The sequence below is a fragment of the Gossypium hirsutum genome, chromosome D12 (genome assembly GCF_007990345.1).
Source record: "Gossypium hirsutum isolate 1008001.06 chromosome D12, Gossypium_hirsutum_v2.1, whole genome shotgun sequence".
Taxonomy (NCBI): Eukaryota; Viridiplantae; Streptophyta; class Magnoliopsida; order Malvales; family Malvaceae; genus Gossypium; species Gossypium hirsutum.
Genome location: NC_053448.1, coordinates 53,637,535 through 53,781,713, shown reverse-complemented (window position 1 = coordinate 53,781,713; position 144,179 = coordinate 53,637,535). Strand labels below are relative to the sequence as shown.

The window sequence follows — 144,179 nt, the reverse complement described above, 5'->3', positions numbered from 1 at the left end:
ATAGTGCACACTGTATGAGATTAATTTGAGATGATATGATGATTCCTATTATTTCCTATTCATTGAATATACTGAAGTCTGACATTTGTTGTGGACTATCGTGTTATACTTCAATGTTTTCCGACATGTTTTCTGGGGTGGTCATTAGCCTACGGGCTAGGCATTTGGTTCCGAGGCATGTTATCGATTGGATTAGCTCATATGAGTGTTTGGCGTGTTCTCAGATGGTTAATAATGTTCTTGTATTCGTATTTCATTCATCAGGCATTGATTATTGACCTTATTAATGTTTGAGCATTTTTGTACCTATTGTGAACTGTGTTTGACAAGAGTTTTGATATTGGGTTGTGACAGGGAGATTGTTCAATAAACTAATTATTTGAATTATTATGTTATCTCGGTAAACTTTATCATTTAATCGATGAACTCACTAAGCCTTATAAAATCTTACTCGTGTTGTGTTGTGCTTTCTTATAGATAATATTTTGTGGACAATCGGGCAATCGAATCAACTCGAAGATTCATACTATCCTGAGAACTCTTTTGGTAGATTTTGTAAACATCTAGGCTTATATGGCATGTAGTAGGGCTAATGAACTTGTTGTAATGCTTATAGCCATGTGTTGGTTGGTATGCTCTTGATGTTATAAACTTTAGAGTTTCATATGGTATGCTGGGGTAACTTCTAAGTTGTGCCTAAGTGTTTGAACATGAATGGTTGTGTTTGGTTTGAAACTAAGCATTGTGCATGAGATTAAGGTAGGCCAACTTAATGTATGTGTATGGTGGTATGTATGTTTGATTCAAGGGATGAAGTTTATAAGTATTATATGATGCGATTTTGAATGATAATTAGGTAAGGTTTCGATGAGCATATTTGGCATGTTTTGGTCGCCTTTTATGTTTTTTAAGGTGTTGAAATGATGCGGTATAAATTGGTTTAGGTTGCTATGAAAATTGAATGAAGAATAAGCATGATTTTAGTCACTTTTAGGCATACACGGCCTAGGAAACAACCTATTACAAGGCCGTGTGATGCACACAAACAACCTACACGGGCATGTGCCCTGAGCATGTTAGGTGTAGTTTTCACACGGGCTGACACACGGCTTACGACACGGGCATGTGTCTCAAAACAGTATCGAACACAGCCTGCGGTATGACCGTGTGGGGGTACTTCAAATGTTATACGGGATAGGAAATGGCCGGCGACACAACCATGTGAAGTTGTTTCGAAAGGTACATAGTCTAGTAGTTACACGGCCGTGCCCATGCACTACACGGCCTGGGCCATGTCACAAGGCCATGTGACCCCTGTTTTAAAAATTTTTAGTTTTCCCCTAAACTTTCTAATTTGTTTTGAATTGGTCCCTGATTGTTCCCAAACTATTTTTAAGGCATCGTAGGCTCGATTTAAGGTCAATAAATGTATGATTTATTCCATTTTGAATTATATATGTATTTATTTAAACCAATTTGATAATTGAATGCTATATGTTATAAAATGTTCTATTTTGTACAGTAATACTCTATAACCTTATTCTGGCAATGGAAACAAGTTATGGGTGTTACAAGCTATGTTGGTTGATGAAAATTTCTTCCTAAACTTGTCGTATTTCCATCCCAAGAAATTATCACATTTCTCCGAGGTCTGACATTTCGAACATGTTCTCCATTTGTTGTTTGAACTTCTTTACTAAGACTTCGCTACTTCCAATCACAAGTAGGTTGATAAAATATAAGGAAATGAAGTAACTTTGTGAACCTTTTCAACATACAAGGTAGGTTCACTAGGGCTGTTTTTAAATCCTAGACTCGCAAGATGCTCATCTATCCTCGCATACAAAGCTCGCAAAGCTTGCTTCAAACTGTATAAGGTTTTTTTAAGCCTATATACCTTTTATTTTTTCCTTCTAACTACGAACCTAGGAGGTTGCTCCACATAGATTTTTTTTTCTTGCAAATAAACATTCAGAAAAGCTTATTTAACATCCAGTTGATGAATTTTCCAACCCAACTATGTTGCTAAGGCCAATAATAATCTGATCGTATCAAGTTTTGCTATTGGTGCAAAAGTTTCCTAGTAATCAATGTCACACTATTGACTAAAACCTCTCACAACCAACCTCGCATTCAGCCTATTGAAAGAACCATCAGTATTTAGTTTAGTTTTGAACACCCACTTGACGTCAATAACTTTTTTGTGCAATAGTTTGTCAACGAGGTCCCAAGTCTGGTTATTATGAATTACATTCAGCTTATCTCGCATGACTTCTTTCCAGCCTTCAATGGTTTTGTTTCTTCAAAGTTTGCAGGTTCAAGTACCCTACGTCAACTCACTGATATATCTCGTCAATCGATTGCGTGCCTCTTATTGGAGTGTTGTCAATATCATCACTTGATTACGACCCCAACTCGCAATCATAATGATTTTGTGAACCCAGTTTGCCTATTCTTTGCTCAGTCTTAATAGCATCTCAATTCCATGTTCTATTTTCATCGAACACGACATCCCTCCACGCTAAAATTTTTTTGGAAGAAGGATCATAAATTCTATAACCCTTCTTATTGTTGCTATACCCAAGGAAGATACTTGGCTGTAACCTCCTTTCTAACTTACTCATTTTCACTTGTGGAACATGAACAAAATAGACGTATCCAAAGACTTTTAAGTGAGAAATAAAAGGTTTTTTTTCGAATCATACTTTGAATGGAGTCAACTCTTTTACGACCTTAGATGTTAGTCTATTCAAAAAATAGACTGATGTGCTCACTGCCTCAGCTCAAAACTCATTTTGCAACTTGCTTTCAAATAATATGCACCTCACCATGTCCATCACTATCCTGTTCATCCTCTCGCACATTCTATTTTGTTACGAAGTGTAGATATTGGTGAGCTGGTGATGGATTCCAACTTCTTCACAATAGTTTTGGAATTTCTCTGAGGTGTACTCAGTTCCATTGTCAGACCTGATCTTCTTCAGTTTCCTATCAATTTAGTTTTCAACTTGTACTTTAAATTTCCAAAATACTTCTACGACATTAGTTTTTTTGTTTCAAAAAGTACACCCAACAATACCTCGTATAGTCATCAATGTACAAAACAAAGTATCTACACCCATTTAATGAGGGTGTTTTCATGGGTTCGCATACGTTAGAGTGCACCAACTGTAGCTTTTCTTGAGCTCGCCAAGCTTTGTTCGTTGGAATTGGTAACCATGCCTGCTTTCCAAGTTGGCAGACTTTGCAGATACCACTTTTCTTCTCAACACTGATTATTTCTTCAACTAATCCTAACTCACACATTCGACTAAGAGACTTATAGTCGTATGTCCCAATCTTTTGTGCCAAAGATTCGCATCATCAACAGAATTGGTATAGACCCTTGAGTTCGTCAAATTCCAATCCAACATAAAACTTCTATTCTTCATCGAAACCATAATTCTTAAAAAACTACGTTGTAATTTTTCTCAAGCAGTTAACCAATGCTAAGGAGTTTCTGATCTATCATAGGAGCTAAAAGAATATTTGAGATTACTTTAGTACCTGATGGCCATTTTGATCACCACTTCGCCTTTTCCCTTAGCTTCAAGTTTGCCATTACCAATCCTCACCTTAAAATCGCAACTTCTGTCAATCTTCTTGAAGATTCTTTCGTCTGATGTTATGTGATTAGTGCATCCACTATTGATCAACCAACCTTTCACAACTCTATTTTTTTGAGGTAGAACATGTGGCAGTGAACACCTACTCCTCCTGAATGTGATCTTCCTCAACTACTTAAGCCTACACATTCTGTTGAGGGTTTCTCTCTTTGTTCTTGCATACCTTCTCCATGTCGCCTAACTACTTGCATGAGTTGCACTTAATATCTGCTCTGAACCAGTAATATTTCTTAGGATGAATGTTTTTCTTACAATACGAGCATGGTGAATATTTGTTCTTTCTACCATTTGCATCGACTTTTCCTTCTTTGACTAACTTTTTTCCCCTTATGTTTTTAGAGGTTCGCACATTCAATACTGAGGGCTCGTAATGCTTCTTTTGCGTGCCCCTCTCAGCTTGATGCTATTCTTTACTCTTGAATATACAAGGCATTTATCAATTCTGAAAGAGAGATCGTCGAGAGGTCCCTTGAATCTTCAAGTGAGGAAATCTTAGATTCATACATTTCAGAAAGTGTTATTATGAACTTCTCAACAACCTTGCTATCTGCGAACTCTTCCCAAGTAGTTTGATGTTATTTACTACTGCTATAATCCTGTTTACATACTGCTTCACTGTTTTAACCTCCTTTATCTTTAAATTCTCAAAATCTCTCTTGAGATTACTGTGCTGTTGCAGTTTGGTCTTATCTAAACCTTGAAACTCCACCTTTAGCTTATCCCAAGTTTGTTTTGGGGTTTCGCAAGATATAATACGTGTGAATATGACATCTAAGATGCCATTTTGTATACAGGACATTACCTTGCATGTTTTAGCTCACTTGTCACTATGGTGTTTGGTTTGAGCAGCTGTCACTTGTCCTTTAATGGTGCGAGCTCAACATCAGTATTCATGGCTTCCCACAAGTCATAAGTCTATAGGTAGGTCTTCATCTTAACAACCCATATATGATAGTTTTCACCATTAAAAACAAACAGTGAAGGTGGTGAAAAGCTTACGAAAGCCATGTATAACTGATTAGATGCTAAAAATACATATTTCATGCAATTTATTGAATACACCATTGATTTTTCCATGTTTATGTTGAATTTTGTGCAGGGGTGCAATTTGAGGCTAAATAGAAAAAAAAAGGAAATAATTGGGATAGATTGAAGAAAGAAGCAAAGAAGGAGGACCAAAGCTGAATTTTTCCAAGATGTAATTAGCTAAAATTTTTGTTGACTTAGTGGGAGATTATGTTGAGATTTTTTATATCATGGAATATTTTATTTCCTAAATTTTCAATGGTTAGTGGCTCTTAATTTAGCAAAGCCACTAGTATAAATAGGGGGCTACATTGTTCACTTATTCATCAAGTCATAAATCAAGTTTCATCTTTGGAATACAATTCATCCTTTCTACTCATGAAATTATTTGTTGTTTTAGTTTCCTTTACTTTCAATTCATTAATTTCCAGCTTGTTACCACTTAAACCATTCACAATTTCTTTTTCAAACTTCCTTTTCATTTTCAGTAGCTAACCATCTCACTTTAATACACTACCAAAATTACAGCCCTTATACTTAATCACGCCACCCATTTTTTTCACCCATTTTTACCTTATTTAATTTATTCAACTCCAATATGCCCCAAACCTTAGTTAACTAAATCTATTTTCAGCTTTAGGTCAGAATTAGCCTCGTTAAAACCCGTGAGTTACGAACCCAAGCAATTTAACTCCTAAATTCTAGTACTTATGATTTCTCCGGATTAAGAGTATGATTTTGTCAACTCACAAACTCAGATCAATATTAAGTCAAAAAAGACATCGTTTGATTTAGTGTGGTTAGACGTACAGTTGGAATTTCGAAAGGATCGATTGTCTAATCGATTTTTTGTGAACACATTGGCGTGCCAAGTGGAGATTGCTGTTTGGTTTCGTCAAGGAAAGTAGTAACAGGATTTAAATGTCCCACGAGGTTGAGGATATTGGTTCGAGCTAGGCTCTTCTAGAACGCAAAGCTACCGGAGTTCTAAATCACGAACGTTTCATTGGTTGTTCGATCAGTAAGGGTTAGTTATAGGATGTTCCATAACTAATTTACACAAGGAAGAGTTGGTGTCCGAGGCATCCTTGGTAGCTATAACTAGCTTATTGGAAAAGAGAAGTTCATTTAATTTTAAGGATCAGTTCAAAGACGAGAAAAAATCCATGCCTAAAGCTGAGCTTAGTTTAATTAATTTTTCTTCAGATTTATTTAACTATTTTTATTATTTTATTTTCAGCTTTTACTTTTCACGTATTTTTTCCCTGTTTATTTCAGGTTCCAGGTTTTCAATTTTATCCTCCCTTCAAATTTCTTGGGCGCGACAACTGCCCAGACAAAAAATTGGTAGAGAAAGAGAAACAATTTTTAGTAAACCCAGTATTTGAGGGATCGAACCTACTCCCTATACTGCTTAAATTACAAATTAAGCGTAGGTTTATATTGGTGGAATCGACAACCATCAGTTTTGGCACTGTTGCCAGGGATTGGCAACACTTATAATTGTTTAATCATCTTTATGACCAGATCTTTATCCGGAGATCTCGAATACGACCCAAAGGTTGAGAAATCAGCACGAGCACAGCGAAAAGAGATAGAAGCTCTTAAACGTGCAAGTAAAGCAGAAGTTGAGCTAGGACAAAGGATCATAGAATCAAAAGTCAAAAGGTTGAGCCAAGCAATTCGTGCAGAGGCAATTCGACGTGGGAAACAAGTCGAAGTGGTTGAACCTGAGACCGAACCACTTCCTGAAATGAAAGAAGCAGAAGAGAACCTCGGTAAACTAGAAAGGATGGCAAACTGAACCATTCGTCAACTAGCCACTACTCCCAATAAGCAAACACCGTTATGTATCACTTATCCAACCGAAGAAACCCCATTCGAGTTGAAATCAGGCCTGATTCACCTATTGCCCACTTTTCGAGGCTTGAAGAACGAAAATCCACATACCCACTTGAGAGAATTCCACATGGTCTGCTCAAGCATAAAACTACAGGGAGTAATTGAAGATGAAATCAAATTTCGAGCCTTTCCTTTTTCTTTAGTTGATACAGCAAGAGAATGGTTATTTTACTTACCCCCAGTTCTATTACAACGTGGGATGGCTTATCTCGTGTATTTCTTGATAGATTTTTCCCAGCATCGAGAGCAGCTGAACTTAGGAGAGACATAGTGGGAATCTGCCAAATGGAGAATGAATGCTCTATGACTATTGGAAGAGGTATAAAAAACTGTGTGCAAGTTGTCCTCAACACGGTTTGACCGAGCAATCACTTCTTTAGTATTTCTACGAAAGTTTGCTCCCTATGGAATGAAAATGATTAATGCTGCTAGTGGAGGGGCGCTTGTCAATATGACTCCTCAAAGGGAAAGAGAACTGGTATCCACCATAGCGACAAATTCTCAATAGTATCGGTCGAATTCAGAACTTACAAGACGGGTTAATGGGGTAAACATTTTATCCTTAGAAGATAAATTGGATAAGCTTACTAATATTGTTCAATATATGCTTACAAAAAAGAAGAATCTGACCCAACTGTGTAGAATTTGTACTACATCTGAACATTCAATGGATTTGTGCCCAATCCTTAACGAGACCTCAACGGCACACGTTGATGCTGTCAGAGGTTTTTCGAGACCTCCGCAAAGACGCTATGACGCTTTCTCAAACACCTACAATCCCGAGTGGAAGGATCATCCCAACTTGAATTATGGAGCTAATCCCCGATGTAATCCATCATACCAACCGAGACTTCTGTAACCACTGTAACTACCACCTAAGCCGAGCACATCTCTAGAAGCTATTATGGAGAGACTTGCAGTCAATGCTACAAAATACCAACATAGGACAGACACATCAATACAAAAGTTAACTAATCAAGTTAGTAAACTCTCGATGACGGTTAATCGATTAGAATATCAAGGTAAATTACCTTCCCAGACAGAGCTGAATCTTCGGCAGAATGCAAGTGCAATAACTCTTCGTAGCGGAAAGGTTCTGGAAACAGTTCTAGACAAAAATCATGGGCAAAACAAGAAACGGTAAAATTAGATATCTGATCCAAAAGCTAGACCGAAATCAGAAATTCAAAAACTAGTTGTGATGCCACCTCCTTTTCCAATGAGGCTTTTAAAGGATAAAAAAAAGAATGAGGAAAAAGAAATCCTCGAAACATTCAGGAAGGTGGAGGTAAATATCCCTTTGCTCGACACTATCAAACAAATCCCTCGATATGCAAAATTTCTCAAGGAATTGTGTACTAGAAAGAGGAGGTTAATAGGTAACGAAAGAGTAAATGTAGGAGAAAATGTCTCTGCAATACTGCAAAAGAAAGTTCCACCCAAATACAAGGACCAATGTATGTTTGCTATTTCTTGTGAGATAGGCAATATAGGCATTAAGAAAGCCATGTGTGATTTAGGTGCTTCCATTAATGTTATGCCTTACTTTATTTATAAGTTGATTAACGCGAGTCCTTTAAAAGAGACAAGAGTAATAATCCAGTTGGCAGACAGGTCATTCGTCTACCCCGAAGGGTTGCTTGAAGACGTCATTGTCAAAGTTGACGAATTAGTTTTCCCTACAGATTTCTGCATTATTAATATGGAGGACGATAACTCAACTAATTCTTCTGACATTTTGCTTGGAAGGTCATTCTTAAGTACCGCAAGCGCAAAAATTGATGTTCGGAGCGGAACACTGACGAGTTTGATAGCAAAATCGTGAAATTCAATGTCTATGAAGCTATGAGTCATCCTAACTCACTATTAAATATTTCTAGTATCGATAGTATAGATTGTTTAACTCAATCTTATTTCGAATATCATGACTTTGATGAGTTAGAAACTGTCCTTTATAGAAGCATTGACATGGATGTTTTAAGTCGTCTCGAGGAATTATTAATTATAAAGATCCGTTGCGAGAAATTGTCAAATACTTGGAGATGCAACCATCGTTGACGAATCGAGGTAACCAATTTGAACTATTACCTTCCCAAACTAAAATGTTACCTTCGGTTTTGTAGCTACCAACCTTGGAGCTTAAAGTATTACCAGACCACCTCAAGTACGTCTTTTTGGGAGAGAAAGACACCTTACCGGTGATAGTGTCAAACAAAATAACCAAAGACGAGAAGAAAAGTCTAGTTCAAGTTCTGAAGGATTATAAGGAAGCTATTGGTTGGACAATAACCGACATAAAACGGCTAAGTCCATCCACTTGTATACACAAAATTTCCATCAAAGATAACATGAAACCAAAGAGAGATGCTCAAAGACATCTTAATCCACCCATGATGGAGGTAGTAAAGAAGGAGATCTAAAAACTGCTAGATGCTGGAATGATATACCCGATCTCTGACAGTGATTGGGTTAGCCCGATTCATGTCGTGCCCAAAAAAACTGGCGTGATAGTGGTGAAAAACTCATCAAAAGATCTAGTCCCTACCCGAGTTTAGAATGGATGGAGGGTTTGCATTGATTACAATAAGTTGAATGCGGGTACTCGAAAAGACCATTTTCCACTCTCTTTCATCGATCAAATGCTCGATCGATTAGTTGGTAAGACCCATTATTGTTGTCTCGATAGGTACTCAGGATTTTTCCACATTTCAGTGGCTCTTGAGGATCAAGATAAAACAACTTTTACGTGCCCCTTTGGAACATTTGCGTATAGACGAATACCGTTTGGACTCTATAATGCTCCGGCCACTTTTCAGAGATGTGTGGTGAGCATATTCTCCAATTATGTCGAGAAAATCATTAAAGTCTTTATGGATAACTTCACGGTGTACGGTAACTCTTTTAATGAATGTCTCGATAATCTTGCTAAGATATTACAAAGATGCCTAGAATTTAATCTTGTTTTAAATTATGAAAAATGTCACTTCGTGGTTGACAAAGGATTAATTTTAGGTCATATAGCTTCCTTAGAAGGAATTGAGGTCGATAAGGCGAAAACAGATATTATTAACTCATTACCTTACCTCACATCTGTGAGGGATTCTTGGCCATACAGGGTTTTACAGACGATTCATGAAAGACTTCTCGAAAATCGCACAACCACTTTGCAGTCTATGACAAAAGGATAAAGAATTTGAATTTGACCAAATTTGTGAATACGTATTTGACTTGCTGAAGTAGAAATTGGTCTCCGCTCCCATAGTGCAACCACCAAATTGGAACTTCCCGTTCGAAATCATGTGTGATACAAGTGACCGAAGTGTGGGAGCTATTCTTAGCCAAAGAATAGGGAAAGAGCCTCATGTCATCTATTATGCTTCGAAGACTTTTTATGCTACCCAAAGCAATTACACAACCACTGAGAAAGAATTATTAGTTATTGTGTTTGCTTTAGACAAATTTAGATCTTACCTGTTAGGAACTAAAGTGATTATCTTTTCTGATCATGTAACTTTGAAATATTTAATAGGGAAGAAGGAGGCAAAACCTCGACTAATTAGGTGGATTCTGCTCCTACAAGAGTTTGATTTTAAAATTCGGGATAAAAAGGGATGTGAAAACTTAGTAGCTAACCATCTAAGTCGATTACCGATTCCAGTAGACGACACACCATTGAAAGATAACTCCCAAATGAAAACCTGTTTTCAGCAAAAGCGATTCATCCTTTGTACGTAGACATAGTAAATTATCTCGTTACAAGTACTGTTCCTTCAGAATTACCAAGGTCGAGAAGAGGTAAGATAAAAAGGATGCTCGGTATTACATTTGGGATGATCCTTATCTTTGGAAGCATTACTCCGATCAAGTAATTCAACAGTGTGTAGCAGAAACAGAGGTACAGTCTATCTTAACTTTTTGTCATTCTTATGCATGTGGATGACACTTTGGACCTAAACGCACCGCACATAAAATTCTCCAGTGTGGACTATTTTGGCCAAATATATTTCGTGATGCCTTTTTATTCTGCAAAACTTATGAAATATGCTAAAAAGTTGGTAATCTTAGTCATCGAAATGAGATGCCCCTTACTCCTATTCATATTTGCGAAATTTTTAATGTGTGGGGTATCGATTTTATGGGCCCTTTCATTTCTTCTTTCAGTAATTTTTATATACTCTTAGCTGTTGATTACGTTTCTAAGTGGATAGAGGCAAAGGCTACTCGCAATGATAATGCTAAGACTGTGGTTAACTTTATTAAAAGTTCAATCTTTTCGATTTTATGGCACTCCACGAGCATTAATCAGTGACAGATGAACTCATTTTTGCAATAAGCTCGTAAGTGCACTTATGGAGAAACATGGAGTGACTCAACGAATGGCCACTGCTTACTATCCACAAACAAACGGGCAAGCTGAAGTTTCAAACCATGAAATCAAGTCCATCTTGGAGAAGACTGTTAAACCTAACTGAAAGGATTAGAGCTTGAGGCTAAATAACGCAATTTGGGCTTATAGGACAGCTTACAAGGGACCAATAGGCATGTCACCTTACCGACTCATTTTTGGTAAACCATGCCATCTCCCAATCGAATTAGAGCACAAAGCATTTTGGGCAGTTAAGCAGTGTAATATAGAGATGGAGTCTGCAGGAAAGTCTCGAAAGTTGGACAACCAGGAACTCGAGGAAATTAGAAACGATGCGTATGAAAATGCTCGAGTTTATAAAGAAAAGACGAAGGCGTTTCATGATAAGTTAATCGCTAGGAAGCAGTTTTCAATAGGACAAAAAGTTCTCCTATACGACTCCACCTTAAAAATTTTCGCTGGTAAGCTTCGATCCAAATGGATAGGTCCATTCATTATAACTAATTTATTCTCGAATAGTGCAGTGGAAATTCAAAACGAAAAAACCCAGAAGTGCTTTAAGGTGAATGGTCAATGACTGAAACCCTTTTACGAGAATTTTCAAATGCACATAGTTGAAGAGATTGTTCTCGAGGAGCCCAGAATTTGAATAACAGGTCATTGAGCTAACGACTTTAAACAAATCGCTATTGGGAGGCAACCCAAATTTTTCCCTTTATGCAGATAAAATTTTTGGTAAAACGGAAAATGAAAATGCATGTCGAGGATCAGTTCTGTTTAATGAAAGACTTGGTACTTAAGAACGTCCGTTGTGACTTACCTCTCTTTCCTAGGAACTTGGTGCATTTATCACGATTGTTTTACCAAATCTCGTAATCTTGGTTTTTAATAATTTATTTCTCGAGTTTATAGCTTACCTAATAAATTCAAGAAATAAAAAAATACACATTTTAATTTTAATTTTTTCTTATTATTTATTTTAATTTTTATTTTTATTTTGCAGGGAAACATTCCAAGACAAAATTAAATCCCCCATGTCAGCCCACAAAATTCTTTTAATTTCAGCCAAGGCCCAATCCACCTACCCACCATTTAACACCGTGGAGACACCTATGAGGTAACCCTCCACGACGTTGAAATACATGAGGAGTTTATTTTTCCTTTCCTTACTTACTTTTACTTTTTATCCCTTAAATAATTCAAATTACATTGGGACAATGTAAAATATGTAGGGGGAGGGAAATATAAATTGGTTCTAATTTGCTTATCTGTTTTTGCATGTTTTTTGTGAAAGGTAAATTTTTTCTTTTGATAAATTGGGATGGTACACTTATGGTTTGACCTATTTAGCTATTTAGTTATTTACACATAAACTTTTCAATAACCTAGACTTAGTGGGTAAGAAATTTTTAGGAATTATGAGTTTGCTTGACTGCCTACCTTATATCACATGTCAATTTTTAAATAAAAAATAAAAATGAATAATAATACTCCTCTGATACGAATGTTAAGAGTGAAAAGTTGGGTTGTACATCGGGATGAGTACCCGGAACGTGGTGCTTGGGTTGTCATCACATCTCGCGTAAAAAGGTTCGTGTGGTTGTCCAATTTCTTTGCACTCACTCCGCTAACAAGTTATCATGAGTAGGGCAAAATAACCCGCTTAGAGACATCCGAATTGAGTAACCGGAACATGGTGCTTGGGTTGTCATTATGTCTCGCATCAAAAAATTCGAAAATGTCCTAAGTACAAAAGTAATAAAATGAAGGGTAAGTCTAGGTTAGGTTATTTGATATGTTAATGTGCTAGGATTAAATTGTTGAATTGTGCAAACCATGGGGGTCAAATCCTATTATGGAGGATTTTTTTTCCTTTTGCAGATACATGCATAATGCTTGAGGACTAGCATTAAATAAGTAGAGGGATTTGATTAGATGCTAAAAAATACATATTTCATGCAATTTAATTGGTCAATTTATTAGGATGCACCACTGATTTTTCCATGTTTATGTTGAATTTTGTGCAGGGGTGCAATTTTGGGCTAAATAGAAGAAAAAGGAAACAATTGGGCTGGATTGAAGAAAGAAGCAAAGAAGGAGGACCAAAGCTGAATTTTTCCAAGATGTAATTAGCTAAAATTTTTGTTGACTTAGTGGGAGATTATGTTGAGATTTTTTATATCATGGAATATTTTATTTCCTTGATTTTCTATGGTTAGTGGCTCTTAATTTAGCAAAGCCACTAGTATAAATAGGGGGCTACATTGTTCACTTATTCATCAAGTCATAAATCAAGTTTTCATCTTTGGAATACAATTCCTCCTTTCTACTCACGAAATTATTTTTTGTTTTAGTTTCCTTTACTTTCAATTCATTAATTTCTAGCTTGTTACCACTTAAACCATTCACAATTTCTTTTTCAAACTTCCTTTTCATTTCCAGTAGCTAACCATCTCACTTTAATACACTACCAAAATTCCAGCCCCTATACTTAATCATGCCACCCATTCTTTTCACCCACTTTTACCTTATTTAATTTATCCAACTCTAATATGCCCCAAACCTTAGTTAACTAAATCAATTTTCAGCTTTAGGTCAGAATTAGCCTCGTCAAAACCCGTAAGTTACGAACCCGAGCAATTTAACTCCTAAATTCCAGTACTTATGATTTCTCCAGATTAAGAGTATGGTTTTGTCAACTCACAAACTCAGATAAACATTAAGTCAAAAAAGGCGTCGTTTGATTTAGTGTGGTTAGACGTACAGTTGGAATTCCGAAAGGATCAATTGTCTAATCGGTTTTCTGTGCACACATTGGCGTGCCAAGTGGAGATTTCTGTTTGGTTCCGTCAAGGGAAGTAGTAACCGGATTTAAATGTCCCACACGGTTGAGGACATTGGTTCGAGCTAGGCTCTTCTAGAACGCAAAGTTACCGAAGTTTTAAATCACGAACGTTTCGTTGGTTGTTCGATCGGTAAGGGTTAGTTATAGGACGTTCCATAACTAATTTACACAAGGAAGAGTTGGTGTCCAAGGCGTCCTTGGTAACTATAACTAGCGTATTGGAAAAGAGGAGTTCATCTAATTTCGATATCGGTTCAAAGACGAGGAAAAACCCGTGCCTAAAGCTGAGCTTAGTTTAATTAATTTTTCTTCAGATTTATTTAACTGTTTTTATTATTTTATTTTTAGCTTTTACTTTTCACGCATTTTTTTCCCTATTTATTTTAGGTTCCAGGTTTTCAATTTTATCCTCCCCACAAATTTCTTGGGCATGACAACTGGCCAAACAAAAATCTGGTCGAGAAAGAGAAACAATTTTCAGTAAACCCAGTCTCTGAGGGATCGACCTTACTCCCTATACTGCTTAAATTGCAAATTAGGCGTAAATTTATATTGGTGGAATCGACAACCATCAATAACTTAGAAAGATCAATTGCGACCCTTAAGAAGACAGCTCTAGTATCAATTGTTGGAGTTTCGATACTAAAGAATAAAGAATTGTATAGAAGAAACGAGAAATTTAGCAACAAAATTATATGCTAGGGTTTTATTATTATTATTTATCACTCACATATTTTGGACAATGTAACAGAGGTATTTATAACAAAAACTGCTAAAAATAGAAAGAAATAACTTAAGATTTTATATTAATAAATATTAAATATATTGTACTAATAAATACTAAATATTTAAAAAAAAAAAAATATTTTGTAAATATAACTTGCAAGCAAACTCTAAAAGTCTAGATCATATTTTTAGTTCACCAAAATTAAAGTGTTCGTCAACTTTGCATGAACAGTTATCTCGCAACAAATCCATTTTCACCCGAAAAGCCTTAAAACTATTGGTTGCTACCTTGCCTTGGGCCACCGGTGCATCTGGTCTCCGCCTCCAATCAATAAAAAGACGATCTTTACCCAACTCACCAACTCCTCTGTGAAAGAAAACTATATCCCCAGCATCGAGTTTCTTATTCTTGACAAAACGGCTCCACCCTTTGGTCAGAACATAGCTTTGGCTACTATTTCAATAAGAGTACCTGAATCTCCACGCCTTCCCATTCCTGTCCTCGACATTCAACAGAACACCTTTCCCGCCCATAGAATCCAATGGGAAATACTTCTTAGCATGTTGCTTTGGGATAACAAGCCGGTTGAGCTTCTCCACGTCGCTTGGCGTCGCCACTTTGTCGAACATGTGTTCTTTGTCCATTTTCCCACTTGCACCGTCTTCAAGAAATTTTCATTTCAAAACATTAAAAAGAAGCGGAAATATAACCAAAAAAGTAAGAGGAAAAAAATGGAGATCCAAATAACCTTAGGTTTTTCATTACAAACATTAAAAAAGTAGTTAAATGCGATTAAAGAGCGTTCAATTAGAAGAAAACATTCAAAAAATCAGGGAAAATAATTAAATGAAAACAAACGAATGATCAATCTGTACATATATAGACCAGAATTTCAAAATCAGTAGTAATAACTCCAAAAACCGGCTAAAACCTTTGATTAATGTCTTGTATATCAATGATTAACGTATTAAATGGACATGTAACAATCATATAAACTCACTTTTCTGGTTAAAAAAATCAATGTTAGAATCTTTAAAATAAATATTTTATTTTAGCAAAAAAAAAAAAAACACCTATTCGAAAAAAAACGACTATGCCAAATAAAAACTCAGGACTCAGCAAATTGGCAAGGCTTTTAATTTCGTGTATAACGAGGTCAGTTACTTCCGGTCGAAATACAGACCTTCGTGATGGTAAAACTCCGAATAAAACAAGAAAAAAAGAACACTTCATATGTTGTTTCTGGTTGCTCTGTAAGTTGAGATGTACTTACATGGGAAGTCCTCAATAATGGACTAGATGCAAGTATGCATGCCGAAGGAGACTCTGTCACATCTGTTCCCATTGCTCTCTCTTCTTTACAGTCTGAAAGTAATGCACCACAATTGCCTAAATGAGTTTAAAAGGAACCAAAAATGAAAGAGTTGTTTCATAAGAGTCCGTAAAGAAAGATTACCCCAGCACTGGCCTTTATGATCTTGTCTTGAACCTTCCAGCAACTTTTCATCACCTACCATTGATCAAACGAGTAATGTTAAAATCAGTACTTCTTATCAGCCATTATCAAACCTTTTTCTTTTTTTAACGAGGTTGAAGTTTCTCATTATTTTGGCCAAAATATGTATACATGAAGAGATCACAGGGCATTTTCATATAGTAACTGGGAAGCTGTTTGGCACAAGCAGGTGGAAGTTTTTGGCATAGGTTATGGTTTAATACTAAATTCCCAAGGAATGCAATATGCAATCACTGTCGTTATAGGTACTGGTTATATCTGTTTTTTTTTAATAGAATGATTAGAATTACTCATAATTTCTCCTCAACCCATAAATAAGATTATAATGTGTTTCACTGTACTTAAACCCACATCTTTTTGCATTGACAACAATACTAAGGCCAATCGAACTAAGACTCAATTATTATTATTTTTTTATATTTTAAGCTTTGGGCAAATTGTAACACAGCCTATGCTTTCTAACTTTGGTGCTATTAAGATGCCATTAGAAATGCTGACCAGTTCAGGAAGGTACAGAGGCAGCAATCTTTTCAAACTTGGAAGAAATATTTTATCTTACATGAATGGCTTGACGGATGCATGACTTAAAAGGCTTGTGACTCGGGGGCAGTCGTCAACAATTATCTCCTCCAAGTTGATAAAATTTTCAAGCGAAGTAAGGCTGAAAATTTTACTCAGCTGGGGGCATGCATGCAGCGCCAGGAATTTCAACTTAGACATACATCCGAAACGATCTGCTCCTCTCCAAATACACTGCAAATCCTCCATGTAATAAATGCTCAAATATTCTAGGGATTCAAGCATGTGTTGTACAGAACCAGGGTGAGATTCAGATTGACCATCTTCATTTCTTTCATAATGCATCTCTCCATCAATTAGGGTTTCCATTTTATTACATTCTGCCAACAAGCAAAATTTTAGCCCCTTCATATTCTCGATCCCGAATTCAGATAAATTCATAGCGGTTGTCTGGTGATCCAAGAAAAATGAAGTAGAATATTTCAGTACCCCTTTTATTTGAACTGGGACGTTTTCACCATTCACAAACCTCAAGCATTTGTCCCATTTTCTGAATTCTACTTCAACTTCATGAGGTACATGAGATATGATTCTCCTTTTATGATAGCCGACAGTAAGTTCTAAAGCGTGACAAGGAAGGATATATCAATGATGTATCATCTAAAAGTTGGAACTTGGGCAGGTACAAGCTAAGAGTCCTCAATGTTTTTGAGTTGCATACTTCCTTCAGAACGGCTTCCACAGAATCATCCTACATCTTGTCTGTAGGATTCAAATCAATACTTAACTCTGCAAGTTGCGAGAGATCACAACCTTGTAACAAGAGTGTTTTTAATGAAACCAACTTAGGAAGAGATTTGGGCAAAGATTTGATGCTAGTACGGGAAAAATCTAATATTTGGAGAAGTTGCATGCGCTGAAAGAATAAGGGAGGAATAGCTGTCAGCTCATAATTTCCCTGCAAATACAATGCAATCAATGAAGAGCTGTTTGGACATCTTGGCAGCTCCGACACTTTATAATATGTTAAATGGATCTCTTTGGATGCCCATTTTCTTTCTTTTGTAACTCACTTAATCCGGATCCAATTACAATAGAATGATTGTAAAGTAATAAGAAAAAATAAAAATACATAGATTTATGTGTAAAATTCTTTAGGGAAAAATCACGGCAAAAGAATGAAAAATTCTTAATGTTAAATTAGAATGATACAAGAGAAATTTCGACTAATTCTAATATCAAATGGAAGAAATGTAGTTCTATACAGATTCTATTTGTGCAGCATGATCCATATAGAAGTCTCAAAAATCCTTTATTTTACCTCTGTATTTTATTTTTTAACTGGGGGATTTTACTCTAACAAACACACTGCTGCGTTGCTGCATGAAGCATGTTACTGCATAAGTTGCCAGAGAGATCCCAAAGGATTCTGCCTGCTAAACTACTTTGTTACTAAAGCATCAATTACAAATCGGAGAATAGAATATAATCTTCTTCGTTATGCATATTGACCAAATAATTTTGAGGAATTGAGAAAGATAACAGTTAATTACTACTATTATAAAAAATTTAAGATGTACGAACTCCATGTACTTTTTTCCTATTTTTTGTGCTGCGACTTTCATACAAGGATATTTTTACAGTCAAATATTTCATACAAACAATTGACTTAAAAGAGGGAACAAAAGTACGGTGTGTAATACCCAATTTTAACCTGGTCCGCAATTAAAATAGACCAAATAAATAAAAAAAGAGTCCAAATTACAAAATGCCCGCATGGCCCAATAATACCAAACCCAAACCTAACTAAACCAAATACTCAATTTATCGAAACCTTAAAATCTAACAGCTTCCAGCACAGCCCACTACACAAGAATAGGCTTTTAGTGGCACTTTTAGCGGCGTTTTGAACAAAAGCGCCACAAAAAATCGAGTATTAGTGGCGATTCAACCAAAGCGCCGCTAAAGGTAGAGCATTTGCGGCGATTTCCAAAAAGCGCCGCTAAAAATAGGAATTAGCGGCATTTTATATAAAGCGCCACAAAGAACCTAAGACCAACGACATCGTTTTGGCGATTTTTAAACATTTAGCGGCGTTTTTATTTGTGCGCCACTAATGCACGGATCTATAGTGGCGTTTTTATCTTAGCGCCGCTAATTCTCCTATCTTTAGTGGCGTTTTTATCTGGGCGTGGCTAATTCTCTGATCTTTAGTGGCATTTTTATCTGAGCGCCGCTAAATCTCTAATCTTTAGTGGCGTTTTTATATGAACGCCGCAAAAGCTCAGGTCTTTAGCGGCGATTTTATTTTAGCGACGCTAATACTTAGATCTTTAGTGGTGTTATTATATGAACGCCGTAAAAGCTCAGGTCTTTAGCGGCGACTTTATTTCAGCGCCGCTAATACTTGGATCTTTAGTGGCGGTTTTATTTAAGCGCTGCTAATACTTGGATCTTTAGTGGCGTTTTTATCTGAGCGCCACTAATTCTCCTGCCTTTAGCGGCGTTTTTTCCCAGGCGCCGCTAATAGTAACAAAAATCTTATAAGTTGAAATAATTAATATTTTGTTCTATTTATTATATAGTGGTACAATTTACATCTAAATTATAATTAACAAATATTATTGATTAATACAAAAAAATTTTATTACAGAGAAGTCGTATATGTATATAACAGCTAACTATTTATTACTAATTTTCAATCACTACAGTTGATTTAAACTACTAATTTACGAGACAAAATATATTAAATTATGAATAAAATAAAATATAATAAAACTTAAATTTTTGTAATGTAAAGAATAAATTAAAAATAGAATTAACTTTTGTAAGAGTAATAAATTTTGGTAGTACTGTTCGACTAAATAAATCAAAGGAATTAATATAAATTAAACACCAATTTATAAAAAATATATTTTATGATTATATATATATTAAAGATTTAGGGAATTTTTTTATGGACGGTATTTTAAGAAGTACGGGGTATAGTTTTAAGGTTTGGGATTTAAGGTTAATTTAGGGGTTAGAGGTTTAGGGGTTAGATGTTTAGGGGTTTGAGATTTAGGGTTTCAACGGTCATGTTAGGATTTAATTTAGATTAATATTAGTTTTTGATTATTTTTTATGGTAAATATATATGTTATTATATATTTGTAAAATAAATTCAGATCAATAAATTTAATATATTGAAGTTTAGTATAGTTTATATTATAATTAATAGATATATATATAATAGCCTTTACCGGCGTTTTAGTCAAAAACGCCACAAATATTGCAATATACGACGTCGTTACATGTTAGGGAATCAGTTTCTATTGTGGCGTTTTATAGGGAAGCGCCGCTAATATTGTTGAAACTCTGTCAGAATGGCGTCGTTTCAGTTGAAGGATGTACTCTATTACTGGCGTTTTTCGGGAAAACGCCGCAAATATGTCAACAATTTTGTGAAAACGTCATCGTTTCTTTCTGTAGTTGAAAATTTAGTGGCGTTTTTACGCAAAAACGCCACAAATGTGACTTATAATTAATTTAAACGGCGCCATTTCTTCACAGGCCATTTAACCCGTGTCCTCATCCTTTACGAATTTATTATCGAAAAAAATGCATTTTCTATACCAAATTTTATTAAAAAAATTGTTTTTTGTATAAAGAGACAAAATTTGTTGTACCAAGTTTATTATAACAATTTTTTTTTCCATTTGTTAAGAGAACATTTGAAGCTTCATACGAAATTTTGTCAAAGATAATATTGCTACCTGCAAGAGTCCAATAGCAACAAAAACACAGTGTAAAAATAGAGAAAAATAGAAAATAAATTGTATTTTTGGGCTATAAAAAGAGCCAGATTTTCTATTTTAAAGGGGGGAGATTGGGTATTCATAAAAAAGAGAAGAAATCAGTGTAAAGGGGGAAAATCAGTGTAAAGGGAGGGAAAAAGAAATCAAAGAGTTTTAAAGAAGGTGATTCTTTCACTTTTTCTTCTGTATTTTTTTCGTTACGTTTTTCATTTTCTATTTTTTATTAATCTTATATGAAAAAGAAAAAAAGAGTTAGGAGGTGAGGAATCTACCTGGCTCTGCCTACTCCGTCGCAATCGGAGTCGAGCAGAGTTTTAGATCGCTGAAGCGGCAGAGGGCAGAGAGGGTTTAGTTTTTTTTCCCTGATAGTTAATGAAGTGTTTTGATTTTAGGGTTTTAAGTGGCTTTTATATTGTGCATAAAACGACACCATTTAGGGCCTGTTTCGATGGCTCTAAAACGGTGCCGTATTGGCCTTTTAGCCTCAGTAACTAGCGCGGTGACCCGACCCGAGGAAGGATCCGCGCGTTTTGTAACGCTTCGGAAAATTGCGCAAATAGTCCCTTTTCTTTCGCAAGGTATTTCAAATCGATTCTTTTATTTCATTTAAATTTGGCCACGCTTTTTAGGTTTCATTCCAATTTGATCCGTGTCAAGATGTTGCGTTTTGAGGGAAGGGAATATTTCCCATTCGATCCCCATGTTATCCGCGCGTCATATTTTGGCCCTCAATTTTGTTTTATTCTCATTTTTTTCCTTTTAATTTTGTTTTAAATTCAATTTAATCCTCATTAATTTGATTTGATTTGCTTGTGTTTTATTTATTTAAGTATCGATTATTATGCTATTTTTAAAAAAAAATTTAAATATGATATTATTTGAATGTTTATACTTATTAAATTAATCATTAATATTATCTAAGTGTATTTTATATCATTATTTTAGATTTATCATGTTTTATTATTTGTAATTTATCAATATTATTATTTTAAATTCATTGTTAACATTATTTTAAATTTATCATGTATATCTATTTCAAATTTATCCTTAATATTTTTAAATTTATTATATACTATTATTTTGGATTTATCACGTATGATTATTCTAGAATTATCAACAAAATTTTTAAATTTTATATGTATTATTATTTCAAATTTATTATATATTATTTATTGTAAATTATCCAATTCATTTCAAATTGTAGATATTATTTGTATTAAATTGTACATTCATATATATTATTTGTTTTAATTCATGTATTGTTTTAAACTTCATCCATATACCTACTATTTATTTTGAATTATACATATCACTTATTTTTTAATTTTTTTATTATTTTTCTATATAATGTATATTCTAATTTTTCTTCATACTTCATTTGCTTAAATATTTTTGTATATTGTGTTTTATTAGTTGTTTTAAACAATTTATTAAATGATTTATTTCAATTCATTTCATGTATTCATTTTATCTTAAATTAATTTGCATAATAGATTTTTTTTAGCCTATTACTTACTTCATGTTGTTTTATTTATGTACCCTTTCTTTGGAATTAAGTTTGTTTTATATATTATTTCGAGTTCAATAATTATTATGTATGTTTGGGGTTTGTACGCGCATATTATTTAGTATTCTGCCCATGTATATTATTCCATGTTCATACATTTGCTTTTCAGTACCGAACATTACATCATAGTTAAAATTTCCGATTTATTTGCCAAAATTTGATTATTTCATTTCTTTTCATTTTGAATAAATCAAATTTATATCATTGTTAATATTCCATTAAACCTTCGCTTTGATCCAATTTCGTAAAAAAGGGAAAATGAAGTTTGCAATATGTCGTCTTTGGAACGATGAGAAATCGTGCTCTGACTTACTGGGTTTCGATTTTCTCATCCAACTAAAACGACTAAACATTTTAGTTTTCAAATGCACAAAGTTTCAATAAAGATTTTTAAAAGGTTAGCTTATGCTCGGAAATTCAAACGTTGCATCCTAACTTACGGGATACGACATCTTGTTGCCTCGGGATGAGAAATCCTTTTACATTCGTTCAAATCTATCCAAGAATTGCTTTAAAATATGGCATTAATAAAAAGGGGAATCGTTTCTAAACTTTTCAAATTTTCTACATTCGACTTTAAGACATTAAACAATTAACTCGGTACCGATTTTGGGCGTTACAAGGGTGCTAATCCTTCCTCGTACGTAACTGACTCCCGAACTCATTTTTCTTAAAACTCGTAGACCAAAATTATTTTTAATGTAATCCGATCTTACCTCAATAAAATATCGGCGGCGACTCTAATTTTTCATTTTTAAAATAAGTCGACGCTTTTTTTTTTTGTTATCAAAAAGTGGTTTCGACATGGTGCATTTTTCATCCTTCCACACCGATCTCCATCATTTATTTTCACTATAAACCATAAATTATAGTCAACTTCAGAACGTACTATGGATTATAACTAGAGAGGTTAAAGAACGGTTCTTGCATTTTTCTTTCTCTAGCCCATATCATTTAAAACATTTCCTTTAACCAGCATAGTGCAAACTAATAAAAACCTGCAGACAGAATCTCAGTTTGAGAAGGCTAATCTAATTATTCTTATTTTCCCATGTGTGTATACTGAAATATTAAAGACTATGGGGTTATTCATCTAACATCTCTTGTGCATTGGGTTTGGGTTTTTATTGAAATGGTTAAATTAAAATATTAAAGATCACGGGTACTAAGTTTGAATTTTATTATGTGTTTATTTTTTAAAATTTTATATAAAATTACATAAAGACAAAAACAAATCTTAAAATATTCTGTTAAATGATTGAGTATTTGTTAATTTTTAACTGAAATTACCTTAATATCTTGGGTTTAAATATTAAAATTTTTATTTAAATGAATATCTTAATATGCATGTACTTTTCTAGAATAGAATGGATGCTGAGGAGACTGACTGGATTAAGGGGGGGGGGTTTATTTTCTGTTGCTGCATTATGCAAGAGGTTTTAGTTTTTGGACTATTGAAAAATTTTAAAAAACAATTGAATCCATGTCACACATACTTGTAGCCAACACGAGCGTAGTTCTTTGAATTCAATTATCAAGAAAACGTAATTCTTTGAATTGCTTGGCATTTATTGACATGTCTAGTCACCAACGATTGCGTGACATTGAGCAACTATGAGTTTATGAGGATGGTATGGGTAAATGACCATCTTTACTCTAATGAATCATTAGTTCCTCACTATTTTTAAGTTGATCGTTTCTCCCCAATGCACATCATTGTTTATATATGAATAACTCGAATCATGAAATGCACATTTTGCACTGTTAAAAGAGTAATCCTATTTTAATTTGAGCTTGGGATACCACAATGACCCTATCACTTGATGTGCTCCTATTTTGGTTAGGGTTCTTGATAATCCGGAAAACATTGAGAAGTAAAAGAAATTTGAGGCTTGACTACACCCGTCGGTTGATGGAAAAATATTTCTCTAATAAGAACTTTTACGGAGGTATACTTTGCTGCTCCTATTTTGTTTGGCTTTGAACTTTTCATAATATATTTACCCATCCTGAATGTCTTCTAAGTCAACCACAAGTTGAAAGCAATTCCTAACGCTTTGTTCTTTCATGCAACGTTTTTTATGAGATGATAAGCTGTAAAAGCAATATATTTTAATCTCATTTTAACGCGTTTTTGAATGATTAATTATGTAAATTAGTGAATTTGATGCTCTTAATCCTTTAAATTCATGTTTCTATACTTAGGAGAGCATTTGGGAGCGAAAAGGATCCACACGGCCTGGACATTTCCACTCGAGCTGGCCACAAGCCCGTGTGAGCCACACGGCTCGCCACACGCCCATGTACCAACTCGTGTCGATATCGCACCATGCTTCCCAAATAAGCAAAAAAAAACTCAATTTTTACGCTTTCTGAGCATTCTAAAGTCTATAAATACTAATTAGAAGAAGATTTAAGGGGACACTCAGAGAAGATCGAAGAAAAGACTCAAAGAACACCATCAGAATCAACTCGGAAGCGGATCTCCTTCAAGATTGAAGATCTTCATTTAATTTTCTTCGAAGTTTTATTGAGTTTCTTTATGCCTTATTGTTATCCTAACTTTGAGATGTTTCTATTCAAGATTATGAACTAAATTCCCTATATACTTAAGGAAGATGAAACCTATGATGAATCTTATTATTTGATTTTTGATTTACGAGATAAATACTTGATTCTTGTTCTCAATTATGTATGCTTATTTCTTGTTTTAATATTTCTGAGATATTAATTCAAGTTTAATGTGCTTATTTCAGTGGAGCAAAAGTCCCTGTTTAAGAGTAGATCTAGCATAATTGAGTGGGGTTGCATGCAACCTTAAAAATAAGACGACATAAATCTACTAGATTAGAGTCAAATCTATTAGGGGAATCTATAGATCGAGTTAATGCGACAATAAGTGTTTTATTTAGAAAGAGATTTCAATTAATCAACCTAGAGTCAGTTGTTCTTACTCTTGAAAGAGATATTAACATAATTTAGGGATTTCTACATATCAAGACACAAGTGAATAAATCGTTTAATTTAGATTCATAATAATAGGTGAAGTCTAAGTGGATTCTTTCCCAGGTATTTTCTATATCATTGGTTATTTTCTATTATTTTCCCATTTCATTCTCTGTTGCGTTCGTAGTTAAATTAGATTAGTAAATTTAGATTAAAAACAATCACTTCAATTTATCGGCTAAATAATAGGAAAATGATAATTACTAGTACTTTTAGTCCTCGTGGATACGATATTCCCTACTCACCATAGCTATACTATTGTTCAATAGGTGTGCTTGCCTTTGTCATAATTATAGTTAGTTTAGTGACCATCAAGTTTTTGGCACCGTTGCCGGGGACAAAAATATTAGGAACACTTAATTTTTATTAATTTAGCCATTTATTTTTATTGTATTTTTATTTTTGTTTTTAGTTTAATTGTTTTTCTAATTTTTATTTTATTTGCAGGTTCCTTTAATTTATGACCAGAAGAAACTCGTCGGGACCATTATTGTTTGACAGCGAAATTAAAATTACAGTTAGCAAAAATCGTAGAGAAGCAAGGCAGAGTCGACAGAGTATAATAGATGAACAAGAGGATGTTTTTATTATTACTGAGGAGATGGGCGATAATCAAAATAATCAACTACCTCCTGCACTTGCTGCAAATCCAGATCCTACTCCTCGTACTATGTATGATTATGCCAAGCCTACTCTAACTAGGGTTGAATCGAGTATTGTGAGACCCACTATTGTTGCAAAGAATTTTGAATTGAAACCGAATACTATTCAGATGGTATAACAATTTGTTCAGTTCAACGGTTTGCAAGATGAAGATCCAAATACTCATTTGGCTAATTTTCTGAAAGTTTGTGATACTTTCAAGATAAATGGCTTTTCTGAAGACGCCATTCACCTACGATTATTCCCTTTCTCATTGAGGAACAAAGCTAAATAGTGGTTGAATTCTTTACTACGAGTTCTATTACTACATGGGATCAAATGACTGGGAAATTTCTACTAAAGTATTTCCTATCAGCTAAGACAACCAAGTTAAGGAATTATATCTCTTCCTTCACTTAGATCGACTTAGAGACCCTATATGATGCATGGGAGAGGTATAAGGACATATTAAGACAGTGTCCTCACCATGGTTTACCTTTATGGCTACAGGTTCAAATATTTTACAATGGTTTGAATCGCTCAATTAGACAGGTAATCGATGCAACAACTGGTGGTATTCTAGACAATAAAACACCTGAAGCGGCGCATGAATTTATAGAGGAGATGACACTGAATAATTATCAGTGGCAAGTCAGGAGGACAAATTTGATGAAAGCAGTCAGTTTTTTAACTTAGATGCGGTCACCATGTTATCGAATCAGGTAGAACTTTTAAATAAGAAAATTGATGGTTTATGTGTTTCTACATAGGTACATCCGGTGATGCAGTGCGATACGAATAAAAGAGGAATGAACAATCCGGAATATTTACCCTACGGTTCTAGCATAGAAAATGAACAAATCAACTATATGGGTAATAATTCTAGGCCTCAAAATAATTCTTACAGTAACACCTATAATGCAGGTTAGAGGAACCATCCCAATTTCTCTTGGGGTGGTTAATGAAATCAAAGAGCACAACCCCCTCTAGGCTTCTAACAACAACTTTACCAGCAAGAGAAGAAGCTGAACCTTGAGGAGATGTTAACGAAGTTTATATAGGTGTCAGAAACTCATTTTCAAAACACTAAAGCAACGCTTAAAAATCAACAAGCATCGATTCAAGGGCTCGAGAACTAAATAGGCTAACTTCCTAAGTTAATCTCAGAACGACTACAAGGTAGTTTGCCTAGCAATACAGAAACTAACCCTAGGGAGCAGCTTCATGCAATTACTGTGCAAAATGAAGAAGGGTTAGTTGAATCTGAACCAGAACCGAAGCAAGAAAGTATGGTAAGTAATGGTAAGGTCGAGGCAAGTCAGAATGAACAAAAATCGGTCGGTAATGAATATAAACCTCGAGTGCCATATCCTAACGTGACGAAAAAATACCACACGAACGAACAATTTAGTAAATTTCTTAAACTTTGAAAAATTACATATTAACTTATCATTTATTGAAGCTCTTTCGCAAATTCCCAATTCCATTAAATTTTTAAAGAAGCTTTTGGCGAACAAGAGGAAGTTAGATGATTCGTCACATATGGAGTTAAATGCAATTTACTCAGCCATTTTGCAAAATAAACTACCCAACAAATTGAAAGATCCAGGGAGTTTTACTATCCTTGTTTAATTGGTAGTTTGAATATTAATAATGCTTTGGTTGATTTAGGGGCGAGTATTAATGTCATGCCCTATAAAATGTTCAAACAATTCGGTCTTGGGAAACCCAAACAAACTAGGATGAGTATTCAATTAGCAGATAGAACTATTAGATTTCCTAGGGGTATTATTAAAGATGTTCTTGTAAAAATTGATAAATTCATATTCCCAGTTGATTTTGTTATTTTAGACATGGATAAGGGAAATGAATTCCCTTTAATTTTAGGAAGACCCTTTTTAGCAACTACTAAAACTATTATTGATGTTGGTACAAGTGAGTTAGTACTTTGTGTAGGTGACGAAACGATTACTCTCCAAGCTCGTAATTCTGTTAAGACATCTAATGATTGAGATGACTTTACAAGTCCTGTTAACATGAGTAACCATGTGGCTCAAACTTCTTTGCAGGAAACCCCTCGAAAAAACTTGATGGAGCCACGTTTTAGTCCATGCACTAGAAATAGAAAGACTCATCGTGAACGAATGTTGCAAATTGATGAACTAGATGAATAGTGAACCCATGTTAAGGAGAAACCAAAAAAGCAAGATAAAGAGTTAAGGAGACATTATGATAAGCATGTGGATGGAACGAAACAATTTAAGGTCAGAGACAAGGTACTTCTAGATAAAACGGTTCCTCAAATTTCCATTTCGGAGCTTGATGCAAACGGATAAAATCCCTTTACGGTACTGAATGTCTTCCCATACGATACAGTCGAGATAACTCATTCTAAATTTGGCACATTTAAGGTAAATAGTGCTCGATTCAAACCTTATATTGATAATCGAATTGATAATGAGAAAGAGGAGTTTCGACTCCGTGAACCACCATGACCGTGCGAATGCGAGATAAGTCGAGCTTAGACTTTAAATAAGTGCTTCTTGGGAGGCAACCTGAGTGTTAAAACTGCTAATTCTTTTAATTTTATTTCATGTTATTCTTAAAACTAATTAATTTTCAAATTTAAAAAAAATTTAAAAAGTGTTTTTGACCCACACGACCTAGATAGACGGGCATGTCTCAGGCCGTGTGCACTATAAGGGGTTCGACAGTGAGTTACACGGCCTGGCGACATGCCTGTGTGACCCACACGAGCTGGACGCATAGGCGTGTCCTTGGCCGTGTGGATACTGGGACTTAAATTTTCAAAAAATTCTATGGTTACACGGCCTAAAATGACACATATAGCCTGGCGACATAGCCATGTGACCCATACGACCTGGACACACGGGCATGTCCTAGGCCGTGTGAAATATGAAGCTAATTTTTTCAAAGTTAGAGAGTTACACGGGCAGGAGTCACGGCTGTGTGAGAGACACGGCCAAGCCACACGGGCGTGTGGGATCTCACATGGGCGTGGGAGAAGCAAATGAAAACACACATGGCCTAGCACATGGTCGTGTGAAAATTGGGTTGACTTTTAATTGCACACGGGCTGAAAATACTCCACACGGCCGTGTTACACAGCCATGTGGCCCAAATCTTAGAATTCCTTTCTCAATTTGTCTTTTTCTTCTTCCCCAACCAAGCTACCGCTTTTATTTTATTTTATTTTATTTATTATTCTTATACTTAGATTTTAAATTTATTTTAATTTATTTTGCTATTTTTATTATTATTAGTATTTTTTATTACTATTACAATTACCTTTAAGTTTGTTGGTATCATTAAGTTTTTTTTTATCTTTCTTTTTAATTTTATTTTAGTTGCTTTATTTTTTATTTAGTTTCTTAAACTTATTTTAATTATTATTTTTTTAAATATATTTTTATGGTTATTTCCAATCGAGTTATAACCCATTGATCTTCATTATTTATGTTTATTTTCTTATTAGTTTGCTCGGGATCATGCACTACATTTAAATTTGTCTACAATTTTGCTTTTCACCATTCTGGCAATTTCATCCAATATTCAAGGCAATTTCAGTTTTCTCCCTCGCTTATGATATTCTGTTTATACTGTGATTATATCTGTTTGTACATTGAGGACAATATATCTTAAGTGTGGGGAGGTTATTTATATAATTATTAGAAAATCCTTGAATTATGTCTTGTGTTTAAGGAATTTTCTCATACTTCTATTAGAATGAATTTCTAACGATTTGTGATTTTTTTTGATGTGTTTTGGATTAAATTCATAGATATTTGTGCATTGGTTGTTTTAAACTTTAAGACATGAGAGAATCAAGCATGATAAGTTTATTTTCAGAATTAAATTTTTTTAGGTTGTTTTCCTGATTTGAGGTATTTTCTTGAAGTTTTAAAATTACAAGTTTGACATAAAAAATCATAATATTTTGTGAGATTTTGAGCCTTTAGAGCATACATTTTTCTTGCTCATTTTATTATTAGTTATGAGTGTGTTAACTTAATTTGTTATTCTAGAACTTGCTTCGATTATACATGTCGAGACCACACCTTTGATTTGATATACGGAGATGATAAAGGCACTAAGGTTCTAACCTACTTATCCCATAAAAAAAAAACCTGCCTACGTTGTTGACACTATTTTTTTGTGAAAATGGGGTCGACTTAGATTTTGAGAATGAAAACAAAAATGGGAGTCGCCACCAATATTTTTTGATGAGGTGTGATCGGGTCACCTTGTAAAACGATTGTTTTTAATAAACAGTTTATATTTGTTAAAATAATGCTTTTGGTCTGTGAAATTCAAAAAAATAGGTTCGGGAGTCGGTTACGTACGATGAAGGATTAGCACCCTCGTAATGCCCAAAAATTGGTACCTAGTTGATTAATTAGTGTCTTAGTGTCAAAGATTGAAAACTTAGAAGAGTTTTAAAAATATTATCCTTAAAAAAAACTCGAATAACATGGGTTGGAATTTAGGATTCTCTTGTTCTGAAAAAAATATCACATCCAGCACGCTAGAATACAATACTTTAAACCCTCAAAACCAAGATCACCTTATGGTTCCAAAACCCATACTTTGAAATTTTAAGAGGATATTTGGCTATTTGGTCAAACGAGAAATCGAAACCCAGCACGTTAGGGCACGTGTTTTCAAATTTCAAAACGCAAAATATTGTCTTATTTAGAAAAATTTTCCTTTTGATGTATGGTGTTAATATGCGTAACGAAATGCTAATGAATGCGATAATGTGAGCATAAATAATACGAACAATAGCAACAAAATAAATAAAAGGACAAATCAATATCATGCAAAATAACAAGTATATAAGCAAATAAAATTAAAACATTCTTTCAAGATAATAATGAAAATGTAAATAAAGAAATAAATAAAGAAAATGAATAAGATTATAAAAAAAAGTAAAAGATATATATATGTATATGTATATAAATTATAAAATATATATAAAAAATATAAGTATGTATATATAAATCAAAGATATGTATGTAGAATAAAAATAGTTTATTACAATTTTTATATATACATAAAATAGTATTGTATAAAAATATTATTGATTTTTTAAAGCATAGAAGTATATATAAATAATTTTTTTTAAATGTATTATAAAATAAAATCATTAAAAATATATAGACAATATTGAATTAGTATAAAACATAAACTAATACATTATGAAACTAGATAAAATATATGATAAAAAGAATTAAAATAATAGTACATAATAAAATAAAATAATATATATAAAAAAGGTAAATGGATATATGAACTAATACAATAATAATACCTATAATAATAATCTAATTAGTTTAATAATAAAATAACAATAGAAAAGGATTAAATTAAAAATAAACAGAATATTAGGGGCGAAATCGAAAATAGAAACAAAGAAAAGGACTAAATTGTGACACGCGCGAAAGGAGGGGGACCAAAACAATAAATATCCCACCCTCCAAAACGATGTAGTTCGAGTAAGGACCGAATTGAAAGTGCAACAAATAACGGGGTAAAATTGCAAAAGTAAAGAGTACTTAATTGGAAACACAAAGAAAAGCAAAAGGACTAGGGTAGCAATTATACCCTAGTCACAAAACACGCGGATCCTCCAGGTAAATGGGTCGGGTAATCGGGCAAAGTTAAAACGACGCTGTTTTGGCGCCTGAGACTAAGGCCCAAAATGACGTCGTATGGGTACACTATAAATAGAATTTTTTAAACCCAAAAAAATATTTTAGCCCTATTTTTTGAAAAAAAATCTACCGAACTCTCTCAACCTCTCCCTCTACCCCATTAGCTCCGGTCCAATAGGGCCACCGTCCGTCCGTCATGGCCACCAGCCGGCGGCGGCGGTGACCGCCATGTGCGGCAGCCGAAGTCCCTAAAAAAAGGGTCATCTAGATCCTAACGGCCTCTCTAAGCCCGTTTTGAAGCCAAAACCTTCAAAGACAAGCGAAAGTACCCGAACGAGCTAGAGACCCCCGGACTTTCGGCCTCGCGGTTAACGACCGATTTCGGCGATTGAGAGAGGACCTCCAATGACGTGGCCGTGGCACGGTTCAGTGCGCTTCTCTCTTTTCCTTTTTTTATTTTTGTTATTTAATATAAAAAATGAATACAAAAATAAGATAAAAGAAAGAGAACCGAAAACAAGTAAAAAATTTCACCTCCCAAATTCGTTCTCTGATTTTGTTTTTTATTAAAATGTTCGTAAAAATCTTACAAAGGTGAGATTTGGGCTTTTATAGCCGAATCAAAAATATTTGCTTTCTCTTTATTCTTTGTTTCTACCATTGTTGCCTGTGTGCCTCCTTTGTTTGTTGTTGCATTCAATTCTTGCAAGTGTCAGACGAGCGTGACTATGGCATGCGGCGGTGGTGGCGAGCGTGGGAAGGCTGGGGTAAGAACAAGGCTACGGCGCCCTAGGGTACTCTGGAGGCTAGGGTTTTTTGAAACATTTTAAGTTTTGGGCCACTAGGGCCATTAGGGTTTTGCAAAATTGGGCTAGGGTATTTTGGGTTAAATTTTGTTGTAAATGGACTCTTTTTGTTTATTTTTTTGGTCTTAGGCCCGGGCCAAAATTGGGCCTTACATACATAATTAACCAGTAGTGAACCCCGTTGAGCCTAACGCACCGTTTCTTGATTTACCCATTAATGTTAACCCATAACTCTTTTTTTGTTGAAATTTTTTCCCGTTTTATTGACTCCCTTTTTGTCGAGATTTGATTTGGTTAGTTGCCTAATTATGCTCTTCTGTTTAATTTGTTGAATTATTTCTTATTGTTCAAAAAAATAAAAAAAAATAAAAAAATATTGATTATTAGTTAGTTCTATGTTGATTGAGCTTGAACAGTTAAATTCATATTTTGAAAAGAAGCTCGTTTTTATTCTTGAAAAGTTTTCTATTAATGAAATTGTTTTTTTTAATTTAGCATTTTTTTATTTTTCTAGTTTGGTAATTTATCAATTTGATCTCGATTTTAATCAACTTTTTTAGTTTTTCTCTACACCCTTAACCTAATCCCCATTACAACCTCTTAAAGACCTTTTGATTTGTGTATCATATCATTTTATAGTGGTGGAGATTTGATTTTCATGCAAGCCTATGGTAAAGGACTTTTCATGTTTGACTATTGAGTGCTTATTATTGAATCTTAAACACTTTGAGTGATTTGAGTGAATCTTTAGTGAGGATGTCAATTCTTGGCGATTTTGAATTAAAGGTAATTACTTAAAAAAGGGGAAATACCTATATTTTCATGCTTTAAAAATGTTCGACTTGGATTGTTTAAATCTTTAGTGCTCTTTTAGTTGAATTATCAATGTATGATTATTTATAGATTATTCTGAGACATTATTGATGGGAATTACAAGTTGAGAATTTTTATTTTTATTTTTAATCTGAGTTGAGAATTTTCCTTGAGGACAAGCAAACGCTTAAGTGTGGAGATATTTGATAAGCTGTAAAAGTAACATATTTTAATCTCATTCTTAACGCATTTTTAGATGATTAATTATGTAAATTAGTGAATTTGATGCTCCTAATCCTTTAAATTCATGTTTCTATATTTAAGAGAGCATTTGGGAGCGAAAAGAACTAAAATTGAGCTAAAATCGGACAAATAAAACTGTTTACAGGATCCACACGGCTTGGACATTTCCACTCGGGCTGGCCACAAGCCCGTGTGAGCCACATAGGCTCGCCACACACCCATGTACCAGCCCGTGTTGATGCGGTCGTTGAAAGCACCAAAAATATCCTATCCCTAATAAATAATGAAAAAGAATAATAAAAGGGAAGTAGGGTCAAATCCTCATGGACTGGACTTGCAAAATATCTTGTTTCGTGAAATCCTAGGCAGAATCTTGCCCAAGAAAACTTGCGTGCCTGAAAAAAATAAAATAAAATAAAAAAATAACAGAATTAAATGTTTGAATTTGAAAACAAAAAATAAAATAAAAACAAATTTAAGAATATTGAATCGAAAATTAGAGAAATTAAAAATAGAATTGAGGGAAAGGAAATTCTTATGGGAGATTCCAGCCTCCAGTTGTCTCGTTCAGCCTTGGGTTCAATCCTCGACTTTTAGATGATCCTTCCCAAACCGAATAAGCCAGTTATAGTGGAAGAGGACACCTACGACCACCAGCTCCAAGGATTTAGACTTACGATTTAGTGGAACCTGACTCTAGCCAACAATCGCTTCTGTGAGATCGTCTTATGCTAGATCAACGCTTCTCAATGGCGAATCCCACGCCATTTTGTCTCTTAGGCTCGCCAACCTCTGACGCAGTAAGCTAACGAACCGACTGTGCAACCTTCCTAAAACATACAAAGCGGTCGTCTTTGCATACATTGAAAAGCTTACTTCTTAAGGGACATGGACGGAAGCTTTAGCCCCGTAGTGCGGAGAAACGATGAATACTCAGCGAGGAGGCTAAGTACGAATTCTAAGCCTCATGAACTCTTTTGGGGATTTCTGACAACCTTCGGCTAGATGGGTTTAGTGGCTCATGGTTGTGGTAGAAAATAAAATAAATAAATAAAAATAAAGATTTTATTAAAAAGAAATATGAGAAGAACAAAAGCCTAAACTTTTGGGGAGAGAGTGTTTTCAGAAAAATATATGGGATCCCCTTTTGAGTCACTTCACCCCCTATTTATAGTGCTAGGGGAGATAGTCTAATCCTACTTAAATTCCTAAAAGATAAATACATTTAATTAAGGATAAATAAAGATAAAATAAAATCCTAAAAATAATCATTAATAATTATCTCAATATTAATTATCCTAATATAATTAAAATAGAGTTTAATAGAATAAAATCTCTTCTTTTTGCATTTCAACCCTTGTGTCCTCCATGCTTGCACTTTTGGCACCAACTTTTTCTTGTGTCGCACATTGGCCCATTTTATCTCTAAATTCATGCTTTTGGCCCTTAATTTTACTTTTGCCTCAAATTTAGTCCCTATGAGATAAAAGTTCATAAATAACTCAAATTAGCAGGATCATACTCAGAATAAATACATAATTAATACATAAGAATACGTTATTCTAGAGTGTTATCAAATCTCCCCTACTTAGCCCATACTTGCCCTCAAGTATGGTTCCTATCTACCGTGAAAGTTAGATTCTGCCATAAAAGAAATACAACTCCAAAATTTTATAAAAATCAGTCAAAAATGCATATGAAAATTAAAGAGAACCCTAAGCTTGCTTTAAGTAAAACAGAAAAAGTTTTCCAATTAATACACACAAAATTAGAATCAACTTGAATTATTTAATAAAAATTAGGTAAATTACCAAACCTACCAAGACACTCTATTTGTTTCCTCCTTTAGTTCCCAAATTATTTTTTTTTATCTTTTTTTTGTTTTTTTTCTCATTTTTTTATGCTTTAGGAATATACTGAACCTTTTGACGCGAAGAGAGATGACAGCCAAGCACCCCACCCCGGTTACTCAGCCCAGCAAACTCCTAATTTATTATAATTTTTCTTAAGAACACATCAAACCTTTTGAAGCGAAGAGAGATGACAGCCAAGCACCCCACCCCGGTTACTCAGCCCAACATGTTCTTAAAAATTAATTTCGGTTAGCGGAGTTTTACCTAACACGTCACACAACCTTTTGACGCGAAATAGGATGACAACCCAAGCACCCTACCCCGGTTACTCAGTCAGTCACGTTTTTAAGCTGCACTCATAACCACGGAAACATTAAACGACATTTTAATAATAACTTTTCTTTTTTTTTATGAGGACTTTAGAGAAAAAAAATCAAGTGTCAAAAATAAGTTTCAGTAATTACCTTAAAAGTCATCAACATATTTTAGCATGCAAACATATTAAGTATCTACTTTGTATTTAAACTTGATCAATTTTACGAAAAGCAAGATAAAGTTAACTTTATGAATCACAATTATTTTTAGTCTGATAAGAATAAAACAGTGGATGTGGCATCAATTATGGAAAATTCGCAATTTTCTCAGAAAACAAGAATCATACTTGTAGGTCAAACAGTAGGCAATTCTTGGTAAAAATCTTGGGCATGAAAAGAGGTAGGAGATTCCAAAAAAATAAATATGGACAAAATAAAGCCTCAAGCAGCAACACCAGCAACAATAACCAAAATCACAACAGAAAATGATAGTAATAATGAAGAGTACCTCCCCTACTGAAAGCACATTGTCCTCAATGTGGACGAAAAGAAATAAATAGGTAGAAAAGTTTAGAAAAACTCCCCGTGTTGTTACTGTCGATCACAAATGATGGCAATGAGCTTGGTCAGTTGCTGGCCAAAGGTTTCAAGTCGGGCCATAATGCACTCTAAGCGTTGCTCAACGGTTTTCTTCGCATTTTTGCTCTGTTTTATCTAAGCAAAAGAAGAAAAATTTATTAATATCCAAATAAGTAAAATAAAATAAAATAATAAATAAAGTAAAGAAAAAAATAAATAAAAATAAAAATAAAAATTGGGTTGCCTCCCAACAAGCGTTTGTTTAACTTCATTAGCTCGACGTCGTTATTGGTTTTATGGTGGTTCCAAATGGATTTTTTCAACCGTGTGGGCTTGAAAATTCTCATAAAATAGCTTCAACCGCTGGCCATTAACTACGAACCGCTTTCTAGATTCTTCACTCTCTATTTCAACTGCTCCATGTGTGAACACTTTAGTAACAATAAAAGGCCCTATCCATCATGATCGAAGCTTACCTGGGAATAACTTTAACACAGAATTATAAAGTAAAACTTTTTGTCCTACCGAAAAATGCTTCTAAGCTATTCTCTTATCGTGAAACAACTTTGTTTTGTCTTTATAAATGTGAGCATTTTCGTAGGCATCATTGCGAATTTCTTCTAACTCTTGGATGTCTAATTTCTTTGCCTTTCCTACGGGTTCTAACTCCAACTCTGGTGCCTGTATAACAGAAGGGAACAATTTAGTATTTGGAGATAATAATTCATTAACAAATTCAATTTCATCAAGTTCATAATTATCTCTATAAATTGACTCAAAATTCTCTTCCACCAAAGAGTCAATTATGTCAATACGATTTACGCTCAAGATTTCGCTTGGATGGCTAATGGCATTGTAGACATTAAACTTTACGATCTCCCTATCAAACTCCATCGTGAGGGTTCTACTTCGAACATCAATTTCAGTACTTGCTGTATTGAGGAACGGTCGACCCAACAGGAGATCTAAAGATCCAGGAGTGTTATCCTCCTCCATTTTGATCACATAAAAATCTGCAGGGAAAATAAGCTCGTTAACTTTTACCAGAACATCCTCAAGGACTCCTTCTGGAGGCACAACAGACCTGTCTGCCAATTGAATTATAACACCTATTTTTGTCAAAAAACCTGCATTAAGTGATTCATAAATAGAATACGACATTACATTTATAGAAGCCCCTAGATCACACATAGCCTTCTTAATTCCCAGATGGCCTATTTTGCATGGTATTGCAAACATGCCCCTATCCTTGCATTTTACCGGCATTTTTCGCTGTAACACTGTAGATACATTCTCACCAACATTCACCCTTTCATTACATGTTAATTTTAGCTTATTAGTACAAAGCTCTTTAAGAAATTTAGCATACCGCGGTATTTGCTTGATGGCGTCCAACAGCGGAATGTTCATCTCGACATTCCTAAATGTTTCAAGGATTTCCTTGTCCTCTTTACCTCTTCGACACTGGTTGGATCGTTCTGGAAATGGAGGTTGAATTTTAGGCAATGGAGGCTTCGGTCGGACCTGTTCGTCTTTCTCAGGTTTTTCTTGGGCGATTTCTTGGGCAAGATTCCTGTTAGAAATTCGTTCCAGTACCTTTCCGCTTCGCAACATCACTGCATTTACATTTTGTCTAGGGTTTGGTTCTGTTTGTGATGACAGCTTCCCTTGAGAGGTCAATTTCTCGATCAATGTGCTCAACTCTTTGATGGACGCCTCAGTTTTCTGTTGGAAATCCTTCATCTCTTTTTGGAAATTAAGATTTTGCTGTTGAAAATCAAGAACATTAGCTGCTAACTTATTGACCATGGTTTCTAGAAAATTACCTGAACCTTACGACTGTTGCGGAAACTGATTTTGGTATAGCTGGTTATTTTGTGGATTGGCTCCATAGCTTAAGTTAGGATGGCCCCTCCACCCTGGGTTGTAGGTATTAGCGTAGAGGTTGCATTGCCTTTATGGCGACCCAGGGAAATTTCCCACAGCATCCAGATGGGCCATGGTATCATCATACAAACTGGGACATGCATCAGTTGCATGATCAGGTGTAGCACATATTCTGCATAACCGAGCTGTCTTCGCTTGTTCTGCAATAAGAGAGTTCATCATATTTTTAAGTCTATCAACTTTATCCTCTAAGGTTGAATTACTTAGCTGGTGAACCCTTCTAGGGGGTTCAGTATTAGCTCGAAACTGCTGAGAATTTGCAGCCATCGTGGAGATCAAGTCTCTCGCTTGTTGGGGAGTCATGTTGACCAATGCTTCTCCACTAGCAGCGTCTACCATATTCATTTCCATGGGCTTCAAACCTTCGTAAAAGTATTGGAGAAGAGATTGCTCCGTTATACCATGTTGTGGGCAGCTTGCACATAACTTTTTAAACCGCTCCCAATAATCTTGAAGGGGCTCAACTTCTTTTTGCCTTATTCCAATGATCTCTCTTCTTAGCTCAGCTGCTCGCGACGCTGGAAAAAACCTGTTCAGAAACAAACGAGATAGATCAGCCCAAGTTGTAATAGATCCAGGGGGTAAATAAAATAACCATTCCTTAGCAGAATATGCTAGGGAGAAAGGGAAAGCACACAATTTAATCTGATCCTCAGTTACCCCCTGAGGTTTCTTGCTAAACAAACCATATAAAATTCTTTCAAATGCTTGTGGGGATTTTCATTTTGCAACCCACGATAAGTTGGCAGTAATTGGATTAAACCTGACTTCAACTCAAAATCAGTATCCATAGTAGGAAACGTGATGCACTATGGCGGTTGTTCTGTCGGAGATTCGGCCAGTTGCCGGATCGTTTGAGCCATTAGTTGGTGTGCTAGATTCAGGTTTTCGTTAACCCTAGCGCTAAGTACTTCTTCTGGTGAGTCGACTTTTACTTTTTCGCTTTCAAGTGTTCGAGTAGGGTTTTCGTTAACCCTAGACTCAACTTCGTCGTCGAATTCGATTTCTGGCGGTGGATTAATTGAGTTCCAACCACCACTGACTGTTTTTTCCATAACTTCGTCTCCTTGCGATTGGCTCTAGCAGTCTTCTCAATTTCTGAATCGAACGCAAGAGTACCTAGAGCATATCTGGTCATAAGAAACAAAAAACAAGATTAATACGTTGCCAATACCTGGCAACGGCGCCAAAATTTGATGCGGTCATTGAAAGCACCAAAAATATCCTATACCTAATAAATAATGAAAAAAATAGTAAAAGGGAAATAGGGTCAAATCCTTAGGGACTGGACTTGCAAAATATCTTGTTCCGTGAAATCCTAAGCAGAATCTTGTCCAAGAAAACTTGCGTGCCTGAAAAAAATAAAATAAAAAATAACAGAATTAAATGTTTGGATTTGAAAACGAAAAATAAAATAAAAACAAATTTAAGAATATTGAATCGAAAATTAGAGAAATTAAAAATAGAATTGAGAGAAAGGAAATTCTTATAGGAGATTCCAGCCTCCAGTTGTCTCGTTTAGCCTTGGGTTCAATCCTCGGCTTTTAGATGATCCTTCCCAAACTGAATAAGCCAGTTATAGTGGAAGAGGACACCTACGACCACCAGCTCCAAGGATTTAGACTTACGATTTAGTGGAACCTGACTCTAGCCAACAATTGCTTCTGTGAGATCGTCTTATGCTAGATCAACGCTTCTCAATGGCGAATCCCACGCCATTTTGTCTCTTAGGCTCGCCAACCTCTGGCGTAGTAAGCTAATGAACCGACTGTGCAACCTTCCTAAAATATACAAAGCGGCCGTCTTTGCATACGTTGAAAAGCTTACTTCTTAAGGGACATGGACGGAAGCGTCAGCCCCGTAGTGTGGAGAAACGATGAATACTCAGCGAGGAGGCTAAGTACGAATTCTAAGCCTCATGAACTCTTTTGGGGATTTCTGACAACCTTCGGCTAGATGGGTTTAGTGGCTCATGGTTGTGGTAGAAAATAAAATAAATAAATAAAAATAAAGATTTTATTAAAAAGAAATATGAGAAGAACAAAAGCCTAAACTTTTGGGGAGAGAGTGTTTTCAGAAAAATATATGGGATCCCCTTTTGAGTCACTTCACCCCCTATTTATAGTGCTAGGGGAGATAGTCTAATCCCACTTAAATTCCTAAAAAATAAATACATTTAATTGAAGATAAATAAAGATAAAATAAAATCCTAAAAATAATCCTTAATAATTATCTCAATATTAATTATCCTAATATAATTAAAATAGAGTTTAATAGAATAAAATCTCTTCTTTTTGCATTTCAACCCTTGTGTCCTCCATGCTTGCACTTTTGGCACCAACTTTTCCTTGTGATGCACATTGGCCCATTTTATCTCTAAATTCACGCTTTTGGCCCTTAATTTTGCTTTTGCCTCAAATTTAGTCCCTATGAGATAAAAGATCATAAATAGCTCAAATTAGCAGGATCATACTCAGAATAAATATATAATTAATACATAAAAATACGTTATTCTAGAGTGTTATCACGTGTCGATATCACACTATGCTTCCCAAATAAGCAAAAAAAACTCAAATTTTAAGCTTTCTGAGCGTTATAAAATCTATAAAAACTAATTAGAAGAATATCTAAGGGGACACTCAGAGAAGATCGAAGAAAAGACTCGAAGAACGCCATCAGAATCAACTCGAAAGCGAATCTTCTTCAAGATTGAAGATCTCCATTTAATTTTCTTCGAAGTCTTATTGAGTTTTTTTGTCTTGTTGTTATTCTAACTTTGAGATGTTTCTATTCAAGATTATGAACTAAATTCCCTAGATACTTATGGAAGATGAAACCTATGATGAATCTTATTATTTGATTTATGATTTATGCGATAAATACTTGATTCTTGTTCTCAATTATGTATGATTATTTCTTGTTTTAATATTTCTGAGATATTAATTCAAGTTTAATGTACTTATTTCAGTAGAGCAAAAGTCTCTATTTAAAAGTAGATCTAGCATAATTGAATGAAGTTGTATATAATCTTAGAAATATGATGACATAAATCTACCGAATTAGAGTCAAATCTAATAGGAGAATCTATAGATCTAGTTAATGCGACAATATGGGTTTTAATTAGAAAGAGATTTCAATTAATCAACCTAAAGTCAGTTGTTCTTACTCTCGAAAGAGATATTAACATAATTTAAGGATTTCTACGGATCAAAACATAAGTGAATAAATCGTTTAATTTAGATTCATAATAATAGGTGAAGTCTAAGTGGATTCTTTCCTGAATATTTTCTATATCATTGGTTATTTTTTATTATTTTTCCATTTCATTCTTTGTTGCGTTCGTAGTTAAACTAGATTAATAAATTTAGATTAAAAACAATCACTTCAATTTATCGGCTAAATAATAAGAAAACAGTAATTACTAGTATTTTTAGTCCTCGTGGATACAATATTCCCTACTCACCATAGCTATATTATTGTTCGATAAGTGCGCTTGTCTTTGCCATAATTATAGTTAGTTTAGTGACCATAATGAGAAAACAACAATAGATAGCGAGACCATATTATCAAGGAGGTATGATGACCAGATTGAACATTGAAAGACTTGAATTCTTTAGCAATGTTTCCACTGAGATGATGTCGTTGCTTGTGAATGTTTCCACTAAGATGATGTCGTTGCTCGTGAAGGTAACTTTGGGTGATTGTGCTTACCTTCATATGTAACAATAAGCATTGACGGCTCTTCTAAGCACCTTTCCGAATGTTTCCTCGCAGGGCAACCTCTCATACTGCTACATTTATAATATCCCCTGCACAATTTACAAACAAAAGACTTCCTAAGTCGATATTATATGACAGGCTCCACCAACGGCACATCAAATTTACTGGTCGGTCCTATAAATGCTTAAACGTTATAAAACTGAAGACTTAAATGCATCACTCTATTCAGCTTAGTCCTGGTGAGAGTAAAAATCAGAAGAGAATCAAAAGCTTAAAGCACTATATTTCAAGTCCCCTTATGGAAAAGGTAATCTGATAATCAGATATCGCAGACACTACGACCATGGAGTTAATGAGTTTCCATTACTAGTCATTTTCAATCTAAAAGTTCATCTATGCACACAAGCAAAACCGAGCAGGGCAACACCAAAATTCATATAAATCAGATGGCAGTCTGATAAGATGATAATGACTACCTAGAGTAAGGAGAACCCTTGATTGGCTTCTGCCCGTATTTCCTCCATGAATAATCATCAGGAGGAATATCAACAAGCTTGTTACCGATAGAAGGCACCTTGATTGATCTCTTTACTCTATGTTTCCTGACAATACAATGCAACCAATTTAAGGTAAAAACTCAATAATCGAGATTAAATCCCTTCCCTTCTCCATAAAAGGGAAAGCATAATTCTATAAAGATGCGAAATTGTGGAAAAAGAACAGAATCCAACCTCTTTTTTCCTTTGGTGCCATAACAGTGCCAACTATGTGCATCAGCTGGTGCTCTGCTCTGAATTAAATCAGAGCCCTGTTTGTAGCAACATGCTTGCGATTGGGAATTACCCTTGCGATTGTAAGTAAGATTAAGCACATACAATTAAAGATAAGTACATACAGTTGGAAGTGCGGTCGCTGAAAGTTCAGATGTCATTGCTGAAGAATTAGATTGGCTAGGTGGGGGCACTTGACAGACTATGGTGGAATTATTGTCTTCCTGACTGATAGTTTGCTGGTCATTGCCTGAATTGTTTTTCTGATTCAAATACTGCACCGCACATTCTCCTGTTGTTGGAGATGACAAAACCTGCAAATGGGACAAAAGAGACGGGACATGCCAATAATGTAGGACAGAGGCAAAATCGATAAACAAAAACTAAATGATTCGGTTTAGAAAACAGATTAAAGTTGAAAAGAGGCTTTAAAAGGGATAATGAAGCTAATGCTCCTTTATCAGGCTGGAAAACTAAGTGAAATGTTACTCAAACATCCACACAAACAAGGGAGATCCGTAACATTTTTCAGACTGAATGTATTAAATGTTGAGTTCTAAAACTTATAAATGGAAATGAATATTTCAGAAACATCATTCAGAGGTGATTGACGCGTTTTACTCTCGTCTCCTAAAGCTTACTTTGTCACCTCTTCCAAACGAAAAATACCTTAAGCGAATATATGTACTTACATTTGAGTTGTCCATCAAAACAGGGTGATCTGGAAGCTCAGGTAACCAAGGACCAGAAGGAGGCATAGCACGCAAATTAGATGGAATTGTATTAATCACATTTGCCCCCGTCCTTTGTGCCATGATATCTGACAATGATAACTCATAACTGATTTTAGGACGACAAATAAGGGGGAAAAAGTAGCTCTTATGCGTAAAATAACTCTAAAGTCTCAAGTGTAATTTCATATTCCGCAAATTTCCATATGTAAAAGTAAAACAATACTAAAAAGGCCCTGAAAACAAGGTCAAGTTTAATGTTATGAAAGTTCCTTGAAAAAGGAATTACCTTGCGTTAGAGGGCCAATAATTTCATTGGAAATTCCTTCTATCTCTTCCAAGGAAGACCAATTTACATATGCTTGTCTCACCAACTTTTCAAGATATACCTGCAATTGCAAATGCCAGGTTCACGATTTAATGAATATTAGACTAATAGATATTTAAGACCCAAAATAAATAAATTATTTAGCTTTTCACAGAACATACTGTGTCAATGTTACTCAGGCTGTGAGTAGGATATATACTGCCATTAACCTCTGCTCCCATTAGTTGGCAAATGGGATTTAACAAGATTCTGTAATTTGAGCCTCGAAAAACATAATATTTGTTTCCCATAACACAAGTTCTGGCGTGGTTGATTGCGTGATCCAACTTTCTCTCAGACATTATGGGGCCTAAAATCTGTTCAACATGATTTCAAAACAAGCCATTTATGATTATATTTAAGAAATACATACACTAAATTGGCATATATCTGGTTCTGGGCTAGTCAAGTGATTGCAAATTCTTACCCTTCTAAGCTCACCAGGATTAACGACCCACATTTTCAAGAAGTCTTGCACTGTGTTTATGCCTTCAGAGGCTAGCCTTTTATGAATAATTCCATTTTTATCAATCCTGTCTAGACGCCAAACTTCATCTCCCAACATTGGCGGATAATGTTTCTTGTATACTTCAATACCCAAATAATTTGTATAAGATTTTCCGAGTAATTCATATATACTGATCAACGAACAAAATTCATGTACATTCTGTAGCTTATAAAATTGTTGAACTGAAAAGTTGACTTGATGAAAAAAAAAAAGGTACTTGCATTGATTTTGTTTGGCAGGTTCGTCAAACCTCTGTGCTTGTAATTGTTCCTGAAATTTGAATAAATCTAATCAAATGCTGATGAAGGTCAACCAGGCTAAGAGGATAAACAAGATTAATAATATACAAATTAAAGATATATACATACAGTTGAAAGTGCTGCTGCAGAAAGTTGAGATCCCATTGATGAAGAATCAGAGGGGCTAGGTGAGGATTCCTGACAAACAATGGTGGAATTATTGTCTTCATGAGTGATAGTTAGCTGGTCATTGCCTGAATTGCTTTTCTGATTAAAAGACTGCTCTACACATTGTCCAGGTGTTGATGGCAAAACCTGCAAATGTGACAAAAATGACAAAAATGACAAAGTCATGTCAATAAAGTAAGCTACGCATAGGCAGAATCGATAATAATAAAAAAAGATTCGGTTTTACAAACAGATTAAAGTTGACAAGAGGCTAAAACGGATAATGAAACTAATGGTCCTTTATCAGGCTGGACCACTGAATGAAGTATTACACATTCATACACACAAACGAGATCTTCGAAGCATTTTTCAAGATGTGAATTCATTCAAAATTGAGTTCTAAAAGTTACAAATGAAAATAAAATATAGATGAAATATTAGGGAATGAAGGATATGTTCAGTCAGGTGTCTCTAAGTCTTGGGCTATAACTTTAAGGCAGCTCTGGAAGCTCACCAGTAAATCTTGTGATTGTTGTTTCTGGTTTTCTTCTGTTAGCTGGTTATGCTGCTGCTGTGGCTCTATTCTGGTTCCTTGTTCTTGATATTCTGAAGGTGCTGTGGGAGGCATGACATTGCAAGTGTGCTTTCCGCAGTAAGTAATCTCAAAGATTGTCGGGTCATCACTTGATCTTTTTACTCGCTTTTTCGCAAAACAACCTTGGCTGGGTCCGTTGGCACACCGGTAGTACCTTCTACAATCCAGAAAGAATGGTTAACATACACACACACACACACACAAGTCAGGCTTTGCAACCTAGGACTCTTTCAAAAAGGTTCTTCAATTTGAATGGTTTAAAGTTGAAGCAGACCGAATATCAACAGTAATATATGATTGATAACGAAAAGGCAAATTGAACATATGATGACCAAGTGTTCAATAGGTTTGACTTGGTCATGCAACTACCAGAATGATCAATTTATGTACCAAAATTAAGGATACTGAATTTTGATCTCTTGGTCGTTAGTCACTAATGATTGAATGATATAAACAATATAACATGTATCATGTATTACATGGTATTGCTAAAATATTCATCATGCTACGTGTAAATGTCCATATAAATCATGAAATTAAGATAATTTGAAAATTTTGGATTGTTAATTTTTTTAACATTTTTATCTATATCATCTAACGTCAAAAAAGTTTAATCACTAACATCTGTAATATAATTAATAATTTGTCTTAAAATTAAAAAAAGTCTCATATTTCAATTATAATTTCTTAAGTGATTGATGTAGTATGCAATCAATATTTAAATTTATTTAGATAAAATGGATATTAAATATTTCAAGTAATGAATTTTAATAGTTTTGATAATTGAATTTATTTATCAAAATTTCAATTAAACACTTGATTGAGTTGGTGTCATGGGTCAACTAAACACCAACTCAGTTGAGTAATGACTAAAATACCATTACTTTACAAAGTAAATTATATTATTTTGAAGGATTTTTGTTATTTTATATATTTTATATAGAAAAATAAAAAGAAATATACACATATAATAGGATTTGAACCCAAGCCTCTATAATTTGTTATACTTGTACTTTACCATTTCAACCAAAACTATATTTAGTATCTATATCATTTTTTAAAAAATATATATATTTATTTATAACTTTATATATAGTTTATTAATACATACACAAAGAGAATAACATCTAAGTGCAAGTTAGATGGGGGATCTATATTAAGCGCTTAACTCAACTGAAGTCATGAGTTTAATTGAGTAATGATTAGAATACCCTTAATTTACAAGGTAAATTGTATTATTTTACAAGTATAGTCATTTTATATCTTTTATATAAAAAATAAAATATATATACACATAATAGGGTTTGAACCCATCCCTCTATAATTTTTAACATTTCAACTAAAATTTTATTTATCATTTATATCAAATTTTTATAAATATATTTGTTACATAATTTTATTTTTCATACATATAATAAATGTGTCATAATCTAGTAACATATTAAATGTTTATTTCTTAATTTTATAAAAGTTGAATACTAAGTGTCATTTTAACATAATTTAAGATAAGTAAAAAAAATCATTATAATGAATTTTAAAAAGAATCTTGACAGTTAAATTATTATAAAAGTCATGTTGGCAAACATAAAAATTTGGTGACTAAATTATTAATTTGATAACTAAAATAAAATTTCTCCAAATTATGATTTATCTTTTCTTAATTTCAAAATTATAATAACAGATATAATGTTACACTATATGCTAGTACCACAAGTTGTCTAGCATGTGCTGACATTTAGTCTCTAATAATCGAGTTGGTGTTTAAATTGATAATTTTAATAGTTTGAGGACTTAAATTTTTATAAATATGTTAACTTATAATTAATTCCAAACTTAAGTATTTTTATATGTTGAAATTTTTATTAAATAAGATTAGTAAAATTTTTAGATGCTTAATAATTTTTATAAATTTAAAGATAAATAATTATAAATTAATAATATATGGTATATGACATAGTAGTCAATGATAATATATTGTAACCAATTAATAAAATAGAGGTGAAGAAATAATAGAAATTAATATATAACACAAAAATCAACAATTAATAATAGAAGGGAATAGTAAATTTTCTAAAACATATTATATATTTTTATAAATATCATGAACTTTAAAATACCAAATTGAATATATAACAAAATTATAGTTTTAAAACATTAACTTACCAGATCAAATAACTAAAAAGATATTACTCTAAAATGCTATAATATTTATATTTTAAATAATTCATGTGGATAGAAAAATCAAATTAAAATGATTTTATGTCACTTTCTCTTGATATTACGCTTTAATTTTTTTAATATTTATAATTTGATGTATCATGTCATTAAAACTAGTACAGAGAGTTTTATGCATGCTTTAAAGGTGATTGGCAAACCTTGGATATTTTGCTCCCAAGATATCTTTTTGTCCATATTTTCTCCAACAGAAGCCATCATCAGGAGCCAAGTCTGTACCAGACCTTTTATGTTAGTTATTTGTTAATATTAACCCTCAAATTGTAAAATGACATGGAAGATACATATTTCAAGAAATGCTCATTCCTCACAGATATCTCTGTTTCTATATCTGTATTTAGAGATAGTTGACAGCAAAAAATCAGAAATATTAAGGTTGAGAAATAATTACCTGGGTGTGCTCCTTCATCTTGTATTGAAGCTTGAAATACATCTCCATATTCTGCCAATGTCAAATGAACCAGACTTTAGTAACAATTTTTCTCAAATAGCTTTTTATCTTTTAGGCATTGTATAGCTGCTGTTAAATGTAATGTTTCTGATATAATTTCTAGTGCAAGTCAATGAGAGAAACAGAAAATTCGAGCAAATTTCTCCATCACTGAAGTTTTTATGATAAAATTACTCATACAAAATGATTTATTCCCTCTTTTTCTTTTTCTTTTTCTGATTTACATTCAATCTTTCACTAAGCACTTATCAACACACTCTACAGAAATCATGTATAGATTGCAAAAATTGTTGTAAACTCCACACCTCTAAAATTTTCTGACGCAAGTATTAATCATCAAAACAGATGATAAAAACATTCCTATTTATGTAAAATTCAAGGTTCAATGAAAATCGTTACTCTCTAGTTTGCGTCAAACTGATAATATGACGATCAAGGAAGGGTACTGTATCTCCACCTTTTGTAGGGCAGATACTCTTAGCTGCCTCAGCAGCATCTTTCACGTTATTGGCCCTATGATCAATACAAGGTTGAGAGTGCAACTTAGACAACCCCCTGGAATTCCACTCATCATGGTTATGCAGCCCATGGTAGGTGGTGACAAAAAAGCTTGTATCTTGGGAGTCTCGCTCAACATATTTCTTCGCTAGACAACAAGTTGACAGACACCGGTAGTATAACCTACACAGAGTGGATAAAGACATGGATAAAGGTATAATAAAATAAACAAAACTGTTTAGCAACTTCAGAATTTCTGAACAAGATTAGGTGAAGTAATCACCTTGGATAGGGATTACCCTTGACCATTTTCTGCCCCCATTTCCTCCATCTATAACCATCATCCAGTACCTTGCTTCTGATTTGATTTGCAGCTCTATTCCCTCGCGTGGTTTTGCTTGCAGAACCTATGACACCCTTGTTTTCATTCTCAGTATGGTTCCTGCAGATTGTAAAACCACTGCATTAATGAAACTTTTCTTTTTGTAATCCGTAAGCTCAATTATTTAACCAAACCACTTGTAGAATTGATTTCCTCTAGTTTAATTACATCCTTGGCGCAAAAACTGAAAGAAATTTGAAGGCACTTTATATTGGAGAAATGGGGTCAGCAAATGCAGCAAAGCAAACGTTCTGGTTTAAGAAAGTGAAGGCCACTTCAAAATTTACATCAAAATAAAATGCTGAACTGACCATCTTTTGGCCTTAGGTTCATCTTCATCTACGTCTACTTCAACAATATTTGGAACCAGAAAACATTCATCATCTTCTAGACTCCTGTTATTCCCTGATGTAAAGCTCCTTGCTTGTTCTGGTGCCTGAAATTTGAACAAATTCAGAGTAATGATAATAGCAAATCGAGGCTGACAATAAGATTTGACTAAAAATAACAAAACCAAATTAAATACATATGGTTGCTGAAGGTTGAGATATCCTTGTGGGGATGGCTCCTCATGCTCCTCAATACAAGGATTGTTTATAAAATCAGTTAAGTCCTTTACTTTCATAAAATGTTGATTACAGTTAAATCCTTAACAATGTTAAGGAACGGCCTTAACTTGATGATTTGGAAGTAGGCGATGACATACCATGCCATCTTGAAAATTTTGGCCCCACAGTACACAGCAAATGGCAATCTAAAGAGCCTTAATATGTGTTTTTCCCATCTCAAAACATTAAAAAGGAAGTTAGTTGACATTAAAGGGTATTCAGTTAGAAGAAAAAATCATAACTATTAGCATGCAATGTTTTTAAAGAAATTAATTTTTTTTTTAAAAAAAACCAACAAACAGAAAATTGGGAGAAATCAAGTAGGGGAAGGTTATGCCGCATAAGTCTGCCATTTGTTGAAGTGATTGACTTCAATACGAGGGATCAAATCTGGACATGAACCAAAATATAACAAAATTCTGGCCACTTGGCTACAAATACTTGTATGTGTAGATTGGCATGTATAACTTAGATTTACTCAGTTTCTTTTCTGTTTAAAAGAAGAAAGATAATCTAGATAAGCCAAATTCATTAAGACACAAAGAATTGGGAAAAAATGATTGGGATGGTTTAAAGAGGTCAGTTACTTGCAGTTGAAATACAGTGTTGGAGCTAAGTGCAACAAATAGCAAGGTTCAACAAAAAGCTTGCCGAGCAAGAATCGAGACTTGCGGCAGAAACAAAGAAGAAAAATGAAATAAATTTTAAGCAAAGCTAAAATAGAGAGTATATGGATGAAATCTTGATTGAATTCATTCATTTTTTTAAAATGGCATAAAGCCTATTTATACAAGCTTACAACTTGACAACTTAGTTGGAATCATTACATCCACTTAAAATAAATCACCACCTACTACCACTAACAAACTTAGTTGGAATACAACTAAGTTTCATCATTACATCCACTTAAAATAAATCACCACCTACTACCACTAACAAACTTAGTTGGAATACAACTAAGTTACATCATTACATCCAAATAATAATAATAATAATAATAATAATAATAATAAAACACGTGATTGCTACATGCTAACCATTGCTTCAATACTCCTCCTTGGTTTGCATGGAGCAAACACCTAGCTTCCTTCTTAGACATTCGAACCTTGTGACATTAAGGGCTTTAGTCAAAATGTCTGCAAGTTGATCCTCAGAATTACAATGGATCAGCTTCACTTCCTGAGCTTGCTCCATTTCTCGAACAACATGCAACTTGATGCTGAAATGCTTTGTTCTTCCATGGAACACTGGATTTTTAGCAATTGCAACTGAAGATTGGTTGTCACAGAAGATCTCAGTAGCTTCCTTTTGATGCACTTTCAAATCAGCTAAGATTTTCCTTAGCCAAATGGCTTGGTTGACAGCACTTGCAGCTGCCACATATTCTGCTTCAGCAGTAGATTGAGCCACCAGACTTTGCTTCTTCGAGCTCCAGCAAAACATGGCTGAACCAAGGTTGAAAGCATACCCTGAGGTGCTTTTCATGTCATCTATCGAGCCAGCCCAGTCACTATCAGTGTAGCCAACCAGCTTCAGATTTCCTTCCTTGCTGTACCTTAAACCATAGCTCAAAGTGCCTTTGACATATCTAAGCACTCTCTTAGCAGCTTGTAAATGCTTTTTATTGCAACAATGCAAGAACCTTGAGAGCAATCCTACAGCATACATTATGTCTGGTCTAGTGGCAGTTAAATATAACAGACAACCAACTAGACTTCTGTAGGTTGTTTCACAAACCTTCTCAAAATCACCTTGGCTCGATAGTTTTTCTCCAACAGCAACAGGTGTTTTAGTTGCTTTACTGTTTTGCATGGAGAACTTGGTCAGAATCTTTGTGGCAAAGTTTCTCTGACTTAGAAATATCCCATTTTGTGCTTGAGTCACCTCCATTCCAAGGAAATAAGACATTTCCCCTAGATCAGACATTTCAAATACTTCTTGCATCTTAGTCTTGAAATCGACCAGCACTGCTCGATCTCCTCCTGTCACCAGCAGGTCATCAACATATAGGGATACAATGAGCTGTGTTTGTGTCCCTTGCTTCTTGACATACAGTGTTGGCTCACTCTTGCTTCGATCGAATCCCAAATTAGTCAAGTAGCCATTGATTCTGCTGTACTAGGCCCTTGGAGCCTGTTTTAAGCCATATAGGGCCTTCTTCAGTTTGTAGACCATATGCTCTCTGCCAGCTATCTCAAACCCTTGTGGTTGTTCAACATAGATCTCTTCATCTAAGAAACCATTCAGAAAGGCTGATTTCACATCGAGTTGATGGATCTTCCACTTGAGCTGTGCTGCTAAGGCAATCAGTAATCTGATGGTGTCTAGCCTGGCCACTGGTGCAAAGGTCTCCAGGTAGTCCAGGCCATACCTCTGACTGAACCCCTTGACAACTAGCCTTGCTTTCAGTTTGTTCAAGGTACCATCAACATTTTGCTTGGCTTTGTACACCCATTTCACCCCAATTATCTTCCTTTTGACTGGCCTTTCAACTAATTCCCAGGTCTGGTTCTTCTCAATCATGCTAATCTCCTCAGCCATTGCCTGCTTCCACTCTTGCTGAGCTTCAGCCTCTTCAAAATTGCTTGGTTCAGCTATGGCTACATGAGCTCTTTCATAAATCTCAGTCAATGGTCTTGTTCCTCTAACTGGTTCATCATCAATGTCTATTTCAGGAACATTTTGATCTGGCTCAGCTTGATCTGCTGCAAGTCCTTCTGAAACTTCCTCAGGTTCATGTTTTTCCCAGTTCCAACATGACTTTTCATCAAATACCACATCCCTACTGACTGACACTTTCTTTGTTGAAGTATCCAAGATCCTATAACCCTTCTTAACAGTGCTGTAGCCCACCAAAATACCAGGTCGAGCCCTTTCAGACAATTTGTCCCTTTTGACAGCAGGTACATGAGCATAACAGATGCATCCAAAGACCTTTAGATGAGCCAGTGATGGCTTGAATCCAAACCAGGCTTCGAATGGAGTCTTCTGATCCAAGGCCTTGGTTGGAAGCCTATTTTGAATGTAGTTTGCAGTGTTAACTGCCTCTGCCCATAGTGCTTTAGGCAGATTCTTCTGAATCATCAAGCACCTGGCCATATCCATCAAACTCCTATTCTTCCTTTCACTTACACCATTTTGCTAAGGTGTATATGTGTTGGTAAGTTGATGTTTGATGCCTGCCTTATCACAGAAGGCTTGGAACTGAGCTGAGGTGTACTCAGTCCCATTATCAGACCTTATGGACTTCAGCTTGCAACCTGTTTCAGTCTCAGCAGCAATCTTGAACTTCCAAAACACTGAGGCTGCCTCTGATTTCTGTTTTAGGAAGTAAAGCCAGCAATATCTTGAAAAATCATCAATGAACAGTATGAAGTACCTGTTTCCACTTAATGACTCAGTCCTCATAGGGCCACACACATCAGTGTGCACCAGTTGGAGTTTTTCAGAGGCTCTCCAGGCTTGATTCGAGGGAAATGGGAGTCTGGCCTGCTTTCCTAGCTGACACACTTTACACACATCATCATGATCCACTGAGTTGATGAAGTTTTCAGCCAAGTCCTCTCTGACCATTCGAGCCATCGATCTGAAGTTGGCATGTCCCAGTCTTTGATGCCAAAGCTTGGATTCATCTGATGTGACTGTGTAGGCAATGTCTGACTCCCTGGTCCAGTCAACTACAAAGCTCTTATTAGCCATAGGAACTGCCATCAGCTTGGATCCACTTGGATCATTGATTTGGCATTGGTTGTCTTTGAACACAATATAATAACCTTTCTCCAGCAACTGAGCTATGCTGAGCAGGTTTCTGTCAATTTCAGGCACCAAAAGCACATTTGAAATCACTTTGGCACCTGTGGGGGTGCATATCAGCACATCACCCTTGCCTTCAGCTTGAATAAAATGTCCATTTCCTATCTTGACTTTAGTTCTGCAGCTTCTGTCTAAAGACTTGAAGATTGCAGCATCAGGTGTCATGTGGTTGGTGCATCCACTGTCTAGAAGCCAACCAGATGAGAACCTTTCTTGAGCAGCTGAGCATAACACAGCAAAGACTTGCTCCTCTTGGTCACTGTCCTCCTTAGCTACTCGAGCCTCAGCTTTCTTCTGTTGAAACTGACTCTGCCTTGATTTGGCCTTGCTCTTGCAGACTCTCTCAACATGACCCTTCTTTTTACAATGCTGACATACAGCATCTGGATTGAACCAGCATTTTTCTTTTGGATGACCAGCCCTTCTGCAGTGCTTGCAAGTCTGGCCCTCTTTTCTTGCAACATCAGTCCTTGACTTGTCTCTCCAGGCCTTCTTGCCTTTGTAGGCAGTGTTTGTTCTTGCCTGAAAGGCACCTTCTTGATGCTCCTCCAGTCTGCTTGCTCTTCTTTGCTCTTGAGCATATAAAGCATTGATCAACTCTGTCAGGGAGATGGTGTACAGGTCCCTTGAGTCCTCGAGAGATGAGATTTTTGCCTCATACCTCTCGGGCAGAGTTGCAATAACCTTCTCCACTATCCTAGCTTCCTTGAGCTGCTCTCCAAGGAGCCTTATGCTGTTAACCACAGCCATAATCCTGTCAGAGTACTGCTTGATAGTTTCTTCTTCCTTCATCTTCAAATTCTCGAAATCTCTCCTTAAGTTCAGCAACTGTTGCTGCCTTGTCCTCTCTGTCCCTTGAAACTCCTCTTGCAACTTGTCCCAGGCTTGTTTTGGTGATTCACAGGCCATAATCCTTGTGAAAATCACATCTGACACTGAGTTCTGGATGCAAGACATGGCTTTGTGCCTCTTGGTCCTCTCATCAGCATGCTGCCTGATTTGAGCCACTGTTGGATTGCCTCTAAGTGGCTCTGGTTCAACATCTGAGTTGACTACCTCCCACAAATCGAAAGCTTATAGGTAGGTCTTCATTTTAACCACCCATATGTGGTAGCCTTCTCCATTGAAGACTTGAGGTGCAGCTGGTGAAAAGCTTGATGAAGCCATGAATTTGTATAACAGATCCCTTAAGAAATAGGCTCTTGATACCAATTGTTGGAGCTAAGTGCAACAAATAGCAAGGTTCAACAAAAAGCTTGCCGAGCAAGAATCGAGACTTGCGGCAGAAACAAAGAAGAAAAATGAAATAAATTTTAAGCAAAGCTAAAATAGAGAGTATATGGATGAAATCTTGATTGAATTCATTCATTTTTTAAAATGGCATAAAGCCTATTTATACAAGCTTACAACTTGACAACTTAGTTGGAATCATTACATCCACTTAAAATAAATCACCACCTACTACCACTAACAAACTTAGTTGGAATACAACTAAGTTTCATCATTACATCCACTTAAAATAAATCACCACCTACTACCACTAACAAACTTAGTTGGAATACAACTAAGTTACATCATTACATCCAAATAATAATAATAATAATAATAATAATAATAATAATAAAACACGTGATTGCTACATGCTAACCATTGCTTCAATATACAGACATTCATGACAGTAAAACGTCTGAATAAAACAAGAAGAAAACATATATGCTGTTTTTGGTTGATCTGTAAATATATACTTACATGGTAAGTCATACATAAAGGATTGGAAGGAAATACGCAACCCGAAGGAGGTTCTTTCACATCTGTCCCCATCATTCTCTCCTCAGTATAATCTAACAGTTTTAAACCACAATTGCCTAAATGAGTTAAAGAAACCAAAAATAGAAGTCGTTTCATAAGAGTTGCAAAGAAAAATTACCCAAGCACTGGCCTCGATGATCTTGTGTTGAAACCTCAAGCGGCTTTTGATCACCTACCAATGTTCAAATGAGAAATGTTAAAATCATCACTTCTCATCAGTCAACAGCAAACTTTTTTGTTAATGAGGGCACATTTTCTCATATTATTTAGGCCATAATATACATACATGAGAACATAGAGACAGTTATTGGCATAGATTTATGGTTTAATACCATATTCCCAAGGAATCCAATCACTGTCCTCATGGACATTCTTATAGACTGCCAACTAAAAGAAGATTAGCTCCTGGAGAGCTCCATCCTTGTCCAAATTATGTAATTATGTTGAATAGTCCAGGGATAATCTGTTTCTTGCTTGTGATTTCACACAGCAAGTTTGGAATTCAAGTTCTTCTGCGGTTTACAGAGACAACAAAGTGACTGGATCTGGACCATAGAATTTTATTGGGTAAGGCAAAGGCTAGAAAGTAAGGCTTTTATCTCAGTTATCATGCCAGTTGCCGGGACTGCCAACGTTTATATGATTTGGTCAGAAATATGAAAGGATGTTTCCGGAGCTTAGTCTGTTCCAAGTTTCTTGGCTTACTGCTTTTTTAATAGTTTTTACTTTTTGTAGCCAGCTATGCCAGCTTTTCCTGGGATGATAAGAACTACACAATTGCCCAAAAAAAGGGTTCAAGTACTCACTAAATTGATCTCAGACATATGCTAATAAATTAGATGATGAATGAAAAGGGGGAAAAAGGTGAAAAGATGTATTACCTAGTTGTTGGTCTTCATTTTGTATGGTTGCTTCGTGTGGATCTCTACCTTCTACCATTTGGGTCATCACATCTTTCTGGTTATCGATAGGGGAAAAGATATGCATCAGATAACCTGGCCCATCTCCCCACTCTGTTTCATTCCAATTCATACCCTCCCACCACTCACATTCTCCTTTGATTATCTTCAAAGTTTTGCTTGACAATTCCATTTTTGATATACTTTTAAGCTTTGGGCAATTGTAACAGCCAATGCTTTCCAACTTTGGTGCTATCAATAGGCCATTAGAAATGCTGACCAGTTCAGGAAGGTAAAGAACCAGCAATCTTTTCAAACTTGGAAGAAATATTTTATCTGACATGATAGGCTTCACGGAAGCATGACTTACAAGGCTTGTGACTCGGGGGCAGTCCTCAAGAATTATCTCCTCCAAGTTGATAAAATTTTCAAGCAAAGTAAGGCTGAAAATTTTACTCAGCTGGGGGCATGCATGCAGCGCCAGGAATTTCAACTTAGACATACATACAAAACGATCTGCTCCTCTCCAAATACACTGCAAATCCTCCATGTAATAAATGCTCAAATATTCTAGGGATTCAAGCATGTGTTGTACGGAACCAGGGTCAGATTCAGATTGGTCATCTTCATTTCTTTCATAATGCATCTCTCCATCAATTAGGGTTTCCATTTTATTACATTCTGCCAACAAGCAAAATTTTAGCCCCTTCATATTCTCGATCCCGAATTCAGATAAATTCATAGCAGTTGTGTGGTGGTCCAAGAAAAATGAAGTAGAATATTTCAGTACCCCTTTTATTTGAGTTGGGATGGTTTCACCATTCACAAACCTCAAGCATTTGTCCCATTTTCTGAATTCTGCTTCAACTTCATGAGGTACACGAGATATGATTCTCCTTTTATGATGGCCAACAGTAAATCTAAAGTGTGACAAGGAAGGATATATCAGTGATGCATAATCTAAAAGTTGGAACGTGGGCAGGTACAAGCTAAGAGTCCTCAATGTTTTTGAGTTGCACACTTCCTTCAGAACGGCTTCCACGGAATCATCCCACCTCTTGTCTGCAGGATTCACATCAATGCTTAACTCTGCAAGTTGTGAGAGATTTGATATCGTCTCAGGGTGAATCAAAATGTCCGATTTCAACGTCTTTTTGCCACATAAATGATAGAATGATACTTTCAATAGTTGTAACTTGAGTAGCTTTCCAGTCTCTTTAGGCAAACCCATGATCTGAGTTTCATCAAGATGAAGCTCTTCAAGATTTTTGAGTTTCCCAACTTGAGGTGAAAGTTCCATGAAGAGATCACAACCTTGTAACAAGAGTTTTTTTAATGCAAACAACTTACGAAGAGATTTTGGCAAAGATTTGATGCTAGTACGGGACAAATCTAATATTTGGAGAAGTTGCATGCGCTGAAAGAATAGGGGAGGAATAGCTGTCAGCTCATAATTCCCCTGCAAATACAATGCAATCAATGAAGAGCAGTTTGGACATCTTGGCAACTCAGACACTATATGTTTGTCATCTGCTAAATGGATCTCTTTAGCTCCCCATTCCACCTGTTGTACCTCCGCCAACCCTGGCCCACGTGCCTTGGTAACAGACGACAGCATTTTAGCTTAAGTGTGAAGTATGATACCACAAAAGTTTATCCGGAAATTCAGGATGAGATCTGACACATGATAACGTATGATTAGTTTTTAATGCCTAAAAACTTAAATTGGAAACAGTCTGATAATGTATGGATGATTATGCGGCCAGTTACATAAATAAAATATATATTGACCTACATGGATAAATGAATTGACAGCACGTATAATTTAGTAAGTATTTAGCACGAGACAGAAGCACATATAATTTCATGATGAAAATAAAATAAATTATGTTATTATCTAAAGTTGAATCAGTTTAAGTACATGTTATTGTGATTTACCCTGCAAACATAGACACTCACTAAAAGAAATTGAAAATTACATAAATTTGTATCGAAAAAGAAAAGAGAAATAACACACGTGAAGTAGGGTTACGGTGATTAAAGATTCGAAACATATACTACAATACATGCACTAAACACAAAAATCAAACAAGAGCTTGACAGACATACAAAACTGATCACCAAAGAAAAGAAGAAATGGAAGAGAAGATTGGTAAACTGACCTGCAATTTTGTTTGCCTTTAGAAGATAAGAAGAAGCTGCACTTTGACTTTGAGTTTGGGTCATCTCACCGTCCAGTTTAAAAGATTGTATCTACCCTTTCCGCGTTAACTAATTTTAATTTTACTATATTACTATTTTACATGTGTTGAAAAGACAAATTAAAAGGGGTGTTGAAAAGTCAAAAAAATGGGAGGTGCAAGTGGCACCGAAAGAAAAAAATGGTAGGCAAGTTGTTTAAAGTTGAATGGGATAATTGCAATTTTGGTCCCTAATTTTTAGGCCATTTGCAAGTTAGTCCCTGAACCTCAACTATAAATAGGCCTAACCATTTCTCATTTACACCATCCCAACCAGTCTTTCTCTCTTAGTTTTCTCTCTTCTCCCATTTGAGAATTCTTAAGGAATTCTATTTGTTTGTAATACTTTGGAGATAGTAAAGTTATCATCTGGTATTAGTGCCCGAGGACGTAGGTATAATTTACCGAACCTCGTTAAATCTCTAGTGTTCTTTCTTGTCCTATTTTTCTTTCAATATTTGAGGGTATAATAGTAGTATTTAATTGAGCTATTAAATTACTATAGAAGGGATATTCTGTCTAAGGAAAGACTTGGTATTTAAGAGATCCATGTGATCCACCTCTCTTCCTTGGGAATTGAACTTTGTGTGATTTTTTAGTACAATAATTTACACGCTTCTGACCCTATTGGAACAACAAGTGGTATCAGAGCCGAAGGTTAATCGTAGTATGCTCTGTGGTTGCAGTTTAAACTGATCTTCCACATCAGAAAAGATTTCCTTAGGTATATTGAAAGATTATGGAGAAAACGGTCGGTGTAGGAGCTTCAACATCGTCCATGTGGACAAGACCGACAATTGCAAATACAAGATTGGCCGTGGAGATCTTTGATGGCACGGGCCATTTTGGTATGTGGCAAAGTGAGGTTCTAGATGCCCTTTTTCAGCAGGGTCTAGACATTGCCATTGATGAAGAGAAACCAGATGATGTACAGGAGAAAGATTGGAAGGCGATCAATCGGTTGGCATGTGGCACAATTCGATCATGCCTTTCTCGATAGCAGAGGTATGCTTTTTCAAAGGAGACTTCTGCAAATAAGTTGTGTGTGGCACTTGAAGAAAATTTTTTGAAGAAAAACAGTCAAAATAAGCTCCACTTGAAGAAAAGACTGTTTCGCTTCACATACGTCCCAAGTACCACAATGAATGATCACATCACCAAATTTAATCAGTTAGTCACTAATTTGCTGAATATGGATGAGACATTCAAAGATGAAGATTTGGCTTTGATGCTGTTGGGGTCACTTCCTAAGGAGTTTGAGTTCCTAGAAACTACTCTACTTCATGGCAGGAGTGATATATCTCTAAGCGAAGTCTGTGCGGCCTTATACAGTTATGAACAGAGAAAGAAGGACAAACAGAAAAACTCAATCAGAGATACAGAAGCTTTAGTAGTCCGAGGTCGTTCATACACTCGGAAGAAAACTCAAAAGAGGAGATCAAAGTCAAAGTCCAGACTCGGGAAAGATGAATGTACCTTTTGTCATGAGAAAGGCCACTGGAAGAAAAATTGTCCAAAGCTGAAGAATAAGGGAAAAGCTGCTGTAGATGCTTGTGTTGCAAAGCATGATACTAGTGACTCTGAACTATCACTGGTTGCATCATCATCGTCGTTCCATTCAGATGAGTGGATATTGGATTCGGGTTGTACCTTTCATATGTCCCCTAACCGGGAGTGGTTCTCTGATTTAGTAGAACTAAATGGAGGAGTTATTTATATGGGCAATGACAATGCCTGTAAAACTGTTGGGATAGGTTCAATCCAATTAAAGAATCAAGATGGATCAACCAGAGTTCTGACTGATGTTCGGTACGTGCCCAGTTTGAAGAAAAATCTCATCTCATTGGGAGCCTTGGAATCCAATGGTTCAGTTGTTACTATGAGAGATGGGGTTTTGAAAGTGACATCTGGCGCACTTGTGATATTGAAGGGCATCAGGAAAAATAACTTGTATTACTACCAATGTAGTACAGTTATTGGAGCAGTCGCTGCAGCTTCCGGCAACAAAGAATTGGACTCAATACAGTTGTGGCATATGAAGTTGGGACATGCCAGCGAAAAATCCTTGCAAATTCTGGCAAAGCAAGGATTGTTGAAAGGTGCAAAGGCTTGCAAATTAAAATTTTGAGAGCATTCTGTTCTGGGAAAGCAAAAGAGAGTGAAATTCGGTACTGCTATCCATAATACAAAAGGTATTTTGGAATATGTTCACTCAGATGTGTGGGGGCCTTCCAAGACACCTTCATTGGGAGGAAAACACTACTTTGTTACTTTTGTTGATAACTTTTCCAGAAGAGTTTGGGTGTATACCATGAGAACTAAGGATGAAGTGCTTAGAGTTTTTCTTAAATGAAAAACTATGATCGAAAACCAGACTGGCAAGAAATTCAAGCGGCTTAGGACGGACAATGGAGGGGAATATAAAAGTGATCCGTTCTTCGATGTGTGCCAAGAGTATGGTATTGTTCGACACTTCACAGTTAGGGATACACCACAGCAGAATTGATTGGCAGAGCGTATGAATCGAACATTGCTGGAGAAAGTTCGATGTATGTTGTCCAATGCTGGGTTGGGCAAGCAATTTTAGGCTGAGGCTGTGACATACGCTGGCCATCTTGTTAATCGTTTACCATCATCTGCATTAGAAAGAAAAACTCCTATGGAGGTATGGTCTGGAAAACCGGCTACAGATTATGATTCCTTACATGTGTTTGGATCCACTGCATATTACCATGTGAAGGAGTCAAAGTTAGATCCGAGGGCAAAGAAAGCTCTCTTTATGGGAATCACTTCTGGAGTGAAGGGATTTCGTCTTTGGTGCTTAAGCACAAAGAAAATGATCTGTAGCAGAGATGTTACCTTTGATGAATCTGCCACATTGAAAAAGGTAGCAGATAAAGATATTCAGACGAGCAATACTCCACAGCAGGTGAAGTGTACTCCAAAATAGGTGGAGTTTGAGCAGATGGGGATTTGCCCAGTTAATAAGTCTAATTCTCCAGCCATAATGGAGGAATTAGAGGTTGAAGAGGTTCTGACCCAAGAACCACTAAGTACACCAGAACTAGTTGCAGTTGCAAGGCCACGGAGAGAAATTCGTAAACCTGCTCGATTTACTGATATGGTGGCCTATGCCCTTCCCGTTGTTGATGATATTCCTATCACTTATCAAGAAGCAATGCAAAGCTTAGAAAGTGATAAATGGAAAAGCGTCATGGATGAAGAAATGCAGTCTCTCCGGAAGAATAATACTTGGGAGTTGGCGCAATTACCGAAAGGTAAAAGGGCAATCGGATGCAAGTGGGTATTCGCAAAGAAAGATGGATCTCCTAGCAAGAATGATATTCGCTACAAGGCAAGATTGGTAGCTAAAGGCTACGCTCAGAAGGAGGGAATTGACTACAATGATGTATTTTCCCCTGTTGTGAAGCATTCCTCCATTAGAATTTTGTTGGCCTTGGTAGCACAGTTGAATTTGGAGCTAGCTCAACTTGATGTTAAGACGGCTTTCTTGCATGGTGAGTTAGAAGAGGAGATCTATATGACTCAGCCAGAAGGATACACAGATGCTGGTGGTAGAAATTGGGTTTGTAAGCTTAACAAATCGCTATATGGATTGAAGCAATCCCCGAGGCAGTGGTACAAGCGATTTGATAGCTTTATGAGAAGGCAGAAGTACACAAGAAGCAAATATGACAATTGTGTATATTGCAGAAGCTGCATGATGGATCTTTCATTTATCTACTCTTGTATGTTGATGATATGTTAATCGCTTCGAAGAGCCAAAATGAGATAGATAAGCTGAAGGCTCAGTTGAATCAAGAGTTCGAGATGAAAGATTTAGGTGAGGCCAAGAAGATTCTCGGCATGGAGATAAGTAGAGATAGACCGAGAGGCAAGCTCTGTTTAAATCAGAAGCAATATCTGAAAAAGGTATTACAATGTTTTGGTGTAAATGAAAACACAAAACATGTAAGTACCCCACTTGCTTCTCATTTGAAACTTAGTGCTTAATTATCTCCGAAGACTGAAGATGAAAGAGAATATATGGCGAAAGTCTCATATGCTAATGCAGTTGGGAGTTTGATGTATGCGATGGTGTGTACGAGGCCTGACATTTCACAAGCTGTTGGAGTTGTGAGCAGGTATATGCATGATCCTGGAAAAGGACATTGGCAAACTGTGAAATGGATTCTACGGTATCTTCGAAAAACCGTAGATGTTGGTTTTATTTTTGAACAGGATGAAGCACTTGGTCAGTTTGTAGTTGGATATGTTGATTCCAACTTTGCTGGTGATTTAGTTAAACGTCGTTCAACTACGGGGTATTTGTTTACTCTTGCGAAAGCCCCAGTGAGTTGGAAGTCTACCTTACAATCTACAGTAGCTGTGTCTACTACAGAGGCAGAATATATGGCAGTTACAGAAGCTGTTAAGGAGGCTATTTGGCTTAATGGATTGTTGAAAGACTTAGGAGTTGTTCAAAGTCACATAAGTTTATATTGTGACAGTCAGAGCGCTATTCATTTAGCGAAAAATCAAGTCTATCATTCAAGAACCAAGCATATCGACGTAAGATATCACTTTGTGCGGGAAGTCTTTGAAAAAGGAAAAATTCTACTTCAGAAGATTCCGACAGCAGATAATCCCGCAGATATGATGACCAAGGTGGTAACAACAATCAAGTTTAATCATTGTTTGAACTTAATTAACATCCTGAGAATTTGAGCACCTTTAGGTGTATGGCGCTCGAGAGCGCATTTGGAGGCACTACAAAAGATAGCTTTATCGAATTTGGGGAGTTGAAGGAAGTATGTGAAGATGTGATTATCCTAATCAAATCTTCAAGGTGGAGATTGTTGAAAAGACAAATTAAAAGGGGTGTTGAAAAGTCAAAAAAATGGGAGGTGCAAGTGGCACCGAAAGAAAAAAATGGTAGGCAAGTTGTTTAAATTTGAATGGGATAATTGCAATTTTGGTCCCTAATTTTTAGGCCATTTGCAAGTTAGTCCCTGAACCTCAACTATAAATAGGCCTAACCATTTCTCATTTACACCATCCCAACCAATCTTTCTCTCTTAGTTTTCTCTCTTCTCCCATTTGAGAATTCTTAAGGAATTCTATTTGTTTGTAATACTTTGGAGATAGTAAAGTTATCATCTGGTGTTAGTGCCCGAGGACATAGGTATAATTTACCGAACCTCGTTAAATCTCTTGTGTTCTTTCTTGTCCTATTTTTCTTTCAATATTTGAGGGTATAATAGTAGTATTTAATTGTGCTATTAAATTACTATAGAAGGGATATTCTGTCTAAGGAAAGACTTGGTATTTAAGAGATCCATGTGATCCACCTCTCTTCCTTGGGAATTGAACTTTGTGTGATTTTTTAGTACAATAATTTACACGCTTCCGACCCTATTGGAACAACAACATGTGCCCCGTGAACTTTAATGTTCCACATCTAAATTCATTTTATAAAACTAGAATGTCGGTAATGATAATATATTGTAAAGAAAAGATAAATAAAAAATAAAGAACACATAAACTTTTATGTGAAAACTCTATTGAGCAAAAAAAATCACGGGTAGAGGAGAAGAAAATTCACTATGTCAAATTTGAATGATTACAAAAGGAGTTTTGACTATATCTATTTATAGGTTGAAAAAACCTAATTCTAATCAAAGTCAAATATATTATGTTAATAAATGCTAAATATATTATACTCATAAATACTAAATCTTCTAGAAAGAATATATATTTTGTTTAACTTGACTTACAAGTAATCTTTTAGAATTTGAGTCACACAACTCTAACTGTAACACCCCTAACTCGTATTCATCTCTAGATTAGGGTTATAGAGTATTACCAGAGTTTACAAATTAATTTACAGACATTTCATTTTATCAAGCATTCATATTTATAACCAATCAAAATCAAAACATTAATGAGCTAACGTTGACCAATTTAACTTATACATGTCATTCAATGCATTATTCCCCTAACATGCACACACTCAACATTCAAGTTAGTTCAATAATTTTCATGTATCAATAATATCAATACTTCATCAATTATCATACAATAAACATCCAAATCATAATCACATCAATAAAAATATATTTCAAGCATCTAAGAATATAATTCAAGTTACATGAACTTACCAGGATAAATTGCAGAAATACCAAAATTCAGGAACATTTTGGTACTTTTTTATTTTCCTCGAATTTTGACCCAATCTTGATATAAATTAATATTTCAGCCAATTTATTAATTTAAATAATAAAGCAATTCATTTCATGCAATTTGGTCACTTTTTGATATTTTTACAAATTTACCCCTAAAATATTACTTTTATTCAATTTAGTCTTTGAACCCAAAACATGGAAATTAATCATTTTTAATGAAAACTCATGCTAATTGAATAATCATATATTTTTCTCCTCCTCCTCTCCGTTCCACATCCTTAATGTATATAACATGCCTATATGTAACATTATCTGTAATTTCACTATTTATTTATTTGTTCATTCAAAGTCGTCCACTTGAGTTATTGTCACAAAATTATTTATATCTTGAGCTACGTAACTCTGAATTGAGGTTCGTTAATTTTCTCTCAAACTAGACTCACATATCTTCTTACTATAAAATTTTTAGAATTTTTGGTTTAGCCATTAAGTACAGTTTATTCTTTAAAGTCACCCCGGTTCTGCTGTCTGACAGTTTCGACCCTTCTTCACTAAAAATTAATTATCTCCTCTGATGGGTGTCGAATCCACCAATATAAACCTACACCTAATTTTGCAATTTTAAGTAGTATAGGGAGTAGGGTCGATCCCTCAGAGACTGGGTTTAGTGCAAATTATTGCTCTCTTGACCAGATTTATTTCAGGGCAGTTGTCGTGCCCAAGAAGTTAGGGGGAGGATAAAATCAAAAACCTGGAACTTAAAAAAAATAAATAAAATGCGTAAAAAGTAAAAGCTGAAAATAAATAATAAAAAGCAGTTAAATAAATCTAAAGAAAAATTGATTAAAATAAGCTCAGCTTTAGGCACATATTTTTCCTCGTCTTTGAACCGATCCTCGAAATTAGATGAACTCTTCTTTTCCAATAAGCTAGTTATAGCTGTCAAGGACACTTCAGACACCAACTCTTCCTTGTGTAAATTAGTTATGGAACGTCCAATAACTAACCCTTACCGATCGAACAACCAACAAAACGTTCGTGATTTAGAACTTCGGCAGCTTTGCGTTCTAGAAGAGCCTAGCTCGAACCAATGCCCTCAACCGCGTGGGACATTTAAATCCAGTTACTACTTCCCTTGACGGAACCAAACAGCAATCTCCACTTGGCACGCCAATGTGTTCACAAAAAACCGATTAGAATCGATCCTTTCGGAATTCCAACTGTACGTCTAACCACACTAAATCAAACGACGTCTTTTTTGACTTAGTGTTGATCTAACTTTGTGAGTTGACAAAATCATACTCTTAATCCGGAGAAATAATAAGTACTGGAATTTAGGAGTTAAATCACTCGGGTTCGTAACTCACGGGTTTTGACGAGGCTAACTCCGACCTAAAGCTGAAAATTGATTTAGTTAACTAAGGTTTGGGGCATGTTGGTATTGGGCATAAATTAAATAAGGTAAAATAGGTGAAAAGGATGGGTGGCGTGATTAAGTATGGGGGCTGAAATTTTGGTGGTGTATTAAAGTGGGTTAGCTACTGGAAATGGAAGAAAGTTTGAAAAAGAAATTGTAATGGTTTAAGTGGTAACAAGCTGGAAATTAATGGATTGAAAGTAAAGGAAACTAAAAACAACAAATAAATTCTTGAGTAGAAAAGGGAGAATGTATTGAAAGATGAAAGCTTGATTTATGAAATGATGAATAAAATGAACAATATAGCCTCTATTTATTCTAGTAGTCTTGCTAAATTAAGAGCCACTATCATATAAAATAAAGGAAAAATATTCCATGATATAAAAAAAATCCCAAAATAATCTCCCACTAAGTTAACAAAAATTTTAGCTAACTAATCTTGGAAAAATTTTGCTTTGGCCCTCCTTTTTTGCTTCTTTCTTCAATATAGCCCAATTGTTTCCTTTTTCTTCTATTTAGCCTCAAATTGCATCCCTACACAAAATTCAATGTAAACATGGAAAAATTAGTGGTGCACTCTCATAAATTAACCAATTTAATTACATAAATATGTAACTTTAGCATTTAATCATCCTCGTACAGGATTCGGATGATGTTCTTGTTTGTTTCTCTTGAAAATAGACTCATTAAAGATTTTAAAAATATAAATTTAAGCCCACAATTATTTTTCTCCAATTTTTGATAATTTTCCAAAGTCAGAACAGGGGAACCCGAATTCATTCTGACATTGTCTCACATAATTTATTATATCCCATGATTTATAATTCCATTACTTACACCGTTTCTTCTATGCGAAACTAGACTTAATAAGATTTAATTTCATATCTTGTTCATCCTCTAATTCGACTTCCATAATCTATGATGATTTTTCAAAGTTAGCCTACTGCTGCTGTCCAAAACTGTTTTAGTGCAAGATGTTGTTTACTAAGTTTATAACTTCCTTATTCATTTTCTCTATAATATTTTTCATCACTTTCTCTTATTTCCCTTCACTAATATATCAAGAACATAAGACTTTATTTAAGAAAAGTCTACTATAACATCATTTCCATGCTTTTTCAATAATAACAAACTTAAAAATATATTGAAATCTTGATGTTCTTACCTTGTCCTATTGATTTCAATCTTTAACTTGATTTTCTCTCTCCTCCAGCTTCTATTTCTTGAATCTAACTTGATATTCTAGCTCCCCATAGTCTTCTTGTTATCTTTCTCTCTTGATGGATATGGAAATTTCTTTTGATTTCTAAATGAAAATGGTGGGTATTTGGTGAAAGGTCGACCAAATTGTAAAGAAAAGAAAGTTTCTTTCTTTCTTTTCTCTTCATACATTGGAATGCATGGGAGAATATGATGATTCTTCATCTTTTCTTCCATATATATATACTAAATAAAATAATAATAAAATAATAAAATGTCATTTAAAAATCAAATTAAAATATTAATAAACTAATATTTATTTATTTATTTAATCTAAAATATCTCCAACGTCATCATTATTTTCTAGGTTTCTCTTTCTTCTAATTGACCATTTTGCCTTTTAGATATTTTAAAATTTCATCCTTGAGTCATCACTTAATTTGATAAAATTACAATTTAGCCCCTCAAAACTCTTCACCTTTTCAATTTGGTCTTAATTCATCCATTTTCCTTAGTTTCTAGTTTATTCCACCCTTAAAATATTTACACTATTGGTCCTTCAAATTTTTTTATTTACACTTTAACCCCTCAAATTTTGAGTATTTACTCTTGGGCAACAAAACTTTTCTCACTTTTACGATTTAATCCTTTCTTGAATTAATATGTAATAATATACTTCCCAATGTTGACATAACTTAAAAATTACTCTTTTTATCACTTTATTTTCTTATTTTACCATGTCAGGGATATTATCTTACTTTTTTTTTTACTGTAGTAATTTTTAAGGTATTACACTAACACTTTTTGTTGTTTAATAAAATTTTGCATTGGTTTATCGGGTTCTTTCTTTCGCAAATATCAAAATTTTTACAACACAAAATATTGGTAATTGCTTGACAAGACGACTTACGCCGTGAAGGTACGGAGAGTTATTGGAATGATAATGGTTCACACCATGGGATGCGAAGAGTAATTATTATTGATGGTTGAAAGATGTCGAGTTGTTATATGAGTAGGGGTATGTAAACTTGTTTTATAGATGGATAAAGGCTTGAAGGATCTTTATGTAGAGTCAAATTGTATGTTAAATTTAGGGTGTGAGCTGGATTTAACCCACATGAGACGTATGCTAGATGGGAATACTATGGGGTTAATGAGCCTAGGAAGTTGGGAATCATATTTTTTGTACCACCTCAATGGTGGAAAGGCAAGAGGTTCTCTATTTGAGAGAACTAGAGGACCTACATTATTGATATCAATTATTTGTCAGGGAAGATGTACAATTAGTTAAGTGATATGATTGGTAATGGAAGGGGTACATTCTTACCCCAATATATCTTAGAACTAAGTTTTCACTTTCCTCTTCATCCTTGGTTTGTGGAAGTTTTACGCTCATTCAACGTAGCACCAAGCCAACTAGAAGGGCGATAATTTCAATTGGTGGCTTTCTCTTAGACTATTGTATTTGAGGGGAAAATCCCTGCCTTGTTTTATGTGTAATTGTCAAACAAGCTAATTCAAGAAGGGTTGTGTTTCTTTTAACAGCATATGGGCATAGGAGCCCCTACCATTGGCAAACCCAACAACTAGCATTAGGATAAGGATTGTTATATCTTCATGAAGGACCAACTTGGTTCCTTCCTTTTTCCGTTAAACTAGTAGGAGTTTAACTCATTGAAACTTTTTTAGAAACCTATGGCTTCCTTTGGTTTGGCTTTGCATGCTAGTGAGGTGCAGTTGGGGGGAAAATATGGTACCAACCTCACTGGTTAGCCCTTTGGTTCAACATGTCAGTCCAGTGAAAAGCCATCTCCACCACGCTGGTAAGCCCCAAATCAACTGGAGATTTCAGCAACAACTGAAATTAACTGAGCTGTTGGTATTTTTAACAGACAAAAATACCCTTACTTTTATTTATTATTTTACCATTTTATCCTTGAAAGTTAAACTAATTTCTTTCCTATTCTTATTTTTTTTCAGATTTGGCAGCCAAATTCTGCTGAAAACTTCATCTGCTCTTCAACTCCTGCTTTCCCACTCTCCTCCTTTCCCACTTCTCCCGGAAAAAACACACCACCAACAACAAGCAGACTCAAAGAAACTCTGTTTTTCGACTCATCCTATCAATCTTGTTCTCAACTTTGATCACTTGGTAAGTCAAAACCCTTCTTTTTCCACTCTATATATGTGTTTGAATTGTATCAAAGTAGTTTCTATTTTTCCTTCTCATCTTGTTCTTAGCTAAGAAAATAATAACTATCTGGGTTCATTTGTTTGTGCATAAGGGTACTAGAAACTGTATGTAAACTCTTTTTCTTTTTACAATTTATTAATGACTTGTTTATGAAGATTGGGTATTGCAATCTACTTCTATGCGATGGATATATATTTTTCTTCATTGAAGATTTCTCGTTTTTGTTCTTGGGATTTTAAGTTAAGGAAATGGATGCATGAATTCCAATTTTTTTTTTTTTGGTAATAACAAAAGTATAACTACGATATGGTAGGCTTTTCGACTCATCCTATCAATCTCGTTTTTTTTTGCAACTTTTTCTGAATTATATCATGTGCCTACTAGGTAACTTTTGCTATATGTATATCTGTCTTTTGTGCCAAGTATGGCAGGCTTATAATGGTGAAGATAGCTATACCATATGGCACCAAAGTCTATTGTGCCAAGTATGGCATGTTTATAATGGTCCAGAATCCAGATAGATATACCATATGGCACTAAAGCACCATACTTGACTCTGTATAGAGCAGTCTTGTCTGCTAATATCGTTTTAGTTCGAACAACCAAGTGGGGACATAGTTCGTTCCTGATCTGAGTCTCTTGAACTTAATTTATGCGGTGTTTAGTATGCGTATTTCCTCGCATAATTGGATTCCATACATGATATGAATCGTATTCCAATCTGAAAAACAGGTTTCAAATGGAAAGGGGAGAAATTACTCCTCCTTGGTTTTGTAGTTAAATTGACATGATGAAATATCTTCTATAGGGTTTGAAATCTTCATATTAATATGCAAGGACAAAGATACTTTATCCCAATTTGACAAGTTCATTTTATTTTGGATCTACTGAAGAAATCAAACAACACTAATAGTTTCTTTTTTGCAAGGCATCCATTGGAGATAAGACAAGTTATGTCTTATCTTTCGAAGACATGATTAGTTTGCATTGTTTTGTACTATCAAAGAATTGATTAAATACATAATCATAATACCATCACCATCAGGCAATTTAGTTGATTGTGAATATGTTTAATTAATCAAAAAGAAGAAAGTGGAAAGACAACTGCATCTAGGAAAATGGCAGTGAGTTAAAGGAAGAGATTTGACTGTAAGGTATTTTTCGGTTGGATCAGTGAAAGAACGGTTGTACCTATCTTAAAACCACCATTGTAGTGAATGCAAGATTTAGTCTAGTTATCCTCTATATTGTTGGTGTCCTTTGATAAGCTAGGTGGAGTTTCATAAAAATAAAATGTTTGATAAGGAAAATACTGCAGGCAAATAGGAAAATAGTTTAATTAGGAAACTATGCCCTCTTTTTTCTTTTCTTTTTTCGCGACTGGGGACTTGTTCCATGTGGTTACTATATTAAACAAAAAGTTTGCTTAATGAATTAGAAAGAGCTAATTAAATTAACTGATGGATTTGCATTATTCCATGGCTTTTTTTGCTAGTAAATATTTGTAACTGTCAGCTTCATCTTTAACGCACATGATCCTGATTTGTATATTGTTTGGGAGAAAGGATAGCAAACTCAAACATATTACAGTTTTTAGATTTGTAGTTTTCCTGAATAAGTTGATGCAAATGGAACCCAATACTAGTTTTATGCATTTCTTGGCCATCATTTTCTATTTTTAATTTCCCATAACTACCTTCAATTTCCCATGCCTTAATTACAGGGGATGATTGATTTCTAAACATGCCATTTTCTCACTAAACCAATAAAACTTTGCCCATTTTTAATAGAATATATTTATACCACCCCTTCCCACTTCTAAGGTCACTTTCTCAAACCTTGAAATACTTATATGTGTCATATACAAATATCTTCAATTTATTTTAATTTTTTTAATGAATTTTTTGCTTCTTTTAACTCAAATTTGAACATGATCGTATTACATTTTCTTCTGTGAAAAGGAAAAAAAATTACGTTCCTGAGTATAGTTGGCTATTGAATTCTGCATTTATTGATGCCATAATCTTGAGTGATTAAATGCATGTTTTTTTTAGACTAAAATAAAAATTTGATGACTAGTGTGGCTAAGAAAAACCAACTGCTCAAGTTTGCTTACACTTTTGAAAAAATAGTCATAATCAATTATCCTTTCTATATCCTCGTTATTATTTACCATAGATCTTTGAGAATTTTTTCTTTAGTGTTCATATTATGGCTTTCATCTATTCGTGATGTGTTATTCTTATTTTTTTATGAAACTATATTATTATATCTAATTATATATTTATGGTTTTATGTCGGTTGACATTTAAAATCAAAATAATAATAATAATAATAATAATAATAGATGGTAAAGACACGAAATTTTGTGGTGGGAGATAGTACCTTAGCAACAAAAGCTGTTTGGGATGATGAGCTGATGTTGATATTTTGTGAACTTTACGTGAATGAAGTCAATGCTAGTAATAGACCGACAACTCATCTAAACTCAAAAGGATGGGAAAATGTGGTTGCTCTTTTACAAGCAAAAACACAAAAAATTTATGGAAAACCTCAATTGAAAAATAAGTGGGATACATTAAAAAAAGAATGGAGGTTATGGAGGGAGTTGCTTAAGGAATCTACAGGTATTGGATTGTGTCCATCTAAAAAGACAGTCGATGCTACCGAAGAATGGTGGGTTGCAAAAATACAGGTTAGTATTAACTTTATCATTATTTTAATGCATAAAGTTTATTGAAATTAGTAATTTACAATTATAAAAATCTTAGTATAACATTTAACATTTAACATGTTATGTAGGAAAATCCAGATTTTAAAGTATTTAAGAAGAAAGGAATTGAACCATGATTGAATGAGTTAATGTGGCAAATGTTTGGTGGCATTGTAGCCACTGGAGAGAACGCATGGGCACCTTCGTCTGGTGTTCTTCCAAGTGGGGTTCCTATGGAAGATGATGCACCTAATGAGGGATTTGGTGATTCAGATGAACATAGTAACGAGAATGAAGGTATTCCTCCTGATGAGGTACCATCAAACCCTTCTCATGAAATTCTTAATCGAAGAAAGCAAACACTTGGGGCTGTACACGGTAAAAGAAAAAAATCAACTTCAAGTAGAAAATCATCAAGAAATACATTAACTACTCAGATTGAGAAATTGTGTGAGAGTATGTCTAGTCCAAGGAAGTCAGTGAATGAAATTATTTTTCCTCACTCTCAATAATACTATTTCAAATGCAATGGATACTTTGCGTGCTTTGGGAGATGAAATTCAAAAAAAAGATGAACTGTACTATTTTGCCACCAAAATGTTCCAAATACCAGTGAAACGGGAAGTGTTTTTGAACTTAGATCCAGATGATAGGGTTTGGTGGCTTCGACGTGACTATGCTGAACAAAATCCAATTGCATTATTTTCATCCTTGGTAGCAACATCCTCATTTCCCTTCCAACCATACCATCAACCACCTCCACCATAAGCTCCTTAGAATTATTATTGTAATATAACTATACTACTTTTTTATATGTAAAACTAATGTATGGTATTTTTATGCTATGCTTTTAATCAAGTTTCTGTGTTGTATAGAATGTCACGAGATTTTAAAGAATTTATTTTCATTTGATTACTTTTTCAGGTTATGGAAGAATTTAACAATATGTATAATAGTTTTGATATGAATTATGATACCCCTGAATTAAGTGAAGAAGCTCAACGAAGAATAGCCACAATTGTTACCCAAGTTGAGGACAACAATTATCATGAAGAGGAAGAATATGTGTTAAGCAGTGTATTGGTACACCATGAAACTTATTTCACTATGCAACCGCATATGGATTCAAATTATACAGGTCAAATGTGGGTGGAAAAAGTATTAAACGGGCACGATGATCGTTGCATGAATAGTTTTAGGATGCCAAAAAATATATTTCACAGCTTGTTGCATGATTTGCAAACAAATTATGGCTTAAAGAATGGGAAAGTATCGGCGATGGAGAAGTTAGCATTATCATTGTACATTCTTGGAAATAGAGAATCAAATTCAAAAGCAACAGAGCGATTTCAACGATCTAGGGAAACTGTTAGTCGAAATTTTTACTGATATGTTGCATATATTTACTCGAATGGGAATAGACACGATTAAACCCACTGAAGTTCAATTCGAGGAAGTACCGAACCATATTCGACATGATACAAGATATTGGCCTCACTTTAAGGTAAAATTTACACAATCTTTATATTTTTAAAAGATAAATTAGTTCTAACTTTTATCTCATTACTTGTATTTATTTTAAATGATTGTATTAGGGCCATAGATGGAACACACATAAAAGCATGCATTTCACCTTCTTGTCAAATATCTTATATCAGACGGAAATGTGAACCAACTCAAAATATTATGGCAGTTTGTGACTTCAACATGTGCTTTATTTTTACATTTCCTGGTTGGGAAGGAATAACACATGATAGTAGAATTTTTTTGCAAGCACTTAGAAAACAAGAGTTAAAGTTTCCACACCTTCCACCAGGTTGAACTTTAATTTTTTAATTAATTTTTACATAAAAATATTAAAATTTTTAATTTATTTTTAAACTTGATATTATGTTTTACTTTTTTGTAGGAAAATATTATCTTGTAGATTCAGGATATCTACAAATGGCTAGTTTTCTAGGTCCATACAGGGGGGAACGATATCATTTACTTGATTGAGGTAATCATCAAGTATCTGGAAAAAAAAGAAATCTTTAATCATGCATATTCTTTGTTACGCTCTTTGATTGAACGAACATTTGGAGTGTGGAAAAAAATGGCCAATATTAAGAGATATTCCAAGTTATTCATTCAACAAGCAAATTTTAATAGTTATTGCAACAATGGTTTTGCATAATTACATTCGAAGACACGCTTGGTCAAATGATGAGAATTTTCGACAATTTGAGAATATACCCGACATGCCAGTCTCTTCAGGCCATTTTGATAAAGGTGAATCGAGTTCTTCTAACAGAGAAAGTAACCTTGAAATCACAATGTTAAGGAAAACCATTGCAACTAGTTTAATGAATCCATATTTGTAAAAACATTTTGTATCATAACTTAATTTCTAGTAATAATGAAACTTGTTATGTCTTATGTTACTATATTTTTTTATTAAAAATCATCCGTTTAGATACTTCAAAATTTGATCAAAGAATAATGTTACTATTTGTGAAAATAATATTTATCATTGTTATAAAAAAATATTTAACTATAAAAAATTAAAAATAATTATCATTTTATCTAATAAATAATTTAAATTGATTATATAATTCATTAAAATATTGGAAGATACATTTTAATATTTTATTAAATGAATTTATAAATTCACATATTTTAATAATTTTAAAAAAGTAAAATAATTTTAAAAAATTCTATTATATATCTATTCTAATCTGATGTTCTTAATAGTCATTTTTTATTCTCACCTCACCGCTATAGCTACGTTTGAATCCAAACACACACTCTACCATTGTTTCTAATCTCACCGCTACAGCATCCAATCTCGCCACTACATTAACTAATCTCACTGCCACCGCTGTTTTTAACCTCACCGAAGATAAATACACCGGCCATTCAAACTCGCCCTATATTTAAATATTACCTTGCTAAAACATCAACCGTTACAAATTTAGCTCATGTTTTTCTGTTAAGGAGTTATTCAAGTTTAACAATATCAGGATTCAATGCTTAGAAAGAAAAGGCCTAAATGGCGTGACCCTTGATGATGCTGAGAACTTCAGGGATTATATAGGCAGAAAGACATGGCCTTTACAAGATGGAAGAGCCCGCTGCTCTAAAAAGGAAAGCTTCTTAGAAGCATGGGAGGAGTATTAGCATTGTTCTACGCACTCCATCTAAGTAGAAAATGGCAAAGCCTTTTATGCTAAAAGTACTGCATAAGCTAAACCCATTTTCCTTAGGCCTCTCTTTTAAGTAGGAAGATGTTTATTCCATTAGATAGATAATTATACAGCAAGAAGATGGTCTTGTGATGGAAGTCCCAAAGGGTTTTGGGTGCCAATTACTTTGTCTAATTCATTTCATTCTCATTAACTTTGTTTTATTATGTTGCTGGAATGGCGTCCCATAGGTTTAACTGGCAACAAAACTTGCTACAAGCAGATGATGAAGTGACCTAAATTATGCGCACGAGTGGGTTGAAATTTATAAAATTTATTTCACTAAAATTGTCAATTTTAAAGTTTAGGATTTAAAGTTTAAAAAATCAATAGATTTATAACGTATTTTTGAATATGATCCACACATTTTTAGGTCGAGATATCTTTTAGCAGACATCTTTTAACTTTAAAATGCATTTTAAATCTCTTTTTTTTTGAGTTTTGGGGCTCAAGATAAGATCGTTTTAGTAAAATTGCGCAAGCTGAGAATTCTGAACATGGTTACTACTAGAATTATTAGTTTTAGACTTTATTTAGCTTTTAAATTATATTCAATTCAATTCTAAGACTTAAAATCAATTATATATAAGTCCAATAATATATTTATGAAGTCTTATATGTGTATATGTAAGTGTGTGTGATATTATAGTTTATAGCCACTATATATATTATATCCAATGGCGGAGCTAGAATTTTTGTTTGGGTCGAAATTAAATTATATATTTTTACGATAATAAAAATATAATTTTATTATTTTAATGGTTTATATCTTTATAATTTTTAAATGATTAAATTAATTTTTTAGAATTAAAGTGTAATTTTATAATTACTAATTTAAAATTTTATAAATCAAAATTTTTTATTTTATAGAAACCGAACTCTACCAACTCCCTAAAGGAGTTCTTTCTTACCCGAATAATTTTACCATTATTAATTTTGGAGTTATTAACAAAATTACTCTAAAGGAGTTCTTTCTTATTTTTACTTCAAATCTTCAATAATTGTTGACAACGTTGTTTATATAACTTTGACTTAATTATTGTGAATTGAAAGGATTGATTAAAAATCATTACTTTATCGGTGTTTGTTCATCAAAAGAGGTTAACTTTCTTAAAATTTGAAATTTATTGACTTTAATTTTTATTCTTAATTTTCATATTTTATTTATTAAAAATAAAAATTTTAAATCATTAAAACAAAAATAAACTAAGGTGGCTATTTTTATAGTTTATCTAAAAATTTTACTCAAATATGTACCAGAAAGGTGTTATTGAAACCGGCTTGTCGGACGACCGTGACCCAATTGAATTCTAAGGGGTTTTTTTTTTTTCTTTTCTTCAAACCGAACCCTATTCCTTGTGAGGAAGGAGATTTGTCAGTCGGGAGTAGAGACTCGATAGAAACTCAGCAAAAGAGAAGCCCAAATCTCTATGGCGATGGCGAGTCTACCATCTTCTCCACCTGCGCCATCACCTCCTTCAATCTCCGCTTCCCATTCTGAGTCCTCCGTCACTCTTGCCACCGCTCTTCTACCACCGCAGGCCCAGGTTGTTGCTACCGCCGAAAATGGAACGCTCAATGTCGATGACCAAAAGCCTCAAATTGCTAACCATTTTGCGTGAGTTGGTTTTTTCTACTCTTTTTACATTTGAAGTTCTCATCAGTTTTTTTTTCAGAGAAATACTTACATTTGCCATTTTTGGTTCAGTTTGTCTTTTCAACTTTCAAATTTTAGATACAATTCCATTGAGCACCCTTCTTCCTTCGAGCCACTTGAAAGTTATTGCTTAATATCTCTTTAAAGCATGTGACGTTGATTTAACCCAGTTCTGTACAGTAATTTCATGTAAAGGAATGATTGTGAAGGAAAAAGCATAAACTTTAGGCTAGTAATTGGCTGTTATCGACCAATAGCACCCTGTTTATTTGAACTGTTTTTAACCCTAAAATTATACACACAAACACACACACACAGACACACACACACACACTTATAAAGGTAAAAGTCTAATCAAGAATTTTAGTTTTTGTAAACCAGAGAAAAAATTTCTTGTTTTTGGTTCATTTTTGCAATAATAGCTTGATCCACAGTCGGATTAATGGCATTTTATACATTTCGGATCTGTTTCCATACTTCTGGAGGATGTTGTATAATACTGTAGTCATTAGAAGAACAACATTCTTGGATGATTATTCGGTAATCCATTAGTATGGAAGAAGAATTTCCTAAAACAGTTGACATAGCTGTTTCTCTGCAGTTATATGACTCTTTGTGAAACGAAAAGCTTACTGTCTTATTCGGAAAATAATGGTCTAAAATGGTTTTCTATTTTATATGTTATAGTTTCCAACTTTCTAATATAATTATTTTGATCCTGTCCTTTTTTTCTGGATCATGTGTTTTAAATGGAAAAGCATATGTTCTCACGTTCAGGAAAAGCTAATTGGAATGGTTTTGCATCTCTCATATTGTTATTTCATTAGCTTTCTTAATCACGATTCTGCTCTTGCTTAAACAAGGTTTTAATTTGTATGTGGTATAGATTGTTAGTTTTAATCTGAAAGTCTTGAGAAGTCATTTAAGGGTATTATTTGTTTAAATTATGTTATTCTGTTATTGACATTCTTGGTAGATGACAAACAAGTGGACAATACATTGCTGATCATTTTAGTATTTTGGGTTTTGGTTTTTTTTGTTCTATGACTTTGTTGTTACTTCCGACTCCTTATGTTTTCTGAAGTATCCATGTCCAGCACTGCATCCAACACATGTTCATATATAGATATGGGGATACGATCTTCCAATGTATCCTCCAAGTACATGAAAAAAATTGAAAACCATTGAACATATCCATGTCAGACATACCTGTATCCAACTCGAATGTAGTTCGTTGAATTGCTTAGCATTTATTGACATGTCTAGTCACCAACGATTGCATGACATTGAGCAACTATGAGTTATGAGGGTGGTATGGGTATATAACCATCTTTACTCTAATGAATCATTAGTTTGGCACTATTTTTAAGTTGATCATTTCTCCCCAAAGCACAGCATTGTTCATATATGAATAACTCGAATCATGAAGTGCACAGTTAAAAGAGTGATCCTATTTTGAGCTTGGGATATCACTGTGATCCTATCACTTGATGTACTCCTATTTTGGTTAGGGTTCTTGATAATCCGGAAAACATTGAGAAGTACAAGAAATTTGAGGCTGACTACGCCCGTCGGTTGATGGCAAAATATTTCTCTAAGAATAACTTTTACGGAGGTATACATTGCTGCTCCTATTTTGTTTGGCTTTGAACTTTACATAATATATTTACCCATCCCGAATGTCTTCCAAGTTAACAACAAGTTGAAAGCAATTCCTAATGTTTTGTTCTTTCAGGCAACGTTTTTGATGAGAAAACAACAATAGATGGTGAGACCATATTATCAAGCAGGTACGATCAAATTTCCTTCAACATGAATAGCATAGAAAATGGCTGGCGCTGAACAACTTTGTCTATAGGTGGCCTTGCACTCGATCATTTGCAGATCCGATGAATGCATTCAAGGATCTGAACAATGGTGGTTCAAATGCCGAGGCCTTGAAATAACATCTCAAACGGGAAACTCCCACTTAAGAAGAATGGCTGATATCAAAATTGATGGCATTCTCTCAAATATGCTACCATATGCAAAAAAGGCATTATGTAGACCACAAACTCTTTTTTGAAGTAATAGAGCAGGAATCTTTTACAATTTGTCAATGTTTTGTTAACAAATTTCTTTTATTTTCAATTCCTGTGTAACAAATAGCATCAATTATGTCAATACATCAAGCAATTATTTCTGGAGACGGATTTGGTGAAAGGATTGGATTCTCTGCTCATTTGGATTGGGTCAGATCTTGTTCTTACCTGACTGACTAAATCACTATTTAATAATAAAAATAAAAATAAAAATATTTTTATTTAAATTTACTTTATAAAACTATTCATATAAACAAAAATCAAGCTTGTGGTGAGGGTTATCAAAAATTCTCCTAGCATTTCGTTTGAATAAATAATTTTTTAACAAAAATTTAGGTTAGTGAAATTTAATAAGTTCAAACATAGTGATAAAAAAATAATTATATTGAAAATAAATAATATAAAAATATATATCGAAATTAAATAAAAATTACTCCACTTTAAAGTCAATGTTTTTTTTATTGTGAGACTACATATATTAAAAGAAAAGAAATTTGAAAAACTACATCTTTAGATGAAATTTTAGTTACTCAAAGCTCCTTTAAAAATTTTCTTAAAATTTTGGTAAAAATGAAAATTTTAACCACTATTAAATTTTAAAATTTCTGTGTTTGGCATTTTCCAAAAGATCCCATTGGCATCAATAGACACTTTTATGCTATAAGATTTGACTTAAAAATACAATGATGGTTTTAATTAGATTAGAATTGTATGTCCAATCAGAACCCAAAAGAACAAGGACACAACCTCCAAAAAACACAAAAAACATGTATGTTTTGTAGGGAAGTAACTTAAGGCAAATGTTCCATCGACCTTTAAACATCTAATTAATTCATCACGGAACAAACCCGTAGAACTTGGTTAAAATCCCATGTAGCATTAAGGATGGGAATGAATAGTGCTGATTTTTTTTCTTTTAAAAAAATAATGCTGATTTGGATATTTGCAAATGCCTGAATTTTGGCTGATGTTCAGGTATTGAACATTCAAACTGCTTTAATGGAGTTTAATCCTGATGAATACTGTAAAGTTCGACATATGCTATCTGAAGAATTTATTACACGTATAGTTTGATATACATATATATGTGTGTGTGTCTTATACATGTAGTCCATTGAAGCCTGTAATGATTTCTTTACATAAAGTTACATTAACAAAAGCACCAACCCAGAGCCATGGGACTGCTCCAAAACTAGTTCATCATCCATTTTAACCTCACAAGTTGTTATATATATATGTATAAATACACCCCAATTTAGATGTTAGCATCTCTAAGAAGCTGATTTAGGTTTCATGGAGGAGGAATCATCCGAATTCCTGAGAGGTGCAAACACATCAGAAAGCACCATATGAAGAGTAGAAACTTTCTCTTTGAGCTGAGCATTTTCTTGGAGGATCTCATGATTGTTTTCCAACAGATTGATCAACTTTTGCGAAAGCTGACGATTAATTGTTTGAAGTTGATTAACCTGTGATTGCAGCTCTTCGATTTGCTGCTTCTTTCTCATCCTGGATCTCCTTGCAGATTCCCTGTTGGATATCATTCTCCTCAGCCTCTTTTCATCCACCACAATGCTTGCTTGACACATTCTGCCCTCATCTTCATTGCTGGGGTTGGGTGAGAAAAGATGGATTTGAGTGTTGGGTGATAATCTGTGGGAGAAAATACCTGAATCGGGATGTTGAGAAGATGACGAGTTTCCATCCCAGGACTCCATGTTTATGTGAGTTGCAGAGGTTGTTAATGCTTTCTGTGAAGGACAGAAAGCAAACAAGCTTTGAATCAGGCTTCCATGACCATGGGGTTGAGGATCACCATCAACATCAAATCCAGGCACTTCCATTTGGATTCAAGATTTAAGGTGGCTGAGAGAAAGAAACTTGAAGATGGATTCAAGGTTTTATAGTCGAGGATTAGCAATCTAACAGGGGATTTCTTGTTGTGCAAGCATTATTTTTTTATTCCATATCCGGCAATCACATCAAACTTCAATTAATATTAAAATCGAGTTAGGTGGAACCCAAATGTTCCATTATTTATTTTTTCCATTCATAAAACTCGAACAAACAAGCATTACTTTACTCCTTTTTAATCCATGTTTTGTTGAGAAAATCAAGCTACCTTTCATTGTCTTGTAATTCATTAATGATGCTTATAGGGTTGGTTGGCATATTAGAATTTAAAGAAAGATAAAAAAAGTATTATATATTACATTTGTTGCTATTCTTCCCTTTGGATAAATGTGTATTCTAAATAATTAAGGTAATAATAGAAATATGATCAATATTTGACAAAATAATTTATAAATTTATGAAACACGTGAATGTCATTTTTGTTTAAATTAAAATATTATCTATTCAAATAATTAATTGACAAAAAAATTAAACACAAATTCTTATATATATATATATAATAATGATACATACAAATATATTAATTTAATTTATGTTCATTACATATTAACTAATTAAAATAACTAATTGTAAATAAAAATGTGTAAATTTTACTTAATATAAAATATATAACCTTTTAATAAATAAATAAAATTCATACAAAAATCATTAGATTAATTTTATATATAATTATGATGAGTCATAATTTTAGTACCGAAATATATAATTTTTTAACCAAAAAAAAATCTTAACTTAGGAATAAGTGAAGGAACTGTAAATGTTGAGATTCAAATTACTATCCAGAGATAAATGTAGCTACATATTTAGTATTAAAAAATATATTTTTTATTAGTGTTAGATTACTAAAAAAAACTATTTTTAACTCAAGAGTTTTTGTTATCTTCAATATACACCAAGGGTGTAGTAAATTGATGTTTTAAAAAATTAGAAAAATAAATTCAAGAAAATGAACACAAAAATTTATAGCGGTTTAGTTTTAAATATCTACCTCCACTACTTTAGCTTATTACAATTAATTTTTTTTTCAACTGAATGATGATTGGTACATTTTTAGGATAATATATAATCTTTACACAATCTCTTATCTTTTAACTTGGTAAGATAGCATCATTTCTCCTTAAAATTTTCTACCCTAAACCTTATATAAACTCTCACAATTTGAGAAATAAAATTAATAAAGAATAAGAATCTCTCAAAGGTTGATGTATAAGGATTTGCTCTTACTAAAACAAACAATCTCTTAAAAGAATGATATATAAATAAACCCACAAGTGTTTTACAATGAAAGATTTGGATTTTTCTTTTCTTTCATCTTTCTGGACTTATTTCTTGGCTTCATTTGATTGTTTTTTAATCATGTTTATATTATCTCATTCATTTGAATATTTGGAAGTTATTGGAAGGAGTTTCTAATTACGGGAGACATTAATTTCGTACATTTAATGCAAAATGTAAAGTAAAGTCTTGAGATATTGTTAATATATAAATGAACCAACATGTAGTGTTTTTACAAGAAATAGGAGTATAACAATGAAAGATTTCGATTTTTTTTCTTTGAACTTTCTAAACTTGTTTCTTGTCTTCAATTGAGTGTTTTTGAATCATATTTATACCCTTTCATTTATTTGGGTACATTTAGAGCCATTGGAGGGAGCTCTTGGTTGTTGGAGACATTAATTTTGTGCATTTAATACAAATGCATGGTAATGTCTCGAGATATTATTGAAAAATGGCCATTAAAAAACACAATGTCTCAAGACCTTGAAGGGATGTCTCGAGACATCAAGAACAAGTCTCAAAGCTTTGAAGGAATGTTTCGAGACTTTAGACCCAAAAAAATAGTTTTATGTCTTTGAGATTGGAAAACTATATAGTTTGGCTTAGAAACCTTTTTAAAAGACTTGGAAGTTTTGAAAATTGTCCAAGACATTTAAAAACTAAGTTATTGTGTTTTCAAACACTTGAAAAATAATTTTAAGTGTAAACGAATTAATATTTGCAAATTTAAGCAAGGGAATTTAAGAATTATTTGTTATATCAAAATATCTAAAAATTAAAGTTAACATTTTTTTTTGTTTTTAAAATTTTATGAAATCATATATTACTTTTTGGCTGATACATGCACGGATGGATGAAATTTATTAACTTCAATTTATCGAAGCTGCAAATTTTCAATTCTAGAAAATCAATCAACTTGTGATGAATTTTTGGACGGGATCTAGACATTTTTGGGCCAAGATGTCTTCTAACCAATGAAAAATCTATCTCTTAGCTTCAAAACTCACTTTGAATCACTTTATTTCGAGTTTGAGATTTCAAGTTATGGTCGTTTTAGTAAAGATTGTGTGAGTAGAATTTTGTGGACAAAATTATTACGGGAATTATGAGTTTTGGATTTTGGATTCATGTTTAAACCATATTGGGCTTATTTTTATTGTCTAAATTTATTATATATAAGCCTAATATTGTATTTATTAATTTAAATATCTTTTTGTATTTGATTTTTTTAAATTTAGGATATTTTAAAGTGTTTTAACTTCTTTAAAAGTTTTCATGTTTCTTATTTTTCAAGAAGGTTTAGTTAAATTAGAATTATTTCTTAATTAACCAAATTAAAAGTTTGTTTTTCATTCAATTTGTAGCACGGTACTTTCATTATTCATTATGTGAGACTATTTTGATTATTCAATTTATTTTGCAATATTCAATTTTTGTTTTTATTCAGAGGATTCTTTTTACTTGGTCTTATTTAAGGTTTTCGAGGAAGTTCTTCAAACTCTAGGTTGTTAAAAACGTGTTCTTGGAGGATTGATTAAAGCTATTAACTTTTGCCGAGAAATTTTTGTTGGAAGGTCCAATTGAACACCTATCTTTCTATTCCACAACTCCACCTTATTTTCGATTCTTGATTAATTTTATTACATTTAGTCTTCAATTTGTTTTTTCAGATGAAGAAAGCAATTCCAAGCAGTCTATTTCTAAAGAAAATTGGATCAAGCTTCTTTGAGTCTCAAAGCAACTTCGATTCCCTCCGGATCATTCGAAATATTTTTCTATCATTGCCTCTTTTCATAAAATTTTAGCTACAAAAATTGGTGGAGTTTAGCAATGCAATATGTTGGATCCCTCCGCACCAACTTTCCTATAATCTTTGCCTCATAAAATAAAATGAAACAACATATATCACCACTTGGTCCATAGTGCACCAAGGAGCAATTATCATCCTTCCATTAATAAATTCAACAACTTCCCTCTTCCAACAGATAATAATTAAACTCTCTAACATCTCATCACTCTGATTTTTTTTGTTTATTAGTATCACATAATGCATACACGAATAGGCTTTAAAGATATAAGATCTCATACAATTGTTTTTTTATATGGTAATTAATCCCTTATCCTACCATCTGTCACCAAAAAATTAACTCAAAATCCTCACAAATACAATCTTTTATATTTTTTTTATTCTTTGTCAATAAAATGTTTAGAGAAGAAATAATCACCTTCAACCAACATTCAACATAATTTCACTATTTACACCTTAATGTAGAATGTGAAAATCATATGGTTTTGTAATCCTCTTGAAAAGATTACGCACATAACTATAAAATAACCACTTCCTATACCTCGATTCTAGCCTTGGTTTTAAGATGAATCAAATCTTTGATGTTTACCTACTCATCACAATTTATTGAGAATCTAATGAGCTTGGCAACCCTTCAACTTGGTACGTGTTTTTAGAAAAAAAATTCTTAAAATTTTGAATATCAAGATCTGTCAAAGATTCATTCACGTATTACTCACTTTCGTAAATCAATAATAGCACCATTTTCCTTTATCTACTCTATTAATTTTTTTTCTCTATTTGTTAACAATCACTCTTGATTAAAGTGCGTCCTTAATCTTTTCAACCGTTTTTACTTATCTTATTATTAATTATGGGCTCTTACTCTCTTCAAAAAAAATTATTTGAATGAATATATTTTATATACAAAAATTAAAAAAGTATTTTGGATTGATGTCATTGTTTTCATCCAAAAGTTGAAAATTTGATGTGAGAGAATATCAATTCCTCAAAATAACTTTCGGCAATAATGTTTTACAAGATATGAAAATGGCAATTAATTATTTTTAGGGTTTGGCCCCTTGTATTCTCTTTACACTTTATCATTTTCTACTCCACCTTTTACTTAAATTGCCCCCCACATTTCCTCTTTCACAACCATCGTCAGTTTATCACTTTTTCACAATATAGGCTTTAAGAGATAAGAAACGTGTTTGTTTCTATTTAAATATGAAAAAAAGAAGAAGAAGGTAAATATCATTTTATTTGATTAAAATTTGATAAGTCTAGAATATGAATACATGTATGTTTCGAATATATTTAATTTTACATTATTTTTTATAAATTTGAGATATTATATTTCTATAAATATTTTGAGAAAAATAAAAAATCCAAATAAGATAAATTTCCGTGGCCAAAATCCTTTGCATAAATACTTACAACTCTGGAAAGTTAAAGTGTAAGGGATCGTAAATTGCAATTAGTTTTTGTTTGCTTGTTCCATCAAACTAACTCAAGAAATTAGACTTGATGGAACTTATACAACTGGTTTACATATACATAGATCGGGGTAAAGTAAAAAAAAAATAGGAGGTCGAAATTAAATTGTAATTTTTACGATAGTAAAAATGTAATTTCATCATTTTAATAGTCTCTATCTTTATAATTTGGGGATCTTCTTGATCCCCATGAAATGGCTTAAGTATGCTTACGTGAAACACAAGGTGGACTTTGAGCTTTGCTAGCAGCTCAAGCTTGTAGGCCACCTTGCCTACTCTCTTCACAACTCGAAACGACCCCTCATACCTTCGCACAAGCCCTTTGTGCAAACCCTTATATTGCAAAATCAAGTGTAGTTTGGCAAGGACTAAATCACCCACCTGAAATTGCACATCTCTTCGATTCTAATCGGCCCACTTCTTGTTGCGCTTACTTGTCTTGTGTAAACAAAGCTCCAGCCAAGTCATTCTTCTCTTGTCAATCCTTTGCAAATTGATAAGCTGCCAGATTTGGTCATGTATAACAGGTCACAACAACGTTAGGTGTGAGTGGATGTTGGCCCGTCACTATCTTGAATGGACTTTGATTCGTGTCCCCACTTCACTGCAAGTTGTATGAAAATTGGGCCACATCCAACAACCTTTGCCAATCCATTTGTATGGCACTCATATAGTGCCGAAGATATGTCTCCAACAATGCATTCACTCATTCGCTTTGCCTATCGATTTGTAGATTCATTCTCATGGAAAAGTTCAAGTCCAAGTCCATTGACTTAAACAACTCTGTCCAGAACTAACCCGTGAAACGCCCATCTCGAGTATTAATAATAGACAGTAGCACTCCCTAATATTTCACCACGTGTCTAAGGAATAAACAGGTTGCCTCCTCAGTAGGGCACTATTTGGTAGCTAGAATAAACGTCACGTACTTTAAAAACCTGTCCACCACAACAAGAATACTTGCAAACCCATCAGACTTAGGCAAACCAAGAATAAAATCTATGGATACACTCTCCCATGGTCTTTCCGGAATGGGCAAGGGTTATAGCAAATGGCCGAAGTCTTTAACTCGACCTTGTTTTGTTGGCATACTACATAAGTTTTCACACAGGTCTTCACATCATCACCCATGTGAGGTCAATAGTAACGATCCTCCAAAAGAAACAAGATACGGTGCATCCCTGAATGGCCCACCCATCTTGAGTCATGACACTCCATTATTTCTTTAACGCAATTTCCCATAATAAGGCACATAAAAGCGATGCCCATAAGTGTATAACAGCTCCTCATCAAGCCAAAATCTCCCCATTTTCCCCTCATTGGCAAGCTCAATCAAATTTTTGGTTGTGGGGTCATGAGATAATCCCTCTCGAATGTGTTCCAATAAGAAACCATCAGGTTGGCTGATTACCGTAAACTCCATCTTTCAGCTAAGTGCATCAGCCACAATGTTGGCACTCCCCGGTTTATGCTCCATTGTGAAATCAAACTCAGCTAAGAAAACCTGCCAACGAGCTTGTTTGGGATACAACTTTTTTTGGGTTAGAAAATAACTGCTGGCAACATTATCGGTAAGGGCCACAAACCTGGAACCCAGTAAATAATGTCTCCAAATGCGCAAGCAATGCACCACAGTGGTCATCTCCTTTTCTTGGACCGTGTACCTCCACTCCGTCTCATTAAGCTTTTGACTCTCGAAAGTAATTAGATGCCCATCTTGCATCAGTACTCCCCCAATAGTATAATATGATACATCTTTGCGTACCTCATAAGGCTTCGAATAATCCAGTAAAGCAAGTACGGGCTTTCTCGTCATCACTTGCTTCAATTGATTAAAGGCCCTCTCATATTGCGAATTCAAATCCCATACCTTCTCTTTTTTCAACATGTCCGTCAATGGTGCAGTAATTCTAGAGTAGCCTTCGACGAAGCGTTGATAGTAATTCGCTAACCCAAGGAAAGATCTCAACTCCGTCACCTTGGTTGGAGGCTCCCACTCGACAGTAGCCTGAATATTATTCTCATCCATTTGGATCTTGCCACCTCCTACAATGTGGCCTGGGAATGACACTTCTTGTTAGGCAAATGAGCACTTCTCCTTTTTGATGAACAACTCATTTCCCTTAAAGTTTGGAACACTTCCCTCAAGTGTCTCACATGCTCCTCGAGAGACTTACTATACACCACAATATCATCAAGGTAAACAACCACGAAACGATCAAGGAAACGTTGAAGTACCTTATTTATTAGGGTGCAGAATGTAGTTGAGGCATTCGTGAGTCCAAAGGGCATCACAAGGAACTCAAATGAATCATACCGTATCACATAAGTTGTCTTTGGCTCATCCCCCTCGGCTATCCGAATTTGATGGTATCTTGATCTCAAACCCAACTTGGTAAACCATCTCGCACTACCAAGCTAATCAAACAAATCCGTAATAAGAGGAATAGGGTACTTGTTCTTCATAGTAATCTTGTTTAGATCCCGATAATCGATGCACATTCTCAACGACCCATCATGTTTCTTTTGAAATAATACTAGCGCACCTTATGGAGATTTAGATGGCCTAATGAATCCCGCATCTAAAAGCTCCTTCAATTGTTCCCGCAGCTCTTCTAATTCTAGCGGAGGCATACGATATGGGAACCATGTTGGCGGCACAATATTGGACACTAACTCGATCTTGTGGTCCACATCCCTCTTGGGTGGCAAACTTTTGGGCAATTGGGCGGGCATCACATCCTGAAAAGACTGTAACAATTGGCCTACTTCTTTCAAGATCTCACCAACGGACTTAACAGTTTCCTCGATCTTCAAGGTGGCTAAGTAGGAGACTTCATCTCTAGTACTCCCTTAGCAAATTGGATTACCGACAAGGTCTTTCCTTTCATGCTTCATTTCCTTGTCCTTCTCACCATACATTGATGGTTCGAATCCGAAATCACCATGTAATTACCAGAAAGAACAATAGACGCATTAACCCGGTCAAGAAAACTTAATCCAACCACAAAACCATAGTCATCAAGTGGTATTACCTTAATGGATGCCTTACCGGTCCAATCACCAAGTTGGAAATCCACTCCTTTTGCAACCCCCTTGATTGAAACATTTTCTGAATTCACCGTTTTGATTCGGCCTGAGTTATATTCAATCCTGAGACTAAGTTTACGAGTAGCCTCCTCGAACATGAACAAATCAGACGCACATGTGTTGACAAGCGCATTCAATTTTCTGTCGACCACCATGGTGTCAGCAAACATCAGCCCATGACCCTTCTTGTCTTCGACACCTCCTAGTATCAAACCAAGATTGTTATCATCCTCATCTGACCCCTCTTTTACTTCCATAGCAAATAGCATGGCCTTCTTCAGACAATCCTTGATCATATGTGGACCATCACAATGGAAGTAACTTATAGGCCCATTCTTTTTTTTGTCTCAAGGCTTCTTACCGTTTCCATTCATAGTGGGCCTTTATTTGTCTCCCCCACCATTGCCCTTTAATTTGAATTTGGGCTTGAAATACTCAGGCTTGTCTTTCTTCCCACCGAATTCGATAAACGATACTGCCATAAACATGGCCTTGGTAAGCTCTTGGACTCATCGGCATTGCAACTCTTACTTCGCCCATGGTTTCAACTCATTCATAAAGAAAAGAATGCCTTTTTCTCACCCATATCTGATATTTGAAGCATGAGTTCGCTAAACTCCTACATATACTCCCTCACAATGCCTTATTGCGCGAGCCGTCGCAACTTTGCCCGAGCCTCATTGTAATGGCCCAAATTCAAAATTCTCGGAATAGTGGTTTCGTAACCACAAATTTGATTTAAAGAGAAATTTATTTTAATATTTTTGCATGAATATTGATATGATAGGAAAAATCGTACGAAAATATCGATAGAAAAATTTTACTGATTAAGTGGTTAGTTAGAAAAAGAAATTATTGAAGGAATTAGGTAAAAATAAGATATCGAGACTTCGATCTCGTAAAACCGAGTCAAAAATATTTTTATAAATATTTATGAAGTGTTAGTAATATGGTATTAAAATTTCGTTAGAAAATATTAATGTTTGGGTAGTCAATTAAGTGAAAAGGACTAAATTGAAAAAATGTAAAAGTTACTAGAGGGATTAAATAGCTCAATTGTGAAATGAGGAGGGACATAAATTGTAAATAACCCCAAAAGGAGATATTTTGGGCGGCATACGCTGAGAAAAATCAGGAGAATTGAAGAAATAAGGGTAAAATTGGAATATTACAAAATTTGCTTTAAAAGTTAGGACTAAAGTGGAATTATCTAGATTTCTCTTTAATTTTCTGCACTCTCATCAGCCAAAAACATCCTAAGGGTTTCTTCAAGCTGGTTTTTCATAATTTTTGCACCAAGTGAGTTAATTCTTGCCTTTTTCTCGTAATTTTTGCGTTTCTAAGACTTTTACAACTAGGTCCTATTACTTAATTCATTAGTTTTTGATTTTATGAATGATATTGAAAGTTGATATGAATATGTGCTGGAATTTTATGAGGAAATAGGATGAAATTGATGCTTTAATTTGCTTATGAGATTATTTTATTAGGTAATTCCAATAGAAATTGATTTGTAGGACCTAATTGTGAAAAAATTTGGAATTAAAGTTTATTGCTGAAATTCTGATTTCCAAAGGTTATAATGTAGTTTAAAGTGATATAATAAAGTGTTGATTGAGAAAGATCAGCTCAATTGAGAGGTTAATTGAGCAGGGATGAAATTATCATTGTTGAAAGTTTAGGGGAAAAATGGTAATTAACACCATGCACTAAAACAGTTTTGGACAGCAGCAGTACTCTAACTTTGAAAAATCACCAAAAATTGTAGAGATCGAATTAGAGGATGAATAAAATATGAAATTAAATCTTATTGAGTCTAGTTTCTTATAAAAGAAACGGTCTAAGCAATGGAATTGTAAATCATGAGATATAATAGATTTTGTGAGACAAGGTCAGAATGAATTCGGGTTCCCCTGTTCTGACTTTGGAAAATCATTAAAAATTGTACAAAAATGATTATGAGTTATAATTTATATGCTTAGAATCCTTAATGAGTCTATTTTCTGAGGAAATAAAGGGAAGCATCATCCTAATTCTTTACAGTGAGATAATTAATTTTTAGTGAAGAGGGGTCAGAACTGTCATATAGTGAAACAGGGGAAACTTTAAAGAATAAACTGTACATATTTGCTAAACCAAAAATTCTTAAATTTTTATGGTAAGAATATATGTGAGTCTAGTTTCAGGGAAAATTAACGGATCTTAATTTGGAGTTCTGTAGCTCAAGATATAAATAATTTAGTGACTGTGACTCAGTGAGGTAGCTTTGAATGCACTATAAATAATAATGGAATTGTAGAGAAAGTTACATATGAACATGAAATGTATTAGATTAATGATTAAATTTATTTATTTAGGTCCGGAAAATTCAAATACGAAGCAAGATCAAGGAAAAGAAAATGTTTCGGGATTAGTAGATTTTTGTTTACGAACAATTGTCGAGGTAAGTTATGTAACTTGAATTATATTCATAAATGCTTGAAATGTTTGTTATTGATGTGAATATGATTTGGATGTTTAATGTATGATAATTGATGAAGTATTGATATTCTTGATGAAAAGAGGAAATAAATCCCGGTTGAATGAAAGGAAAAATTCGATAGATCTCTGAAAAAGGAATTGACGGTAAAAAGGATCTAGCCCGGACGGGTGATCCTATCCTAATATAGCCCTCCCGAAGAATATGTGGAAAATGGATTTAGCCCGGACGGGTAATCCGAATTAGGGTCTGAATTTAGCCTAGACTGGTAATTCAGATCCAAGCTCATTAGAGTAATTGTCGTTGCAGGGGATTTAGCCTGGACTGGTAATCCCGACAATACTCTATGAGTTTATATTACAGGGGATTTAGCCTGGACTGGTAATCCCGCTGTAAGGATGAGGTTCGCGGGAGTGTGCTCTCTGAAATGGAAATGTGCGCACATGAATATGAATTGACGGACCCGGATTTGTACACTAAAGTGTACCTCTGAAAATCCATCGAAATTCCAAGTAATTCAACGGGATAAATATGGAAAAATAACAAGGAAATGGAAATCATGGAATTGATGAGCTCATCAATCATTTATCTTTGTAATGAATTTGCATGAGGTTGAGTTTGTATGTGATAGGTATATGTTTATGTGAATTGGATGTGTGCTTGTGTTATTAAATGATGGATGTATAAGTATGGTAAGTATAATTCCTGTTGCATGAACTTACTAAGCACAAAGTGCTTACCCTGTTTCTTTTTCCCTTGTTTGTAGAGTTAAGAGCTCGGAGGTCGGATTTGGTCGGAGACACATCACACTATCAATCTCGAGATCTCGGTACATAAAGGAACTTTATTTTGGAAACCAATGGCATGTATAAGCTAGTAAATTAGATGTTAATGTGAAATGAATTTATGGTTAGCCATTGGTATGGCTAACAAATTTTGGTTTTGGTATGTGATGAAATTATCTTATGAATATGATAAATCTATCTTGAAAAAAAAATTCGGTAAAATCTGGTAATGCCTCATACTATATTTCGGCGACGAATATGGGTAGGGGGTATTACACTCATCCTCAGCCTACTCTGGATAAAACTGTGCTTTAAACTCACTTTGGAACTTCTCTCAAGTCTCAATTTCGGTACCACCACATCTTACATTGATGGACCTACGACGCCACCACAATAAAGCAACGTCAGTAAGATACATAACAGTAGTAATTACCTTAGTGGCATCGTCCTTTATGCCTTTAGCATAGAAGTATTGTTCGATTCCCCACAGAAAATTGTCCACATCTCTTGCGGACATTGTTCCCTTGAACTCTTTGGGCTTGGGAACATCCACACTGGGCTTGAGTGTGACAGTAGCTAACTTTTCATTGCCCAAAGCAGCCTTATAAATTGTGAGCTCACCCTTGAGCTCCGCAATCTCCTCTTTCAAGGCCATCGTCATAACCTCAATGGCATCATCCCTACCAGTCAGCTTTTCAACAAAGTCCAAAACATAATCTCTAAGTTACTCATTCATGGACAGCAACCCATCATTGACCCTATCATCAAAATCATCAATCCTCTCATTGACATCCTCAACGGATTTTTTGGGGGTGACAACTCGATCTTCCAAAACCGACAGTATGTCCCTCGAACGACTAGCTTTTTTAGCCCTTTCATGGGTCTCCATTCCCTCAACATTCTCAGTAACTTCTTTTGACATCTTTCAACGGTACATTCGAACGCTAGCTCTGATACCAACTGTCACGGACTTAGATTTTTCCCACACAATCCGTGTAGCCTTAGGCAGTTTCTTTGCTAAAATATGCTTAAGTCAGCCTAACTCACAACAATTGAGGATTCAACAGAATTTCTCTAAGGCAACCACGAAGAACTACGGAAGAACGAAGTAAGAACAAACTTGAAAGATGAACAAAAGCCACAAAAAAGGAAAGAACACTTGAGAGAAAAGTTTGAATGAATTCTCTCAAAGTTATATTAATAACTGAATGAAATACAATGAGGGGGAGAAGTCTTTATTTATAGTTGAGCCTCCCCAAAATAAACGGTACAGATCAAAGTACATAAATGGCTAAGATTAAAAGCTATCTAGATATCAGATCTCTAATATTATAGAATCGTATCTTCTAAAGATTATATTTGCCAAGCTTCCATATTTGCCAAGCTTCGGAGATGGGCTTTTAATCTCTCCAAGCAACGGACCAGTCTGATTGGGTCAAATGACCTTATTCAAATACGATGGATCGTATAAGTTTGTCATGGTTGTGAGCTCCCATGCACAACCCATGACACCTTTACATACATACATACATACATACATACATACATACATACATACATACATACATATAATGTTATGTATGTGTTTAAAAGTAGACTTTAGAGGCCACACATGGACGGGTAAGGGTGTTGGACTTCGTAAAAGTAAACAAATTTAATTCAGTTCTTTTAAAAATAATTAATTATGATAAAATTGTATTTTGACTCTTCAAAAAATGAAGAAATTTTTTTAAAGTTGGAATTATAAATTAATAAATAATAAAATTACATTTCAAAAAGAATTTCTGATTGATAAATTCATTAAGAGCGTTCAGATTGAAATGGGATTGCTGTGAAGCACAAGGCAATGTGTATTTAAAACAGAGGCAGACAAAGGCGAATCTAGGGGGCTGGCAGGGGCCCCAACCCCCTAAAACGGAAAATTACTATTTAGGTCCTTTAAACTTTTTTAAAATTTTAAATTAGTAAAGGTAAAATTGCACTTTGACCCCCTAAAATTATAAAAATTTAATTTAACCCTTTAAATTATAAAGATATAAACTATAAAAAAATAAAATTTCATTTGGCCCTCTAAAAAATGGTTCTAGCTTCGCCTTTGGATGCAACACTATTTATTTGTTAATATCATAAAAGCAACATATCATGTGCACATTTATTTTACTTGAATTTTTCATTTTTCATTCGGTTTATTTTATATTTTTAATTGACACATATTTGAAATACAGATATTTTGAAAAAGAAAAACAAAAGTCATAAGATTATTTTTGCTTTTGTTAAGAAAGCAATTCAAGATTCGTTCTTAACTTATTTGATTCAATATGAGCGCAACATAAATTATTAAATACGAACATAATGTATGTATTGAATTTATTGTGGTACTAGTGTTTAAATCTTTTGTATTTTCATATTGGAATTTATGTATGTGGAATTTAATAAAGGGTTGAAGGTAACTTGTTACTCAAGAAGTTCATTTACCAGAACAGGAATGTGCATTTAAGTAAATGGCATTGACAGTTACACATTGGTGCAGGAATAAATGACTTGTCTTGATACGTTAGAATTACTGTGAGGCAACTACTTTTGCCATTTCTTTTTCATTCTTCCCCCTTTCTACATGCACCCAAAACAACTTTTCGGTATTGCTATCATCTATATTACTCGGATCTTTTATTTTCTTAAAGTATCCATATCTAGCTAATGTGTCCAACACATATTAGGACGAGGGCACTGACGTTTGACTCTTCTTGTATATAGAAAAACTTAAAAAACAAAATATTGAGCATATCAATGTTTAACACATGCCACGTTCCATATGCATCTCCAGTCCAAATAACATGGTACGAAATTATAATCAAACATGGATGACCTCAGTAACAACCATGTAATGATAATAACGATGTTAACATGTTCTTGTTTGCATGAAGTGCTTTGAAGCTTAGAGAAACTTCCCAAGGAACTTCAACTACAAGTTCCGAATTCCCAAATTGATGATTAATGAAAGGGCTGAGTGGTAGAACGAAATGCAGTATCAAAGTACATGAATACCTTTAATGGTAAAGCATCAGCTGCATCCCTCTTTGACAGCAAAATTGACTGAATCTGATTCATTGGCCTCCACAGAATTCTATAGAAGCCTGTCATGTGCAGTTAAAAATCAAAATAATGTTGATATCCTTACCTGGACTCCTATCCATACTCTGGGTGCTTTGGTCAGCAAGTTTACACAAGCTGAGAAATGCCTCAGACCAGATTGATTTATCATTTCCCTTTGAACTTGGGGTTTGGTCAAATTGGTTCATACAAGTCTAGATTCGAATACAAGTCTAGACTGCAGTTCCTCAGTACTAAAAAATATATATAATCCAGAGGGTTATTTGGTAGAGAGAGTTGGTGTTGCAAATAAGTAATCATGATGTACAGAAAGAAGACAAAGAAGAAGATTGTAAATCCGATAATACTGATCATAATGTCAGGCAGCTGTTGGTAAGGTGGAGAAAGGGAAATGTGACTAAGGCTAAGCAAAGAAAAACAATTTGAAAAAATTTTAGAAAAAGTTTTGAGACTCAGAATTCTAAAGCTCCAATTAATAGGAATAATGCAATAAATTTCAGTTACAATGACATTAATGATTAAGAAGGATAATGAAGAGTTTTTGTCGGTGATGATAATGGTGAATAGGAAAGAAGAATTGACTATATTTCTGAAAGGAGAGAAAAACACTTAACATTACTAGAAAAAGTTAAGAAAATCCTTAACTACCTCAGTATCTAATCCACTAAGTTAATGCTCTCTATAACATCCCAAAAGGGAAGATAATTTAAGAATTCTGTCATATTCCGGAGTTATTTCCATTTCTTCTACTTTAGTAAAGCAATATCATGTGAAACATCTTTCACGAAACATCTGTAAAAACATAAAACGATGATTGTTTTTGAATGAGAGTTGTTCCTGAATAATATTTATTTTGATTTGTTCCAAACCGAGTTGTTTTCAGATAGTTACTCTCAATGTAAAAATTGTTTCAAATAAGAGTTGTTCAGTTATGATTTTTTTTAATAAAACTTGTTTTAAATAATGACCTTCTAAAAAACACAATTGTTCTAAATATAAATTTTTCCAAATAATAGTTGTTCTAAATATAAGTATTCTTGAAAAGCCATTATTTTAAACAAGATTTTATCCAAACTTTAATTGTTCTTAACAGGCGTTGTTTTTAAATAACTACACTGGATATCAGTTGTTAGCCCTATTTAAACATAGTTATTCTGGACATAATTATTCTTGAATAAGAGTAGATGTAAACAACAACTATTTTAAACAAAAGTTGTTGCTTCAAAAAAAATATGCTTGATAGCACAATTTCTTGAAATATAACTTTTTTTTTTATCTTAAAATGCTATTAACCAGAATAACACTACCTCAGCTTTTGATGATCCACCAAAATTTTCCTAGCCACAATACACAAGATGACAACCATACATGTATCAAGCTCAAGGATAGGCGAGATCAATAGGCCGAAACAAAAGCATAAAATGAAGCTACCAGGAGTACTAAAACCCACCATATACAAACAACATCCATTTGGTTTCAAATTGGTTTCTAATCCACCAAATGCTCAGTCCAAAAATATCAAGATTTGGCTACCAGAAAATGAAGCTCTACAACTGACTAAAAAGACTAGAGCCGTCAGGCTCGTCATTTAAATGTGAGTATGCTGATGCTCCAGCATTATAGTGATCTATAAAAATCCCAACCCCCCTTGGCCAAGTACTTACCTGAAACCACCTCCCACAAGTTTTTCTTGATGAGTTTGTATCATCCGAGTCCCATGTCAGTCATGTATGACTAACTAAATAAGATCAAACGATGCATCCCTTCAGCTGATCTAATATGAGAAGGTAGAATGAGATATTCTATTTCACAAAACATAACATCCCGAACTCTTGAATAATCATACATCTCGGATGCCATAAAACATAATTGAAGCACAAACATTCCATTGCAGGATCAAGACAAGCAGCCAGCCAGTCAATGTATATAAATAATAGATAATTATTCTAAACAAAATCCCCAAGGTTCAGTCATTGAACATTCTTATACTACTTGTTCTTAACCTCTTTCCTTTCATAGGCAGCATCATTCGTAGGCAACTCATGATGGCACACAGGGCAGGTATTCCTTATCACCAACCATGGTATAATACACTCCTTGGTAGCTGATTCATCTTCTCACCAAGGCTGATCTCATCTTTACAAACTGCACAAAGCACATAGTGTTTGTCACATTCTCTTGAATCACAACCATGCAAGGAAGACTCTTGACTGCATATTTTTTAGCTGGAGGCCTCCCAATGTATGCATTCTCATTCTCAGTGAATTGTACAAACAATTCTGCAGAACAGATATAGTTGTCATGATCGGTTTAAAAAATGCTCAGCATTCTCATCCATGTCCGGGTTTAGCTCCAAACTATTAGCATTAAACAAAACCTCCCACTCCCACCCCCACCCCAAGGCCTCCAACCCAGCTGCCCTATCGAAACTAACTGCATCTTCAGATGCTACTGTAGGGGGAAATGGAAAGCAAAAGCAAATTCTCATCATCATCATCAGCAGCAGCAGCATCGCCCCCAATCCTCAGTTGTCTCTCTATGATCTTCCAACAGAAGCGAACCCCAACAAGGCCAAATACTAACACTCGTGCACATCAGCAGCAGCAGCGGCAGCGTCAACTTGACAGTCATTAACATGATCATCAACTCCATAATCATCCCCTGAATTCAAATCAATAATTAATGCCTGGGAATAATTTGCTATGCCAACTTGTACAAATATTCCCATCAATTTGATAGAAAAATGTTATACCTTCCAATACTGAGATATCCAAGAAGTGTAGACTGGGAATATGAAGGAGCAATGGTATCAAGTTAAGAAAAAATGCAATGAGAAGAAGCATTTCAACACAGAGGAAGGTAGTCATAGTTTGATACTATGCAACGATGAAAATAGAGTACAAGTACAAATTTTGAAGGGAATAAACAAGTGTAGCTTGGGTAGTGGATAAGCCCAACTAACTACCCAGAGACTTAGCAGGAAAGGCGACAATACTCGCAGCCGAAAGTGAAACAACTCAGTACTCAGTGCTGCTTGCGTTTGATTTTGAGATCTCCATTGCATGAAATGAAACCATCAAGTAACCCTTCTTCTTTACACACCCTTAATGTCAACAAACAGAAAACCGCATAACTTCAAATATACATATAAGGAGGTACAAAAATATATTATTATGACAAGTGGAGCATTTATGCTTTTTCTACTAAAATTTTTTATAGTTTCTTTTTTAGAAGATAATTAAATAAATAATTTATTTATATAAGTTCAATTTATTTTTTTATTTAATTAACTATTTATCTTAAATATACCATTTTTAAATGCTTATATATAAAAAAAATCTCTTGAGAAAATGCAAAAAAAAAAACCTTCATTAACGGTTTTCATCATTAATGACGTTGAAAATGATAACATGTAACAACTTTTAGTTTAATCTAATATTCTCCTATGAAAAAAATATTAAATTGATGAGTTAAAGATAGATTATTATTGAGCATCCATCTCTCATAAAAGGAGATCCGAATAAAAAAAACACCATCACAACGAGTGTATGAAAATCTATAGCAGAATGAAATTAGAATCAATACGGCTAATACTAATAGTGTAGTAAAGTAACATTGTATCCAATGACCGCTTCCATTTGTGTCATCGAGTAGGTCCTAGCAAGGCAATACCCACGAGCCAGCCTGAACTTTCCGGTGCCTCCTACGACCGGCATTTCTCTCACTTCTTTCATCACCGGGTTCCGACCCACAACGCTGAAAGTGCTACCGCTGTAAGGCCCGGTAGTGAAAGCATAAGTAAGGGTCATGAGAAGACTGAGCTCTTTTTCTTGCGACGACATTGCGTAAATCCCTTGAGCACGACCAACTAATGTCGAGTTCATGCTCGGGGTGGCCGTCAGTGGGTTATCCATCACAGAAATGGACCCAAACATGGCCGCAATCGAGTCTTGACCTGTGAAGTTGGAGCGTCCGGCGACACGAACCGCGGTTGGATGGGGTCCTCCCACGATGTCATGCATGTAAAATTGGATCCGCGTCGCCTTCTGCTTCAACGCAACGGTGTTGTGAACGCTAAAGAAAACGCCACGAAAACCAGCAATTTGCTTGCCAATGCCATCATGCTTTAATGGCTCAAGTAGGGATGCAAGGTTTAGGGTAAAGGAATATGGTTTATATAATGGAGTAGTTTGTTCGTAGTTGACTGGAGCTTTCAACATGGCTTTCAAAGTAGGTAGAATTGAAAAACATGTCATTCTACCATAGTTGGACACGTTCAAGTTTTGGAATTTAAACTTCAGCAATCTTCCACACAATAATCTTCTTTGAAATTTTGACAATTTGCTGAAGTTTGGCTTTCAAAGAAGATTGGTTATAAGCGTCCATTTCAAACTGAAATGGCACGGTGGAAAAAAGACCCTTAGTAAAATGGAACCAACAATCACGTTTGGCTTCAAAGTCTTTTTTAATGGGCACAGACTTGTCGTTAGGGAGAAAGAAATCATTTTTAAATTAACAATAATCTTTACAACTTTAAATATTTGCTCAACGGGAAAATCCACAAATTGACGGTGGAGTTGACGTAAAATCGGGTCGTGCAATTAAGGGTGGTTTAGTGAGATGTCCGAAGGGAGATTGGGTGTTTGGATTATATAGGTGTTAGCTCGGTTTTAGAGATAGAATTTCAAGTGTTAGTAGAAGGGCTAAAAAACGAGTTGGGAAGAAGAGGTGAGTCGGCCGTTAGTTAAGAGCGATAGTAAAATAGCGCTAAACTTAATACTGGGAACTGAAAGAGTGGGGTTGGAGATTCGAAAATGGATGGCAAGGGACTGACAAGTCAAAATTCGACATGTGCCATGAACGGAGAACATGACAGCTGATGCTATGACTAGCTAGGGTGGTAAGGAGTTGTACAACAGGATTTCATTTTTTCTCTCAGTCGCCTCTGGTGATTCAAGATATTATGTGTGATCAGTATTAGCAACCTAATCATTTGTTTCTTGGTTGAGGTTTTGAGGTTTGTAACTAAAAAAAATAAAATTTAACCCTACCAAATTGCCTAAATATCATTTTGTATTTAAAAAAAGTTATATTATTTTAAGATATTTTAATAAATAAATAAATATTTGCACTGGGCGGAATTTAAACTCATAATATTTACATCGACAAAATTTTAACTTCATCAATCAACCAAAGCCTTACCTTGAAATGTTTTGTATATTTTAATTTTATTACTTCCATTAATTCTATATATTGATAATGTTCTTGATCGAGATAGTGTCACAAGTTAACGCAACATCAATTCAAGATTGATGGTATCACAATGATAAACAATTGTAGTGCATTTAACATTCTTAATTTGATGTATTTACTTGTTTAAATTTCATTTTACTTACAATTTAATCTATTTTTTGTTCATTGTAATATCGTACACATTGCATGTGTTATTATTTGTTAGTTTCAAATCATACATTTCATTAATTGTTATATTTTATAGTTTGAATATGCCAAAGGTTCCTGTACTCGTTTGAAATTGAAATTTTAATTTGTATACTTTAATTTTGAGACATTGAGTCATTGTACTTTTTTTATTTTAAAATATTTTTCACTCCATCTGATTTTGCCGATAAAGTTAACAATGTCAAAGTTAAAATAATTTTTTTACCCATCAACATTTACAGTTTTTTTATCAATTTGGTCCTTACCTTTAAAATTTCATAAAAAAATTTTAAATATGTTTTTTTCTATATTTTAACTAGAAATATAAAAATTAAAAAAATACAATTTTCTAAAAAATAAAAAAAATATATGAAAAATAAAAACTCTTTAAAATTTAAAAATTAAAAATATAAAAAACTCCAAAATTCAATGTTAGCTAAACTAGACCGAACTAGCAAATCAATTGGGATATTGGTCCGACAAGCTGTAAAATACCAATTTACCCGAGAATCAATTGGTTGAATTGAGCTAAAAAATCAATTGAAAATTTTTTATAATTTTTAGCCCCAACACTTAAAGGGTATGGACCAAATTGATAAAAACTGTAAAATGTTGAGGGCTAAAAAAGTTTAAAAATTTTAAAAATTGGTTGACTCGTGAACTAGTCTGGACTAGTTGAACCAGGCAAAAAAATCAATTGAAGTGGCAATTGATTTGGTTTTTATAATTTTTTATTTTTAATAATTTATTTACTTTGAATCGGTCTCATTTTGGAAACCAATTGGTCAGAATATTTTGAAACCGGATTAACTGACTTTTTAGTTTGATTTAACCAGTCTGTACCGGTTCGTAGGTCAATCAATTGTTTACCTCTCACTAGACCAATACCCCAATTGATTCTCATCCAACTAGTTGGTCTAGTCCAGTTTAATTTAGATACCAATGAATTTTGAAATTTTTGTTTATATTTTAAAATCATTTTTTGTTTTTATTTTTCATAATTATTTATTTTTAAAAATTATAATTATTTAATTTTTATGTTTTTTATTTAAAATGTGAAAAAAGTAATTTTTAAATTTTTTATGTACTTTTAAAGGGTAAGGACCAAATTGATAAAAAAAATTATAAAAGGCTAAGAACTAAAAAAAATTATTTTACCTTTGACATTGTTATCCTTAACGGTAAAATTAAATGTAAAGATCTAATATTTTTAAATAAAAAAAATACAGGGACTCAATGTCTATATTTAAACTTAATTTTTTTAAATACATTTAGTGTTCTAAATATATAATTTCACATGATAGAATTTCTGGTATATATATATAAATATTAAAAGATTAAGCTGTGTTAATAAAAATGTAAGTAACATAATTTATTTACCAGGTTAGGTTACAATTAATGTGAATTTATCCCGCAAAACCCTGCATTTAGGTCAACAACTTGGACTTGGATTGGATCACCTACATCAAACAAAACAAGACTATTTCATCATTGTAAACTATTTCCCAATCTGTTTAATATTTTTATTAATTAAATACAAATTAATATTTAACATCATTTAATTTATTTTTTCTAAATATAAGTAATTTGATTATTTTCTTTTATAATTTTATAAATATTTTAATTAGAGGATTGTTCTTTTTAATTGAAATTTTATTTCGTTAACTTTTTTTATTTTAATTATTTATGTATATTTCATCCCATTTATATATATATTGTATTTTTTTTATCTTCGTTTCATTATCTCTATCCGTTCTACTTGTATATTTTAAGTACATAAAAAATGAAAATTTATTTCATACACTATCAATGAAGTTTCAAAACTCTAAAATAAGGTTTAAATGGGTGATACATACTCCTTTACGATATTGTAAATAATAAAACATAAGGTTTTTTTTTTAAATGAGATATGTAGTAAAAATTGAACTCTGCTAGTGAAATTAAACATTTTAACGGGGTCTTTCAAAAAAAATCATGAATAATATATCAAATACTAACTAAAAGAATATGAATAACTATTTTGCATATTGAAAATGGAATTAAAAAGCTTCACAAATAAGATTCGGAGGCGGCTAATTGCCTTTAAATTATATAAAAATAATAATTAAAAATCGACACATGCCGACTTTCTAAATTTGCTTGTGAATTTTTTTTTAATTCTATTGGTTAATTGTTATGTTGAGAAAGGATTTTACGAGATTGAGATACTATGCCATTTGTATCATTTTTTAATAATTTAATATTATTTCAATATTTTCGTCTTAAAAAAATCAATATGTACTAAAATTTAAGATAAAAATATTGAAATGACATTAAATCATTTAAAAACCAACACAAGTTGGCCTTACACCAGTACCTTTTTGGTTAGCGTCTCACCTCCTTTCTATATTAGTAACATGTGGAATTCCATTAAGTACATTCAAGTTTAATTATCGTTGAATTTAATATGCAAATATTGTAAATAGTGAATTATGTCCCCTAAATCTGATTAATCACTAAATTAAAAAGAGCACTCTTCAGGTAAAACTACTCATAATCTTTCTAAACATATAAATAGAAAAATAATACTCATACATTCACTTCCAATCTCATCAACAAGCTAACGAAAAGTTTAAGTTGCGAAATTAGGAAGTATGTGATTGGCGTACGACTTATGTTGGAGGAGGGAGGAAACTGGTGACCAATTAGGGGAAAATATAAGTGGGTTTTCTCGTGAGTGACTCGCTAGTATCAACCACAGCATAGTCTCTGTTTTGTTTTGTTTCCTTCCGTGTGAAATGTAAACTACCCAAGGAACAGGAAGAGATACATACAAAGCCAATAATAAGAGCGAGGAGAGGGAGAGGGAAAGTGGGGGCTTTAGAGTTTACAAGGCTAAAGAAGGAGAAATGGGGTGGGCAATTTCTGTTCATGGAGGAGCTGGAGACATCCCACTTTCTTTGCCCCCAGAAAAACGTCTCCCTCGTGAAGCTGGCCTTCGCCGCTGCCTTGACGTTGGGATCGCCGCTCTCAAAGCCCACAACCACCCCTTGGATGTTGTTGAACTTGTGGTATTGGCTTTTATTGCTATCTATACCTTTACTTTTATTTTTATTTTTATTATTTATATTTACTGCATCTCTAGTCTTGGTTTATGTCAAATAAGTAGTTTGTTTTGCAATATAGTTGGTGCCGATGTAAAGTAGATAGTATGACCAAATGGGTGGGCTATAAATATTTGGGATGTTCTGATTGTAGCTGAAATTTCTTTTTAATCACTACTTTTGGGGGCACATTTGATTGTGAAATTCGGCAACTTTGAAACAACGATTGGTTTAGCCAAGATTTAGTGGTTTCACTTGAGTGATATGTAGTACCTAGAAGCCAGAGGGACTAGATTTCAAGAGCTTATGCCAACATGAAATGGGTTCTTTTCTTTATCTGATTCTGAATAGACCAAAACAAGTCTCCTTTTTCTTGCTGTTGTTGTAAGCATATTCTAAGGAGTTCTGGGTTTATCGGTCATTTGCTTCATAGGTTCGTGAACTGGAAAACAATCCGCATTTCAATGCAGGAAAGGGGTCTGTCCTCACCACCTCAGGTACAGTTGAGATGGAAGCATGCATCATGGATGGCAAGACAATGAAATGTGGAGCTGTTTCAGGTGTCAGCACTGTTGTGAATGCCATATCCCTTGCGCGGTTAGTCATGGACAAGACTCCTCATATTTATCTGGCATTTGATGGTGCTGAGGCCTTCGCAAGGGAACAAGTAGGTGACATGCAATCTTTGATTTGCTAATGCTCTTTAACATCTATGTCACTGAAAGGTCTATCGGGTCTGTTCTTAAATTTTGTAAAAATCTGAACCTTTTATTCTTTAGTTTTTAGTTCCTTGTTGCTTGCCTTTAGTATTATTTGTTCTAATTTATTCCTAAGTAAACATTCAAGGTTTTTAAACTATTTGAAGTTATTGCTCTAATTTGTCAAATTTTGGCGACATATTCTTCTTTTAGGTCAGTTTCATTTTCTTCATGCGATCTTCCTTTTGCAAGTTTGGCAATCAAGTTCATCAACTATGTTGTTTATTTGTTTAGTTTGGTATCCTTTTTGTTCAATTTAAGTGGAGTGAAACATATCATTAGCGCTTCGAATTCTGCCTTCTTCTTCAGCCACAATAGCAAACATGTTTAGGGGAGTACGATCCTCCAAACATATGGAAAAACTTTAAAAAGAGCAAGTATATCCATGTGACACACATACTCATATACAACACTCATCCTTAATTCCTTAATAACTGGCCAAAGAAAACTAAATATATGGTGCTTATAGCTTTGAATTACTATAGAAATGATTATGATCTGCTTTTCTTGTCTCTGTTTTGTTCTACATCGGGTCAGGGTCTTGAGACTGTTGAGATGAGCCATTTTATCACCCCTGAAAACATTGAAAGACTTAAGCAGGCACAAGAAGCTGACAGAGTTCAGGTATTTTTTATACACAAACTTTAGTCTTGGTCTGGTCAAACTTCAAACTGTCTACTTCTTATACGATTTTCGAAAATATAACTTATAAAACCATAGAACATCAGACCTCAATACTGCTTGAAATATCTTAGTATGGCATCCAACAAAATTCTTCTGCCTGTTTATCTTTGTGTCGGAAAATTTTTCCCCAGCTTTCAACTTATTCGTGTCCAAAGTTTGATTTTGAACTGATGCTTCAAGTTTTATGTCTTTGGTTTTGTTTTAATCTGCAGCTTGATTACACTCAACCAATTCAAAAGGAGGTGCCAAAAGACGCTGCACTTGCTGATGGTGATAGCCAGATTGGCACTGTTGGATGTGTGGCTGTTGACAATGAAGGGAATTTGGCTACAGCAACATCAACAGGTGGAATAGTGAACAAAATGGTAGGCCGGATTGGGGACACACCAATCATTGGTGCAGGGACTTACGCGAACCATCTCTGTGCCGTTTCTGCTACAGGCAGAGGAGAAGCAATAATCCGTGGTACCATCGCAAGGGATGTTGCTGCTGTTATGGAGTTCAAAGGTCTTTCCCTCAAGGAAGCTGCTGCTTACGTTATAGATCAAGTTCCACGGGGCAATGCAGGATTAGTTGCCGTGTCTTCCACCGGAGAAGTCGCTATGCCCTTCAACACCACTGGCATGTTTCGTGCTTGCGCTACTGAAGATGGATATTCAGAAATTGCCATATGGGATTCTCCAACAAAGTAAACCATTGCTAAACTTAAGCTATTTGCAGTCATTTGCCTGAAAAAAAGACTGGAAAGTTGTTATAAGAACATGATCAAAGGATCGTATAGTTGTTGTCGTCAGCATTTGGGGACATGAAATGTTATATTTTTATTGCTTAGTGTTAATAATGATATGTTTCCGAACAATTAAATCAAGTTTCCTTTTTCTGAAATCATAACTCATTTTATAAATTTCATATAAGCTTAGGAGTTGTGTTCATTGATTTTGCGGGGGAGAGGGTAATGGTTGCATGTGAAAAGGGTTATCTGAGATAGGAGGGATTGTCCGAGCCATCTTCTAAAGCAAGGTTCAAGGTTTGAGATTTAGGATTTAGAGTTTGGGTTCATAGTAAAAAAATTACCAAAATTGCTGATATCTCATTAAATAATTGGAAAGGGACCAAGGATGATAAAAGCTCGAATGGATTGCATTTAAATCAAAAGAAATATCTACAATTTTAGAAATTATTTAATTGAGTTCATTTATTCGGTATGGAATTAAATTAGGCAGTTATGAGAATTGTTCTGGTAAAGAATTTGATTAAAGAATTTCTTTAAAAATTAAGTTTTGAAAATCTCAATGATTTTTTAGAAAATTAATTATGATTAAGTAAAATTAAATTAATTAAAATAAATATTATATTTTTAGAAATTAATTTTTGAGTCCGACAATTAGCATAATTAAACTTAAAAATTGAACTTGAGATCAAAAATTGAAATTGAGAATAAAAAATCGAGATCGAGATTCAAAACTAATCGAACTGAATCATGTATGTGAAATCGAGCCAACGGTCTAATCGGGTCATCACTGGCCTAGACCTAACCAGCAGCAGTCGAATTGACTTGGAGTGTCATGAGGGTGTTGCGCCTTCAATAACACCATCGGTCACAACAATGTTGGGGCGTGGTTGTGACGACGGAAATCCGGTGGTTAGTGACGATGATTTTTCAGTGATTGAGCAATGGAAGAATCACACTTCTACTGAAACTCTATCGGATAATTTAATTTTAGATTAACTATTTTAAAAATAATATTAATTTAATAATGTTATCTTAATAAATTATTTCAGAAGATTTATAAAGATATTTCTTTTATTTACAAATTATCTCATTGGTAATTTTATAGAAAATTTTCTAATTCGAATTGAGTTCCCAGTCGACAACAAATTGATTAAGTGTTTATTACTTTAAATATAACCACTAACTTTTTGTTTTTGAAAAAAAAATTAAACTCTAATTTTTACCTTAAACTTATTTTCTGTTGCATTTTTCATTTTAATTTCCATTCCATTTTGAAAAAACAAAAGTAAAATCTAACTTGAAAACTATCTCCGACACCGGAGTTTCGAGGTCCATCGCCATTTTTCTTTTGCAATTTTCATTTCAAGTGATGTTACTGTTCTTTTTTGTAGTTGGAGTTATACAAGTTTTTATGTAGAATCAAAACAATGAAAAAGAAAAGAAACTTTAAATGTAACTTTTTTGTTGTTTTTTTCCTTGGAGATACTGATTTTTTTTCCAATGTAGAAAATGTGGGTTTCCCTACTTGTTCTATAGTAGAAATGGAAATGTGGGGTTGATTGGAGCATTTTGACGAACATCATATAGACACAAACAATATATCCCTGTCTTTGTGTTCACCTTCTTCCACTTTCAACACCTTTTTGCCCATTTAAAAAGCTGTTCCATTTCAACCCTATTGTCCGCACATTGAATCTTAATGGCCGTCCCCCCTTTTTCATATAAAAAGAGAAACAAAAATTTACCCATTCATTAGTGGTTAATGTGGAAAGCCACACATGTTCCCACTTCATCTCATTCCACTAATTCCATTGCTGCTTTCTAGCTTCCATCATCAATGGCCCATCTCATATCAATCAACTCAATACCTATATATATATAATGTTAATGAAATTGCAGCTGCACGTTACCCCTTTGTTTTCTTTTTAATTATCCCCCATTGAATCTAGTACTGCAAAGACAGTCAATAATAATTAGAGGGTAAGAACTTGTAAAGTTGACATTTATATATATAATGGACAATGCATTTACATTGAATCTGGTACCTGATTCAAAGATGAATTATCTAACCTTTTCTTCAGGAATTTTCTATCACTTACTAAAATGAATACTCACCAATTTCTGTAAAAAGCAAAAAAAAGAAAAAAAGATAATAGTAGTTGTGTTAAACCCACTTGCCTAAAGCTTTTCTTTTCAGTCTATGCTTATCGGTTTCAGTTATATTTTAATTATAAATTTTGAGACTTTGAACGTAAGTTAAGTTGCCTATATATTAATATTATGTTTTCCATCTCGAATAAATATACTTGATTTTATTCAAATTTTATTTTTTTCGATTCTATTTGAAAATTTTTAAATTAAGTTAAAATAATAAAATAAAATTCGTCAACTCAATTAATTCAAATTGTTTTTATTCGATCCTATCTTATTAGAGCACTCTCCAGGCAGAGGAATGCAATTAGAACGTGGTTTTAGCGACCCTTGGTACGTGAAATGATAATGCAATTAGAACGTGGTTTTAGCGACCCTTGGTACGTGAAATGATAATAAGGTTGATGTTTTTTTTATCTCAATTTTGAGTTTTTTAAATGGAGCAAATAGATTTTAGAAGAGCTTTTTTTTTAAAAAAATTAATGTTTTACTTTGTTTTAAAAAAAACATATACTAATATAATTTAAATAATTATAATTATAATTAATTTGGCACAGTAAATTATTAAATTAATAATCAAATTAGATCTATTTTCAAGAAAATGATAAAATTATATCTAAACTATAAAATAAAATAAATCTAGAGAGATTATAGACACGATCAAACTTGAATCTAAAATTTTAATGGTATGATTAGGTTAGCATTTTTTTTATTTAGAAGTAGGGATAGGATCACATGGTTTGAATCAATGTTTATTATACCCCTCCGGCTTTAGACACATGGTAGTACAACAAGATACTTGAGGAACACCCCTCCGATCAGTGTTGGCCTATTAGTCACCAAGGGACAAAGTGGTCTAAAAGGCCTAGTTCCATTTGACCTTCCATTTTCCTCAACAGGGTCTTGATTAACAATCCCTATAAGACAACCATATACTTTCTACAAAAGGTCTTGATTGATCTTCCACTTACTCTTCTATTCAAAATATTACTTTTTAGGCCACCAAACCGTGCGTGAGTCTAATCACTCTACACCACAATTTAGAATGAATCACAGATTTCCTTCTCTTGCATCCCATAATGATGCATGATAACATATTCACCATGTCTATCAGCGCCACCAAGCACGGAACCTCCTCTATATATATCCCTCTGCGCGATGAACACATGGTTGATCCTAAAGCATCCTAACCTCCTTAATACCTTCAACACTCAATAGCAATTTCAACCCTCTTTGCTCACGTACATCCTCCGACTCTTTGTCCTACCTAGGTGAACTGGCCCCATCATAACCACCACATCCTCCTTCATGTCTCCTCCTTTATTGATATCCAACATTAATAATGTTAAACAGGTGTTTGACAAGAATTTTAACTATCGTTCCATACAAGTCAAGACAAGTCAAACTAGTATGTTTAACACAACTTAAACTTTAGAATAATAGAGATTTATTGTAATTACCTAAAAAGTGTTAAAAATGAAAAGGTATAATATAACATTTGATACCCAAATTTAATACTTTATATTGATTTAGTATATGAATTTGGTTATCCAATGTGATATCCAAACTTGACAAAAGTTACACAACTTACACAAAATAGTTAATACTATCAAATTTTTTATTAGATGTCGATAACTAAAAAAATTCAACATAACCCTTGTAAATTAGAAAAGAATTTGGCTCGTACCGACATGTAACAAAAGAATGAAAGGCACTAGCTATCAGGGATAATTTGTATAACATTTATCAAGTTTGAGCATTATATTAAACAACAACAAAAACTTTAATTATCAAATTAGAAAAAAGTATTAAGTATTGAATCTACAATATGAATAAAGTTTAGAATTAGAGAAAATTTAAAATATCTCTTTTATTTTACAAACATCAAATATCGAAACAAGGATATTTATGTCTTTAAATAGTTTATATTAAATCTTTAAAATAATATGTAATATTAAATTTAAACCTTTAACTTTAAATAAAAAACCTCAACTATTAAAGTTCCTTTTGAAAATCCTAACCGCTCAACTTTTTTCAAACTAAATCTTTGTTTTATTGGCGACAGTTTGAGTTGGTTATTCGTTGTGGTTTTTTCAACATTATTTTTCATAATTTTTGTTTTGTTCACTATGGTTTTTTTTTTAGTTTCTGGTTTCTAGTCATGTTTTGATATATATATATATATGAGATTTGTCAATGTAAGGGTATCGTCAAATTTATTAGGACTCTTCTCGAAAAGCCTAATCATTATAGATCATAAAGAGAACATAGATTTAAGATGAAGGAGAAAGATAGGTCATATGAGACTTGTCTTTTTGTGTGCATCATTGATGCGGTGACTCTTTTGGGATTTTTAACAATTATTTATTATTTGATCAATATTTATCATCAGGTTGATATGATGACAGGCTTGGATGTAAATTTTAAACAATTTGATCAAGTTAGTACATCTTTGATTTATTTCCGAATAATTTTAGTTGTAGCTACTGTCAATTTATCTTTTTCTTTTTTTGAAATTATTCTACAAATATGACATTTATACATTCATTTGTAGTAACTAGTGATTTATTTATCGTTTAGACTATATCTCATGTCTTTCTATTCTTTTTATTCATTGTTATAGTTAATGATAATAATATTTTCTTAAAAAAATCAAGAATATTGTTTGATTAAATTTAAAGATAAAATTATAAATGTGAGTAAAGGAGGAGGAATGGCAGCAGGGCTACATTCCAAACTCTCAATCTCCAAGAAGCTAGCGAAAAGTTAGGAAATTAGGAAGTTTGTGATTGGCATATGACTTATGTTGGAGGATGGAGGAAACTGGTGACCAATTTGGGAAAAATGTAAGTGACTCGCTAGCATCAACCACAGCACCGTCTCTGTTTTCTTTTGTTTTCTTTGGTGTGAAATATAAGGCCTTTTTACGTCATTGATCCAAAGGAATTATTTATTTATTAAAATAATCCAAGTCTAAATTTATATACGTAAATGATCCATTCTCCCAAGAGATTGCTGGTGTCACTTGACATTATGACGGAACCGTCCTTTCATCATTAGTTAATCATCGACTTTCAAAAAAAATTGAGTGTCACCACTGTGTCAGGCGGCACCAATATATATTTTTCAAAATACCCGTTAAAAATACGAGTATTCAGTGAGGGAAAATATATTTTTTTGGGTGTCATCAGTGTGTCATGTGACATCGATCAATAAATTAAAAAAAAATTCGGTGTCGTCAGTGTATCAAGCAACATTAATGAAAATTTTCAAAAAAAAAAAAACAAGTGAAACAGAAAAATAGCTAAAAGGAAACGCTTGAAATAGAAAAAATAAATAAATGAGGAAGCACATGACCGATGCTTACTTCATATGTAGTGATTGTCTTCTTCGCTTGTCAATGTCACTATCACTAGATGAAATATTATTTCAAAAAAATAATCTTAGATGAGAAGAGAGTTGAAAAGAAAGATATGAGAAAAAAATAGAGAGACGAGAGAAAGAGATTTGAGAGAAGTGACGAGAGAGGAAAACTCAATTATGAGAAAGAAAAAAGAATAAAATATTTGATTTTCTATCTTTTATATATGTTTTTTTTTCTTTCTCATATTTAATTCTCTATTTTTCATTCACTCTCTTTTCTTTTCCCATTCAAATTTCACTTTTTAATCTCAATTGAAAACTCTTCAAATTTCACTTTTTAATCTCAATTGAAAACTCCAACAGTAGTACTTACTTGTCTTTTTTATTTTATTTCTTTTCCTTCTTTATCTTGATTGAAAACTTTACTGTTGTACTCAATAGTGATCGATGTTATTGTTAACGGTGACATTTCATGCTAATTTCAACACAAAAGAAGAGATTTCTTCCTTTTTGACTTTTACAATTTAAATATCTGATGTCGCTTGATAAATTGGCAGCACCAATTAAAAAAATTATTTTTTTCCCTTCCTGATACAATGGTGACAAAAAAATTATATATTTTTAAAAAAATTTATTATTAGCTAATGATGAGAGAGTGATGTTGTTAATGTGTCAAGCAGCACTGACGATCATAGTAGAAAAAGAATCATTTACTTTAATTATTTCCGTAAATAATTAATTCTTTTAAATCTGGGTAAAAAATCCAAAATATAAATTACCAACTACCCAAGAAATAGGAAGAGATACATACAAAGCCAATAATAAGAGCGAGGAGGGGGAGAGGGAAAGTGGGGGCTTTAGAGTTTACAAGGCTAAAGAAGGAGAAATGGGGTGGGCAATTGCTGTTCATGGAGGAGCTGGAGACATCCCACTTTCTTTGCCCCCAGAAAAACGTCTCCCTCGTGAAGCTGCCCTCCGCCGCTGCCTTGACGTTGGGATCGCCGCTCTCAAAGCCCACAACCACCCCTTGGACGTTGTTGAACTTGTGGTATTGGCTTTTATTGCTATCTATACCTTTACTTTTATTTTTATTTTTATTTTTATTATTTATATTCACTGCATCTCTAGTCTTGGTTTATGTCAAATAAGTAGTTTGTTTTGCAATATAGTTGGTGCCGATGTAAAGTAGATAGTATGACCAAATGGGTGGGCTATAAATATTTGGGATGTTCTGATTGTAGCTGAAATTTCTTTTTAATCACTACTTTTGGGGGCACATTTGATTGTGAAATTCTGCAACTTTGAAACAACGATTGGTTTAGCCAAGATTTAGTGGTTTCACTTGAGTGATATGTAGTACCTAGAAGCCAGAGGGACTAGATTTCAAGAGCTTATGCCAACATGAAATGGGTTCTTTTCTTTATCTGATTCTGAATAGACCAAAACAAGTCTCTTTTTTCTTGCTGTTGTTGTAAGCATATTCTAAGGAGTTCTGGGTTTATCGGTCATTTGCTTCATAGGTTCGTGAACTGGAAAACAATCCGCATTTCAATGCAGGAAAGGGGTCTGTCCTCACCACCTCAGGTACAGTTGAGATGGAAGCATGCATCATGGATGGCAAGACAATGAAATGTGGAGCTGTTTCAGGTGTCAGCACTGTTGTGAATGCCATATCCCTTGCGCGGTTAGTCATGGACAAGACTCCTCATATTTATCTGGCATTTGATGGTGCTGAGGCCTTCGCAAGGGAACAAGTAGGTGACATGCAATCTTTGATTTGCTAATGCTCTTTAACATCCATGTCACTGAAAGGTCTATCGGGTCTGTTCTTAAATTTTGTAAAAATCTGAACCTTTTATTCTTTAGCTTTTAGTTCCTTGTTGCTTGCCTTTAGTATTATTTGTTCTACTTTATTCCTACTTAAACATTCAAGGTTTTTCAAATATTTGAAGTTATTGCTCTAATTTGTCAAATGTTAGGCGACATATTCTTCTTTTAGGTAAGTTTTCTGCGATTTTCATTTTGCAAAACTCAATTCAATTAAAAATTTTTTAAAAAAAATTAAATTTTGAGCTAATCAAATTAAGTTATTTGAGTCAATCAAAATAAGTAATTCGAATTTTGTGTTCGAATCAAGTTAAATTTTACAATTCGAGTGACTCAAATAATTCAAATAACGTATTGGTGTAAATACACCTTTTACCCTTGTCAATTTTGAAAATAAATAAATTGGTCTCTCTTAACAAATATTACAAAAAAAAATTCAAAATAATTTTTTAAAATTCAAAATATTTATAAAAATTCAAAATTTTATATTTTTTTAATAATTATAATAATTTAAAAAATTAAAGAATATGTAAAGAAAGTTAAAATTTTAAAATTTTTCTAAAAAGATAATTTTGGGATCTAAATAAATTAATTAATGATTCAATTATATAATACTAAAGTATCTTATCTTTTTTCTTATTATTTTCCTTTGAAAAAGTTTTCAAATATATATGGTTTTGTGCTCTAACATGTTATTAGTTATACTATAACACAATACATGTTTAATTTTTAAATTTAACTTGAATAATTTCACTCGATTCGATTCGACTCAAATTTCGTTTTATTCGACTCGATTCGAAAAAATTTTGAATCGTGTTAGGATGATAAAATAGGACTCGTCAACTCGATTAACTCAATTTTTTTTCATTCGATTCGACTCGATTCGATCGAACAATCACCCCTGCAATCAATTACATATACTATGTTGTTTATTTGTTTAGTTTGGTATCCTTTTTGTTCAATGAAGTGGAGTGAAACATATCATTAGCGCTTCGAATTCTGCCTTCTTCTTCAGCCACAATAGCAAACATGTTTAGGAGATTATGATCCTCCAAACATATGCAAAAACTTTAAAACGAGTGAGTATATCCATGTGACACACGTACTATACGACACTCATCCTTAATTCTGATAACCGGCCAAAGAAAACTAAATATATGGTGCTTATAGCTTTGAATTACTATAGAAATGATTATGATCTGCTTTTCTTGTCTCTGTTTTGTTCTACGTCGGGTCAGGGTCTTGAGACTGTTGAGATGAGCCATTTTATCACCCCTGAAAACATTGAAAGACTTAAGCAGGCACAAGAAGCTGACAGAGTTCAGGTATTTTTTATACACAAACTTTAGTCTTGGTCTGTTCAAATTTCAAACTGTCTACTTCTTATACAATTTTCGAAAATATAACTTATAAAACCATAGAACATCAGACCTCAATACTGCTTAAAATATCTTAGTATGGCATCCAACAAAATTCTTCTGCTTGTTTATCCTTGTGTCGGAAAATGTTTCCCCAGCTTTCAACTTATTCTTGTCCAAAGTTTGATTTTGAACCGATGCTTCAAGTTTTATGTCTTTGGTTTTGTTTTAATCTGCAGCTTGATTACACGCAACCAATTCAAAAGGAGGTGCCAAAAGACGCTGCACTTGCTGATGGTGATAGCCAGATTGGCACTGTTGGATGTGTGGCTGTTGACAGTGAAGGGAATTTGGCTACTGCAACATCAACTGGTGGAATAGTGAACAAAATGGTAGGCCGGATTGGGGACACACCAATCATTGGTGCAGGGACTTACGCGAACCATCTCTGTGCCGTTTCTGCTACAGGCAGAGGAGAAGCAATAATCCGTGGTACCATCGCAAGGGATGTTGCTGCTGTTATGGAGTTCAAAGGTCTTTCCCTCAAGGAAGCTGCTGCTTACGCTATGGACCGAGTTCCACGGGGCAATGCAGGATTAATTGCCGTGTCTTCCACCGGAGAAGTCGCTATGCTCTTCAACACCACTGGCATGTTTCGTGCTTGTGCTACTGAAGATGGATATTCAGAAATTTCCATTTGGGATTCTCCAACAGAGTAAGCCATTGCTAAACTTAAGCTATTTGCAGTCATTTGCCTGAAAAAAAAAGAGACCGGAAAGTTGTTATAAGAACATGATCTAAGGTTCGTATAGTTGTCGTCGTTAGCATTTGGGGACATGAAATGTTATCTTTTAATTACCGAAAATTATTTTTTTCTGGGTAAACTACAAAAATAGTCACCCAACTATGTCTAAATATGTCTTTCGATCTATTTTAGTTACTAATTTTTTGGACTTAATAAGTAAACTTTTTAAAATTAAATATTTTAGTCACCTTGAGTTAATGTGGGCTTTTTTTATTGGTCCAGTAACAAAATTAACCTTTTATTGTTTACACATTCTATCAATTTGATTCTAAATATAAAAAAAATTCAACAAATTTAACCCTCAATGTTTACAAAATTTATTGTTTTAGTTCTAATTCTAAAAATATCAATAAATTTTGCCCTCAATATTTACAAAATTTGTCAATTTAGTTCTAATTCTAAAAATTTTAAATATATATTGTAATAAAATTTATTTTTAACCCTTTATAACTCATCAGCTAACTCATGCGAGATATTAAAATAAGGAAGAGTGCCCTCTTTCAAGTAGAGGTGATCATGGGCCTAGCCCATATTAAATTTTATAACACCAAAATAACATTAAAAACCTGCAAAAAATAATCAACCAACCAGAATGTCTATGCATTAACCAATCAACATATTTAATTTTATAACAAACTATAAATTGTAAGCTAAATTAAATTTATTGGTCAGCTAATATTTTTAACTGATTAATACATATATATTTATTTAAATAGAATTAGAATCAATTAAATTTTTTTATTCTAATTCTATACATATATACTGATTAATAAATTTTTTGTAACTTATAATATATATTTTTAAAAATAAATTTATTTTTTTACATTTCATAAGTTAAAAAGTATATTTGATTAAAAATAAAAATATATATTTATTATATAATTTGGGTCAGGCCGGGCTGAGCCCGGGCTAAAAAAGTTTTACCCGGGGCCTGGCCCATTTTCTAAACGGGCCTCTTTTTTTGCCCAAACTCATATTTTGGGCATATATTTTTACCCGAACCCTCCTATTTTTCGGGCAGACCGTCGGGCCGGGCCAGATAGCCTAACCCATGATCACCTCTACTTTTAAGCCACTTGCAATAATTTCTTTTACTATAATTTAGGCTTCACACTGGACCAAACCAATAATTGGCTACATTACTACCCGAACAGATAAGGTTTTTAATGTCTTTATTTTCTTTTGGATCTTAATTTTTTTTTTTGTATTTTATCCCAACCTTTTAGAGTTCTTTTGCAAGTGACTTGAAAAAGGGTACTCTTTTTCTTATTTTAATATCTCATACGGGTTAGCCAATTGGTCATAAAAGGCTAGAAATGAATATTTTAAATATTTTTTTCCAGAATTAAGACTAAATTGATAGATTTTGTAAATGTTGATGGCCAAATTTATTGATTTTTTTAGAATTAGAAATAAAATGAATTTTTTTGTAAAAATAAAGGGTTAAATTTGTTGAATTTTTTATATTTAGGATCAAATTGATAGAATGTGTAAATATTAAAGGGCTAATTTTGTTACTAGACCGGTAAAAAAACTCACATCAAGTCAAAGTGACTAAAATATTTAATTTCTAAAAGTTTAGTGACTAAATTAAAAAAAATTAATAGTTGGGTGACCAAAATAGAACGAAAGGCATAGCTGGATGACCGTTTTTATAGTTTACGAATGGCATAGCTGGATGACCGTTTTTATAGTTTATCCATAAAAAATAATTTTCAGCATGGATTTAACGTCCCACATCATTTAGCAAATAAAATTTAATAGAGGGGCTAATTTGCACATTCCAAAATATATAATGATTAATTTGTCTATTTTTTCAGTAGAGGGACCAAAATGCCATACATCCCTAGTACATAGGCTTCCCTAATACTTTTACCAATTTTTTGGCTTTATGTGTTTTAAGTAGTGGTATCTATGGGCAAGGTAGGGTTGAGGTCAAATTCCAAAAAGAATCTCAAGCCCACTTGATTTGCCCAAAAAGCCCATTTTACAATTAAAAATTTTAAATATATTTTAAATATATATTTAGTTGATATTTTATATATTTTTATAATTAAATTTTAAAAATATTTTTATTATTTAGATTAAATTCAGACTAACCCGATCTATGGTGCAAAAAGACCTATCCCAACCCAGACTTAATGGTGTGCGGATTGTACAAGAAAAAAGAACATACTTAATTTTATGTGATATGAATTACATAATATATAAATATCATATAAAATATTTTATAAAATCGATTGAGTTAGGACAAGCTCAAGCCTGATCCATATTCTAGATCTATTTTTTTTCTCAAACTCATTACCCAAACCCTCTCATATTTTAAGTGGACTTTTACATGTAAATGAACCCACGAATAGGTCTAACTTAAAATATAGATCTCAAAATTTGCCCAAACTCTTCTATACTTGTAATGACTAATCCAAATCTATTTAGGCACACTTATATTACTTTTTATTTTTAAAATATAATTATTTATTTAATAACTATTAATTACATATGTTAATAAAATTTTAAACATAAACTAATTAATATATTTTAAAGGGATTTTTTTGGGGTTGAAATTCATGTTTTGAACATACTATTTTTATCCGAACTTTGACTTTAAATTGGGAAGAATAACATGACCCTTGTGCTTCATTTTTATAAAAGATATACTTACCTATGTTGTCAAATTTCCAATATTATAATTCATTTAAATTTTATGTTTTATGGAGAACATGAAATATTATAGAACACACACTCATATTTCTTGGAACACTTCAAACTCTAATCAATTACAAGATTTCATTTTTCAAAAATAATTTCAATGAAATACCATATAATTTCTTTTAACATGATTCTTTAAATCTAATTTTAAATAATATATCAAATATATTTTATAACTTCAATTTAATATTTAATAGTTTAATATTTAAATTTTCATCACTTAATTTTCAATTTATTAAACAACATTTTTTTTCTTCATCCAATTACTCTTTGCTATTTCACTCTAATTTCTTACATTACTAGTATAGTCCATTCATGTTTCGCATTGGGTTGGTTATAAAAATTATAAAGTAAAAATTTGAAGATTAAATATACTTTAAGCAAAATTTTCAAAACTGGACCGATGATTAAACTAGTCAAACCACATGTTTAAATCTATAACCCTTCCCCAACCCTTAAATGGGAGGATAATACTCTTCAACGCACTCAAACTCGTATTCTTCTACACTGGCAATATGCCGGTACCGATCGGGGGTGAATAATTTATTATAACATATTACTCCTCAAGTTCAATATTATATATTTTAATAAGACTTGAATTAGTAGTTAAAATTTATCATGTAAATTAGCCCCAAGAACATGGAATTGACCGACGATATGTTTAGTTGAACTCAATCAACATTCAATATCGTTGATTATAGTTGTTATCGTTAGCATGAAATGTTAGGATTTTATTGCTCTTTTTCACTGAGACAAACTTAACAGCTGTTGCACAAAGACAATCATAGATCAAACATGTTCCACCGAACTACAATACAAGCTTTAACTAATCCTTATTCAAAGGGTAGACAAACACACACCAACTCTAAACCAGTTCTTCAACATTGAATTAAAGAGTTAATCCTGAACCGCTCAATTTCTGCATTGTTATCTGGTCCAACCGTGCAGCCATTTCAGGTGTCAACTGTTAAAGCAAATAGAAACTAACACAGAAAGAAATAAAAGATCAAGAAGAGAATTATTGTTTTTCATTGCTTTCAAAATTGATACGTGCATGCATTTATACAAGTGAAGTCTAACTGATGTAAGCAAAGTAACTGCTATTTAACTAACACCAGCTTTTAACAAACTAGCTACTTTTTGCATGCAGTTACAACTGCATTACTCTTAACATTCCCCTAGTCAGTCGATTTCTGATTTTTAAGTTCATCAGGCGACAAGACCCTAAGAGCATATCGAAACGTAGAAAACATCTTAGGAGTAATTGGTTTAGTTAGAACATCTGCAATTTGTTGATCAGATGGCACAAAATTGACTTGTAAGTGACCTGCAAGGATTTTTTCCCTGACAAAATGGTGATCGATTTCAACATGCTTCATTCTAGCATGATGCGTGGGATTCTCAGCCACAGAGACTGCAGAGGAATTGTCGCACCACACAACTGGCACTTTGGATGGAAAAATGCCTATTTCAGCCAACAATTGTTGAAGCCATAAGAGCTCAGAAACGCAATTTGCGAGACTACGATATTCTGCTTCAGCAGAAGATCTTGACACAACTGGCTGCTTCTTTGAACACCAAACAGCAGGATTTGAGCCTAAGAACACAACATACCCGGAGGTTGACCGTCGATCCTCAATGGATGATGCCCAGTCTGCATCAGAGTAGCATACTAGTTTGAGTTGACTGGGTGTTAGAAACAAACCATGATCTATGGTACCAGCTAGGTATCTCAGAACCCGTTTTAGTGCTCTCCAATGAGCTTCTCTTGGAGCATTCATGAACTGGCTGAGTTTATTGACACTAAACGACAGATCCGGCCGTGTTATACACACATATTGTAGCATCCCTACAACATTTCTGTACAAGTGAACATCTACCAATGGAGGACTATCAACTGAAGCGGCTAACTTTGGATTGCTTACCATAGGTGTTGGTGTGGGGGTGGCCTCGATTAGCCCAGTTTTTTTAAGTAAGTCAATAATATACTTCTTCTGACTGAGTAGAATTCCCTGTTTAGTGTGCTGAACATCAATTCCCAGAAAGAAATTGAGCTCTCCCATATCCTTGAGAGCAAATTTGCTATGAAGGTGAAGTATGACATCTGCCATTTCTTGATCAGAACTACCTGTGAGAACAATGTCATCAACATAGACCATGAGCAGAAGTTTCTTTCCATCAGATTCACGAATAAACAAGGAGGAGTCAGCCTTGGATGCTTGAAAACCAAGCTGATCAACAAGGTACTGTTTAAGAGTTTGGAACCATGCACGGGGTGCTTGTCGCAGACCATAGAGAGCTTTGTGCAACTTACAAACGAGCTTCTGACCCGAGGAATCACATACTTCAAAACCAGGGGGTTGCTCCATGTACAACTCTTCAGTCAGTTCTCCATTGAGAAAGGCATTATTAATGTCAACTTGCCTTAACGACCACCCATTTATAACAGCAAGAGCAAGAACCGTGCGAATAGTGGAGGCTCGAACCACCGGACTAAACGTGTCACGGAAATCAAATCCTGCATGTTGAGAGAAGCCTTTTGCTACCAGCCGAGCTTTGTATCTGTCCACTGATCCATCAGCCTTTTTCTTTATCTTAAACAGCCACTTGCATCCGACTGCCTTCCGATTACTTGGTAGTGAGCAGAGTGTCCAAGTGTTATTACGAGTCAATGCTTGTAATTCATCACGAACAGCTGTTTGCCAGTCTGGAGATGTCATTGCAGTGTGAATATCAGAAGGAACCTCTGCTGAAGAGCATTGGACTGTACTCATAAAAACCTTTGGTTTGAAAGTTCCAACTTTGCTTCTGGTAACCATGGGATGTATGTTGAGGGAATTTGAATGAGAAGCTTGTAATGTTTGAGGTGTAGGTGACATTGATGAGGTGGCTGACGTAGGGGTGATAGGTGTTAACGTATGAGGTGAAAGTGAATTCGGTGAAATAGTGGGGTTAGGTTGTTGTTGTACAGCTTGATGGTCAGACAAGGAAAGAGGTGATGTAGGTGAGGGACTAGGTGGTGTAGGTTGATTATGAAAAGAAGTGGTGGTAGGTGGGGTAGCATGAGATATTTGTTTAAGAGGTAGGACCAGAAATTTTGCACTAGACTGAGACACTGGGTTAGACGAGACAAGTGATGGAGAAAAAACTTTATATGGGAAAATGTGCTCATAAAATGTGACATGACGTGTTACATAAATTTTTCCAGTTGTGTCCTGGCATTTGTAGCCTTTATGCAATGATGAGTAACCTAGGAACACACAGGGTGAAGACCGAAACTGGAGTTTGACTTTGTTAAATGGTCTAAGATTTGGGAAGCACAGGCAACCAAAAATTCGAAGGAATGCATAGTCTGGCTTTGTTTTAAATAGCTTCTCATAAGGTGATATATTTCCCAAAGGCTGAGAGGGTAACCTGTTGATCAGGAAGACTGCGCTGCAAAAAGCTTCATTCCAAAATTTTAAAGGCATGGTAGCATGAGCAAGCATGGACAGACCTGTTTCAACCACCTGTCTGTGTTTGCGCTCAACAAGGCCATTCTGTACAGAAGTGTATGGACAAGAGAGACGCTGGACAATCCCTTGCTGAGCTAGATAGGGCTTTAATGCCTGAAACTCTCCACCCCCATCCGTTTGTAAAACATGTAGCTTTGCTCCAAGAACTCGTTCAGCTTGACGATGGAACTGAGGAAAAACAGTAGCAACCTCTGACTTGCTCTTCAAGAAGTAAAGCCATGTATAACGAGAATAGGCATCAGTGAAGGCAACGTAGTAACGAAAACCATTAGAGACAATTGGAGCTGGCCCCCAAACATCAGCAACGATCAACTGTAAAGGAGAGCTGTATGTTGTAGTTGACTTGGAAAAAGGGAGTTTATGCTCTTTACCCATATGACAAGCAACACACTCAACAAGCTTTTTATTATCAGTAAACTGAATATTACAATGTGAAAGAGCTTTTGTAAGAATAGCACGACAGGGGTGCCCTAGCCGAGAGTGCCAAACATTTAAAGGGAGCATTTTGCTAACTGTAAGACATTGAGCATGTTTTGAAGACAGTCCACTTTGAGGAAGTTTGTTGAGATGAAGTCTGTACAAGCCATGATGCACAGAACCCTTCAGGAGAACCTCTCTAGTCTGCAAATCACGGACCTGACACTGAGTGGGAAAAAACTCAAACATCACCCTGTTATCTTTAGCAAACTTTGACACAGATAAAAGATTTTTAGTAATACTAGGCACAAGCAACAAGGATCTCATATACAATGGTCGAGATCGAGTAATTAGTGATGACTGCCCTGTAGCCAGAACAGGAAGAGCAGAACCATTGCCAACAAACACTTTACCTGGTCCTTTGTGTGAGTCACTGTCACTAAGAGAAGTAATTGAATTTGTAAGATGATGTGTGGCACCTGAGTCTGGGTACCAGGAGTTATCAGCCACTGTTTCAGGAGTAGCCACATAAGCCTGAGATTGTGCTACGCCAGAGGAAGGCATGCTGACCTGTTGAGATGGGCTACCAATACACGGGTTAGGCCAGGTAGATGGAGAGGGAATTGGAAAACACCAACCTGGTGGAAACCACTGCATATTTTGTTGAGGAGGTGATGACCACGGTATTGTAGTGGGAATGGAGTTGACCATACAAACGTTTGCTTGAGGAGGAGGCCGATAGTTACTACTTTTGTAAGTGGAGTCAAACCGATGGTAGCAGCGGTCGACTAGATGCCCAGGCTTTCCACATAGCTGACATTGAATCTTTGAGCCAGAGAAACGCCCTCGACCACGGCACCGAGAACTAGTTGATGATTTGTAAGCAGGTACAGAACTATTGTCAACAATAGTTATTTCTGAATTCTGATGAGACACCATGTTGGCTGAGCTAGAAACATCAGAGATCACAACCTGTTGCCGATTTTCAGTATCAAGAAGCATGGACGTGACTCCTTGAACTGTGTAAGGAACTTGACTTGCTGCAACAATAGAAATTACAGATTCATATTCAGCAGAAAGACCATTCAAGATTGCTGTAACATGCTCGCGCTCACTGATAGCTTCACCATAACTAGCCAAAGCATCACAACAACTCTTAACCTTCATCAAGAACTCTTTCATACTCAAGTCACCTTTGCGTTGGGAGTGCAAAGATCTTCGATGAAACATTAATTTGGAGGTTGTTTGCGTACCATATAAAGCAATAATAGCATCCCAGATTTTAGCACTGGTGTCCATACCAATGAGATGAGGAAGAACAGTTGGATTAATCGAAGATAGCAACCACGATGCAAGCGCACTGTCTTGCTGTTCATACCGCTCAAATTCTGGATTTTCCCGAAGACCACCATTGTCACCTGCAATAAACTGGACAGGAGTTTGCTGTGAGTCCAAGAACCCTTGAAGCTTATGCGCTTTTAGTGCCAAGAGAACCTGTTGCCTCCACAGCAAATAGGTATTATCATCAAGAAGAATACTAATCTTCTTTGTAGAAAATAACCTATTGTCGACTACACCATCAGCCGCAGCACAATCCATGACAACAAAAACAAAAGAGTAGCACAGCGGATAGACGAGAAAGCTGACCCAGGAGAAGCCTTAATCTGATACCATGTTAAAGCAAATAGAAACTAACACAGAAAGAAATAAAAGATCAAGAAGAGAATTATTGTTTTTCATTACTTTCAAAATTGATACGTGCATGCATTTATACAAGTGAAGTCTAACTGACGTAAGCAAAGTAACTGCTATTTAACTAACACCAGCTTTTAACAAACTAGCTACTTTTTGCATGCAGTTACAACTGCATTACTCTTAACATCAACCAATTTTCCCAATCCCCAACCTTCCCTTTCCGAAAATAATTCGCGTTTTCCGCCCCTCCTACACGATGTTTCCCATTTTTGTTCACTTCCAAGTTACTTAAGTTCTCGAAACTACACATTTTTACAATCTTTTCAGGCACTCCTTTTTCCTCTTCCTCGGATGAGAAAGGGCAACCAATAAACTCAGCCAATCTTTGAACATACAAAATAGTATCATCCCTCATTTCTTCATATTTCAAGAACAAAATCTTATCCGGATGTTCCAAACTTGCTGTCCAGAACTCCAAAACATGGTCCCAATAAGGTCCGTACCAACATACACCTTGGCAAAACTGCTCAAACGCTTCTTCAAGATTAAAGGTCTGCATATTTTGGGATTTCTGGTACTTGGAAAGGAAGAGATACAATGAAACAAATGAATCCTTGGGGTCCCTGCATATGTAAACAATTTTACAACCGGAATCAATTACTGATTTGGGTAAGGCAGAGTAAGGCATATGAGTAGCCAAAACAGGGATTCCAAGATGTCGATGAGTGGAAAAATGGGCATGATCAAGCTCCATGAAAGGCACAACATCATGAGGCATCTTGGAAAGCAAAGGGCTGGTAGAATCATCGTATGAAGTTCTTGTGATGGTGGCATAAGTGAGGGACTTCAACCAGGTTGTGCCGGTTTTAGGGGCGCTACAAAGGATGATATAGCAGGTTGAGCCTGGAACTGTTGTTGAGCTGACAAGATTCCTTGTAGGAAAACCGAGCTGTGCCAAAACCCGTGGTACTGTAAAAAATGGTCGGGAAAGCCCCAGGAATTTCCTTTGGGGAGAGTCGATATTATATCTTGGAATGATTTTGAAAACAGGTCTCCGTTTTCTTTCTCGGTGGAATTGGGTTGGGAATCGAAGGAGGATTCCATGATGAAATGGGTGCGGTGTAATTAGCTTTATGGCTCTATAAATAGCCTTTTAAAAAATATGAAACAGATTGTTAGGTATGGCGGGTTAAGTCTTGTCTGCAGAAGAGCTTTTTCAAAAATGTTTAATTTATTTAAATATGACACAGAATCTTATTACCATACAAGTGAAGAAAACAAATATATCAAACCATAATTAGCAACAAACTTGTCTAGAGATTCTCTCTTAATTGTCATATAGATTTTTCATAATTATTTTATTTATAATTTTTTTAATTTTAAAAAATAGCCTCCGATTCAAATTGAATTATATAACTCAAACGTCTCATATAGTAGTGTTTTTGAAAAATTTTACAATTATAAATATGGATAAATTACACTAGTAGTCATTAAACTATGCTTAAATTTTTGTTTTGGTCACTTAATTAAAAAAAATATAATTTGAGCACTAGTATTTTCAAAATTGTTCTTTTTTTAATCACCTAGCTATTAAGTGGCATTTTTTAATTGGTAGAATAATAATTTGATCATTCCTCTTTTATATTTTTTTGTCATTTTAATTCTGATTCTATATAAAAAAAATTAAGAAAACTCAAAATTATTTTTAAAATAGAAAATTCTATATAAAAATTCTAGAAAAATAAAATCTCGAATATGTTGTAGTTGAAGAACTAATATGTATGAAAAATAAAGAAATTATCATTCAATAGAATCTAATAACAAATTGAAATCATAACAAAAAAAATTGATCATTACATGCTTCCTCAATATTTCTCGAAATCAAATTAGTCATATCTTCAGGTCGAGTTTCATGCCTCTGCAGAACATTTAGAACTAATATTACAATGACTTATAAAATTAACTTTGATGCCCTTTTTTAACTACAAAATACAAAATATACCACAAAATTTTTTTTCCAAACGCAATTCAAAATTTTAATTCATTTAAATTATTCTTCAAAAACAAATTATATTCTGAATTTTTTTTCTTATAACAAAACGTCAAAAAATAGAAAAGGTAAAAACAGGGAAGCAATAAATTTACTTAATTTTTTTTATTTTCTCTATGTTTTTTTAAAGAATAAAGTGTCGGGTATTTCTATACAAATAATACATAAAAAAATTTAGAGGGTTTAAAAATATTTTTTCCTTATTTTCTCTCATTATATCTATTTTTGATTTAGAAATTTAAAATTTTTAAAAAGAGTTCCATTTTCATTTTATATATAATCGGTGATAAATTAACAGAAAACATAAAAATTGAATACTAAAATTATTATTGTGCCAAAAAAAACAGTATTACTTGAAAAAAAAATAATTTCAAAAAAATAATTAATTAAATTTTACTTTTTTTAATTAAATAATTTAAAAAATGTTCCTTCAAAAAATCACACCCGTGATACTCAGAATTATTTTAAGTAGATGATTATTTTTGTTGTGATTAAATATAATAGGATTATTATTAAATATAATTTAATAACACTCTTAATATAATTATTTTTATATTTTCTGAGTCCAATTTTTAAAGGACTAATCTAGAAATTAATTTTGTTTTGTTATTGAAAGTTGCATGGAATAGCTATTCTTTGGTATCACAAAAAAAATAGCTATTACGAGAGAGTAAGTAATAGTCATTCCATTGAATGAGTATTACGTTCAATGAATGGTTTACTAAAATAAACATTAACAATATAAATTCAAGTAAACAAGATAACTAATCTTTAAACTGAGTCAAGATTCATACAAAATCCAATATTGTTCAATTAATTAAAATCATTTCAAATAATAAATACATTAACAAAATCCAAAACTAATTAAACATCAAAATCCAAAGTTAACTAATTAAAAATATATTATCAAAGTTTGTTCCACAATTTTAAGTTTTTTTCCCCTAGATTTATTTATGTTATATTTTATTTAATTTTCATGTTAATCATTTCGCTGATATTTATCAGCTGAACAGTGATTCTCAAAATTCAATATTTTATAAATAGATTAAATCGATTAATCTAATTTGATTCCAACAACATTAAAATTAAATTCGTTTTAAATTTTGAAATTTTAGGAATAATTAAATGATGGTAGAGTTTTGTTTTATGGATTATCAATAATTAAATAAAAAATATTAAAATATTTTACAAATTTGAAAAATATTCAATATTTGAAGAAACAAATTCAATTGATTATATCAAATATGTGATAAGATTAGGACAAAATAATTAATTTTTAAACAAAGTATTAACTTAATAATACAAAAATAAATATTATGTCAATCACATATCTATTTGTTACAAGATTATTTTAACTCATGTACCATAATTTAATATTTAATAATTGAAATCAAACCCCACATGCTAAAATTATATAGTTTTGTATAAATATTTTGTTTAATTGAGTGCGTGATGCGCTCCAAGTACCGCCAACAAGTTAACAACTAAATTGGGTAGTATTACTCTAATTTCCCCAATGTGGTGCCTTTCTAATCATGTCTTTAATTAATCTTTTCCTTAATTCAATCATGTTATAATGTTAGTTTAGCAATATTGTGTTTCCTCTTCAAATAATTGCAATGTCATGTTTTGTTAATAAATATTTTTATTCATAATTATTCTCTAACCCTTCAATCGGAGGAAACATTTTCCTAAGCTTGCTAAAATTAATATATTTTTAGTTACTCAATTTCAGAAAGTTACAAGTTGATTACTAAATTATTAGTAAGTTTACATTTTTGTTACTCAATATTTACACCATTACTCCCTAGCCTCATAATCTAAACAATATCAACAATAGCTCAAGCCCCAAACCCTAGCAAAGTCATTATCAATCTCATGCCTCGCCTCTAACTAACCAACTCAGCAACCCTTCATACTTCATCCACTCACTGTTTCCCTTCGGCTAAAATCGTAACCCAAAAAAATTTGCAATCAAGATATTCACACACCGTTACCCAAAACCAACAACTAAATATCACCACTACCACAATAAAACCAAACAAAAATGCCAAAAAAGAAAATAATAATAATAATAAGAAAGTCTATTGTTTTAAGCCCCAAACATGACCTACAAAAGCAAAGAGAACCTAAGTACAACAAAAAAGAATACAAACATACTAAATTCATGTAGGCATTATTGGAGACTTCTAGAAGATCCAGGCTTAATCCAAGGTTGTAACACCCTTATACCTGGTCCGAACGTACAAACCCGGTATAAGACTATTATATTTGGTGCCAAAATAGTTTTGGCTAGAAACTATTTAATTTAAGCATTTATACATAGTATTGTAACTTATTTAACTAAAAAATTATTAATATAAACGTGTGGGGTCATTATTGGATGCTAGATTATGTTTGGAAATGATTTTAACATTGTTTCTACTCAAAACAGGGGAAAAAAATATCGATACCAATGACAAAAACAATACCAAAATCACATTCTATTTTGGAAATTTTGTATTTCATAACCTAGGTATCGATACCTATACCCTTGGGTAAAATTTGGTAAAAATCAGTTTAAAAGTTCACTAAAACCCCTGCAATATATATAAATATATTCTTCTCAACACTTAAGACCAATTCAAAATATATTAAAATTACTTAAAACTACTCCAAATCAATCATAATCATCATATTAGCAAACCACATTTGCAAACATACTTATAGTTTCAATAATTCATTTCATATAGAATTAAAATACTTCAAGTAAAATCAAAATAGATAGAGTTTCAAGAGTTTGTATTTTAGTCCCTAACACATGGGACCACATTTGGTCTACCTATGTACATGCCATTTTAATTCAAAATATGATACCTACTCTTGAAGCTCTTGAGGATGTGATGAGATGAGAGATCTCCTAACCCAACTCTACCTCTTCGAGTCTAACTGTTCTTACGCGTTAAGCCAGTGAAGGCTTAGTAAGCACTACAAGAATAAATAGGTAAATGAATCATAACAAAATATTTTAAACTTATTCAATTAATACATATTTACACACATACAAGTTTCTTCAACTATACCTTACTTTAATAAAATTTAACTTATACCTTTTGTAAGTTATCAAACTTACCTCAACACATTGGTGATTCACTTTTGTTCACAACTCATATTCTTAGCCCAAAGTAGACTTTATAGAACACACCGGATATACGGAACAAATACAGAGGTGCATTATTATGCACTATTGAATAGAGAGCACTAAAGTGCTATACATAGAGCACAAATGTGCTAAACAGAGAGCACTAATGTGCTAATAATCGGAGACCGCGCTAAGGTCCCTTAATGGCATGCCACTAATATCTTAGTAGTTTTAAATTCCGTCTACTTGGGCATTAAAGCTGAATTTCATACATTTAAATACTTTACATAAATATTTCAAAAAAGATTTCTCATTTCTCCATCATCTACAATTTAGTCCCCATTTCACATATCACAAATATCACACCTTTTTCATACATATACTTTTTACCACAACATCATTACTTAGTGTTCAAACAATATACCATTTCATATTCTCCACCAATAATTTTCTTTACAAATTTCATAATTTCATAATCTAATCTTTTTTTTATCTATTTACAAATTCAAATATATATTTTACATTTCTATTCTAAGTAATTTCATACTACAATATAAGCATTTAAATAAAAATAATTTAAAAATCTTGTAGTACTTACAACAAAAAGGTTGAGATAATGTATTTTCTTCTTCCTTCACTCCTTAACCTTCTCTTTCCCTTTTTCTTCAATTAGGTCATCTCCTTTCTTTTCTTTCTCTTCAATTTCATATAAAACATATAACATTTATATGTTAAAAAACCACAATCAAGTGACTTTCCTATACTATTTAATAAAAATAAACATGTATGGTATGATAATTTCATCATTTCTTACTTTAACTAAGGAAATTTCAAAGAAAAATGAAAGTTTGAAACTTGGATGGTTGAATAATGGTGGAAGGACATGAAGGGAATTAAAAGAAAAGTTGGATAAAACTTGGGGGAAAGAGGTGACGTTTGGCTTGTGAAAAGATTATATATATTTTCATCTTTTCTCCCACTTTCTACACCATTCCACTAAAATATCTTACCTTTTTAATTAAAATGGTCAAATTGCTACTAAGTCCTTAAGCCATCATCTTTTTACTTTTACCCATATCATTACACCTAATAAATATCTACTTGGTTAATTACCACTTTGTCGTTCCTCATCTTTCATATTTCCTAGTATGACTCATACAACACTTTGGTTAAATTTCTTTTTAATCATTTCTTCCTTTCCTCTACAATTATATATCTCCTAACTTAATATTTTTCCTACTTTGGTCACAACAATTTTTTTATTCTTTCAACTAAATCAATGGTGTCTATTTTAAAATTTCCTATCTAAAGAGTCTCTTTTTTTTTTCTAATTTCTTATTGGATCTATATACTTCCTAATTTAATACTCAAAAATCTTATTTATTATATTTCAAAAATTTTATACTAATTTTTAATCCAATCCATCACTGTACCTAACCCCGAGTTAAAACGCGGATATTACAAAGGTCAAGGAAAAAGTCTTGCTAAGAATATGAACATATCGGAGTCAAGCAACCATCCAATGATGGTGAATGGAGATCAGAGAACTTTTCCATTAAGGTTTTGGATTTAAATCATTTCAAAGAAAATTAAGCTATAAAATTGAATAAAGAAAAAAGGATTTTGGTTCAATATATTTTTCCATGGTAAGGAAATTATTAGAATATAGCTATAAATGAGGTCAAGTGAATGAAGTGTTAACTTACCCAAAAATAAAAGATGATAGCAATACGTACAGAAGTGGTCAACAATCTATGAGAAGGAAAGTGCAACAAACAACAGATCGTAGAAAATGTAAAACAACCGACATCATGAGCAAGGTCGTTGTAGTATAGTGGTGAGTATTCCCGCCTGTCACGCGGGTGACCCGGGTTCGATCCCCGGCAACGGCGTTATAGTCTTTTTACAGAAATCCTTATGGGCGTGGCCCCATTCCAGTAGAGATTTTGTCGGTGAAATTGAATTTTGGAGGTCTTTTTTATGTAATCATTAACCGCATTTACGGGCTTTTGGTTTAACCATGACTAACATTTTATTATTAAATTAATATTCTTAACATAATAAAAAAAAATGAAAAAATCAGTTTTTGATTCTCTTTTAGAACACATTGAGGCAGCTAAACTTTGGATTCTCAATGATTATATACGAAGCCTATAATATAAACAGATCATCCAAATACGATATACCAAAAAAATGAAAAATTAAATAAGAGATAAATAATGAAGTTAGGAGGGAGAGGGTGGGACCAAACCAAAATCCCAAAATGAGCTGGATGTTCCCAAGAACAAGAAGATGACAGTTTTGTCTGATGTTTTTTTCCTTTTCGTGGAAACCTAATGATGCTTCGCTGGAATGTCAATGTCCATGCATTGCTCTAATACAAGGAAACAAGGTCGGATTATTGGATTTGGGATCACATCACATGGGACTCCACTGCCCAATACCGACAATAAAATTACAGCTTTGTCACAGATCCAAGATCTATCTGCCGGCACAAAGACCGTTTGTATGAGTATTTGGCGGAAACATCCACGTACTTTGGTAACTATGCGTATATCATGTTTTAGAAATCATACAATAAATATCTTAAAATCCGAATCGTTGATATTCCACAAATTAGAAATCGAAATCAATAACAACAACTTTTCAAAAAGAAACAATCCCAATCATTGTATAAATAAAAATAATTTAAGATATAAGCCATCAATTTCTAGTGCCAAATACATAAGAAGCCATAAAGCCATCCATTTTTTATTGTTCTAAACTCGGTAATAATATGATAAAATAACAATGTGCCCATCCTCCTCCAACCTGCAAAATAAGCACTCCAAGCAATGGAGCTTTGGCAAGTGTCGGTGATCCCCAAACAAGCCTGGGGCTGCTAAACAATATGTTAGCTGCTTACTGAACAAGCCTACTTCGAAGCACCATTGGACAGCTCGGCGGATTTTGCACCAGATGGATTCAGCTCATCCCATGCTTCGATCCAGGTCACCATAGCATCAGCCAGCTTGTTGAAGTAGTCATCTACCTTGCCTAGTTTTGCCTTGACCTGCTTGGAGATTTCGATGTAGCATTTCTGAACCGAGGTGCAGTCCTTAGGAAGGGTAACAGACTGGAAGAACGGGATCAACTCTTCTTGCCAGTAAATTCCTTTGTATTCTTTCCTAAGATTCACAAACGGGTTGCTCGCTTTGCTGTGCCAAATGTAAGGCAATCCTGTCTTCACTCCCAGTCCGAGGTGATCACATATGACCTGAATGTGAACCGACAGGCTATTAGCAGTTGCAGTGTAAGAGGAAACTTACATGAAGCTACAGACAAGTGTAACAGCAACAAATCAGTAGGTGATGGCAAGAATGATGAGATACCTTGGTACACCAGCCAGCCCACATATCATCGTATCGACCAATAGGCTGACCATCACCCATGAGTCCAAAGTACATAGCAGGGCCGATCAATTCACGGTTGAATGCCAGATTCATACCACACATGGGAAAGAGGGTTCCCTTCGGTATTGTCATAATAGCATCAACGTACCTGGTAGAAATTAGACATTGGATTTAGTCTTCATTTGTACGAGTACACACGTCAGACAAAATGTGAAGTTTATATATATACACACACACCTGGTGTTTCTCTCAAGAGGCTTGACAAGCTGAGTTGGTGCATCATAATCCGGGATGTTGAGCCAGAGGCCATGAGAAACGGCAGTGGGAACACCTTCGCGGAGACTGAATGGGTACCCACGAACGAAATCTGCACCAGCTCGGTACGGGTCATAGAGAGTGTTGAAGAAAAACGGAGTAGATGGACAAAGAAGGTTCTTTATGTGCTGCTCCAGTGCGTTAATGTCTTTGCCGGATGGATCTTTCGCAACCTGTAACACAAGCAGCCTCGAACTTCAGATTTACATACATCGCAAGATGGAGTATAGAATACCAGAAAAGCACAACACTTCATGGTCAGATCTCATTGAAAATCGACCTACATTTCAAAATTTACAGACAAACATAACAAAACAGCAAAAGACTAAGAAATTGTTAAGAAAGGCTACTAAGATTTACATCACCATTGAATGAACAACGGCTCAACATTAGTTAATGAGTAAATGTAGGATGACTATCTCGAAAGCCTAACAAGTAAAAGCAGATAACTATAGAAAATATACCAGGAAACACAGATAAACACATGTTACATGCTAAAGCCGGGAAGCAGGGAAAAAATTGCAGATCCAAATAGCAAATCAAGATGGGGAAATACCACTAAATTGTATTAAAAAAGAACTTTTGAACTTTAATACTAAACAAAATTCAAAATTCCCAAATCACATCAAGATCTAAACTTGCATGCCCAGAAGACTAAAAGATCACATCAAGAGCCAAAACATAAAACCCACATGCAAAACAGTAAAAACAAAAGAACCCAAATTCCAATTCCAAGAATTGACTGAAACCCAGATCTCCAAAAGTACCAGATACTTGTGTTTTATTTTTTTTAATTCTATAACCCGAAACCCAAAATTGAAAAGGAGGAAAGAGATAAGTATTTTAGCTTACAAAGCAGTCATCATCAATGGTATAAATGTACTTCTTCTTGGAAACCATGTAACCAAAGCAGCGACAAGCAGAATCCTTGAAAGAGATACAAGAAGACTTAGGACCCAAAATCCTGTTGATATCGTTCCTATTGTAAAGCTCATAGTCGAAGCCCTCCGGAACCTTGATGGTTTTGGAAGGATCGCCATCTTGAACAATGATGAGATGGTAAGGCTGGAAAAAGGGCCTCCACATCTCCAAAAAGTCCAAGTTCCGAATGGTTGGAATGACTATGTCGAGCTCATCTTTCAAGAGGGGAGCTGGTGAAATGGTAGAGGGTTCGGCCATTGTCGAAAGCTTGGACTTAGCAAAGTAAAAGCAGAGAGGAAGGGAGGGGTGAGTTTGACTGCTTGAGATAGGGGAATGAAAGAGGGGAACCGTGTTTTTATAAGAGAAGGATTTACAACGGGTGGCACGTGCGAACAAAATTAAGGTAACTTTTCTTTAGTAGGAAAACGCAGCCTACCATTTCGATTTTATTTATTGTGAAAATTTTTAAAAATCAAAATGATTTTAACCATCAGATTAAAATAAATAAATCTAAGCTTTAGATTTGATATCTATTTTATTTTGTTAAAATGAAATCCACAATATATAATCTTTTCTTTTCTTTTCTTTTCTTTTCATCGTGTAGTTAAAGTCTTATTTCAATATTATTACTTCACTTTTTACTCTCTTTTTTATTGAATTTTACTATTTAGTTTTAATTTTGAATAATTTTAAGAACAAATTTAATAAAAATAATATTTTGAATAATTTCAAATTAATAATTGGTGTCAAGATTTCAACAAGATTATCAAGGATTTGTCAAGAACAGTAAAATATTGATTAATCAAACGAAAGATTAACATCGGATAGTAATATTATAGAAATACAAGATCTAATCATCGAAACGAGGTGTGTCTATTGTTTTTTTGACAATGATACGGATGCTATTGATGGAAATTACAAAATCGGTATAGAAACGATTGAACATGGGACGATTGATTCGGGAAAACAAAATAATCAACAGCAATAGGATGAAAATATGATGTAAAGAAAATGAAAAAAAAAAGAAAAGAAATAGAAGATAAAGTGAAATTTTACTAGAATTTGAAAGGAGGCAACCCTAATCAAAATGAGGAAAAAATGATTAAATAGTTAGGGTTTGAAAACCTAGGGGTGACACTTTTAAATTTACCCAAATCCGTCAAAATTCAAAAGAAAATGAAAGGGAAAGAAGTGGCTCAAACCTAGGGCCTGTAAGAAAGGAAACTTACACTTAACTATTAAGCTTAAGACTCATTTTTTGTTTAGTCTTAACTATTGACTATATATATTTTGAGTGTGACTTTACCCTAGGCTGTCGAAAATAAAATGAGAGGAAGGGAGTTCAAACTTGAATATCTAGAGAGGACCCTTGAACACTTAGCCATCAAATCTAATTCAATTCTTATTTAACCATTTCTATTAAACCCCTATATTTTCAATGTGTGATAAGCTTTCTCGTTGGGAAGAAAAAAACTCAATCCAAGTATTCCCCCCCCTTTTTTTTTATTGCAGAACTAAATTGAAATTTCTTCAAAATGTCCATTCAAACCAAAGCGGGCATATATGGAAGAGTCATAACATAAAAAAATTGTTTTTTCCACAAAAATTGTTTTTTGTGTGTTTGTAAATGTAAAACTGCTCAACTTAATTCAATAACAAAACAAGTAAGAAATCAAAATAATAAATTCATCTCATATATCAAAGTATTTTGAAATAAAGGCTTACGCTTTTTTTTAAATATTTGGAGTTGGTACGTTAGATACAAATAGATCATACCTGTAACAGCCCGATTTTGAGTTTAGTTGGAACAGTGGTTTCGGGACCACAAATCCGACGAGGAAAATTTTATTTTAAAATTTTGACATGGGTTGCATTATGATAGGAAAGGTTGCATGAAAATACTGATATGAAAATTTTATCGATTTAGTGATTAATTAAGTATAAAATGTAGAAATTGAATTCTAGAAGCTAGAAGGATTAAATAGCTATGCAATTCAAAATTAGAGGTCCTTATATGATAAATAGACTATCAATCAAAATATGGTAGATTTTTATGGATGAATCATCATGGAATTTAAGAAAAAGAAAAGGACTAAAATGGAATTTGGGGAAATTAAAATATGATAATTAATTACATGAACATATCATCTTTCTTTATCATCTTATTCCCCAAAATTTACATGGAAACCCTAGGAGAGAGAAAAGAGACTTCCTTGGCATAAATTGGTAAGTAATCATGCCTCGTTTTTAATAATTTTTATATTTTTGAGATCGAGATAACATGTTCTCTCTATTTTGAGAATTTATTTGAAAAGTTATCAAGGTATGGAAATTGTGCCATAGATGAACATGCTGAAAATTGAAAATTTATGGTAGAAAATGAAAGGTTGTTAGTAAATAAACAACTTTTACAAAGTGATTTTGGATGAAATTGAGATTTAGGGACTAAATGGTAAACTTGTGAAATTCAAAGGAAAATTTTGATTTTTGTGAAATCTATGGACTGTTATAGATATATATGAATTTCTTTTAGGCTTGAAAAGTGGATTGAATTACATGAATTTCATTTTCTAAGCCTAGAGACGAAATAGGAATTAATGAAAAGTTTAGGGGCAAAAATGTATTTTTTTCAAAGAGTGATTTTTGAACTAAATTGAATAATATGAGTGTTAAAAAAGTTAGTGTTGTTATAAATCAAGAAAGACGAGAAATTGACCTTGATCGATAAAAAGAAAAGTGAGAAAAAGTGAAAAATTATGAAAGAGTACATTCAGCAACAAAACAGTTCAGACAACAATAGTTGTGTGACTTTGAAAAATCACCAAAAATGGTGGAAATTGAATTAGAGGCTAAATAATATATGAAATTAAAGTTGAATGAATCTTTTCACATAAAAGAAACGGTGTATACAAAAGAATTTTATATTATGAGATATTTGAATTTGGGTGAGACAGGGTCAGAATGATTTTGGAATTCCCTGTTCTAACTTGGAAAAATCATTAAAAATTGTAAAAAAATAATTGGGGGTTATAATTTATATGTTTAAAATCCTTAATGAGTCTATTTTCAAGAGAAATAAATGAGGACATCATTCGAATTCTGTACAATGAAATAATTATTTTTTACTGAAGAGAGGTCAGAACTGTCGAACAGTGAACAAGGGAAACTTTAAAGAATAAATTGTACTTATTTTCTGAACCAAAAATTCTGAAAATTTTATGGTAAGAAGATATGAGAGTCTAGTTTCAGGGAAAATTAACAGATCTTAATTTGGAGCTCTTTAGCTCGATATATAAATAAATTAGTGACTCAGACTCAGACAGATAGCTTAAATTTACATACAGAAAAATAGTGATAATATGGATAATGTTGTTTAAATGTGTTATACACATTAAGGATGTGGAATGGAGAGGAGGAGGAGGAAAATTATATGTGAATATTCAACTAATATGAGTTTTTTTTTGAAATAGCTAATTTACATGTTATAGGTTCAGGGACTAAATTGAATAAAAGTAAATTTTTAGGGTAATTTTGTAAAAATGTCAAAAATGACCAAATTGCATGAAATGAATTGTTTTATTATTTAAGTTAATAAATTGAATGAAATATTAATTTAGATCAAGATCGGGCAGAAAATCGAGAGAAATAGAAAATTTCTAAAATGCCCCTGTATCTTGGTATTTCTGCAAATTAACCTGGTAAGTTCGTATGAACTATATTCTACACAATTTTGATTAAAGTGAATGTTATTTGGTGATGAATAATATATATGTATATGTGTTAGTATTGAACTGAATTGAATAAGAAATATGTGTTTGTATCACTGAAATTCAAACATTATCATTATTATGTGTTTAATTTACTAATTATGTGTGGTAAGTATTTTAAGGTAAGTGTTTATTAAAATGATAAATTTGTGATTGGGTATTGAAATTGAGACTGATACTTAACTGAATTATGGAATATTGAATATTGTTTTGAGTACTGAGTTGAATTGTGAAGTTACTGAATATTGTTATGTATACTACATTGAACTGTGAAATTATTGAAGTAATGAATTACTGCAATACTGTGAAACTGATTGAAATAAGGAATTATAATTGATACTGAACTAAGATGGAAATTGTACTGAAAAGTGAATTAAGTATCCTATTAACTAGTCGGGCTAGTCAGATATAGTTGGTATACCATAGGACATGGAAGAGTACAGGTTTTTGCCGGCTTACTGATGAGGCATTTATAAGCCGACTACTGTTACTGTTACTAATTCGGCACTTTGTGTGTCGAATACTGTTACTGTTATCGATTCGGCACTTTGTGTTTCGAATACGGTTACCGTTACTGTTACCAATTCGGCACTTTGTGTGTCGAATACTGTTACCGTACTATTACAGAGTCGACACTTTGTGTGTTGAATACTATTACTGTTACTGCTACCGTTACTGATTACTGTTTAGGTACTATGTACCGTTAAGGTACAATATGCCATACTGGTGTGTTTGGTTGGAATCCACGTATCCGCCAAAGCCCGAGTCTGTTAATAGGGTAATTAAATGAAAAGTTAAATCGAATGAAATGAAACAGTTGAGCTATTGAAAGAAACGTGATTGTGGAATATAATTTGAAAATGTGAATTGAATATGAAAATGTGAAATGAAAACATGAACTAAATATTCATGAGATAAATAATGGCTCAATGTGATAGTATATGATATTAACTAATGAAAGCTAAATTGAATTTGTAACAGCCTGATTTTGACTCTAATCGGACAAAGTAGTTTCGGGACCACAAATCCGAGTTAGAAAAATACTTTAAAATTATTTTTGGCATTTATAATGAGTGAATTACTATTTGTGAAAATTTTGTATAAAATTTTAATTTTTCGAGGGTTCAATTTGATAAAAAGGGCTAATCGCATAAAATAAAATTTAGGGGTTAAATTTAAAAGCACCCAATTGTTGTTGTCTTTTTAAATGGGAGGAGTTAAGAAGCAATTAGCCCATAAATTAGATAGCGGACCATTTCCCTTGTATTATGTGTTTTATAATTTATTCAAATAAGGTTTAAATAATAAATTAAAATACATGTTAATATAGGTTAATTAAAACAAAAGAAAAATAAATTCATCAGCATCTTCTTGCCGAATTTGAAAAAGGAGAAAAAGAGTAAAACCTAGCTATATTCGGCCATTGATGAGCTCAAATTAAGGTTAGTTCTTTGTTCGGTTTTTGATAATTTTTACGTTTTTGAGATCGTTGCTTTGTGTATTACAAGACCCATGTTTTAATTTTTGGAATTGGTGTTAATTTTGTGATATGCCATCGATGAATTCTTGAGCTTTGTGATAGTTGATGATGAAATATGAAAGTAAGTGAAAGATTAACATGTTTTGTCTTTGAATTTTTGGTGAAATTGAGTAATTAGGGCTAATTTGTGAAATTAAATTTTTGAGGGACCAAAATGTGAAATAAATGAATTATGTGGACTTGTATGAACACTAGGGATATTCGGCCCTTGTATATTGTAGACAAATTTTGTGTATTTTGTGTTTTATGCAATATGGACTAAATTGCAAAAAGTGTAAATGGTAGGGGCAAAACGGTAATTTACCTATTTACATGTTTTTGGATTAATTTGAATATAATAATATTTAAACTAGCTCATTTTGAATATGTTTAGATCAAGAACCAAAGAAATCGGAGCTAAATCGGGGAAAAGCCAAAGTCGTTGACTAATTGTCCGATTTCAATTTTTCACTGTCTGAGGTAAGTTATTAAACCAATATTTATACATGTATATCTATTGTATACTTGATGAGCTGTAATTAAATGTTTATAATTTGAAGTATAAGTATAAATTTTATATAAGTATTTGATAGTTTCAAATATACAAGTATAATCTTGTATAAGTTCATGAGTTAAATTATAGGTTTAAATTTTATATAAGTAAAGGTGAGATTCTGATAGGCATGTATATATATGAAAATCTCTTGTAATGAAATTAGGTAAGAAATTATACATGTATATGATAGATTCGAAAATATATGTAATAGCATGAATAAACCTGTATGAATATGTATATATATTTATAATTATATACATAATGATCGAATATATATACTTATGTGTATATATATAGTTTTTGAATTTAGTGGAAGTATGAATGTTGTATATGTATAAATTCTTGGTTTTAATATATGATATATACATATATATGTATATTAGGTCCGAATATATGTATATAAATATATATATGTATAAACTCTTAGATTTGATTAAGATATGTAACTTATATTTGTATATGTGAGTTGGTAATTATATATATATGTTATATTCGAATGATCAGGTATACATACATGTATATGATTTTATAGTGAATTTAGGTATGACAAATATACAAGGTTACATGAGGTTCGGTTATGCTAATATACAAGTATATATTCTTGTAATGAATTATGTATGTATATGTATATATATATATGAGAGGTTCAATTATGTATGTATATTCATGTAAAGTTTTTGAATAGCATTGAAAGTATGAAATTATTAGTTGGATTATTAAAAGATGATCGAATATATGATATTAGTAGTAGGTTAATGCATATATATATGTGTTTGGATGTATAATTAAATTATTGAGCTGGAATTGATGTTTGAACTTTATACATCTATGTTATTTAAAGATATAGTTTATAAATTATTGAACTGAATTTTATGTGGATTCTATATACAAATATGAGATACAATTTTTGGGAATTGAGATTTTTTTTGTTAAAGTTCAGTACCAATCAGATCTATTGCCAATGAAATAATTCAGACTTTATGTCTAGCAGGTTTGATGCCAGTAAAATATTTCAGACTTTATGTCTAGCAGGCTTGATGCCGGTGAAATATTTCGGACTTTAAGTCTAGCAGGCTAATTGCCGGTGTATTGAAACAGGTTTTAAGCCTAGCAGGCTAAGTGCCGGTGAATTTGTTTAAATTGTGTGAATTGTTCAGATTTATGTGTTTGAAGAAGTTGTTCATATATCTGACATTGGTGGTTGATATATATATGTATATGTATCTATATATCTGTTAAGTGTAGTTGAAAAGTATATATATATATTTATATCTGTGCATTTGGTATAAGAAATTGATGAGTATTCTTATGCGCAATTATGAATATATATATTTGTTTATAAGTAAAAGTTGAACAAGAATGCATTCTATTATATGCATAAATATGAGTTAGGTTAAAAGTTTATAATTGATATACATACTTGTATAATGGGATATGAAATGTGATTGATAAATTTGTATATATTCGATTATATGTACCTGGTAAGTACCTATATGACTTTGGATATATGTATGTGATAAATACATGTATATATTTGATTATAATATTTGTTAAGCATATGTATATATGCATTCGGTGATTCATGTTTATAGAGTATATGTATTCGGTTTTAAGTCTTAATAATTATGTGTGCATTTGACTATGTGTAAATGTTAACGTATATGGTATTTGCGATCTCGTTAAGAGTACCAAAAATTTCATAATAAATTTTATATTTTTGATATGCTATATACTTACTAAGCTATAAAAGCTTACTTTGTTTGTTTATGTCTTTCTGTTTTATAGACTTAAAGATCAAGCTTCAAGCTCGGGGATCGTCAGCAAGTTCATCACTCTATCTACTGTCTCGGTATTGAAATGTTTAAACTTAAACTTATGGCATGTATAGGCTAGATTATGTTTTGAAAGTTGTACTTTGAAGTATTGTAAATATAATTAACAGTCATACGAATATGGCTTATTTTCTTATAGATTAGTTGAATTGAAATATTATGTTTTGTTTTAAATGGTTAAGTAGAATTTTTAATTATGCTTACTTTTATGTATATATATTTAAATTTATATATTTATTTATATACAATGCATATATTTTGATTTGGAAATAGTTTATATAAACCTATATCCAAACGAATTGCATACAAATGTTTTTTTTTATGACTGCTTTGAGTTGTGTTTTGTACAGTAATGCCTCGTAACCCTAATTCGGCGACGGATACGGGTTAGGGGTGTTACAGAATTGTTATTGGAAATATATTATTGAATTTAATACTCAGTTTAGATTGAACGCGGGATTGAGTACAATCATTCTGTGACAAAGGATAAATTGTCGATAAGACCATAGTCGGACTATGGCACAAAAAGAATGATATACTCATATCCGTAAGCCATTCTTTGATTCAGTAAGAAATGGTAAGAGACTTATGTGTTTGAATTGAAAGAATTATCGATTATTATTGATATCGATTTGAAGGAAGTGTGTTTATTGATTATATTGTTTTTGACAAAAGAAATTATGGAGTATTAGAATTATTTAAAATCCTACTAAGCATTCATTGCTTACGTATTTGTTTTTATTTATCTTACAGATTATCGGAAGCTCGATTGAGTTGAAAACTTGTCAGAGATATATCACACTATCCATTGGTTATGTCGGTATGTTCGAATGATTGGATTTTGGATATAGTGGCATGTATAGGTATTTTGTTTAATAATGGCCTATTTCCATTTACATGAGCAGAGACACGGGCATGTGTCCCCTACTTCTAAAAAAAAATTGAAAAGTTGAGAAATTATCGTATTTAATTTGTAAATTCCGGTAATGCTCCGTAACCCTGTTCCGGCAACAGATTTGAGTTAGGGGTATTACAATATCTTATAAATTTTCTTTACTCTTATTTTCTCAACTCATTTATTCTTTTTTTTTGTGCTCCTTAAGAACTAAAGAACTAAACAAATGGATTTCTTTCTTATAATGTAATGATAACTTTTTTTTGTCTTTTTTGTTACCGTTTTTTATCAGCATAATTTTTTTCATAAAATTTTTCAATTATTTATGGATTCTAGACTATTTATAGTTTTGATAACCCACGAAAAATTTCGACATATTTAATTGTAATCTTAATATAAATAAGGATGTTCTTTCGTCTCAAAATCTAAATAGAAAAATCTTTTATTATTTGAAATGGCAATGTACTTAGAAGTATAATCCAAATTTTAATGATTAAATTTAATCCCGTGACAAGTTTTAAAATTATGACAACTTTATTTTTATCCCATTTAAAAACTTAGGATTGTTCATAAAAGAAAAAACAATAGAACTGTGTTGATTTTGGAAATTTATATCATTAATAAAATTAATATTAGGAAGGGTTGAGGTTTAAAATTAAAATTAAAATTTAAATACCAAATTTTTAGATTAAAAATAATATTTAAATTTTATTAGCTTAAAAACTTATTTATTTAAGAGAATAAAAAAACTTAAATTCAACATAATGATTTAACTATTAAATGCAAAGTTTGATTTTATTAATTTATTTTCAATCTTTGCTTTAATAGTAAAATTGAGGTGTTGGGATCTCAGAGTTTTTAGGTTTTAATCTTCCCTTGTGTAAATTATATTTGGGTTTTTCTCTAAATTTATTTTAATTTAGATATATTTTAATTGTCAATTTAATTGTACTTAAAATTGTAAATACTTGTTTATTAATTTTTCAAAGTTTAATCTTTTTTATTATTTCATTTACTAACATTTTATTAAAATTTTAATTTTTTATTATAATGGAAACTAGTCCTATGTTTAGATAATTAAAAATAAAGAAATATTTTTGTTTTTTTATCACAATTATTTATTTATTGTTTAAATAGCTAAATTTAATAAAAGAAAGGAAAGGAAAGTAATTTTAACATTTTTATTTGGTTAAGATGTGAAAAGTAAAGTAAATAATTTGTTTAAATAAAAATTTTCAATTAAAACCTATTTAAATAATATATAATAATTAAATTAAATTATAAATTACAAAAATTAATGTTCTTCATAAAATAATAATTACAAGTGTTAAAAAAATATAAATTAATTTTTACAAACTTAAAAAATAAAGAGTCCTAATAATTCAAAAATATAAAATATAATTTTGATAGTTTATTAATTTGATTAAAAAAACTAAGATATAATAAAAAAATCATTAAAATAAATCAAGGATAAAAATGATATTTTAAAAATAAAAAATATTATCTTTTATTTCCTCTCACTTTCTCCCAACTCCTTTTTACTTTTTCTCCCATGTAAAAAACTGATCATCGATAATTATAATAATAAAGTTGGCACGTGTGAGACGAGCGTGGTCGGTACAGTGACGTGCCTGAGTGTTCCAGCCAAGGAAACGTGGCGGATTGGCAGAGGGAGGTCACCTTTTTTTCCTTGTCCGGATGACTGGCCCTGTAACTCTATCTTTTAACACTGTATATGGAAACTGGAAAATTGGTTGACTGGGTCATCATTGGCTGTCGGTTGTTTCAGAATTTTTCTGCTTAATCATTATTATATTTATGAAAATAATACTAAAATATATAATTTTAAAAACTTTAATATTCAACCTTCAATGCAATATACTCTAAAGAAATGTATAACATGAAATAGAAAACAATTTTAAATGGAAAAACTAAGTTTTATTTTTAGGGTTTCATTCTCTCTCTTTTCTTCACTGCTATTAATCATTCCAGTTTTCGTTAGCAAGGATTTATTAAGCTTTTGGGTGCCCACCCAAAATCCATAGATCCCTTTTTGTGGTAAAAAAACTCAGATTTAAGTTGGGTTTTACCCATTTTTAAATCACTGTGTGGGGTTTTGAGAGATTTTGACGGTTTATGATTATGATTATGCTTGTAAGAGTTGAAACTCATTCCATAAGTGGGGGTTGACCAAGCCCAATAAGCGACTGATAAAAAGGAAGATTGTTATTTGAAGGAAAGGTCCAACACTGTAATTAGAAGAACCCATACAACCCAATAATTGCTAATTGCTGTAATTGAGGGAATTATGTCAGACCGAAAATTAAGTCAACCCATATTTAACTAGTCTAGTTGCATGATCACACTCCACTACCCACTTTAACATTAATGGGGCAACAATAATATGTCCCATTTGGTAAGGTAAATTGCATTGCTTGATCACACTCCCTAACGTGGGCTGCATCAAGCAGGATCTGTTCATGCACTCACTGCCAACACTACAAGATTTGCTATCCCCACACTGATCATAGAGAGGCCACTAAAAGAGGGTGGGCAAAACTTAATTCTAATGGCTCCGCAAGACAGAGATGTTGGGGTGATCATTCATGATGAGAATGAAAGATGGATTATAAATTCCTAACTATCGAGGTATACTGATGCGGAATCTCGGATCTAAACACAAGAGAAACACAAATTAGAAATAAAAACGAGAATAAATAAAATTAGTTAAATAATAATAAAAGGATAGATTTGCCCTATGGAATCATTGGTTAACTTGCAATCAAAAACGCCAATAATTGAGCGGCTCCCTACGAAACC

The 144,179-nt window shown here is 33.5% G+C and overlaps 6 protein-coding genes, 2 non-coding genes and 2 pseudogenes across 9 annotated transcripts; 4 read left to right on the top strand and 6 right to left on the bottom strand.

Annotated features, from left to right (window-relative positions):
• Positions 1-25,965: 25,965 nt before the first annotated feature.
• LOC121224741 (small nucleolar RNA R71) lies at positions 25,966-26,072 on the bottom strand. The gene has a single exon (XR_005922486.1). It is a non-coding gene; the product is annotated as a small nucleolar RNA R71 (small nucleolar RNA).
• A 15,099-nt stretch (positions 26,073-41,171) lies between these two features.
• Positions 41,172-57,851, bottom strand: LOC107946563 (uncharacterized). 2 transcript variants are annotated; one of them, XM_016880948.2, is made up of 20 exons: positions 57,764-57,851; positions 55,584-57,278; positions 54,821-54,874; positions 54,643-54,734; positions 48,784-48,908; positions 48,374-48,532; positions 48,050-48,273; positions 47,533-47,583; positions 47,282-47,354; positions 44,826-45,063; positions 44,273-44,458; positions 44,126-44,174; positions 43,824-43,984; positions 43,519-43,713; positions 43,319-43,418; positions 42,991-43,118; positions 42,424-42,612; positions 42,260-42,336; positions 42,005-42,130; positions 41,172-41,617 (listed from the first exon to the last, which is right to left on the bottom strand). In XM_016880948.2, exons 2-20 carry the CDS (start codon positions 57,217-57,219, stop codon positions 41,470-41,472), a joined length of 4,011 nt encoding a protein of 1,336 aa, XP_016736437.1. In that variant the 5' UTR covers positions 57,220-57,278; positions 57,764-57,851; the 3' UTR covers positions 41,172-41,469. The 2 variants fall into 2 exon arrangements, with proteins under 2 accessions (XP_016736437.1, XP_016736438.1); XM_016880949.2 differs by lacking the exon at positions 57,764-57,851 and having other exon boundaries at positions 55,584-56,282; positions 56,392-56,527.
• Positions 57,852-75,987: 18,136 nt separating this feature from the next.
• LOC107946562 (uncharacterized) lies at positions 75,988-78,617 on the top strand. Its single transcript, XM_041107155.1, has 4 exons — positions 75,988-76,392; positions 77,943-78,046; positions 78,167-78,221; positions 78,290-78,617. Exons 1-4 carry the CDS (start codon positions 76,205-76,207, stop codon positions 78,375-78,377), a joined length of 435 nt encoding a protein of 144 aa, XP_040963089.1. The 5' UTR covers positions 75,988-76,204; the 3' UTR covers positions 78,378-78,617.
• A 915-nt stretch (positions 78,618-79,532) lies between these two features.
• On the bottom strand, positions 79,533-80,402 carry LOC107947620 (basic leucine zipper 43). The gene has a single exon (XM_016882211.2). The coding sequence runs from the start codon at positions 80,354-80,356 to the stop codon at positions 79,784-79,786; it is 573 nt and encodes a 190-aa protein (XP_016737700.1). The 5' UTR covers positions 80,357-80,402; the 3' UTR covers positions 79,533-79,783.
• Positions 80,403-97,954: 17,552 nt separating this feature from the next.
• Positions 97,955-98,861, bottom strand: LOC107947619 (dirigent protein 22-like; annotated as a pseudogene).
• A 3,362-nt stretch (positions 98,862-102,223) lies between these two features.
• LOC107946561 (isoaspartyl peptidase/L-asparaginase 1) lies at positions 102,224-105,303 on the top strand. Its single transcript, XM_016880947.2, has 4 exons — positions 102,224-102,943; positions 103,410-103,643; positions 104,272-104,358; positions 104,631-105,303. The coding sequence occupies exons 1-4, from the start codon at positions 102,782-102,784 to the stop codon at positions 105,108-105,110; spliced, it is 963 nt and encodes a 320-aa protein (XP_016736436.1). The 5' UTR covers positions 102,224-102,781; the 3' UTR covers positions 105,111-105,303.
• A 6,162-nt stretch (positions 105,304-111,465) lies between these two features.
• On the top strand, positions 111,466-114,765 carry LOC107943967 (isoaspartyl peptidase/L-asparaginase 1). Its single transcript, XM_041107154.1, has 4 exons — positions 111,466-111,713; positions 112,186-112,419; positions 113,731-113,817; positions 114,090-114,765. Exons 1-4 carry the CDS (start codon positions 111,552-111,554, stop codon positions 114,567-114,569), a joined length of 963 nt encoding a protein of 320 aa, XP_040963088.1. The 5' UTR covers positions 111,466-111,551; the 3' UTR covers positions 114,570-114,765.
• An 8,290-nt stretch (positions 114,766-123,055) lies between these two features.
• LOC121224567 (cytosolic sulfotransferase 16-like) lies at positions 123,056-124,095 on the bottom strand (annotated as a pseudogene).
• A 5,887-nt stretch (positions 124,096-129,982) lies between these two features.
• TRNAD-GUC (transfer RNA aspartic acid (anticodon GUC)) lies at positions 129,983-130,054 on the top strand. The gene has a single exon. It is a non-coding gene; the product is annotated as a tRNA-Asp (tRNA).
• A 751-nt stretch (positions 130,055-130,805) lies between these two features.
• On the bottom strand, positions 130,806-133,203 carry LOC107946559 (probable UDP-arabinopyranose mutase 2). The gene is made up of 4 exons (XM_016880946.2): positions 132,722-133,203; positions 131,792-132,042; positions 131,534-131,702; positions 130,806-131,418 (listed from the first exon to the last, which is right to left on the bottom strand). Exons 1-4 carry the CDS (start codon positions 133,046-133,048, stop codon positions 131,077-131,079), a joined length of 1,089 nt encoding a protein of 362 aa, XP_016736435.1. The 5' UTR covers positions 133,049-133,203; the 3' UTR covers positions 130,806-131,076.
• Between the last annotated feature and the right edge of the window lie 10,976 nt (positions 133,204-144,179).

Bases quoted from the DNA above. Each gene is read 5' to 3' on its own strand.
- LOC107946563 (XM_016880948.2), bottom strand. From the start codon at position 57,219: ATGCTGTCGTCTGTTACCAAGGCACGTGGGCCAGGGTTGGCGGAGGTA. The intron at 47,584-48,049 runs GTGGAGATACAG...TGACATTGGCAG, and splicing joins GAGTATCTGCCCTACAAAAG to AATATGGAGATGTATTTCAA. The intron at 43,714-43,823 runs GTAAGAATTTGC...CATGTTGAACAG, and splicing joins ATCCTGGTGAGCTTAGAAGG to ATTTTAGGCCCCATAATGTC.
- LOC107946562 (XM_041107155.1), top strand. From the start codon at position 76,205: ATGGCGATGGCGAGTCTACCATCTTCTCCACCTGCGCCATCACCTCCT. The intron at 76,393-77,942 runs GTGAGTTGGTTT...TATTTTGGTTAG, and splicing joins CAAATTGCTAACCATTTTGC to GGTTCTTGATAATCCGGAAA. The intron at 78,222-78,289 runs GTACGATCAAAT...CTTTGTCTATAG, and splicing joins GAGACCATATTATCAAGCAG to GTGGCCTTGCACTCGATCAT.
- LOC107947620 (XM_016882211.2), bottom strand. From the start codon at position 80,356: ATGGAAGTGCCTGGATTTGATGTTGATGGTGATCCTCAACCCCATGGT.
- LOC107946561 (XM_016880947.2), top strand. From the start codon at position 102,782: ATGGGGTGGGCAATTTCTGTTCATGGAGGAGCTGGAGACATCCCACTT. The intron at 102,944-103,409 runs GTATTGGCTTTT...TTTGCTTCATAG, and splicing joins TGGATGTTGTTGAACTTGTG to GTTCGTGAACTGGAAAACAA. The intron at 103,644-104,271 runs GTAGGTGACATG...ACATCGGGTCAG, and splicing joins AGGCCTTCGCAAGGGAACAA to GGTCTTGAGACTGTTGAGAT.
- LOC107943967 (XM_041107154.1), top strand. From the start codon at position 111,552: ATGGGGTGGGCAATTGCTGTTCATGGAGGAGCTGGAGACATCCCACTT. The intron at 112,420-113,730 runs GTAGGTGACATG...ACGTCGGGTCAG, and splicing joins AGGCCTTCGCAAGGGAACAA to GGTCTTGAGACTGTTGAGAT. The intron at 113,818-114,089 runs GTATTTTTTATA...TTTAATCTGCAG, and splicing joins AAGAAGCTGACAGAGTTCAG to CTTGATTACACGCAACCAAT.
- LOC107946559 (XM_016880946.2), bottom strand. From the start codon at position 133,048: ATGGCCGAACCCTCTACCATTTCACCAGCTCCCCTCTTGAAAGATGAG. The intron at 131,703-131,791 runs GTGTGTGTGTAT...AATTTCTACCAG, and splicing joins CCTCTTGAGAGAAACACCAG to GTACGTTGATGCTATTATGA. The intron at 131,419-131,533 runs GTATCTCATCAT...GTTCACATTCAG, and splicing joins GGGCTGGCTGGTGTACCAAG to GTCATATGTGATCACCTCGG.